Source organism: Mercenaria mercenaria, chromosome 5 (genome assembly GCF_021730395.1).
Source record: "Mercenaria mercenaria strain notata chromosome 5, MADL_Memer_1, whole genome shotgun sequence".
NCBI classification, from domain to species: Eukaryota; Metazoa; Mollusca; class Bivalvia; order Venerida; family Veneridae; genus Mercenaria; species Mercenaria mercenaria.
In genome coordinates, this window is record NC_069365.1 from 66,776,602 (window position 1) to 66,920,780 (window position 144,179).

The 144,179-nt window shown below is 34.8% G+C and overlaps 3 protein-coding genes across 3 annotated transcripts; 2 read left to right on the forward strand and 1 right to left on the reverse strand.

Moving 5' to 3' along the window:
* Window positions 1–8,948: 8,948 nt before the first annotated feature.
* On the reverse strand, window positions 8,949–51,088 carry LOC123557487 (neuronal membrane glycoprotein M6-a-like). Its single transcript, XM_045348967.2, has 7 exons — window positions 50,975–51,088; window positions 38,090–38,246; window positions 36,831–36,990; window positions 23,639–23,804; window positions 15,473–15,567; window positions 14,543–14,608; window positions 8,949–13,210 (listed from the first exon to the last, which is right to left on the reverse strand). The coding sequence occupies exons 1-7, from the start codon at window positions 50,976–50,978 to the stop codon at window positions 13,070–13,072; spliced, it is 789 nt and encodes a 262-aa protein (XP_045204902.2). The 5' UTR covers window positions 50,979–51,088; the 3' UTR covers window positions 8,949–13,069.
* A 2,863-nt stretch (window positions 51,089–53,951) lies between these two features.
* Window positions 53,952–61,399, forward strand: LOC123557488 (uncharacterized). The gene is made up of 5 exons (XM_045348968.2): window positions 53,952–55,022; window positions 55,537–55,688; window positions 56,009–56,122; window positions 58,066–58,159; window positions 58,587–61,399. The coding sequence occupies exons 1-5, from the start codon at window positions 54,827–54,829 to the stop codon at window positions 58,736–58,738; spliced, it is 708 nt and encodes a 235-aa protein (XP_045204903.1). The 5' UTR covers window positions 53,952–54,826; the 3' UTR covers window positions 58,739–61,399.
* A 300-nt stretch (window positions 61,400–61,699) lies between these two features.
* LOC123557489 (uncharacterized) lies at window positions 61,700–71,169 on the forward strand. Its single transcript, XM_045348969.2, has 5 exons — window positions 61,700–65,174; window positions 65,690–65,841; window positions 66,144–66,257; window positions 68,961–69,054; window positions 69,406–71,169. Exons 1-5 carry the CDS (start codon window positions 64,979–64,981, stop codon window positions 69,552–69,554), a joined length of 705 nt encoding a protein of 234 aa, XP_045204904.2. The 5' UTR covers window positions 61,700–64,978; the 3' UTR covers window positions 69,555–71,169.
* Window positions 71,170–144,179: the final 73,010 nt, after the last annotated feature.

Here is a 144,179-nt window from a genome sequence, read left to right on the forward strand (position 1 = left end):
CGGGAGCAAGTAACTGTTAAAACACTTTTTATGTAAAGGGCTACCTCTTAAAACAAAGCGTGTGTATTTTCATAGAATTATTCTGGGTTGTTTCTGAACAATCGGCCGAAAACCTAATACAACGCCGTTTCGAGTGGGTCGCTATGCAACGCAATCAAGTGGATACCGTTCTGTGTCTTACTTGCAAAGTCTTATTCGTCTTAAAAACAGTCATTATTTTCAAAGTCTAGCAATGAATAAATTAATTTGGAGAGTTTTATATCATCATCATTTGATTCCGCCATTTCTAATATATTGTACTTTTACATTTTTATGCTCACTTAACATTTCACATATTTTTGCGGACATTGTCAAAAAACATCAACACATTTATAAACATAAAGCAAGGATGAACATCGAACAATATCATTGAGTAAATAATAGTATTAGTTCGTTAAAACAAGAACCAGTTCACGGATATTTTTTCTCCTCCACGAATGGAACTGAACAGCATGCCGAAATCGGGTTGACTCTTTAGATCAGTATAGTTACAGTTGGTCACTTTTAATCCCTTAAAACCAATACATTGTGATTTCATTACTGATTTGTGGTGCATTTAAGCTGTTTATACAAAATAAATAAAGTTTGGTCCATGATAAAAGTATTGATCAGTTGTTTGTATATATTTTCATTCATATTCCTGGGGAAACGTTCATTCATTTTCAGAGAGATAAATCACAGAGACCGTTAAAATTGGCCAGGGAAAAGGCAAGATTTTATTTGTCCTCCAGAAAACAGAAACGATGTAATAAAACTCTATGGCCGCCGTTTAAAAATGAAAATACAAATGAAATACAGACACCAATGAAAAAATAGTACAACTGTAACACGTCTCTCTTAGTATTGCTAGTCCGTTTATTTTGTTTCATTGGTGTCTGTATTTCATTTGTACATTTATACATTGATACCACGCCCATTAAAATCCGTTCACTTTAGCTGTGTCTATCCCTCGCTACTAGTGTATACTAATACAAAATGGTGGAAGAAGGTCAGCGTACGCCGTTGAAATACGGTCCTATTTTTAAGAATCGTTGTACTTTTGGGCCCATAGGGTGTAAGACATTTTTGATGATATTTGTTCTGTTTATGGGCATAATGAAATATCTTTTTCGACAGTTATACGTTGGTTTAAGAAATTCAAATGGGGGTTTAGTTTCAACAGAAGATGAACCACATGGCCGTCGGCCGAAAACAGCAACGTTTCCCAAGATGGTTGCTAGAGTGAAAGAAATAGTTGCTAGATTGAAAGATACTCCGCTAGGCAATAGCTAGTATGATTGGCATCTCATAACGCAGCTCATACAATTCTGAAACGTAATTTGAAAAATGAGGAAGATTCCCTTTCTGTTGACAGATGAGCAGAAAAAGGCACGCGTGCACATGCGCAAATTGTTGCTTAAATAGTTTCCAAATTACAATGCACGACTTTCGCAAATGTCGTCACTGGTGAGAGACACGGTTCACTTTTTCGAGCCCAAACAAAAGATTCAGAACAAAAAATATGGGCAACAAAGTCTGGCAAAAGACCATGCATTGAAAAGCGGACCATGAGTGTTCAAGAAGGTAATGTATGCCATATTCTTCACAACACTGGGTCCTGCCTTCAGGTTGCTGTTCCTAAAGGTAAATCCGAAAATTCGAAGTTAAAAAAGGGATAAAGGTTTTCGAAAATGAAGAAATTTTTCAAAACTCGAAGACCCGCGACTGGTTTGGCCAATGTCAGATTGTTTACATGAAAATGCGTCTTTCACACAAGGCGTCTATTGTACAAGACTTTCTGAAGCAGGAAAAGGTTGTTGTGCTCCCTTCATCACCCTCCTTATTCGCCTGACCTTGCCCCGTGTGGTTTCCCTTTTGTTCCTTAGGCTCAAGAATACCTTTTGGTCGAAACTTTGTGCAGCGCAAATACCTCGGTTCTGCATTTTTTCCCAGTGTCTTCATAGTATACCTAGAAAATTATACGAGAAAGGCTTCAAGGATTGGATTAGAAGACTGAAATTTGCAAATCTGTTGGAGGTGAATACTTCGAGGGGACCAAAAAAAAATTTTCATTGAAATCTATCAAGGATACATTTTTATGTGCTCAGATGCATTCATATTGAACAATCCTCATAAAGAGTTAACCCGCTTTTGGCTGCTGTTCAGTATACCATTCGTGGAGGAGATAAATGTCCTTGAACTGGTTCTTGTTTTACAAACTATTACTATCATTTACTTAATGATATTGTTCGTGTTCATTCCTTGCTTTATGTTTTTGTGTTGATGTTTTTGACAATGCAAACTATGTTAAATGTTAAGCGAGCATAAAAATGTTTTTATATATATTTAGTACAAGATATTAGAAATGGCGGGATCATTATAATGATATAAAACTCACTAAATTCATTCATTTTTTGGGTTTTAATGACTGTTTTTAAGGGACGGATAAGACTTCGCAAGAAAGACACAGAACGGTATCCACTTGATTGCGTTGCATAGCGACCCACTCGAACGGCGTTGCATTAGGTTTTCGGCAATTGTTCAGAAACAACCCTGAATAATTCTATGAAAATACACACTTTTTGTTTTAGTAGGTAGCCTTTACATAAAAAGTGTTTTAAACCCGTTACTTGCTCCCGATAAACACTTTTATTTGAGGCGATATTGTCCAAAAAACTGTCAAAAATCGCCTTCCCCGCCGAACTGTACAGAAGTGCTTGAATAAACGGCACAAATCTCAGCTAATAGACAATGTGCTAAAATATGACCCCATTTGCGCTGCAGGTGCCCCATCGTTTTCATTTGATTCGTTATTTAACGGGTAAAAATTTCCTTTAAATCATACTTACAATTCGGATATTTGTAGTATCGGCCATATTTCTCATCTGATCGGCGTAAAATTCACCGCTCAAACAACGTTGGAACCACTTGATCTGATAAAGCTATGGCCAGTGTGGAAAAGAAAAATAGAAAACATACACTAGTAAGTGAAAGAATGAATTAATTTTATCGCACATAAAGGTTAAAAAAAAATGAATTGACAGAGTACAGAGTCCCCAACCGTTTTACGGGACAATACTCCCGCAACCACAACACCATTTTATTTGACAGGAAGTGAATATACATTTGTAATAAAACACGGCTGATTTACAAAATTGAGACGACCCTAAAATTGACCCTCAATGTCAAATCAGTTTATAGTGTAGTGTATTTAACTCTTGAGTTTTGGCCTTTACTATGATGTAATTACTCCCCAGATTGTATTTTAAGAAACTGAAAGTAGAAAATCCCGCGCTTTTCTAAATTGCAAGGGGTGGTTTCAAATTTTGGGCCCGGCACGTTTTCTAAATAAAATGAGTAATGTGTTTTATAGGATTTTATATTCAAATAGTTATTTTTAATGATAACTGAAGTAAAAATACAAACAATAGTTTGAATAAAGTTGTTTGTGTGCTAAAATCGAATTTTACCAGCTCCCGACTGAAATTTGAAAGGCGAGGAAGATTATGCAAACAGGAAAGGACAATTATCCATCAATGTATTCATTCATGTACATTGTACAGATTAACATCAGACTGTAAAATCAAACAAAAGTTTGGGGTTCCCCAAGCTCCCCCCCCAGACCTTGACTTTTGGATCGGACCGGGTGGCCGTTGTAGGGGGCTCGTCCCCCACCCCGGGACGGGTGGCCGCCATTCGGGGAAAACTCTTGTTTGGGAGGAACCCGGGGTGAGTGGGCGGTGTTTCCAAGGGGAATCTTTTTTTAGGACCCCGAGGCTGAATTCGGCTTGGTTTCTTGTCATTCAGCAGTGAATACACCAAAAAATTATACGAAACTGGTAAATTGCTCTCATTAGCTGTAACAGGAGCCTTGTTATTTGCTGTCATAAACATCTTACTGCTAGCAGTAATTTGGAGCCTTGTAAACATTTAATTTGCTGGTGTTACATGTAAAAAAACTGGTATACTGGTCTTATAAACCATTTGACTACTGCCAGTAACCATAGAGAATGCTTTCATTGGTCATTTGACTCATTTCACTGCTGGAAGTGACATTTTCTCCCTAGACAACTCTGCTGTCAGAAACTAAATGAGGCTTTTAAAACCATTTAATCTGGGGTATTGCTAGTTTAACAGGAGAATTTAAGGTGTAATGGGACAATTTTATATAGGGCAAAATTTTTTCCTAGGGCAGAATTTCTTTAAACTTTTTATTTCTGTCTGAGAATCAAATTTAGAAAGAAATATGTATTAAAATAATAGGTACCCAGGCTTGATCCTGAATTTTCTGCCCTTGAAAGCAATAAACTGCTGTAACTGCTGGCTGAGGAGCAGTTAACTACTGTAACTGCTGGCCGTAGGAGCAGTTAACTGCCGGTACTGCCAGCAGTTACAGCAGTTAACTGCTGCTACTGCTGCTACTGCTGTACTGCCAACTTCACGCCGATCATTATGACTGATATACATAGATCTACCTAACTTAATGGGTATATCTACTTTCACTGCACATTTATATCACCTATTTGTATATGGTTCCTGTTTTATACATTGTAGTGTGTCATAACTTTGTCCCGAAGCTGTATCTTCACCAGACCTTGTCCACTGTTACCCTAGTGTAAACATCTGTCACCAGACCATTTTTAAGCATTTAGTCCATGGTACCTTATGCTGAATCATGGAACACCAATGGTCTGGTGAACACTACTGCAAACATCTACATGTATGTGGTTGGCGAACACAACAGCAAATTTGAAAAAATCAAGATGAAAGATTTCACAAGCAGTATCCTAATAACAACACTTAAAAGGGGGGAAGAAATACAGTAGTATAACCATTACTTGCTTTAAACTGGCACGGCAAGCAGTCTGAACAAAAATATAGGTTTTGAGCGAAAATTACAGGCTATTTGGCCGTTTTAAAGGTTTTTTCAGAAGCTTTAAAGGTTTTAAAGGTTTGCTCTGAAATTAAAGGTTTTTAAAGGTTTTAAAGGTTTCACTAGGAGGCCTGCAGTATATTATTGCTCTGCATTTTTTTTGTCAGAAAGTGTTATTGGGTGCAAAAACCATGTTAAGAAATTCTTATAAATGGTCTTAAGACTAATGTTTGGACCATCTGTTATCAAAACCAGAAAATTCAGTTTGTATAACTGAAACATGAATGTCACCTATAGATGACATTTTCAAATTATGTTAAATATTTGTATGCATTCAATATTTTCCACTAACAAGTATTTCTGTACAAGTCAGTGCACATGCACTTAACTTAAACCACATTCTTTGAAGTATACGTGCAGACACAGAAGAGGCAACAAAATCTACTGGGGGACATCAACCTACGGAAAATTTCTGTAGGTGGTGTCTGATAATGTAATTGTCAGGGTGTTTGGGGGATGGTACAGTTTGCAATCAATAAATATGCAAATTTCTACTAGAGTTCCGTCTCAATTCCTCAGAAACTCCGACGGTGGCGTTTCACTTTTGCCTCAGGGTAGTTACAAGCCTGCATATATGCAAATAAAAACACTAACTAAATCGTTCCCGAGGACAGCAGAAAAATGATAATTTCGGAGAAAGGGTAAACCTTAGATTATTAAAATAACTGTTAACTTATCTAACACATAATGATAAGCTCCAGTCTTTCAAGACTGTGATGTTATGTTAGAGTCCTAAAAAGACAAGAAAATCTGTTCAAAGACAGTGATTCTTTTGTATTTGTTTAATCTAGACATGTATTTCAGTGCCTTAATTACAAAACTATTTCTAAATCTTACAGTAGGTCTTCTTTTTAACTTGATACAGACAGATACAAGAAGTTTATTTTTCTTTATTTTTTTGGATAAAAGTTAAGTTTGAGCCATCAAATTTGAGTTTTTGTAAGGCTTATGTGGACTAAAATGAAGGAAGTTCAATCTATACTGCGCATGTAATTAAGACTCTTTCAAAGGGTATTATGTATACATGAAAAGTGCTGTAAAAATATTGACAATATACAAATTGAATCCAGTCTAAATACCCCTATCTGTAATTCATCAATATTATTGGTTAGCTTTCGCCAATGACGTACTTTCGATTAACTGTTAATAAGATTAATAACAAATGAAAATTACTCTTGCATTTCATTAAAATACTTGGAAATCAATATTGTTGTAAAGACTTTTTCATGATTTTGAATCATTGAGATTAATCAATTTAAAAGAGCAAAATGATGTACACATTTCAAACTAAAAAGCCATTATTTAAACAAAAACATGACACTTACCTTTGAAAATCAATATTCAAGTTATTTGGTGGTTAAAACAAGAGGGTCATGGTGGTCCTAGATCTCTCACCTGAGCTTCCTGATCAAACACCTAACAATATTGGTAGAAATGCAACTGCCTAAAAACTTTGAAAGGAAGCCTATACATTCGTCGGAGAATTTCAAACTTGTCGAAAACTATCCCAGGCCCCAGGTGGCCATGTTTGTTGACTATTCAAGATTGTTAAAACTATTTTTGTATATCATAATATGAAATTTCTGTGAAATTATTAAAAGATAAGGCCTGAAGTTTCTGACATGTTTTTTTTTAAGTTTCAACTATATACATGTATGAAAAAGTAGCGGCCATTTTTTTTTAAGAATCCGAGTAATATGAACATTTCTTGATAGAAGGAACATTTGAGTGATACTAATTCAAGTAAGACCAGAAGTGTGTGGTTATTTTCAAAGTATACATGATACAATGCCCCCTAGCTGCTATGTTTTTTTTGTGAATCTGAATAATTCAAACCATTAGGTAGACAGCAAACAAGGAACTTTCATCAACTACCACCGAATGAACAAGGCAGTCTGAAAGACAGCTAAATCCCCCGCCACTGCTATGGATAGTGAAAGGGTAAACCTTTGATTTTAGCTGTGACCTTGACCTTGAACTGACATGGCTGACTCATGAATTCTGCACAACGTCTTGATGAGGTGATCATTTGACCAAAGTTTCATGAAAATCCTTCAAGGGGTTTAGGAGATACAGAGCTGAAACCTTTGACCTAGGGCTGTCATTGATTGGGTCTTAGGCATATCGGCGATACCGATATATCAGAAGACAAATATCGACGATACATCGATATATCGATTATTAAGTTAGATTAACAAACTATTTGTCCGTATGCATACTATATACCTTCCTGTAAATGCTATTTTTAGTTTTATTGCCTACTTTTCATATTACTGTTTGATTGTGTTGTATTTGTATTTATGAAATAAAAGAAATAAATAAAAATTTATAAAATCTTTCTTTTTTATTTTGCCTTCACTTCTCTTTTGGATTTACCCAAATTTACAACTTTGTGAACTTTATAGTTTTTGAGGGTCTGAGTGTTTATCTGGATAGTTTTTTCTCTCTGTAAAATATCGATTTTTGAAAATGGGAATCGATAATCGATCGACAAAAAAATATCGTTGATATATCGATATCGTTTCTATCGATGACAGCCCTACTTTGACCTTCAGTTGTGACCTTGACCTTGAGTTGACATGGCTGACTCATGAGTTCTTGATGAGGTGATCATTTGACCCAAGTTTGATGAAAATTCTTCAAGGGGTTAAGGAGATACAGAGTGGACACCAAATGGAAGGCTCAAACCTTCGACCCTTAGTTGTGACCTTGACCTTGAGCTGGCATGGTTGACTCATATTTTCTGCACATCGTTCTGATGAGGTAATCATTTGACCCAAGTTTTATAAAATTCCTTCAAGGGGTTTAGGAGATATAGAGCAGACACGAAATGGAAGGCTCAAACCTTTGACCTTCAGTTGTGACCTTGACCTTGAGCCGACATGGCTGACTCATAAGTTCTGCACATCGCTTTGATGAGGTGATCATTTGACCCAAGTTTGATGAAAATCCTGCAAGGGGTTTAGGAGATATAGAGCGGACACAAAATGGAAGGCTCAAACCTTTGACCCTAAGTCGTGACCTTGACCTTGAGCCGGCATGACTGACTCATGGGTTCTCATCGTCTTGATGAGGTGATCATTTGACCAAAGTTTTATAAAATTCATTCAAGGGGTTTAAGAGATATAGAGCGGACACAAAATGGAAGGCTCAAACCTTTGACCCCAAGTTGTGACTCATGGGTTCTGCACATCATCTTGATGAGGTGATCATTTGACCCAAGTTTTATAAAATTCCTTCAAGGGGTTTAGGAGATATAGAGCGGACACAAAATGGCAGGCTCAAACCTTTGACCTTGAGTTGTGACCTTGACCTTGAACCGACAAGGTTGACTCATGGGTTCTGCATATCGTCTTGATGAGGTGATCATTTGACCAAAGTTTCATGAAAATCCTTCAAGGAGTTTAGGAGATATGGACCGGACCGGACGGAAGGACGGACGCAGACCATTCCTATAATCCCTCCGCCACGGCGGGGGATTAAAAAGATAGGCGATGGAGGGCATGTTGTGAGATATCAAAATGCACTTTGTACCCAGGTGAGCTAAAAATCTCTGGTAAATTTCATTTCAAAACATTTCTCTTTATCATCCTAACCAATTTAGCAAACTCATGAAATTAATGGGTGCCATCCATGGATAGGAATACAAAATGTAATTCATTTCTTCAATTATCAACACAAGATAAAAATCAGTGGCTTTTCCCATAATCATAATATTACCCTTAAGCACAAGTAAGATTTATACATTTAACACAGAAATGTTTGTATATAAAATCTTGATTCATAGCATTCCTATCATATTTTCCGGACTGTTATTTCTAACGTGTTCCCAATCACTGAGATCTGAATGCTGCCATTACATAAACAGAAATTACAGAAACAGAGATTACATAAACAGACACATACAGTCTGGCACACGCTGCCTGATAAGCTATCAGGCCTTTAATTGTCAGTAAATGTTGCAGCAACATATAATCTCACTCGTAAACAACAAAGCTTTTGGCTTGCCAGAAATTTTTATTGTTAAGTTTGTCTGCCAAAGAATGTTAAAACATAATACAATATTTATCATATCAATAAGGCATTATACAAGTATGCTTAAAACATTTGTATAAAAGTATTCTATCAGAAATACAAATAATGATCTATAATAATTATGGAAAATTACAATCAAATGTCATTAAAGATACCTGCAGTTCAAAACGTCAATATGACTGGTGACTCATTTTACAGATGGATGGCTCAGGATAGATTGAAAGATAAAGATGGATGAAAAGATGGAATAGCTGAACAACATGATATATGGACAGAAAAACAGGATAGGCAGAAGAATGAATAAATACCACAAATGATAAATTCTGGAATAGATGATTGAGCACTATGGTATATGGATGGTTCTAGCATATCTACAATATTACAGTGAATATCTAAAACATTTACTGCTTCTCTTGTAGGCATAAAAACACTAAATATCTTGTTTCTTTATTCTGTGTAAAATGGTCAAAGTTCTATTGCATGTAATTCACACAGATGCTTTATCAAAATCTTTTAAACCAATTTCTGTTTTAAGAAACATGCCAAAATGAAAGAGAACAACAAAAGAATATTTGATGTAAAAATATTCGCACTATAATATTAGTTCAAGAATCAATCATAAAATTGCAGTTGTGGCATGTGACCTGATGCACTCTGTGCAATAAATTCATAAATTCATGATGGAAATGCTACTAAAATGTAAATTCCACAGCTGACACGTAAATTTGGCAATTTAGTGTTTGTACGCCTGTACACATAATCTACCAACAATATCACAACTTGGCAAAAATAGCCAGTATTAAAGAATGCATGATCACCTTAAAGGTATGAATGATTTAGTAATGAATCAACACAATAAAAAGCTAAAGATAAACAAATATTGGTTAATCATGGCATTTATATTCTATGAAAAAAAAATTTGCTGGCTGGATTGACCACAACTGATGGACAGATTAGAAATGCATCATGGGTGAAAAGTTATGGTTAAACAACTGTGAAAAGTTATGGTTAAACAACTAAAACAAATCAAATTTAATATGAAGAAAAGTTCCTTTTTACAACATATACAGTACAACCATAATTCACACAGTCTGATAAATTCTACTGCATATTACACACACAAAAAAAAAACCCATTTAAACATGCAGAGTTACTATTATAGAATATAGATCATAAAGTCAGCAAGGATTTTCGTATGATAAAATTTTAGGCCAACATTATAAATCTGAGTCTCTCATGGAATGTCTATTAGATAGGAAAGTTAAAGATCTTAACTTTATACCAATATCACAACCTGGTAAAGTCTGACCGGGGATCTTGGTGACTGTGTGGTTCAGACTGAATCTCTTCCCACTCACAGCTATGGGTTTGATCCCTGCCACAGCTATATAATTCCGCCATGTGTGGCAACTATCAAGCTGGCAGGAAGGTGTTTCTACCCAAGAGGTAGCCTGTGATCCAAATGCACATCCTGGATCTACCTGAACCATACCAAGTTGAAAAGTCACCATATGACCAAACTGTGTCTAAGAGACGCACATCTATCAAAAATATTTGTTCTGCTAGATATATAACTTATCTACATGTACACAATCACAGAAACTTCACAAAACTATTAAGTACAAGAAAACACATTTCTGACACAATATAAAATACAAGTATACATATAATAAATTCACAAATAATGTATAAAAGTTCTATAAAAATATAAACACATTGGAATGTAATAAAATGATATGTTTGATATGTTCTGCACGTGATATGTTTTGGAAACATTTAATATACTGGAAAATTTCACAACAGTTTTCCACAACACAAATGACGACCTATTTACGCTTAAAAACTTACATTAAGTGACATTTAAATATCCAAATGTAAAACTATTCAAACTATTAAAAGGCACACTTAATATTTACAAACTGAAGGCCTAAATTTTGTAACAACCGATTGTCAAAAACAAATAAAATTCTTTAGTAACATCTCCCAGACATTAAATCATGATTTTCGCTAACCAATACCACACCTTATTTTGCCAGTCTCCTTGTACACAGCCAACAAGTCCTAAAGTAATTTTCTTATTCATTTACAATTACAAATTACATAATGTTCAATTACACTTGGTTTTTTTTGTTTTTTTTTTTCACAGTGGCGGGCCTGTTAAAAGAAGGAAATCACACCATAAGAACTTAAATATGGGAAAAATCACATCTTTTTTTTTTCTCATCAGTATCCATATGCTACACTTGAAAAAGAAAATAAGAGAATGACCTCGAAGCACACTGTCCTGTGTTTTAAATAGTATGAATTGTGTTATTATGTAGATCTACTAAGTTTTGGTTGAAAATGTAAAAACAGAAAATAAAGGGTTTTTTTTCAGGGAATTGCCAAAAATAGGGAAAAACAACAGCAAAAAAGCACTGATTTAATAAGAAGATATATATATATATATATATATGTATACAGTCAAACCTAGTTCGCTCGGACTCAGATAACTCAAACACCACCCGTTACACACATTCATCGTTAGGTCCCGGCAAAATTCCTGTGTAATATAAATTGTTTGATAACTCGGACAAATTTTGTTGGTCCCGATATGTTCGAGTTAACAAACTTTGACAGTATAAGTGAATATGTTTTTTAATGGCAAGTTTTTAATAATAATTGAGCCACGCCATGAGAAAACCAACATAATGGCTTTGCGACCAGCAAGGATCCAGACCAGCCTGCGCATCCACGCAGTCTGGTCAGGATCCATGCTGTTTGCTAACGGTTTCTCTAATTGCAATAGGTTTTGAAAGCGAACAGCATGGATCCTGACCAAACTGCACGGATGCGCAGGTTGGTCTGGATCCTTGCTGGTCGCAAAGCCATTATGTTGGTTTTCTCATGGCATGGCTCAATATTAAAATGTGTTTTTTTTCCAACTACAATGCAACTGAGAATCTACATATTCAATAAATAGTATATAGGCATAGTTTGATCTTGCCCATAAAATGTCTTGTTACCGTTACATCATGGTAAAGCGTATGACATACTTTGTGTTTTCACATCTGTGAAGAAAATGAGGTTCATCTAAACATTTTCAAACAGGAAAATAATGCTTTGCATCAAATCAACATCTTTATCAGTCTTATCAGCTATGTGGAGAAGATCAAAAGATTTAAAGATACCCTTGAAAATAACAACAGATGACCGCTATATCCAAAACTGTAGCATCAAACTAAACAGTCACTGAAGAAATAGTGTCAAGGGTAGACAGCATGGTCAGGTAATGATTGTGTCATTTTTGAGATGTTTTCAGAGCAAAAATTTGACATAGAGACAACCGACAAAAGCAAAATATCAAAATATTCTTGCTTAAATAGTAACTTCCATTTGACCCATGCCTGTTGACATTATACTTTTTTTGACGGGGGTTGTAGTGGTGGTGGGTAGGGGGAGCAAAACCCTTATACCTCTAGCGTAACAGTCCCCTCTACCTGAGCTCTGGATTTACACCTCTCGGTAGGCAACAAAATTAACCTTTACTCTGCTAAAATTTCTAAAATGGACTGGTCTATCATTCAATTTGGGCAGTACCATTTATTATTCAAAGGGGTGTTCACTGAAAATTTACTGACTGAATAGCAAACAGTTCAGACCATGCAAGCTGATCTTGGTCTGCACTGATCGCAAAGGCAGAATCATTTGCAGCCAGTAGGCTAAAGGTTAAAACAGCTGATTCAAGAAAATGCACATTTTACAGCTATACTTTTCATTAATAAAAACGAAATACATCATACAGCTGCCACACACAGAATATATAGTACATTATATATAATGTCAGGGGTGATGAAGATGATGTATGTGATAATGAAAAACTGTCCATCAGATTGCATTTATTCACCATGTTTCAAACATGACCCTAAAATAATATACCATTGTCTATGTAAAAGGTTTTAGTATTTGTGTCGGCATATTTGAAACAGGTATTCCTGTGGTCTTTTAACGATACCCCTCATCAAACGCTTCATCAGAGTACTCACTATCCTCGTCACGATCGTGCGTGAGCCTCTCCGAGGGGTCCAGCCAGCGGGTTGTATGTCAGTACTGTTGTGAAGACGTCTTGTCCATGTTGGAATGAAGTTCTAGCTCCTCCATGTCGACAGCGTCACGATACTCTGTCAACTCTTTCGATATCCTGATACGTGTGTAATTTGCTGCTAATGTTATCATAAAGTGGATCTGTTGGACAGAAAAGAAAGACAACTGCTGTCTAGAACAAATAATATGAGCTGCGCTATGGGAAAACCAACATAGTGGCTTTGCGACCAGCATGGATCCAGACCAGCCTGCGCAGTCTGGTCAGGATCCATGCTGTTTGCTAACAGTTTCTCTAGTTCCAATAGGCTTTGAAAGCGAACAGCATAGATCCTGACCAGACTGTGTGGATGCGCAGGCTGGTCTGGATCCATGCTGGTTGCAAACCCACTATGTTGGTTCTCCCATGGCGCGGCTCAATTACAGTGATTACTTTCAAATGTAAACAATTATATTAAATTACATTTTGGATGTTTACGTTTATGATTACTTGTCATCAGATATTTATGAGAAAATATCAAGATTCAATTACAATAACATTGTGATTACTTTTAACTTAATGTCATTTAAAATCAGGGTATATCAGAGAACTATGTTAAGGTTGTGCATAATATTTCATGAAATTTTAGTCATAGATCATGCCACCTTAAAGTAATCAAATAAATACAGAATTAGAATAACTTTAATGTTATTTTGTGAGTACAAACGTTTATGCCATGTTCTTTCTTTAAAATCACAGACTGAATTTTAAAGCAATGCAGTGCAGTGACTGAATGGTAAATGTTGCTTTCCTGCAAAATTATGATATAAAACTAGACTGATTTCCAATTAATTTCAATTCTAAAGTAAAATCTGGAGAAATTGTGATAAGCTTACATACAGCAGCTTAAGCAAAATTAAATAAGTTGAAGAAGGGGAATAATTTTGCTAAAATGTAAGCTAGATTGATGAGGTCATTACATGATGCCAAAGACGTGTGGAGACTCTGAAAATATTTGGTTAAGTAATACCCGAGATACATGCTTACATGCAAAACTTCCACAAAATTTCTATGTTTAAAAGGGGCATAATTTTGATAAAATATAAGCTAGTGTTATGTAACTTGCCCTGAGAGTTCACCTCATGACATCAAAAAGAGTTTTGGAGAAACCTGCTGACACGCAAAACTTTAACCTGAGCTTTTGTTACCTGGATGCTGATGCCCACAAAAGGGTAATTACAAAGCTTTGCTATAGTCGAGGTAAAAATGAATGTTATTTGTACTAAAATACGCATTTTCATGATCTGTCCTCTTGACTTTAGTAAGTTGGGCATTAGGTCTACTTTTCAACCTCAAGATTGGGGTACTCAAATCTGATGACCTCCATTTTTAATAGGTCAGATGTTGTATTCATTCAAAACTGTCGGGTATTTTGAACCAGCTGACCAATGAAGGTAGTAAAACCAATACAGTGAGATATTTAACAGTACACTTACCATTCCTAAACATATAAGAGCTGCACCAACATATGCTATACAAAACAGTGGACCTGCTTCCTCTATCTGAAAAAACAAGTCAACTGCTGGTGTTGTTCCTTATTTAAGCAAACAGTGATACATTTAAGGATAATACACTGAACCATTCTGTCTTAGCAACACTATCGGCAAATTTCAAGACTCAATAACCCGCTGTCTCCATTAACTGTATCACAAGGTTTCATGCACCAAAATGATTTTTAAATTTCCATTACCACTTACTAAGCTCATTGAAAGTTCAGACAAACCGTAATATGCCAGGTATTTTGTTCTTCATACAAAATGCCATGTCAGCTTATTTCAGCATCTTACAATTTCTTTTTATTTACAAAGGATTATATATCTAGCCAAATAACATAACAATATAAATCAGAGTGCAAAAAGCAGATAAGTGCTTCCATATTGCAATGCACTTATACACTGTTTATACTGAGGCAACAATACTGTAAAAGCAGAATTTTTCGCTTTTTGCAAGGGTTTCATTTTCGCTACATTCGCGAAGCCCTACATCTTGCAAAAACTAACCCTCGCATAAATATTCACCACTACCTTTTATAAAATTCAAGTAGGATACCATTTTTACAATGTCGCAAATATTAAACCTCGCGGTCATAATCAAAATTTCAACTTCGCGAAATTCTGACCCAGCCAAAACATGCTTTTACAGTATATGCCAGCTAATTTACTTTAATAGAGAAGAAAAGGATGTTTAACCCTTGATGAGGTGTATTTTCTCTACAACTATTGACTGAAAAGTATACGTCTAAGGTCCTTAGTCCTCCATTTCTGCTTCAAGTGGGGAAGTTGTCAGTTACTTGCAGAGAAACAAGAACTGGCCACTACATACAACCTAAATACTTAAGAAGAGATAAAACAAACAAGGAAACTCACTCTGTCACAGAATCTCCTCAATTCTGTATGTCCACATAACTGTTCTCTGCCAGGAGGCTGTATATTGAGGGGATAACTCTGGTTTCTGTATATACCTATACAACAACAAAATAAAATATTGTGACAATACATTCTGAGGTTTCTTGATGTGGGTGATGAGGTGGAACATCTATTTTAAGTTTAAATCAAATCCATTTAGTAGTAACTGAGATACAGTGAATATACATCAAAATTAACCTTAAATTCTAAGTAAAAAGGGGCATAATTCATGAAAAATTGGTGTCAGAGTTATGCAATATGCACCTTGTGTCACATGATGTGGGTGATGAGGTGGAACATCTATTTTAAGTTTGAATCGAATCCATTTTGTAATAATTGAGATATAGTGAAGACATCAAAATCAACCTTAAATTTAAAGTAAAAAGGGGACATAATTCATAAAAAATTGATGTCAGAGTTAAGCACCTTATGTCACATGATGTGGGTGATGAGGTGGAACAACAATTTTAAGTTTGAATCAAATCCATTTAGTAATAACTGAGATATAGTGAAAATACAACAAAATTAACCTTAAATTCTAAGTAAAAGGGGACATAATTCATGACAACTTGGTGTCAAAGTTATGCACCTTGTGTCACATGATGTGGGTGAAAAGGTGGATTAAGTTTGAATCAAATCATTTAGTAATAACTGAAATAATAGATTTTGGGACGAGACGGGACGTGACGCGACAAAACTGACTCCTATATAACCCCCTCCAAACATGTTTGGTAGGGGTATAATAATTTGTAAGGCTAGCAACATCTTTACTGTAAATCTCTGTACTACATACTGGTATTTTACTTACCAAACTAGGTAAGACTGAAGCAAAAATTTGTAAGGCTAGCAGCATCCTTACTGTAAATCTCTGTGCTACATACTGATATTTTACCTACCAAACTAGGTAAGACTGAAGCAATAATTTGTAAGGCTAGAGGCATCTTAACTGTAAATCTCTGTGCTACATACTGGTATTTTACTTACCAAACTAGGTAAGACTGAAGCAATAATTTGTAAGGCTAGCAGCACCTTTACTGTAAATCTCTGTGCTACATACTGATATTTTACCTACTAAACTAGGTAAGACTGAAGCAATAATTTGTAAGGCTAGCAGCATCTTTACTGTAAATCTCTGTGCTACATACTGGTATTTTACTTACCAAACTAGGTAAGACTGAAGTAAATCTCTGTGCTACATACTGATATTTTACCTACCAAACTAGGTAAGACTGAAGCAATAATTTGTAAGGCTAGAGGCATCTTAACTGTAAATCTCTGTGCTACATACTGATATTTTACCTACCAAACTAGGTAAGACTGAAGCAATAATTTGTAAGGCTAACAGCATCTTTACTGTAAATCTCTGTGCTACATACTGGTATTTTACTTACCAAACTAGGTAAGACTGAAGCAATAATTTGTAAGGCTAGTGGCACCTTTACTGTAAATCTCTGTGCTACATACTGGTATTTTACCTACAAAACTAGGTAAGACTGAAGCAATAATTTGTAAGGCTAGAGGCATCTTAACTGTAAATCTCTGTGCTACATACTGGTATTTTACCTACCAAACTAGGTAAGACTGAAGCAATAATTTGCAAGGCTAGCAGCATCCTTACTGTAAATCTCTGTGCTACATACTGATGTTTTACTTACCAAACTAGGTAAGACAGAAGCAATAATTTGGAAGGCTAGCAGCACCTTTACTGTAAATCTCTGTGCTAAATACTGATGTTTTACCTACCAAACTAGGTAAGACTGAAGCAATAATTTGTAAGGTTAGCAGCACCTTTACTGTAAATCTCTGTGCTACATACTGATATTTTACCTAGAAAACTAGGTAAGACGGAAGCAATAATTTGTAAGGCTAGCAGCACCTTTACTGTAAATCTCTGTGCTACATACTGTTATTTTACCTACCAAACTAGGTAAGATGGAAGCAATAATTTGTAAGGCTAGCAGCACCTTTACTGTAAATCTCTGTGCTACATACTGGTATTTTACTTACCAAACTAGGTAAGACTGAAGCAATAATTTGTAAGGCTAGCAGCACCTTTACTGTAAATCTCTGTGCTACATAATGATATTTTACCTACCAAACTAGGTAAGACTGAAGCAATAATTTGTAAGGCTAGCAGCATCTTTACTGTAAATCTCTGTGCTACATACTGGTATTTTACTTACCAAACTAGGTAAGACTGAAGCAATAATTTGTAAGGCTAACAGCACCTTCACTGTAAATCTCTGTGCTACATACTGATATTTTACCTACCAAACTAGGTAAGACTGAAGCAATAATTTGTAAGGCTAGAGGCATCTTAACTGTAAATCTCTTTGCTACATACTGATATTTTACCTACCAAACTAGGCAAGACTGAAGCAATAATTTGTAAGGCTAACAGCATCTTTACTGTAAATCTCTATGCTACATACTGGTATTTTCTTTACCAAACTAGGTAAGACTGAAGCAATAATTTGTAAGGCTAGCAGCACTTTTACTGTAAATCTCTGTGCTACATACTGATATTTTACCTACCAAACTAGGTAAGACTGAAGCAATAATTTGTAAGGCTAGCAGCACCTTTACTGTAAATCTCTGTGCTACATACTGATATTTTACCTACCAAACTAGGTAAGACTGAAGCAATAATTTGTAAGGCTAGCAGCATCTTTACTGTAAATCTCTGTGCTACATACTGATATTTTACCTACCAAACTAGTTAAGACTGAAGCAATAATTTGTAAGGCTAGCAGCACCTTTACTGTAAATCTCTGTGCTACATACTGATATTTTACCTACCAAACTAGGTAAGACGGAAGCAATAATTTGTAAGGCTAGCAGCACCTTTACTGTAAATCTCTGTGCTACATACTGATATTTTACCTACCAAACTAGGTAAGACTGAAGCAATAATTTGTAAGGCTAGCAGCACTTTTACTGTAAATCTCTGTGCTACATACTGGTATTTTACTTACCAAACTAGGTAAGACTGAAGCAATAATTTGTAAGGCTAGCAGCACCTTTACTGTAAATCTCTGTGCTACATACTGATATTTTACCTACCAAACTAGGTAAGACTGAAGCAATAATTTGTAAGGCTAGCAGCATCTTTACTGTAAATCTCTGTGCTACATACTGGTATTTTACTTACCAAACTAGGTAAGACTGAAGCAATAATTTGTAAGGCTAACAGCACCTTCACTGTAAATCTCTGTGCTACATACTGATATTTTACCTACCAAACTAGGTAAGACTGAAGCAATAATTTGTAAGGCTAGAGGCATCTTAACTGTAAATCTCTGTGCTACATACTGGTATTTTACCTACCAAACTAGGCAAGACTGAAGCAATAATTTGTAAGGCTAACAGCATCTTTACTGTAAATCTCTATGCTACATACTGGTATTTTCTTTACCAAACTAGGTAAGACTGAAGCAATAATTTGTAAGGCTAGCAGCACTTTTACTGTAAATCTCTGTGCTACATACTGATATTTTACCTACCAAACTAGGTAAGACTGAAGCAATAATTTGTAAGGCTAGCAGCACCTTTACTGTAAATCTCTGTGCTACATACTGTTATTTTACCTACCAAACTAGGTAAGACGGAAGCAATAATTTGTAAGGCTAGCAGCACCTTTACTGTAAATCTCTGTGCTACATACTGATATTTTACCTACCAAACTAGTTAAGACTGAAGCAATAATTTGTAAGGCTAGCAGCACCTTTACTGTAAATCTCTGTGCTACATACTGATATTTTACCTACCAAACTAGGTAAGACGGAAGCAATAATTTGTAAGGCTAGCAGCACCTTTACTGTAAATCTCTGTGCTACATACTGATATTTTACCTACCAAACTAGGTAAGACTGAAGCAATAATTTGTAAGGCTAGCAGCACCTTTACTGTAAATCTCTGTGCTACATACTGGTATTTTACTTACCATAATTTGTAAGGCTAGCAGCACCTTTACTGTAAATCCCTGTGCTACATACTGGTATTTTACTTACCAAACTAGGTAAGACTGAAGCAATAATTTGCAAGGCTAGCAGCACCTTTACTGTAAATCTCTGTGCTACATACTGATATTTTACCTACCAAACTAGGTAAGACTGAAGCAATAATTTGTAAGGCTAGAGGCATCTTAACTGTAAATCTCTGTGCTACATACTGATATTTTACCTACCAAACTAGGTAAGACTGAAGCAATATTTTGTAAGGCTAGCAGCATCTTTACAGTAAATCTCTGTGCTACATACTGGTATTTTACCTACAAAACTAGGTAAGACTGAAGCAATAATTTGTAAGGCTAGCAGCACCTTTACTGTAAATCTCTGTGCTACATACTGGTATTTTACTTACCAAACTAGGTAAGACTGAAGTAAATCTCTGTGCTACATACTGATATTTTACCTACCAAACTAGGTAAGACTGAAGCAATAATTTGTAAGGCTAGCAGCACCTTTACTGTAAATCTCTGTGCTACATACTGGTATTTTACCTACAAAACTAGATAAGACAGAAGCAATAATTTGTAAGGCTAGCAGCACCTTTGCTGTAAATCTCTGTGCTACATACTGGTATTTTACTTACCAAACTAGGTAAGACTGAAGTAAATCTCTGTGCTACATACTGATATTTTACCTACCAAACTAGGTAAGACTGAAGCAATAATTTGTAAGGCTAGAGGCATCTTAACTGTAAATCTCTGTGCTACATACTGGTATTTTACATACCAAACTAGATAAGACTGAAGCAATAATTTGTAAGGCTAACAGCATCTTTACTGTAAATCTCTGTGCTACATACTGATATTTTACCTACCAAACTAGGTAAGACTGAAGCAATAATTTGTAAGGCTAGCAGCATCTTAACTGTAAATCTCTGTGCTACATACTGATATTTTACCTACCAAACTAGGTAAGACTGAAGCAATAATTTGTAAGGCTAGCAGCACCTTTACTGTAAATCTCTGTGCTACATACTGATATTTTACCTACCAAACTAGGTAAGACTGAAGCAATAATTTGTAAGGCTAGCAGCATCTTTACTGTAAATCTCTGTGCTACATACTGCTACATACTGATATTTTACTCTGATCATTCATGTGGGGAAGTTGGCAGTTACTTGCGGAGAACAGGTTTGTACTGGTTCAGAATCCAGGAACACTGGTTAGGTTAACTGCCCGCCGTTACATGACTGAAATACTGTTGAAAAATGGCGTTAAACCCAAAACAAACAAACAAACAAACAAGAGGACCATGATGGTCCTGAATCGCTCAACTATTCCCACATGACCCAGTGTTGAACTGAGTATGACGTCGTTATTTCTATTATTTGACATAGTGACCTAGTTTTTGAGCACATGTGACCTAGATATCATCAAGATAAAAAATTCTGACCAATTTTCATGAAGATCCATTGAAAAATATGGCCTTTTAGAGAGGTCACAAGCTTTTTCTATTATTTGACCTAATGACCTAGTTTTTGAAGGCACGTGACCCACTTTTAAACTTGATCTAGATATCATCAAGGTGAACATTCTCACCAATTTTCATGAAGGTCTCGTGAAAAATATGGCCTCTAGAGAGGTCACAAGGTTTTTCTATTTTTCAACCTACTGACCTAGTTTTTGACCGCACATGACCCAGTTACAAACCTGACCTAGATATCATCAAGCTGAACATTCTCACCAGTTTTCATGAAGATCCATTGAGAAATATGGCCTCTAGAGAGGTCACAAGGTTTTTCTATTTTTAGACCTACTGACCTAGTTTTTGACCCCACGTGACCCAGTTTCGAACCTGACCTAGATATCATCAAGGTGAACATTCTGACCAATATTAATGAAGATCTCATGAAAAATATGGCCTCTAGAGAGGTCACAAGGTTTTTCTATTTTTAGATCTACTGACCTAGTTTTTAACCCCACGTGACCCAGTTTCGAACTTGATCTAGATATCATCAAGGTAAACATTCTGACCAATTTTCCTGAAGATCCATTGAAAAATATGGCCTCTAGAGAGGTCACAATGATTTTCTATTTTTAGACCTACTGACCTAGTTTTTGACCGCACGTGACCCAGTTTCGAACTTGATCTAGATATCATCAAGGTGAACATTCTGACCAATTTTCATGAAGATCCATTGAGAAATATGGCCTCTAGAGAGGTCAAAAGGTTATTCTATTTTTAGACCTACTGACCCAGTTTTTGATCCAACATGACCCAGTATCGAACTTGACCTAGATATCATCAAGGTGAACATTCTGACCAATATTCATGAAGATCTCGTGAAAAATATGGCCTCTAGAGAGGTCACAAGGTTTTTCTATTTTTAGATTTACTGACCTAGTTTTTACCCCCACGTGACCCAGTTTCGAACTTGACCTAGATATCATCAAGATGAACATTCTGACCTATTTTCATGAAGATCCATTGAGAAATATGGCCTCAAGAGAGGTCAAAAGGTTTTTCTATTTTTAGACCTAATGACCTAGTTTTTGACTCCACATGACCCAGTTTCGAACTTGACCTAGATATCATCAAGGTGAACATTCTGACCAATATTCATGAAGATTTCATGAAAAATATGGCCTCTAGAGAGGTCACAAGGTTTTTCTATTTTTAGACCTACTGACCTAGTTTTTGACCCCACGTGACCCAGTTTCGAACTTGACCTAGATATCATCAAGGTGAACATTCTGACCAATTTTCATGAAGATCTTGTGAAACATATGACCTCTAGAGAGGTCACAAAGTTTTTCTATTTTTAGACCTACTGACCTAGTTTTTGATGGCACGTGACCCAGTTTCAAACTTGACCTAGATATGATCAAGGTGAACATTCTGACCAACTTTCATAAAGATCCCATGAAAAATGTGACCTCTAGAGTGGTCACAAGCAAAAGTTTACGGACGCACGCACGCACGGACGGACGACGGACGCCGCGCGATCACAAAAGCTCACCTTGTCACTTTGTGACAGGTGAGCTAAAAAACTGATTTTTTACCTACCAAACTAGGTAAGACTGAAGCAATAATTTGTAAGGCTAGCAGCACCTTTACTGTAAATCTCTGTGCTACATACTGATATTTTACCTACAAAACTAGATAAGACAGAAGCAATAATTTGTAAGGCTAGCTGCATCTTTACTGTAAATCTCTGTGCTACATACTGATATTTTACCTACCAAACTAGGTAAGACTGAAGCAATAATTTGTAAGGCTAGCTGCATCTTTACTGTAAATCTCTGTGCTACATACTGATATTTTACTTACCAAACTGGTTAAGACTGAAGCAATAATTTGTAAGGCTAGCGGCATCTTAACTGTAAATCTCTGTGCTACATACTGATATTTTACTTACCAAACTAGTTAAGACTGAAGCAATAATTTCTAAGGCTAGCAGCATCTTTACTGTAATTCTCTGTGCTACATACTGATATTTTACTTACCAAACTGGGTACGATTGAAACAATAATTTGTAAGGCTAGCAGCATCTTTACTGTAAATCTCTGTGCTACATATTGGTATTTTACTTACCAAACTGGGGAAGACTGAAGCAATAATTTGTAAGGCTAGCGGCATCTTAACTGTAAATCTCTGTGCTACATACTGATATTTTACCTACCAAACTGGGTATGACTGAAGCAATAATTTGTAAGGCTAGCGGCATCTTAACTGTAAATCTCTGTGCTACATACTGATATTTTACCTACCAAACTGGGTATGACTGAAGCAATAATTTGTAAGGCTAGCAGCACCTTTACTGTAAATCTCTGTGCTACATACTGGTATTTTACTTACCAAACTAGGTAAGACTGAAGTAAATCTCTGTGCTACATACTGATATTTTACCTACAAAACTAGGTAAGACTGAAGCAATAATTTGTAAGGCTAGCGGCATCTTTACTGTAAATCTCTGTGCTACATACTGATATTTTACTTACCAAACTGGGTATGATTGAAACAATAATTTGTAAGGCTAGCAGCATCTTTACTGTAAATCTCTGTGCTACATATTGGTATTTTACTTACCAAACTGGGCAAGACTGAAGCAATAATTTGTAAGGCTAGCGGCATCTTTACTGTAAATCTATGTGCTACATACTGATATTTTACTTACCAAACTGGGTAAGACTGAAGCAATAATTTGCAAGGCTAGTAGCATCTTTACTGTAAATCTCTGTGCTACATATTGACCTGAGCATGAGGTAAACTATCACAGGTATCACACCCACAGACATGATCACCATCCAGGCAAGGTTAAGGATGTATGAAATGACCATAAACTGAAACAGAGAAAGGAAAATCATTTCAGAAACCACTGTAGTTGTCCGTAAGACAGCGCGCTCGACTTTTCTCAGTGCTTGTCTCTGAATTAGAGCTTTGCCAGTAAAAAAATCCAAGTTAAAAAGGGACATAACTCTGTCAAAATTATAATCAGAGTTATGGGAATTGTGTCTCCTGGTGTAGACTTTGAAAGTAAATAACTATTTAGAGTTTCAAGTCAAAAGCTTTATTAGTAACAGAAATATTTGACTTTTAACAAAAAATTCTAAGTTAAAAAGGGGCAAAATTCTGTCAAAATTCAATCAGAGTTTTGAGGATTGTTTCTCCTGGTGTAGACTGTGATGGTGAATAAGTATTTTAAGTTTCAAGTCAAAAGGCTTTGATAGTAACAGAGATATTGGACTTTATAGAAATCTTTAACCAAAAATACTAAGTTGAAAAGGGGTATAATTCTGTCAAAATTCAAATCAGAGTTATGGGAATTGTGTCTCCTGGTGTAGACTTTGATTGTAAACAACTATTTTGAGTTTCAAGTAAAAAGCTTTAATAGTAACAGAGATATTTGACTTTATCAAATTTAAAAAAACAAGAGCTATCCGTAAGACAGCCAAGCTCGACTATTTGAAATATTGTCCCAGAAGCAGGAAAATATTACCCAAAAAGGTTAAATATCAAAAGAGTTTTAAGTTCAAAAGGGGGAATAATCTGACCAAAACGCATATCAGTTATGGGACTTGCTGCTATCAACTAGTTTTATAACCCCGAAGGCACATGTGAAGTTTCAATTCAATATCTGCATTAGTTTTGGAGATAGAAACTTGCATGTAAAACTTTAATCAGAATTTTCAAAGTCCAAAAGGGGGCATAATTTGCCCAAAATACATGCCAGAGTTATGGGACTTGACCCAGTGAGGGTGGTAATTGATCTAGAAAAAGAAAAAATAAGTTTCAAATCTATATGCCTTTTAGTAATAGCTGTATGTACTTGCTCGCAAAACTTTAACCAGAATTTGCTAAATCCAAAAGGGGACATAATTTGGCCAAAATGAAGGTCAGAGTTATGGGACTTGCTGCTATCAACTAGTTTTATAACCCCGAAGACACATGTGAAGTTTCAATTCAATATCTGCATTAGTTTTGGAGATAATAACTTGCATGTAAAATTTTAACCAAAATTTTCTAAGTCTAAAAGGGGGCATAATTTGCTCAAAAAAAATGTCAGAGTTATGGGACTTGACCCAGTGAGGTTGGTAATTGATCTAGAAAAAGAAAAAATAAGTTTCAAATCTATATGCCTTTTAGAAATAGCTGTATGTACCTGCACGCAAAACTTTAACCAGAATTTTCTAAGTCCAAAAGGGGGCATAATTTGGCCAAAATGAAGGTCAGAGTTATGGGACTTGTTCCTATCAACTAGCTTTATAACCCTGAAGACACATGTGAAGTTTCAAATCAATATCTGCATTAGTTTTGGAGATAATAACTTGCATGTAAACTTTAACCAAAATTTTCTAAGTCCAAAAGGGGGCATAATTTGCTCAAAATACATGTCAGAGTTATGGGACTTGACCCGGAGAGGTTGGTAATTGACCTAGAAAAAGAAAAAATAAGTTTCAAAGCTATATGCCTTTAATTGATGGCTGTATTCTTTGAATAGTCGAGCTAAAAAATTCTAAGTTAAAAAGGGGCATAATTCTGTCAAAATTCAAATCAGAGTTATGGGGATTGTTTCTCCAAATTCTCCTGGTGTAGACTTTGATGGTAAATAAGTATTTTAAGTTTCAAGTCAATAGCTTTGATAGTAACAGAGATATTTGACTTATCAAAAACTTTAACTAACGGCGATGCCGACGCCGACGCCGGGGCGAGTGCAATAGCTCTACTTTTTCTTCGAAAAGTCGAGCTAAAAACGATCTATGCAAACAAATCTCTACAAAAGCAGGTATTTTCTTTACAATTTAATGGAATTCTTAATAATTTTATCTCTTCACACCAAACACTAAGTCTTCAAAGTGGTGTTTTTTCTTGAAAAGTGTGCAACTGTATGCAAAAAAACAAAACAATAGCATTTCTTCAGCATGATGCTAAGTGACTAAAACTTAGGACTGTTTACTTAAGAAACAATTTATAGCAAAACAATGTTTTAACACTATTTATACACAATAGGCAGTTAAACATCTGGCGTAATAACTTTAACGAGGGCCCAAAAAATGGACATGTATGGGGTTCCCCCTTGCCTTCACCCATCCCGATAACCACTCAGTACGGCCAAGTCAAAGTACTGCTTTTAATTTTTCAAACAATTTTTCTAATCAATTTCAAAAATGGGATAAGTATCAATATAATTAGTTGTAGTATTAAAATAGAATTAAAAAATTTGAAATAATAATGGTTTTATATAGGACAGTAGGAAAGGGCTGAAATTACCAATTTTTGTCAAACTTAGCCAAGCGAGATTTCGCTCTACTTTTCTAATGTTATGAATACAGTACTATCTAACTATTTCACAAAATTTTCCCAGGCCTCTGATATTTCATCAATCGGTTTTGATATGAACAGTAAATACAGACGAAGTTATCTTATGCAAATATTTAAATGTACTTAAACCTTAGAATACTCACGTATAAAGATAAACTTGTTTATGATACCTGACCTATTTTCTTATTGACAAACAAAAATGACCTTATTTATTTACAGCGCAAATCAGTACACGCTCATCATCTTTAGAAGTACATCCATCAAATACAAAGATCCGATGGAATGTGAAGTTTGTTTTTCAAACAGAACATAAGAATTCTGCTGTGAACACATTGTATCATTGCACTGTTTCAGGACTATGACACTTGGCAACAGAAGTATACAAAAAGACAGAGAAGAGATATACCTTAGTGTATTTTTCTAAAGCTGAAAATAGTATTTACTACTATTCTCCAATGATGACATGATGTTTACAAAGGTATCTTTAGAATAAATATAGGAATCTCAACATTTTTGTTACTTGTCAACATTTCTACTTTTCTTACCAATAGCAAAATAGCTAGATTTAAGAGGTAAGCAAGGTAAGGCATACCAGCACATCCTCTACAGATGTTCAGAGTTCAAAGCTCACAGAGGAGTATTATTATTATTATTAGGCGTAAAAAAAAAAATTGTTTCCGGTATCCCGACCTACCCTAAATTTTTGGCCAGACCCTAAATGTTTTTATGGCCTTGGAGAACATTTTTTTCAATTTTTTGACAAAAAGTTGCAAAACTGCACTTTTTATGCTTTAAACATGGACAGTGATGTTATAAATCAACTTACTGATGCTCTAGAGGCATAACCCCCCTATTTGTATTCATTTTTTGACACAAAAATAATTTCCGAAAAGTCTCCCTTAATAAAAAAAAAAATCCAAAAAAAAAGTTTTTCCGACCTACCTACCCTAATTTTTTTGAGCATGTTACCGGAAACAAAGAATTTTTTTTTAGGCCTTAGTAAGAGTATTTCTTGAAAACAGTTTAATTATACAAGATTTTCATCTTCATGAATTTTTTATCTTGAACCTTTCAATGCAACAAGTCCATCTCTCTGGATCTGATACAGTAGATCTTTTATCAAAATATGTTAAAAATGCACACATGTAGATAAACATATAAAAAGGAAGTAAGTAATAAATTTTGGTGAAATACAAACAAGAGGGCCTTTGTAGTTCTAAGTAGGTCATCCTACCTTGACTGTTTTATCTTTAATACATGCAGACAAGCTGAATAATAATGAATGGTCCATCAACTAGTTCATTCTAAAGGTGTTTCTATTTTTAGCTGTAGCAACCCCCTAACGGGGCTCCACTTGAACAAACTTTGGACAGAATCTTATAGAGATGCTACAGACCATGTTTGATGGAGATCCACCAATCAGTTCATAAGAAGTTGTTTAAAGGTATTTTCTATTTCACATTATACCAACCCTAAAAGGGACCATGTGCCCCTTTTGAATAAATGTGGGGTGGACCTTATCAAAATGCTATTGACCAAGTTTGCTGAAGACCCTGAAGTGGTTCATAAGAAGAAGTTGTTTAAAGGTATTTTTATTATTATTCTAGCAAGGTGTTCGAACTACAGTAATTTTCAACAGCTGTTCTAATTTATATGGGTTTTGTAGAGGACAGATTGTTTTTATATTTTACAACAGTTTTTGTAGTCTAAATTTAGCATCAGCTGGACTTATTACAGGTCTAGAACACTACAATCTCACCAATGCATATGACATATCATAAGTGAATCATGAGAGATAAACATGCATTGAAAATGTCATCTGCAAAGTCGTTCTCTGAACAATGTCCATGTATTACATGTAAGAGCATTATCGAAAACAAGAGAGAGCCTAAGTCACTCACCTGACCTTTACTACTTTGACACTGAATAATTTATAGGTTAGGCTGGCATCACACACTGAATCATAAATGGTAACAATCATGCATAGTATAAGCTATTGGACAGTAAAGGGGGCCAAGTGCCACCATTTAAACAAAACTGGGAGAGGTTCTTATGATGATGCTACAGATAAAGTTTAAGGAAGATCCACAAAGCATGTTATAAGAAGATCTTTTTTTTTCTTATTTCTAGATCCAAACAAGAGCTGTCTCCGTAGGATGACACATGCCCCCGATGGCACTTTGAATGAATAGTTATGGCCGATGTTAGAGTTTAGGACCTTTGACCTACGGAGCTGGGTCTTGCACGCGACACATCGTCTTACTGTGTCACACATTCATGCCAAGTTATTTTAAAATCCATGCATGAATGACAAAGATATGGACCGGACATGCCCATCAATGCACTATCATGAAAAATGATCTTTAACGTCTAAGTGTGACCTTGACCTTTGAGCTATGGACCTGGGTCTTGCGTGTGACACGTCGTCTTATTGTGGTACACATTCATGCCAAGTTATTTGAAAATCCATCCATCGATGACAAAGATATGGACCGGACACGCCCATCAATGCACTATCCTTTAACATCTAAGTGTGACCTTGACCTTTGAGCTACCTGGGTCTTGCGCAGGACAAGTCGTCTTACTGTGGTTCACATTAATGCCAAGTTATTTGAAAATCCATCCATCGATGACAAAGATATGGACCAGACACGCCCATCAATGCACTATCCTTTAACGTCTAAGTGTGACCTTGACCTTTGAGCTACAGACCTGGGTCTTGCACACTGCACGTCATCTTACTGTGGTACACATTCATGCTAAGTTATTTGAAAATCCATCCATCGATGACAAAGATATGGACCGGACACGCCCATCAATGCACTATCCTTTAACGTCTAAGTGTGACCTTGACCTTTGAGCTACGGACCTGGGTCTTGCGCATTGCACATTGTCTTACTGTGGTACACATTCATGCCAAGTTATTTGAAAATCCATCCATCGATGACAAAGATATGGACCGGACACGCCCATCAATGCACTATCCTTTAACGTCTAAGTGTGACCTTGACCTTTGAGCTACGGACCTGGGTCTTGCGCACTGAACGTCGTCTTACTGCGGTACACATTCATGCCAAGTTATTTGAAAATCCATCCATCGATGACAAAGATATGGACGGGACACGAAAATTGCGGACAGACCGACAGACGGTTCAAAAACTATATGCCTCCCTTCGAGGGCATAAAAACGGGCCAGACCCCCATTTGAACAAAATATGTGAGAGGACCTTATAATGATGCTACATATCAAGTTTGATGAAAATCCCTCATGCAAATCATGACAATATTGTTTAAAGATTTTTACAATGTTATTTCTAGAGGCCCCTAAAATGGGTGAAGCCAAACCATTTGAAAATATGAGAGAGGACCTGGCCCCTGGATGTTGTTACAGACCAAGTTTGGTGTAATTCTGATCAGGAATTTCAAAGGAAAAGATGTTTAATATGTAAACAACAAAAGCCTGGCCATCCATCTTTATTAACAACTCAACCTTCTGTTCAGTTGAGCTAATAATTTTTAAAGATAGCCAATCCAATTCATTGCCATGTAATGACTGTTTCTAACATTTGCTCTTTAGCACTTATACAAAGTAACAAGGTACAATGTATACCAGTCAACTTTCAAGTAAATTTTTTTTTTGAAATTTATTTTTTCTCACCCAGACCTTTTTTACATATATTATGAATAATTTAGTGATATTACTGGTAGTGCACTTTTGTTATATTTAAAGATGAAATTGCATTGGGAATTTTAAACAAAGAGAACAATATCAATACCTTTCTTTAGTCTGGATTGGTTTTGCAATCAGGATGAGAAAAAGGAGAGAAAAAGCAGTTTTGACTAAGAATCTACTGAAATATCTTAACAGCTACCACAGGACAAGACTCGAGAAACTGAACTATGCAAATTTCAAAATATTCACATCTTAACCCTTACCCTGCTAAATTTCTATAATGAACTTGTCCATCTTTCAATTTGGACAGTACCAGTAACTGTTGAAAGGAGTGCTTACCAAAAAGATACTGACTGAATGGCGAACAGTGTAGATCATGGTCAGGCTGATCATGATCTACACTGGTCGCAAAGGCAGATTCAATCCTTTCCAGCATGATAAGGGTTTAAAGGGCAGCAATTACAAAATTTGCAAAAAGAAATCACAGGCATAAATCTGTATCTAACCAATCATTGTATAATGAGATATACCCCTACTGAACTGTATGAAAATTGACAAATATCATGAAATGCTGATTTCACTGCACTGCATCATGGACCACTTTTAACCTTTAGCCTGCTGGCGGCGGATATTTCAGCCTTTGCGACCAGTGCAGACCAAGATCAGCCTGCACATCCGTGCAGTCTGATCATGGTCTGCACTGTTCGCTATTCAGTTAGTAAATTTTCAGTGAACACCCCTTCGAATAATAAATGGTACTGCCCAAACTGAATGATGGAACAGTCCATTTTAGAAATTTAGCAGGCTAAGGGTTAATGTACCTTACATTTTTTTGTCAGATTTTTTATAGGCACTTAATTAACAACAATATACATGTAAAACAAAGAAGTAACAATTTATTGAAAATAGCTGCTATGTTGTATGACAAAAAATATCTATGGCAAACTGCATTAATTTGGTCATTTTATCATAAATGTCTACAGCAGAGACTGACACCTGCTGAATGATAGTACTATATTTTAACATAAAAATACTTTATCGCATGTCTGACGTCGCTGGAGTGAAATAAAGCCATTACATAAAATTGATAATACTCTATCCTAGTGTAATAAATAGTCCTTTGAAGTAAGACATTGGTCAAAATGACTTGTTTAATATAAAATAAATAGTAAAAGAAGGTAGATTTTTTTATGTTTCGGCAGGAAAAGCTAACATGTGATGAAAAAAATAAATTACGTTTTGTGACTTTCCCCGTTGAATTAATTAAAGTCATTGAATAAAACTGATAAAATGCTTGGCAGAGCCTTACATTTTATTATTTTATTCAACTGGTTTAACAAATTCATTATGAAAATACACTCATGTAATATCTTCTATGTAACAGTTTTGAAATTTGCTAAAAATACACTGAAAATCTGACCAGAACACTGAAAATATTTAACATGTATATTTCATTATAGTGTTTTGTTTTATTTAGTAAATTATAACTGAGTGCGTAAAAAAAGGTTTCCATTCTGAAAGCAAACACTGAAAAGTATTGTCATTAGGAAACCATTCTTTTATAAATTTTACATTAAATATTCTAAATATGAAACAAGTCAGAAATCAAAAGATGTCCCTCAGATTTCCACATCCGTCCATTATAGTTTGACATGCAACAGTTGTAGCCTGACATGCAACAGTTTAGATTTTTGCAGAAAAAAAATGCGTACTACATTTATGTAGGTGGGGTATGTAAAACTAAAATTTACAAGGTTGACAATTAAACCAACATTAGTCAATAGTAGATCATAGCAGCTGCAAATAAAACCAAAATGCAATACATGTATGCAATCCTATAATGAAGGTACATGTAGTGATGAGTAAATCAAAAGTGATAATTTGGATATTCCACCTCCTCACCATGCAATATCTGTTTAACCCTTAGCCTGCTGCAGGCGAATTTAACAGCCTTTGCAAACAGCTTGGAACCAGATCAGACGGCGATTAAATCGGCGTCTGATCAGGTTCCAAGCTGTTTGCTACTCTGACAATATTTCTTCCAATTGTGGAGCAAATTGAATGAACTTAACAATTTTAGCAGACGACATTTCCAGCAGACGACAATTTACCTAGCATGCTAAAGGTTAAATATTTCTAAAAGCCCTTTCTACAGTCTTTCCATTTCTACAGTCTTTTTTATTACTATCAAATATAAAACTGTCTTTTTTTTTTTTAATTCAATGAATCCCTTATTTATACCAATCTCAACTTTTATCAAGGGGTGCAACAATATACTGCTAACTGAAAAGGAGATTACAGTAGCTGCAGAGTTACCTCTCTTACTTTGATCGGGCATTTAGCTACTGATAATAAATATATATTTTGAATACTAACAGGTTATTTTTCATGGATGTGTCAATCCATATAAAGAAACAAGATTCAAATTTATCTTAAATGTACATTTTGAAATCTACCAGTTCATTTCCAAACAAAATATAAATTACTGTTGTTGCAACTCATGCAAAATTGAATAATCATCACTGTATTTAAGATGTATATTAATTAACACTTATCCTGAACACAATTGATTCCGCCTTTGTGACCAGTGTAGATCATGATCAGCCTGCACATCTGTGCAGTCTGATCATGATCTGCACAGTTCACCATTCAGTCAGCATATTTTTGGTAATCACACCTTTAAACAGTTAATGGCAATGTCCATATTGAAAGATGGACAAGTTCATTATGGAAATTTAGCACGGTAAGGGTTAAGAACAGCATATACATTCCTTTTTTCGATTATAATTTAGGAATTTCTAAATTCAAAGCATTTTTTTTTCATTATTTGACAACACAAGGATTTTGCAAGATACTGGGTCTTTCTATTTCATATCTTCAGGCATCATTTTCCGAAACCACGATGTCAATCCGTAAAGGATACCTCGTAACGCAATTTACCGTGCCCAGTACCTTGAAGTGTTGGCATCGGAGCCTCGCAACCAAAAACAAGTGAGTTCCCAGTAAACACACACACTGTTAATAAATATTTGTTTTAGTTTCACAATAAATGCTTGGGACTGTTACTTCATGGCACTTGCTATATTATATTTCCTATGAAAACATGTCAAAAATGAAATTTTAACTAGTCAATTTTATAAAATAATAAAAGCAATTGACAAGTGTAAGCTGGTATGTCTGTATAAACACATATTTTTCAATATTCTTTCGGTATGAGTTATGTTTTCATCAAGGACACTGGTGCCTACACTGTCTTCCTGGTATATATACTTAATTTGTAATACATAATTAAGACTGTGTTGTCATTTGAACAGCTACAGCAAGTAAACAAAATCGCTTATGCACCAGAGCCCTGTAAGCGTGGTCTTGATACTACATGTGTTTCTGAGTTTTTTCTTCCGTTGCGTACACACACCACTACAGCTATACTTCAGTTTTACTTTCTTTGGTTCATGGTGCCATGGATGAAAACTGTTACTGAAGCAGATTCTGTGAGTTAGAAAATCTAAAGAATTGTAAGACAAATCTCTGTAAATAGAATGCATTTAAAGTATGTAAGTACTGGCTATTTCTATCAAAATCTGTACTGCTTCAGGAACGCACATGTAAGCACTTTTTTCTATTACAACTTATCACATTTCATGTCAATATGATAAAAGTAAATAGCACACTTTCACTGTCAGTCAACTAGTAGCTTTGAAATAACCTTGACCTGATTCTATACACCGTGTGTCCAAGACTTTCAACACCATCTTAAGACAGACAAGACACAGCATTATCTTTGTTTTACAGCATAAAGGAGGCCAGTACCATACAGCATAAAGGTGTCCGTTGCCAGATATTCTGGACAATTTGCATTCACCAAAAGGACTCCCCTGCTACTGAAAATATAGGTGCCTTCAAATATTCGCTGTTATCTAATATCTTGTTTTGTGGAACAATTTTCAGAATGGACATATCTGACTCGGCGTGGAACTAATTTGTTTAATATTTAAGATTGTATAAAGAGCTACCTATACTGGAACTAGCATTTTTTCTCCAAATATTTGTCACCTTTTACAATACGTCCTGATCTAGGCAATTCATTTTCAATACCTAACGTTACCTTACAATCCATTGCAATAAAAGCGTATCAATGAACGAGAATTAGTAAATGCGACCTAAGTTCTGCGAAAGTCTTAATGAATTACACTTATGTCTTGATACCCTTGTTTATAGACACTTTTCAACTGGACTCCATCGTTCCAGTTTGTTTTGAGCTGCAAGGTTACCTTGCCTTGTGCTCCGAGGTACTGGGCATGGTAAAATGCAATACAAGGTATCCTTTACAGATTTTCATCGTGAATATAGGTGAGAAAATGTAGGATATAGAGAGGAAGATTACACAACATTATGAAAGAGACAATACTGAATGGCTTGTTGGCAATAATGTCTTTGCATTTTTCATTGAGTATCGGTAACTTACATGTACTTCAAATTATTGTAAATTAAACAAGTTGCCTCCCTTTCACCATGCAATTGTTAAAACTGCAAGCACTTTGCGTGAAATATAGTGCTGATCTGATTTTTGTATGATCTTATCAACTATAAAATAAACTTTAAAACACTGTCATTTCTCACTGCCCCTGAAATTTTCTTTTTCCTATGAAAATTTAATGTACAATACCTATTGCTATTCATCAATACAGTAAAAGTGTTTGATTTTAGTGATGTTTTTGATCAGTTCAGATTTTTTTGCTTTTATTGGGACCTGCCAACACAACTGCACGTCATACGCCATATTAAATGGTGACTTTCCAGCTTCTAATGGTGGAAAAAATACTAAAAGTTCTTCTCCGAGCATTGTTTCATGCATGGAAAGGCAAATGGGTAGTAGTAACGACCTTGCTAAGCCAGCTAGATGGCTTCATCACATGAATAATTCTACAATCTAAGAAATACTTCAAATCTATATCAGTGAGGCCCAAGTGATTCAAGTCAGTGAGCTTTCCCACTGGGCCATGAACTTGCTTCAACAATAAGAGCTGTCCGTAAGAAATGCTTGACTACCGGTATTCAAATTGTTGTCCCAGAAGCAGGAATATTACCCTAGATGTTGAAATATCTATAAAGTTTCAATGCAAAACTTTAACCAGAAGTTTGTAAGTTCAAAAGGGGACATTATTTTGAAAAATACATGTCTGTCAGAGTTATAGGACTTGATGCTATGACTTAGTTTTATAATTCTGAAGAAATGTGTGAAGTTTCAATTCAATATCTGCATTAGTTTCGGAGATGGTATCTTGGATGCAAAACTTTAACCAGGATTTTCTAAGGCTAAAAGGCGGCATAATTTGACCAAAATACATGTCAGAGTAATGGGACTTGACCCAGTGAGTTTGGTAATTGACCTAGAGAAAAACAAGAGCTGTCTGTTGACAGCACGCTCGACTATTCGAAGCATTGATAGAAGTATAGGGTTAAAGTATTACCTGAGATTTTCAGACAAAAGAAAAGGAACAGATAAGACAAACAATGTACCTGCATTTGTAGATTTGGATAAGTTTTGCACTATACTGCAATGTGTGACCATGTTGGTAAGCAAGTGTTCAAAGTGTCAAAGCCATATTATATCAAACAGTTGATAGAAAAAATATCGAATGGTATGCGAAACCTAACTAATTTCTTTGTCCAGAAAAAGGCCACAACTGAGCTCAAGTCCTTGTCCTAGGTAAGTAGACTATGAAGGTAAACAAGTGGTCAAAGTTTCCAAGCCATATGACAAACAGGTTAGGCATAATATAGACTGGTACGAAAAACTTCCCTGATTTCAAAGTCCAAAAAGGGCCATAATTTAGCCAAAATAGTTGACAGAGTTATGTACCCTTGCCTACAAATGGAAACCATGATGATAAACAAGTGTTCAAAGTTTCAAAGCCACATGTCAAATAGCTTTGACAAAACACTGACTTGTATGAAAACTAAACTAATTTTCAAGTCCAAAAAGGGCCATAATTCAGCCAAAATAGTTGACAGAGTTATGTACTCTTGCCTACAGATGGAAATCATGATGATAAACAAGTGTTCAAAGTTCCAAAGCCACATGTCAAATAGTTTTGACAATACATGGACTTGTACGAAAACTGAACCAATTTCAAAGACAAAAAAGGGCCATAATTCAGCCAAAACTGTTGACAGAGTTATGTACTCTTGCCTACAGATATAAATCATGATGATTAACAATTGTGCAAACTTTCAAAGCCACATGTGAAATAGTTTTGACAAAACATAGACTTGTACACAAATTGTACCAATTTCCAAGTTCAAAAAGGGCCATAATTCAGTCAAAATAGTTGACAGAGTTATGTACTCTTTCCTACAGATAGAGACTGTTATATTAAACAAGTGATAAAAGTTTCAAAGCCATATGTCAAACACTTTACACAAAATGTGAACTGGTACGAAAAACTTAACCATGATATCTAAGTTAAAAGGGGCCAAAATTCAGCCAAATCCTTGATAGAGTTATGTACTCTTGCCTACAATTGGACATGGTGATGGTAAACAAGTGCTGAAAGTTTCAAAGCTTTATCTCAAAAGACTTTGTCAAAAAGTGGACTGGTAGGAAAAACTTAACCAAGGTATGACGCCGACACCGACACCGTGGTGAGTAGGATAGCTCTACTTTAGTCGTGCTAAAAAAGAAGTTTCAAAGTCATATGCCTTTAAATGATAGCTTATGTACCTGCATGCAAAATTTTACCCAAGAAGTGACGCCGACACCACGGTGAGTAGAATAAAGCTGACTATTCTTTGAATAGTCAAGCTAAAAATGCAGTAAAATAGAGCGTGCTTTCTAATGTAATTTACTCATTACAATGCTGTCGATACTTACAAAAGCTGCTGAAATACGACCTCCCATGATGCATGAGGCACCAGAGTACACAGTTTTTCTAGTTGCTCCTGTGGCAAGAAATGCAAATATCAACAAAAGTATGGCAAACAAAGCCATCACCACAGCAATCACTATAAACACAATCTGTAGTACTTCCAACCTGAAAGGCAGAACATATTATCCATATAATATGTATAAAGTACAATATGTATCAGCTTTGTTTCTTAGTTTTTTGTTTTGTTTCATAAATCTGCACATCACCTTTCTTAAATATCATTACTATTATGTTTTTGCATCCTCCGAGGCAATAACTGTAAATTTTGTAACAGTGTTAACCACATAATTGTTTTTTTTTTTTTTTGTAGTTTTCCACAAGTATGTAACTGTTAACTTTCGCACTCAAATCTGAGGCAGAGAATGAATGAAATTTTCTATCTCAGGGTATATTTTTAGTTGCCACCGGCTCCTCTAATGGGCAACACATTTATGAAACAGTAAACTACATTAAATAAAACATGCATTAAAAAGCTGTGACATTAACATGTGAAAAGGTATTTGATATTAATTTAACTGAACTTTTATAGCAAATGCTTACATTATGTTAATATACATCATTACATGTATAGGAATCATTTTCAACACGACTGTATTGAAATATCAAATCTCTATCATTTTTATTTTATGCTAACTAATGAAATACTGTATTCTATCAGTTAAGTATTTTCATATCTCATCACTCACACTGTGAAAATATGAAATCTATATTTTCACACTGTGAGAGATATAGCTCCGCCCCCTCATACATTGTGTATGAATTTTAAATTATTTGCTTAAAACAGGATGAAAATTGTAGTCGCACTTTGTTCTTTATAGTATATTTCTCGATTCAAATTATTTTACTTAATGAGAATTTCAAAACGTTAGGCAGCAAAAAAAAAATAAAATGGAACTTTATGTTGTGTGCGTCTTTATAACGTCACAACACGTCTGACGTCATGTCTGTTTATGCGCGTCTGTTTCCCGCGCTGAGATTAAAATTTGTTGTAAAATGCACATCTCAACGTAATTGAGCATAAAAAAAAAGAAAATTTGTTTGTTTTTCATGAATATGGAATATATCTCACCTCGAAGTGAGAAAATGTTCACATTTTCACTCGCGCTACGCGCTCGTGAAAATATTTGAAATTTTCTCACTTCTCAGTGAGATATATTCCATATTCACTCAAAACAAACAAATATCCTCTATATATTTTACTTACCAGGTAACATTGAACTGGAAAATTTCTTCCATCACAGACTTGAGAATGATTGTCAGCGCACGATATAACGTGCCACAAAACACTCCAACGCCCACAAACACAATGATACATGCTATCAGTGAGGCAAACGGTATGTTGCCTATCTTCTCTGTAAAAGCTGAAATACAAAATTAACTTATTCTGAAAATTAGTCTTATCTGAAATGGATGGGAAGTTGAGGAGGAGGTGGGTACACAAGGGAGTGTTACCAGCAGTACAAGAGAAATGGCACTGGTTCAGGTGAGCTAAAAAAAAACTGCCAGCTTTTTAGCTTAGGAAAAAATTATACCCTAAAGCAAAAAAGATCAAGACTTTTTTACATGACTTTTATTGTAATAATTTCTATTTTAAATTGATTTTGTAGCCCTACAATGTATGATCCAATGATTTTGAAATGTAGGAGTTGGGGAGGGCGTGTTTTAGGAGAACTAGAACTGTCACTGGAGTGACTTTTAAACCCCTACAATATGATCTTGTCAAAGAAGAATGGCAACCATAAGAAATTTAAAAAGTACATGTACTTAGAATAATCTAAAACGTAAAAAAAACAAACTTAATACTGACCTGGGATGGGGCAACGGGTAATGGGTAATGGAGATATTTTCCCATTACATATAATGGTAATGCAATGCATTATTGTAAAAAAATGATGGTAATGGTCAATTAGTTTTCCATTACTTGCCATTACTTATCTGAATATTGGGGAAGTCCATGCTTGTATTGTCTTTAAAACAGATGTTTCAGTGAATAAATTTACCCTCTGATCACAATGTAGGTGTTGAACAGGGTCCTATCTACCATTTCAACTGGGTGGTGGGGGGGGGGGGGGGGGGGGGGGGGGGGCGGAAATGTCCAGCAGTCCACTTTTTTTATTTGGGGGCAAAATTAATGTCCTGGGGAGTGGGGGGGCAAACTCCAGATCCCATTGAACAGTCCATTGTTTGACCAATTATAAGGTGTGAAGAATAAACTATACAACTAGAAGATGCTTTTGTAAAAAAGCGCATGTCTCCCCCAACACAAAGTTGTATAGGCAAGAAGTCAATAGGGGTCAGGCGCGAAAGTCAAAGAGACACTGATGGTTGGCTGCAATAGGGATCGTGTACTTGGCATGTCCAGTCACCCTTAAGTTTCAACACTCTTGGCCTAGTGGTTCTCAAGTCACTGTTCAGGCTCCTGTGACCTTGACCTTTGATCAAGTGACCCCAAAATAAATAGGGGTCATCTACTCTGCATGTCCAATCATCCTATTAAGTTTCAACATTCTAGGTCAAGTGGTTTTTTTACTTTACCTTTTTTTCCGGAAATGATTTTGCATGACCAGGCCCCTGTGACCTTGACCTTTAATAGACTGACCCAAAAATTAATAGTGGGCATCTACTCTGCATGTTCAATCATCCTATGAAGTTTCAACATTCTGGGTCAAGTGGTTCTCAAGTTATTGATCGGAAATTGTTTTCCATGTTCAGGCTCCTATGACCTTGACCTTTAATGGAGTGACCCCAAAAACAATAGGGGTCATTTACTCTGCATGACCAATCATCCCATGAAGTTTCAACATTCTGGGCGAGTGGTCCTCAAGTTACTGACCGGAAACGGTTTTCCATGTTCAGGCCCCTGTGACATTGACATTTGATAGAGTGACCCCAAAATTAGTTGGGGTCATTTACTCTGCATGTCCAATTATCCTATAAAGTTTTAACATTCTGGGTCAAAAGGTTCTCAAGTTATTGATCGGAAATGGTTTTCAATGTTCAGGCCCCTGTGACCTTGACCTTTAACAGAGTGACCCTAAAAACAATAGGGATCATCTACTCTACATGACCAATCATCCTATGAAGTTTCAACATTCTGGGTCAAGTGGTTTTCTAGTTATTGTCGGAAATGGTTTTCAATGTTCAGGCCCCTGTGACCTTGATCTTTGATGGAGTGACCCCAAAAACAATAGGGGTCGTCTACTCCAGCAGCCCTACAACCCTATGGAGTTTGAAGGTTCTAGATCAAATGGTTCTCCAGTTATTGATCGGAAAGGAAGTGTGACGGATGGACGGACAGGGCAAAAACAATATGTCTCCCCCTATGGACCCTTATACTGTACTGTCTGGGGCAACTCAATCCAGTTTATTGTAAAAGTCATGATTTTTGCTAACAAAACTCCGGAATAGGCAGGTAATCATGCGCGTAGCGTGGCATGCTCAGTTACTCGGCTGAGTATCATTTAAAATCCAACAATAAACAAGAGGGCCAAGATGGCCTTAGGTCACTCACCTGAGAAACACACCATAACACAGTAAACATGTTTGACCTAGTGATTTCATGGAAAAAAATATTCTGACCAATTATCATTAAAATTGGAGCAAAAATCTCAAGTATAAGTATTTTCTGTGATTTGACCTAGTGACCTAGGTTTTGACCCCAGATGACCCATATTTGAACTTGATCTAGATTTCATCAAGGCTATCATTCTGACCAAATTTTATGAAGATCAATTGAAAAATATAGCCTCTATCACATACACAAGGTTTTTCTTTGATTTGACCTAGTGACCTACTTTTTGACCCAAGATGACCCATATTCAAATTTGACCTAGATTTCATCAAGGCAATCATTCTGACTTAATTTCAGGAAGATCAGTTGAAAAATAAAGCCTCTAATGCATACACAAAGTTTTTCTTTGATTTGACCTAGTGACCTAATTTTTTATCCCAGATGACCTATATTCGAACTTGACCTAGATTTAAACAATGCAATCATTCTGACCAAATTTTATGAAGATCAATTGAAAAATACAGCCTCTATCGCATACATAAGGTTTTTCTTTGAAATGACCTAGTGACCTGCTTTTTGACCAAGGATGACCCATTTTCAAATTCGGCCTAGATTTCATGAAGATTATCATTTTGATTTAATTTCAGGAAGATCAATTGAAAAATACAGCCTCTATCGCATATACAAGCTTTTTCTTTGACTTGACCTAGTGACCTACTTTTTGACCCCAGATGACCCATATTCGAACTTGAACTAGTTAGATTTCATCAAGGCAATCATTCTGACCAAAATTCATGAAGATTAATTGAAAAATACAGCCACTATCGCATACACAAGGTTTCTCTTTGATTTGACCTAGTGACCTACTTTTTGACCCCAGATGACCCATTTTCAAACTTGACTAGATTTCATCAAGGCAATCATTCTGACCCTAATTCATGAAGATTAATTGAAAAATACAGCCTTTATCGCATACACAAGGTTTTTCTTTGGTTTGACCTAGTGACCTAGTTTTTGACCCCAGATGACCTATATCCGAGATATAGATGACCTAGATTTCATCAAGGTAATCATTCTGACCAAAATTCATGAAGATTAATTGAAAAATACAGCCTCTATCGCATACACAAGGTTTTTCTTTGATTTGACCTAGTGACCTAGTTCTTGACCCCAGATGACCCATTGTGAAATCGGCCTAGATTTCATCAAGGTAATCATTCTGACCAAAATTCATGAAGATTAATTGAAAAATACAGCCTCTTTTGCATACACAAGGTTTTTCTTTGATTTGACCTAGTGACCTAGTTTTTGACCCAAGATGACCCATTTTTAAACTCGGCCTAGATTTCATCAAGGTAATCATTCTGACCAAAATTCATGAAGATCAACTGAAAAATAGAGCCTCTATCGCATACACAAGGTTTTTCTTTGATTTGACCTACTGACCTAGTTTTTAATCCCAGATGACCCATTTTCGAACTTGGCCTAGATTTCATCAAGGTTATCATTCTGACTAAATTTCATGAAAATCAGTTGAAAAATACAGCCTCTATCGCATACACAAGCTAAATGTTGACAGACAGACGACAGACGCCGGACATCGAGCGATCAGAAAAACTCACCTGAGCATTGTGAGCTAAAAATAAAAAGGCTAAAAACTCCATGGAAGCAATAAAAACTGATCAGGAGTGGGTAAGGAGGTATGGGCATATGAATATGCTGTTGTCTTGGTCCTTGACTTAAAATGTTCTATTTTTGTGACGGCAGACCGCTGTTTCACTTTTATCAAAATTTTATCAAAATTTCTAAATGTTGTTTTTTTCTTGCTCCACTTGCACTTGTTATTGTAAAACCTTATTTAAATCTAAATACATTTAAAATTCTAAATACATATAATGATTTTACATGCATATATACTGTAGCTGCTATTGACTATAAGAACAATTGCTTAATGGCAATTGTTCATCACTAGTAAAATTTAGAAGGATCAACAACTGTTTCTGTAACAACTATGAATTCCCATCAATTCCCTACATTCAAACAGAAATAGTATCTATCCCATATATTCTTTTGATTGATTAGCAAGAAGCCTTCCAGTGTGGTTCATACCCATATAAACGCACAAAAATAGCATTCAATTCTTACATTTACATTTTACGACAGCTTGCTACAGGAAAATCAGAAAATCTAAATAAATGTCAAGATACCGATCTTTATGAAAAATTTAAGCAGTCATACCATTCATTTGTGATCTTTGACGTCAGAAAAGTTAGTTAAAGCTGTTTGGCGACAAATTTTGAAAGAATTTTAAGAATTTTTGTAACGGAGCCATATTGTTCATGTTTTAGGCTCAGGACGACAGATTACGCGTGCAGTCTCGCGGAAAGGGCCGTCATTGATATCATTACAGCAATGTTGTTTATACGAAAATTAATGCTTCTGTCTTTCTATATAAAATGTATAGTGATTGTTGTATACAACAAATAAGTTTGGAATTTTTTTGTGAATAGTTTGTTCAAAACTGAGGAAGCATGATTTTGGTTAGAAAAGTCACCAGAAGCCCCCCTTTCTATGTGTTTGCTCTTATGTTTCAATGGGGGAGCACCCCGCAGGAGGATTCCTCTCACCCACACTCTCCCCTTGAGTAATATCTAAACTGCTCAGGCTATGCCCTTGTTCTATAACTCAAGAAAAGTCTGTTAGTATGTTATACCTTCAAGGCATTTTCCCCCTATAAATCTACCTCCAGTAAAAGGAGGCAGTCCCAAAAGCAAGGAAATATGTTTTTTCCCAATTTTGAACTTTAAATTCCCAAATGTGTGTTAACTTTCAATGTTCTGGCTGTTTACAATAGCTTTGCTATTTAATCTGTTTATTTTGCTTCTGAAAAGAACACTTAAAATATGCTGTTGAATAATTATTGAAATACAAATTAGTATACTCTATAAAGGTTCTTTAAAATGTTTAAATATAATGGTAATGGTAATGCATTACCATGGCAAGTTAATGGTAATCTTCAAAATTGATGTAATGGAAATGGTTATGGGGTAAATCTCAATGTAATGGTAATGCATTATGCTACCAAGTAACTGACCCGATCCCTGTAACAGACGCTGTTTTTATTTTCTGATGGTCGTGTCCATTAAGTTATGGCGAAACCCCATTTAGTTTACTAACCTGTATCAAACCGCAACATCTCGCACAGTCTCTCGTGAGAAATTGGTGACGTCATGCAACAGTTCAGAGCATGTGGTTATTTTTGAAAATCAAAATCAAAATTTCACCTATTTATGAATTTATTTTAATCATCAGGGTTCAAGCTAGCCCAGAAAAATTGGGAGAAGTGACTTCTCCCTTCAGTGAAAATAGGGAGAAGTTTTCTCAGAACAGGGAGAAGTGAGGCTGCGGGTCAAAACAGTCATTAATTAAACCGTATATTACAGTTTTGATGGTACAACACAAAGGAATAACATTTCAAAACAACACATATTTTACTTATAAGTACAAAATGCCAAGTATCAAATACAAACACACACAGTGAGCATGGATTTATGCAGTAGTTTGAAACATTCATAAATAATACTAAATCAGCATCAGTATTGTAACAGGCATGTGTAGTGTGATTTGTTGTTCGGCTCATGTGTCATGACCCCTTGCATATGCTTTATCAAATTTTGCCAGTCTACATATAACACAGTGCGATTTGCCAGGCTCATCTTCCTTCCACCAGTCAAAACTAACAATAGAAAATTAAATTTTCAATTCTTATCCATGCACACCCCTGTTTCAAACCCCAGCTGGTCAAAATCCGGATATCCAAAATTTTATGTCCGGATACTGATACACTCATAAGCATTGCCCAATTCTCCAGTCTAAAGAATATATTTCACAAATTGTGATGATGCAAAGACAATTTAACAGCACAGGACAGTATCTGATATTAAAGTCTACAATGACAATACCTTTTATTGGAGAAAATTAAGAAAAATGTTCATGAAATACCGGCAAGTTGTCACCGCGAGCAGACATTCTGACAGCCTACTTTCGTTTTCAAAAAACTTTTACAGAAAGATAAAAGCTAATGTGTTCTTATCTAAAATTGATTGTGATTGATTTTTATTGATTGAAATTAAATATCTGTTGTCTGAATTTCAATTTAATTTGTGTATAACACGGATATTTACGTCTGGCAGCCGCAATTAAAACCATACATTACGAACAACTCTGGTTATTATTCAGAGCTTTTCTTTAGGCCCTATCGGTCAATTTGCGAAGGGCTATCATCCTATAATCAGCTACTGACTCTTGCGCCGACATACTTGTGTTTTTGTTTTTATTGACAGTTTTTAGTTGTTTGTTTTCACACGTGATGCACACACTTTCTATCCGTGATGCACAAAATCAATTAAAGGCAATTTTGTTTCGCCTCGTTTGATTGGTGTTTCCAAAGTTTTCGACCAATTAAAATCATCCTAACGATATTCGGTGATAGGCGGAGAATACTTTGTTGACAGGTGAAGTTCACAACCCGTAACAGGATAAGTTTCGCTAATTGATTATGTAATGTTTTTACAAGCTGATTAGAAGCTGATATATGTGATATATACATGTATGACAACTGCCTCGGGCGCCAGATTTTAGGGCGACTTGTTTTTCGCTTTTCTGTACAAACAGAGCGAAGTCATCAGAAAAAAAGCGACCACTTCGCTCACGTCGCCTAGAAGCGTGGACCCTGATCATAAACATAATCACTTTTGATAAAATTCATAACAAGCGGACCATGATGGTCCTGAATCGCTCACCTATCCCCACATGACCCAGTGTTGAACTGAGTATGACGTCGTTATTTCTATTATTTGAGAAAGTGACCTAGTTTTTGAGCACATGTGACCTAGATATCATCAAGATAAAAAATTCTGAGCAATTTTCATGAAGATGCATTGAAAAATATGACCTCTAGAGAGGTCACAAGATTTTTATATTATTTGACGTAATGACCTAGTTTTTGAAGACACGTGACCCACTTTTAAACCTGACCTATATATCATCAAGGTGAACATTCTCACCAATTTTCATGAAGATCTCTTGAAAAATATGCCTCTAGAGAGGTCACAAGGTTTTTCTATTTTTCAACCTACTGACCTAGTTTTTGACCGCACATGATCCAGTTACGAATCTGACCTAGATATCATCAAGCCGACCATTCTCACCAATTTTCATGAAGATCCATTGAGAAATGTGGCCTCTAGAGACATCACAAGGTTTTTCTATTTTTAGACCTACTGACCTAGTTTTTGACCACACATGACCCAGTTTCGAACTTGATCTAGATATCATCAAGATGAACATTCTGACCAATTTTCATGAAGATCTCTTGAAAAATATGGCCTCTAGAGAGGTCACAAGGTTTTTCTATTTTTAGATCTACTGACCTAGTTATTGACAGCAAGTGACCAAGTTTCGAATCTGATCTAGACATCACCAAGGTTGTAATTTTTAGATCTACTGACCTAGTTTTTGACCCCACATTACCCAGTTTCGAACTTGACCTAGATATCATCAAGCCGAACATTCTCACCAATTTTCATGAAGATCCATTGAGAAATATGGCCTCTAGAGAGGTCACAAGGTTTTTCTATTTTTAGACCTACTGACCTAGTTTTTGACCGCACATGACCCAGTTTCGAACTTGATCTAGATATCATCAAGATGAACATTCTGACCAATTTTCATGAAGATCTCTTGAAAAATATGGCCTCTAGAGAGGTCACAAGGTTTTTCTATTTTTAGATCTACTGACCTAGTTATTGACAGCAAGTGACCAAGTTTCGAATCTGATCTAGACATCACCAAGGTTGTAATTTTTAGATCTACTGACCTAGTTTTTGACCCTACATGACCCAGTTTCGAACTTGACCTAGATATCATCAAGGTGAACATTCTGACCAATTTTCATGAAGATCCATTGAGAAATATGGCCTCTAGAGAGGTCACAAGGTTTTTCTATTTTTAGATCTACTGACCTAGTTTTTGACCCCACATGACCCAGTTTCGAACTTGACCTAGATATCATCAAGGTGAACATTCTGACTAATTTTCATGAAGATCTCATGTAAAATATGGCCTGTAGAGAGGTCACAAGGTTTTTCTATTTTTAGATCTACTGACCTAGTTTTTGACTGCATGTGACCCAGTTTCGAACTTGACCTAGATATCATCAAGATGAACATTCTGACCAACTTTCATAAAGATCCCATGAAAAATGTGACCTCTAGAGTGGTCACAAGCAAAAGTTTACGCATGCACGCACGGACGACAGACGCCACGGGATCACAAAAGCTCACCTTGTCACTTTGTGACAGGTGAGCTAAAAAACATACCTTAGAAAGTTTAAGTTCTCAAAAAAGGTCAATAAATAACGATTCTATACTGCCTATTGGTTTTCAAATGAAGAGTACCCTAATCAGGTGACATCAGCAATGGCGGACAATATATTGAAGACAGGGGTACCAATTTGAAACTTGTGTGTATAACTTGTGTTAAAGTTATGATGCATGGATTAGATTTATGCCAGATCAAAAGAAAATGGATTAGAAACATTTTAAAGTAAAAGGTGAGTTCATTGCATTTCATTTGATGAAACTATAGTGTGGCAGACTTCTGGCATGATTCCTGGTTAGGTTTCAGTACGCATGTGTACAAAGTTTTAACCGAATTGCGAGTATGCTCTTGTAGAGTGAGGCAATTACTTGAAATGATGATGATGACGGGATTCGCTTCAGCTCAGAGATCTGTAACAGCATATAAACATCTCTGAGCTGAATTTTTTTAGCTAGGACATGACTTAACAGGGCTTCCATTAGGAGTCAGTTTCATGGAGTCAGGACTGCCTAACATTCAGATTTTGGAGTCCCTCTTAAATTTTCTTGGAGTCCTACGTAGTATCACTTTGTATAATGACCTTCAATAACATCATCATCATTACTATCATCGTCATATCTAATTGGTTCAGAACAGTGTATAAAGTAATAGAATTTAGAGAAAAGGACCACTAGAATGATTAGAAAACATTTTATTTTACAGAAAAAAATATAATATGTACAGCAACAGTCAGCATTTTTATTAAAAACAACAGACTCACTGTTGTTCAGCTACATAACGAAAATCCACTTTAAACAAGAAGCTGCGTTCAATAAACACTTGATGCCCCCGGTGGCATCCTTGTTGATACAAAGCATCCTAAGTCTAAAACGAGGTCAAGGTCAAACTGAGGTCAGGTGATGTCTGAAGATGAGGAATGGTCACAGGTTACATCTGCATTAGTATCAAGTCATTCTAGTAAGGGGTATTGATGCTAGACGAAACGGTCCCATTTGGTTAATCAAGAGATGGCCCATATAAAGCAACCTAAGACCAAAATGAGGTCAAGGTCAAACTGAGGTCAGGTGATGTGTGAAGATGAGGAATGGTCACAGGTTAAATCTGCATTAGTACCAAGTCATTCTAGTAAGGGGTATTGAATCTAGACGAAACGTTCCCATTTGGTTAACCTCGTACGGACGGACGAACAAACGGGATAATCACTATATGCCTCCTGCATCAGTAGATGCCGGGGGCATAAAAATCTAAAGTACATTTTACTTGGAGCAGAATTATGTCACACTACGTCATTCACCAGGCAATACCCAATCAGTTAACTTTCATCCCACATCAAAGAAAATCAATAAAGGAAAATTTTGCCGACATTTACTGATTTAGCTGCCATGTGCTTGTGTTTATTTCAGGCTATATATCAAACTGTGTCAGAGATATCAGTTCTTAATAGGAGACAAACTGAATGTTTTTTTTTCTCAAAAAAATACTGTAAAAGTAAAAAATACTGTAAAAGTAGGATTTATCATTTACGAAAATCCAAAGTAAGTAGCAAATTTATTACATATATATCAAACTGTGTCAGAGATATCAGTTCTTAATAGGAGACAAACTGAATGTTTTTTTTTCTCAAAAAAATACTGTAAAAGTAAAAAATACTGTAAAAGTAGGATTTATCATTTACGAAAATCCAAAGTAAGTAGCAAATTTATTACCGATCGGAAAAAAATGTTTGAATTTAAACTGGGTGTGAAATGTCATTTGCTAGAAGAAAATAGTTACTTGCTGAGGTTTTTGTGCTGAAATTATCGATAAATTTTCCACAATTAGTTTCTTTGTCTTCCGACTTCGAAGCTTGTTTCACCAACTTAATCTGAGTCAAATGCTGTATTTTTATTGTCGGCAATTAGCGCCTTCTAAACATGTCAACTGATCTGGATAACGGTTTACATTTACAGACGGTCTCTATCAAACACGATGCTTTCATACTAGTCTCACATTTCAAACAATGCTGTTTAAACCGCTTTGGGGTAGAATGCACTTTAGCAGTCTCAGGAAGTTTACAATGCGCATGCGCAGCAAGTTGGGGGTGTGGGGTAAAGCGGGGGTGTGGGGGTGGCAGCCCACTAACATATTCATCTCTAAATAATGTTGCCCCTTTTAACTTTTAATATCTAAGACATTATTAAACTACTATTATTATAGGGACAGCTAAGTGCAAGACTTGCTCCCCACTTTGATTAGTTTCGGGGCGGAGCTAATCACGTCATTCGAGTGAAGTAACGTCACGGTGTATTGATTTTGTCATCATTTGAAAATATCGGAAGTCATTTGTACGCCTCTGACATTGTGTATTGGCGTACGGATTATAATTTTTGGCGTATTTTACGCCAGGACGCCGCTTAATGGAAGCCCTGGACTAAACACACTATAAAATTTTATCTGTAAAGTTTGAGTTCAATAACACAATCGATTTATCATTCCTACACATAATATAAGATTCCAAAACCTTAATAGCGAGCACGTAGCTCACCTTACGGCAATGTGTAGGCAAATGTAACAAAGGTTTGCCGAATGAGGCAAAGTGATGTAGCTGAAAAATTTTCGTCGCCATCTGGGCGCCGCCATTTTTTCTACTTCCGTCAAAGTCGAGAATTATTATTATTTTTTTTCCATTTCATACTCTTTATTCATTTAGGTGTCTTTATTTTTAAATAAAAAAGTTTTGTTATGGAATTAATTTCAATTTTGCTTTTATTTTACGAAAAGCGCGTCCATAGCAGACAGGTGCTCATAGGCAGTGAATACAGAACTTCATTTGATTGCATATTATTATCCATCACTCAAAAATAATACAAAAAAGATTTCCAGTTGGTAGAAAAGAAAATATTATTTTTTTTTAAAAGATCAGGTTATAATGCAGTAATTCGGTCCAAAATGTGCTTCCGTGGTGTAGTCGAAAGAAGTCCCTAATAAATAGATCCTAATTTTTCCATTTTTCGCGCATTTGCGCGTAAATCGGGGGGCAAATGGGCATTATTTCACTCGTGGAATGAATTTTACATAAAATAGGACACGTTTCATGCTAATACTCGCATGTTTTCGAGTTGTTTACTTGAAAACGAAAGTAGGGTGTTTACTCTGCGGACCGCTTTCTGAAATGCGGCAATATGAGGGTACCTGACTTCAGTTGACTTGCATTTCACTGCATACTATTCAACACCCCTTTTTCTTTTCGTTTTCTTGAAGCAAATGTATGGATATCTTGTGGAAAATAGGGAATGTGGGACTTTATGTACCAGTTCACTTATGTACCAGCCCTTTATGTACCACTTTATGAGACTTTATGTACCACATATAAAGTAAAATAATATTTAAAAAAAATCCAGCATTAATTGATCTCTATGAATTGTTCCTTATTCCAATTTTGTGAAATGCATTGTTAATGTTAAAACTGTTTAATCACTTTAAATATTTAATTTAAGTCAATTTAAAATGTTGGCCCATATTGTTGATTTAATCAACAATTTCACAGTAAATTACAACCAAATTATCACCTATGCACAATAGGTATATAGATAGAAAGTATAGCTACTATATAATATATGTGGTACATTAAGTCTCAAAGTGGTACATAAAGTACCTGGTACATAAATGAACTGGTACATAAAGGGTCGCACCCGAAAAGAGGTCTACGATGGAGTGAAAATCTAGAAACTGTAACAAAATTGGTCTGAAGTAGCTGAATTTTATATGAAACAAAGAACAATTTCTTTTATTGGTATATAGCCATCAAGCATTGGCCAGAAAATGGGATAAAATATAAAAGAACGCGGCAAACAGGTAATGACATCACTGTGTAACCGGCTTTCCATAAATTTTGCAACGTATGATATTCGCTGTTATAGGACACTAAATTTTTGTTTCTGTTGAAGTGAATAGGTTCTCGCGAATTATTTTAAGCAGTGAATAGTTTCTTTGTCGTTTAAGCTACGCTCGCTCAGAGGCTCTGCTTTTTTCATATTATTCATCTTGTAATCAAATTCTACAAAACCAATACAAGTTCCAATACAAATACTAACAAAAACAATGAAAAAAGTGATGGTTGTTGAAACAATCGGCAAAATCGCAATTAATATGCTATTTATTTCACATTCAGTAACACAAAGTCGAGATTTAACATAGAACATAATAAAATCTTCATACCCATTGTATATATTCGTACAATATAAGGAGATTAAGACTTTATCATTGTAAACAACGGTTGAAATACCGAAATTATTATTTTCGAAAATACCCGGAAGTGATTCATACCGGAAGTCAATGTTGCGACTATTTTCCGTACAGTACCGTAAAGGTAAATAAGGTAAATTTTATTCACAGGTTCACTAAAGCTTCTGAGCGATCCTATTTTAAGAATAATTTAAATAAGCGACAAAAGTGTCACTTGTTTTGCTCACTGTTTTACTTTTTATTTGTAGAATAAAAAAAATCGCTTGGAACGCCCATCAATAAATATTCTATTAAAAGGTCCATTTTACTCTAAAACAATCGCTTGCATGAAAAAAGTGTAACGCTCGTACCTCGCCCCCTTAATTTGTAACTGAATAATTATGAACATATTGATGATTAGGAAAAATGACTGAATAATAACTTATTTGTAATGTTCGTCTCCATAACTTCAGTCCCTCAATTTATGCTTTTCTAGATATTGCACAAAACACTGTGCTGTCCTGTTTGTATGTTGATATTTGGTACTATTATATCACAAGAGAGTGTAAAAAGTACGACATTGATAAAAAGAATATTAAAACAATATTTTTATAATATGAGCATTTGAAATTGAAAATGAGAATAATGATATATTTTGTGGCAAAAAGTCTTGACTCTTTTATGTTATTTGAGGAAACTTGAATGAAGTGAGCTATTATTTGATAGAACACGCATCAATAAAAAATTAAAGTATTTACTTAGTTAATGATCTATATTTGATTTACATAGAACATGGCCGGAATGTTTGTATCTATGATATCTAGTTTAAATAATTATAAAGAATATTCCTACGGTGACACGTCTTTACCAAGTTTGTTCATATCATTCCAGTTTGCAGAAAACATGACCACCAGAAAGGGTAGTCGCTTTATTTCATATATATTTTTTCGACATGCATGTAGTAGAAACTTCTTGTCAGAAAACGCTTGCCCAACTTCGAAATAATTTCATAGATTTTCCATGTGTGACCCTTTATTCAGAATTGTTCAAGCAATCTGTGAAACTCAGGTGAGCGACCAAATGCCATATAACCCTCTTGTTTTATTATAAGGGTCCAAAACTGATTAATTATATTCTAAGGCTCGTCGGACAGCAGAATTAAAAACCTGACTGCTTTTGCTGACTGAGAATTTCTATTTAAGAATCCAAGACTTTGGCTAGCTTTACCAATACTTTCATTAACATGTGGTGACATATTTGAGATTTGTTGATATTTCTTCCCCAAAGTAGGTAGCCTGAGTAACTACAAAACGTGGCTGGTAATGCAGAATAATCACAATATTCAATAGCTGTTAAGACCTTAAGATATGCTTAATATGGTATTTATCAGGGTTAAAAGACACTCTACATATTTCCCGTCTTCAAGGCTATTCAGATCCTCTTGCAGTTACACCGTGTTTGCACTTGATTTAAATGTTCAGTATACAACGCAAGACTTCGCAAGAGACTATAACTGGACGTAACATCGACTGGCGTATTTTGGAATGACTTTCCATTCTTGGACGACGACTGCTGTAAGGTCAAGAATGTTGTGAACAATATGACGTCTCTTGCTCTCCGTCCACGATGATCCCAATGTGCTCAGTTGAATTTATGTCCGCTGAACATGCACGTTGACGATATGACTTACCAGGTTGCATGTGTAAAAACAAAACTGCTTTATATATGCTTTGGGCTCAGATGCAATGTTTACAAATAAATTGTAAAGTACATATCAAGCCACAGAATGGAATTTCAAGGTTCTAATGACATCAAAGATGAAGGAGATGAAGTGTGTAGGCCTTGAAACATGTACTATTGATTTAGCTTCCCTTTTCGTAGATCATTAAGAAATAAAAGTGCATGCACTTTTAGCACCCAGATGAATTATCATGTCTGTTACAATGAGACTTGTCGGTCTGACTCTTTAACATGAATTTTGAACAGTTGATGTAAAGTTATTTAGTTTCAGTATTGGTATTTTAGCGTAACGTAATGTTCAACATTAGATTCTGAGGAAGGAGTAAGATTGCAACTGTTCTGATTAAAGCTTATATGTCAGACAACTAATTCGTAATAAAATTTGTACTATTTGGGGAACAAAAATATGTTCCTATAAACCAGTCAAAGTCAAAGTTTCTAAAGATAATGTAGTTAACATTAAATTTGCTATTACATGTACCACGGTACTCATGTGCACTCACACTGTGTCAGCGGTTACATAAATTGGAAAAATAGAGAATGCAAATCCAGAGAGCTTGTTGTTAATGCCGGCCGAGCCGGTCAAGTAGTGCATTTGTATTGTTGAGTAATGCAGACATATTTTGCGATTTTAAAAAAGAAATAATGCAAGCCTACTTGAATACGGTTCGGAGGTTAGATCTTTTAAAAGAAAGCAACGTGCAACAAAAGATAGGCAAACCCAGGTGGTCGTTTTTTGCGCCGTTTCCGTTACATTAATTAACAGATGCAGTGCACAAGAACTTGCTTTATGAATGGTTACTGCCTGTCGTGAAAATCGTCTGTAATGAAAGTGGTAGAATGTATTGACCAATTTGAGATGTAAACTTCGGACAAACTGCAGTGGTGTGTTTGTTTCCATCAAACAAGAACTTCAAGCATAAAGAAACTAATGAACGGGATACCAGAAGCTGATATAACATATACCAGACAGGTAAAGCCACATAAATGTTAAATCCAGTACCAGCATGAATTTCAAAACCAAAACATTTTTTGTCTAATTATTTTTATTCTTACACTGTTTGTTTTTTTTTGCAGCTTGGGACTTCCTAATTTTATAAAACATTTCCTCAGCACAAGATTGATTTTACAACAGTTTCGAGTAGCGTGAGTCTTACTTATACAACAGTTTCGAGCAGCGCGAACATTCTTAATTATACAGCCGTTTCGGGACGTTAATTTTACAATAGTTTCGCTCTGAGGGGAAGATACACATTTTAGACGATAAACTTAATGGATAAATATAGTCCTGAGTGTTATTTATCTTTAATGCATGTTAAAAGTTATCAGTTTACAAAACGTTTTGTTTACTTTTTAATGTTAATCCAACAGTGAAGTAGGAAGTTGTACTAGATAATGATAAAAGATACTGAATTATTCATATAATATATATGTGCCATATATTAAGGTCTTGGTAGAATAAAGAAACAAGTTTCATTTTCTAATAATTTTTTCGTCATCCAGAGAGGAAATTATTTCACATATTCACCATATTGTTTTAGTCATTAGCTTATAAATCATACAGTATTATGTCAACTTACGCGGAAGTTAAGGACAGAAAATTTATCTTTTAACGATCTTACTAACGATCTCCATACATTCAAAATGTGAGTTATGCACTATTTTGATATACACATGTAGTAAATGGACTAAGTATAAAATTGTGTTTTTATCAATCGTACAGGATATTGATCAGGATGGTTCTTTTTAGGTGAAAAACTGATACAAAGATCAATGTTTATATCAATGGTTTAAATATCAGTTTTCCATGATCATTTCTTTAAAAAAAAATAGTGTAACCATGAAAGTCGTTTAATGTATTCTGCAGGATTCATTTGTATCACTATTTAACCTATTTGGGATATAACGTTGTTTTCTTTTTTTTGCGAAAAGAAACCTTTATACTTTTTTAACTGGATGAAAATTAGAAAAAAACACAAGACTTAGTTCTTTCATTCGTCAATCGATGGTATAATGGAAAAACGACGACATGATAGATAACGATGACATGATCGGAAAAGATGACTTGATCGAAAACAATGACATGACGAATAAAGCTGGCATGGCATGATGGAATCAGAAAATAAAGACATTTTTATCGGTTCTCCGGGGTCGCGTGGTCAACCGGCATTTTTCTCCAGTTCAGAAAATATTTATAAACTGAAAGTAGTTCTTATCGGTGATGTTAACGTTGGGAAAACTTCTTTAGCAGTACGGTTTTCAAAGGACAAATTTGAGGAGAAATATCAGCAAACTATAGGTGGTAAGTCTTTTTTAACAGGTGAACTCCCCGCTATTTGTTTAAACTTTATATTACCAATGGACAAACTGATATCCCAGTTTTGTTTTCACTCCATAAATGTTTTTGATTTTATGTACCTAACCTAGATAAAGCAGTAACTGTTGTTTAAATAGAGAATGTGTAAAACAACATAAAAAGCGCTACTCCCAATATTACCTATGGCAGATATTTGACAAAACAGATTTAGTAAAGTAAAATATATATTCATATAAAATAATGACAGTCACATTGTACAGCAAGGCACTGTGACCGTTTAAACCTATAGAAGGTGTCAACAATACTGCTTTAATACCAAGTTTGTCCAGGGGCAAGGCTTTAAAAATGAATTTGTCGACCATTCTTAGAATACAACGTAGCCATTGGCCATTTTTATAGAAAACTGGTCTCGGACGCTTGAGTTTTGAGACTGGTCTCCTAACCTCGAACCAGATTACAGTAGGTCGAGACAAAATGGTTTTCTTTTTTTCTTCAATAGCTAGTTTCATTTCAAAGATTGCAATAGTTAAGAGTGACGTCATCCATTTCCAAATATGGGACACGGCAGGCCAGGAACGCTATAAAAGTTTGGTTCCGATGTATCTTCGTGGTGCCCATATAGCCTTTGTTGTTTTTGATATCACGGATCCTGTAAGTTCTATTCTTGTTCCTATTCTTTTTGTATCTGTCGAAAATAAAACATTATAAGAAAATCCATTGAAACAACACTTATAAAATTTGTTCATTGCTGTTTCATACATGTGTTTAATGCAAGTACTCGTAACACTGGTACAGTGTTTACATTTCGGACAATTGGAATATGATCGCTGAACACTAAGCTCCGGACAATAAGAAATACTATCATGGAAAACTGCATTCCAGACAAACAGAAACCTTGTTATAGAAGACGATATTCAGAACTATAAGAATATTATTATTATTAATAATAATAAACCTATATCTATGTGCAGGGTAGTTTTGCACATATTGGGTTTTGGTTGGATGCCTTGCGACATCACTGTGATATGGTGACAATAGTTCTTGTGGCCAATAAGTGTGATTTACAATCGGCTGTCGATGAAGAAGTAAGTAATTAACTCCAAATATACATATACACATGTTTTAGCCGCTCCAAAATATCACGTATGTGCGATTGTTTCACTAGTACGTTACAAAAATATACCATACCGAAATTCGCTTTCACGATATCTATGGTTAAATGTTTGTGTCATTGTGAAACTATATTTGAGGGGGTAAAATATACACGGATTTTCGTTAACCAGATATAAACTGTAACATTTATCTAGGTCGTATTCTTTATACTAATAAGAATAATCTGGGATATAGACATAAGTTAATCGTCAAAACATTTTGAAGAATTCCGAGGTTGCATATTATATACATTACTAATTTTCATATAATAACAATAATTATTTAGTTATAATAGCAAAATTTCTCATATGTTTCCTGTTAGAAACACGCCTTTCATTGGCAATGCATTTTTTCTTTTCATAAATATGAAATTCCATCATATAGGAAATTATAGTATTCTTTGTAAATGCAGCCGGAAATGAAATGCAACACTCGGTGCTCTCGGCGGTTACAAATAAATGCGGCTCTACAAAAAGTATAAACAAACTTCGAACAATAAACGATTGCACACAAATTAAAGGAAATCAAAATCTTCCCTATAATGAGTTAATAGCCACATTATATTTTTGTCTCACTGAAATTTTAAACAAATGTCATCTTTGACGGAAGATTTTGCTTGTCGTTGTTGTTTACAAACAGAGGGATTGGTCGACGGGCACGTAACTTACTAATACAATTTAAGCACGTGCATAAAGAAATGGGTCTATTTAAAACTCACGAACCATGTTAATCAGTATGAGAACAAATCTGTTGTTTCCGCAGAAGAAATATATATACCTAAGTCTTTCCGTATAATATATCGTGCAGAACATATACAAATGTATATCTAAGTATTTACATACAATATAGCATACAAAACATATATATCTAAGTCTTTCCATACAATATAGAGTGCAGAACAGCTATATCTAAGTAACCAAGAAACACCTAAAATTTAATCAAATCTCTGAAAGGACTGATAGCCAGTGCTTATTGTGTGATATTTCAACCGATACACCTGAAGAATCAACATAGCATTGTGGACAGACCGGTCATGGTTTGAACAATGTTGGTAGAGGTCCGCTAGACAATCCTACATGCCAAATATCTAAGATTTGTGCATTGTGATTCAAGACAAGAAGATTTTTAAAGGTTTTCCGCATACAACTCTATGTAAAACTAAGTTTGCCCCTGGGTGGGCCAATTTCAACCCTAACCCTAAACCCTAAATCCTAACTCTAACCCCAAGCCCTAACCCTAACCCCAACCCTAAAGCGAAGTGATTCAGAATATTTCGAATCATAATTATTCTAGAATCCGTTGCTGCTTGTTTTTGTTGTTTTAAACAGTAGTCCTCAGTTACTCACACTATACCAAGATTATAAAAAATAGATACACAGCTATTTTTTTACACGTCCAGAATATTTGTGTGATGCGATGACAAAGAAATAGAAGGAAATCTCAACGACGCGAGGCTGAAACTTGGTAGCCGATTTAAAGATATAGCCAGTTGCTAAAGCGCTGGCTAAAACAGAGGCTTATCTTGAACAGAAGTTATATTATTATAGCAGTAATTTCCATTGCATTTAATGAATTATACAGTTACATGTACAAAGATTCGTAACAAGATTTATAACATTTTATACTCATTGATGTATCTATATGGAATGTTGACTATATAAACGCCAAAAGAATATTTTATTGACAGCATTCATTTGCTCATATTTTAAATAGCAACATTGGTGCTTATGAAAGAGATAGTCGTCAAATAAAACTATCCAAAGATATCTGTACAACACATTTTAATTTTTTCTTTGTGATGTTCACTCTAGGGGTTGCACTGTATACAAAAGGCAAGGTATCTGTAACTTTCAAACTTCTTGTTGCATTTTCACAGATGGCATTGACATATGCAGAAGAACACGGGCTTCAGTTTGTGACAGCATCCGCAAAAACAGGATACAATGTAGAAAGGCTGTTTCATTCCATTGGTAACACTTATTATGCAGAATCGAGGAAATATAATTTATGCAATTAGAGATTTCTATGACTTAATGCTTCCAAAGGGGTATATCTTCAGTTGGATGTCACATTTTGAAATAGCAAGTGCTTACATGTCAAAATAAAAATATGCTAATGGAATTACTAACTAAATTTATATAAGAACATTGCCGTAAAACTAATGTTCATTAGAAAACATTTATGATTTTGATTTATCATTGACACGGCAGGTGTCGGGCCAGATTATCACCTATATCATTATTTTTGATACAGGGTGAAATTTGGTCCGGCACCTGTGATGGACGCCTGCATTCGTTGTTTTCATTTTTAAGATGATATCGTGATGAACATTATGTGTAGCAATTTGCTGGCAGCTCGATGAATGAAAGTGTCTTTTTATCCATTACTTTTTTTCAGGTTCTAAAGTGGTTGATAAACTGAAAAGTCAAACAGTGACATCTGTTGTACGAGACGGGAACAGTCGTTTATGTACCGGCAATCAGCCAATACATGTCGAAAAACAAGATACCGACACTAGAGTTAAAAAGAAAAAGTGCTGTAAAACGTAATTTTCATTAAAGACATTTTATATTTCAGTTTAATGTAATGACATATAACACAACATAACATGAATATAGTTGTAATTAAGGCATAGATGTAACATGATTGTAAAGAGTTGTAACATACCCCGTCAGAAATTAATTGTTTTTAAAATTACGATTTTTTTTACACCGACCGCGCAATACGAGTATACAGTAAAGGGTTCTTGGTGCAAAAATTTTTACTCGCATTGTATGGCTTACGTTATTAATAAGTAAAGGATCAATTAAATGGTTTTCATTCTTAAATCAATCATGTGAAACAAGGAAATTGATATGACACATTTTTTGGTTGTGAAACATTTGGTTTACTTTTAAATGCCTTGTAAAGTTCTTTTACTAAATCTAATGCATCCAGATATTATCTAAAATTAAATTTCCAAAGGTGTATTTTTTATTGTTGGTTGACATGACGGAATTTCATGCGGGTCCATAGCCGTACAGCTTGTTATTTTTTTGTGTGAATTGTTTTAGGTATCATTACATAGTTTTTGTTCGCGGCAACTGCACAGTGTGCCGTCCACGTATGATCGGCACTAAAAGGTGGACGGGTCATACACTGATTATTCGCCATGTGTTATTCAGATCTCCGCAGAATACCAACAAAATGAAGTCGCCGCCAATGATAGTTTTGAGATTGAAGCATTAAGTCAAATATTCATTTTAAAAACAGAAAAACATATTTTTTTGTAATCACTGGCTTTATAACTTGAATACTGTTTATGTACTTGTTAAACTGTCAGTGTGTGTGACCAGAAGCCATATGGCTATAAGGACTTCTAGTTTCGTTTCCATTTCCGATCTGAATATTAAGACACATGCAATTAAAAGACCACTGGTGTAGTAACTGTACACAGGTTTGACTATATATATATCGTAAAATTATAAAATGACTTCACACGCTCGCTTAGTTTTTCTGAAATTTTAATATAAAAGCCACAAACTAGTTTCGCCGTGAAAGCTCATCAGTCCCTTGTTTCCTTGACGTCAACGTCATTTCTATTGAATTAATTCCCTTTCTCTTATTGTTATATATTTAGACACACTGATGAGCCTTTCACGGCGAAACTAGTTTATGACTTTTATATTAAAATTTAAGAAAAACTAAGCGAGCGTGTGAAGTCATTTTATAATTTTACGATATTTTGTTCCCGTCCCGGGTTCTTTTTTATTTGTTATATATATACCATCTTGTGCCGAGTCTTTTCATTGTCAAGTTTATATATCGCCGTGACGTCACACATTAATATCTGTTTATCTGGTGGTGGGCAAAACAAATGTTTTTACATCGTTTGTGTATGGGATCGGAATTTTTAATTTTTATTCTAACACGATCCGCAGCAATTGCTATATAAACATATAGCGAAATCGCCTATACATGAATCTACGATAAAATATGGTTGGCTGTTACATTTCACCCCCCTATGATTATAACATAAGAGATTCTACTTCATTTCCATTAAATACGAAGTATTTCAGGGCCAAACGGTTGAAAACAGAATTACAAAAACATAAATATAATAAAAAGTCATACTGACTTATGTGTAGGTCCGTAAAACACGTTCTGATCTCTACGAGTGAATTCAATTAGCTTAATTATGATTCAGCGGTGACGTCATAAATGTATGACATAAAATATAACGTCATAATGATGTGACGTCATATAAAAGTTAAGCTCGTCACTCGTAACACAGGGTCAACGCCTAATTTGATGATTCTGATAATAATTAGTTTGCGAGCTGTTAGATTACTAATTTATGAATACTTCTCAAAATTCTGATAAAAAAGAAACAAATATCAATACGTTCCATTAGCTATGCAACACTTTCTAACCATAGGGGGTAATTTGTAACAGCATATGACCCGAATGACTTATTACGCTGAAAATGTAGTACTGTAAAATGCGAATTATTTGCGTTGTTAGAATCGAAATAATAAATATGTTCCAATAATTTTATCAATTAATAAAACATGGGCAGTCGTTTGAATGCGAATAATTAAATCATTCGTGCTACGCACTCGTGATTTAATTATTACGCATCCAAACTCCTGCCCATATTTTATTAACTGATAAAATATAGGAACAGATTTATTATTTCTTAAATAACTTTTTCGCTCATTTATGGATTTTCAAAATTCAAAAAGTTTTGAAATACTTACAATTTTCATATTTTCCTATTCAAATATTTTTTTTTAAAATGAATAACCGTTTTAAATGACATAATTTTAATAGCGGCGTAGTGATGTTCAAAACATTTAGAAGCACTGTAAGTTAAGCGTTCATAATTAATCCAGTTTATTTCAAAATAACTATTAATAGTAATTAATAAATTGCTTGTTTTAAAACCTTTCTATTGATCAAAACATTATTGATATAATTTGTTTTTTTTAGAAAGTTTGGGCCGTTAGAAAAAAACACTGTTTACAAAAAAATATGGACGTTCGGCTTCTGCCCACCCGGTCACTGTCTAAAGTTCTAAAAATAGAAAATACAACGGATTTGTATACTAGTACAATCACGATGATCTCTTAGCGTTGTGATTTGTTTGAACAAAAGATATTCTCGTCATACATTATGTTTAATGTTCATGCATATTGTTTCAGTCAAATAAATATTCATACACACGAAAAGACCTTTGGTTATTCAATTACTACGGTCGTTTACACCAGTTTCTGTTTATAGAAATAGCTGGAGCTAATATTGAAAATTTTGAAAGACAGAAACTTTGCGGTGTAATATAGGACACTCCCATATGGCCCCATTCTTGTCTGTTTTGTTAACGAGAGGTAGGTTAAATATCTCATTATGTATTGTTTATCGTCTCATTATTAAGGTTCAAGGTTCTGATTTGCAGTAACTCGGACACAAAAATGATTGGGTTAATGTTCAAGCATCTGAACATCTGAACATGGTTTATTTTCATTTTCAAAAGCCTCATTGAAACAAAATGATAAAAATCATACTGAGCTCCATTCATAGTAGTAAAATAGAGAAAAGTGGAAACTTCACAGGTCGCTCAACACGACATAAACGAAAATGTTGCAGGCTCGGTTTGATTGAGCCTGTTCATGGACGGTAGTGGAAATGCATGCTACCGTCCACGCCGCGGTCGTCATGCGGCTATTTGATGTAATAAACCTACAGTTTTCCCCTTAATCATTGTCTGGTAATCACTTTTACTTTCATTGCCATTATTTGTACAATTTCCTGAAAGGGAAAATAATTCTTTCAGTCTTATTCGTCTGGAAAATCAAAAATTAAAAGAAAATGTTGTCTGAAATGCAGGTTGATTCCACTTAACGCCTCTTCGCAGGAGGCTCTATTCAGTTAGTGCGCGACTTTAATTGTTTAATATTGTCGCCTTGCTCCTCTGTACTTGCCTTTGTATCTTTTTTGTTGTCGCCATTTCTTGCGGCTTGTATTTAAGAAAAACAAATCTAAATATAATACGTCAAAAGTTTTATAGAATGTAACTCTGTCCTTAACTTTCACATGAAGAGATAAATCGGTCAGTTTGCGACGTATTGTACAAAGAAACGGGGTTTAGCGACGTGTACAAGCAGTAAACGTATAAGTCTCTCAAATCTTGACAAGTAGTTAATCCTAAAGCATAAGAAGGTGTACGAAAAGCTTCAATTGTCATACATCACGGTCTTGGTTTCTGGCACAACAAATGTATGTTACACTGCATTGTGATCTTAAATTGCTCATCATATCCCTGATATAGGCTCTGGAAAGATCATGTAGAGCTTTTTAGGTGAGTGTAAGAAGCCTGTACTGTACAAAGTAGTTCAAGGATAACCGATGGAGTTCTATCATTGCGGATGTAATATGACTGCGACAGGACGTCCCTGCCTTGCTCTGGACTTGTTGCAGTTTGTTTTTAATGCGGTGTCTGGAGTACAACTTAGCAAGGCATTACATCAGTATAATCGTGAGGTTACCATGCAACTGAAAGGACCATCGTGACATGACTCGTTAGATACCGTCTGGTGTGACATGTTCTGCGTATTTATGCATATCCAGCCTGGCATAGAGTTGATTTGTTGTCCCATATCATTATTGGAGTGTAAGATTTCCTATCACAGTTTGTTGGTTTTATTACAAAGTCATCGACCTTCATCGAAACGACAGGAATATTCTTCGAGTTATGTTTTGATGTAAACAAAACTACATGTTTTATCCCTATTAAGCTTCAGCATGTTGCAGAGCTTACGTGGGACGATATCAACGGGACAACTCTTTATGTGGTGCAAAGCACAGGTTTTACAATCTTAAAAGACAGTTGTCAGTATCGAGGAGATGAAATATTTCATGACGTCTGCATATGACAACATGGGCCTAGCATACATTACATAACTCTTGGGTACTGATCTATAGGATACTATATTTCGTCAATACAAGCGTTTAAACCTACAATTGTTCAATAGCGATTGCTTTTAGGTATAACATGTATTTAGTCGGTGACTCCAAAATGTAGTTAAAGGCGACGTAACAGTATTTGGTGGTCAATGGTATCCGAAGTAGTAGACAGATCAAATATCACGTGTATTGTGACAGATGCTTGGTCAAGAGACTGGAGGATGTCGTTCTGTATCTTTATCAACACCGACTTAATTGAATGAAATGTGTACGTACAGCAGTACCTCAAGGAAGTTGCTTTCATTTGGATATCAATCTAGACGCGTACCCACTAGCTTCTCCAAGTTTTGCAAAAGATGTATGTATTTATTCTAAAATACTGCTTGGATACGGCTACAGGATATCACTCTGGATGTTGGATCTTTTAAAAAGAAAGGAATAATACAACGTGCAACAAAAGACAGGGAAATCCAGGAGGTCATTTTTGCGCCTTTTCCGTTACACTAATCAGCAGGTGCAGTCGCACAAGTACTTGTTTTTTATGAAAGGTTACTGTGTGTCGAAAAAAGTCGTATGTAACAGCATGAAACTGGTATAATGTGTTGACCAATCTGACATGTAAGCTTCGGACATACTGCAGCGATGTGTTTGTTTCCATCAAACAAGACCTTCAAGCATAAAGAAGTGAATGAACTGGATACCAGAAGCTAATATAACACACCGAGGGCTCAACGCGAAACTAGTCTATCTGCTTCTATTTCTATATACACTTAGACTAGTTTCGTATTGAGCCCTCGACATACTAAACAGGTAAAGCCACATGAAACTCTAAACCAACACATTGTTTTTGTCTGGATAAACATTTTATTTATACAATGGTTTCTCGCAGCGTGAGGCTTCCAAATTTATAAAGTTTTTGCTCAGCGCAAGATTGATTTTACAGCAGTTTCGAGTAGCGCGATGCTTCTAAATTATACAACCGGTTCGAACAGAGCGGGACCTTAATTTTACAATAGTTTCGCTCTGAAGGGACAATACACCTTTTTAGAGAATAAACTTAATTGATAAAAAAAAAGTCCAGTGTCATTTATCTTTAATGCATGCTTAAAGTTATTAGTTTACAAAACATTTTGTTTATATGTTAAAGTTAAACAAATAGTGAAGTAGGAAGTTGTAACTAGATAATGAAAAAAGATACTGAATTGTTCATATGATATATATGCCATTTATTACGGTTTAGAAGGAATAAAAATAGTCGTTGAAACAAGTTTTATTTTCTAACAAGTATTTTGTAATCATTTCAGTTTGCGATAGAGAGGAAATTATTTCACATATTCGCCATATTGTTTAGTCATTAGCTTATAAATTGTATTAGGTTTACTTAAGTGGAAGTGAAGAATAGAAGAAATACTTTTTAACGAGCTTACTAATGAACTTCATACGTTCAGAATGTGAGATATCCACTATTTTGATATACACATATAGTAAATGGACTACGTGAATTTTGTCGTGGATGTTTTTTCCTAGGTAATAGGATGTAGTCAAATCAGGTTTCAATACTAGTTTTTCATGATTTAACTTTCAGTTGAAAAATAGTGTGATCATGAAAGTCGTTTTAAGTATTCTGCAGGATTCATTTGTATCATTATTTAACATATTTAGGTTTTAACCTTTTTGCGATAAGATAATTCCTACTTTCTGTAATTGGATGGAAGTTAGAAAAAGCGCAAGTACTTTCGTATGTCAAGCGATGACATGATGGAAAAAAACCGATGCCATGATAGAGAACGACTTGATCGGAAAAGAAGACATGATCGAAAACGATGATATGATGGAAAAAAAATGGCATGATGGAATCAGAAAATAAAGACATTTTTATCGGCTCTCCTAGGTCGCGTGGTCAATCGACATTTTTCTCCAGTTCAGAAAATATTTACAAACTGAAAGTAGTTCTTATCGGTGATATTAACGTTGGGAAAACGTCTTTAGCAGTACGGTTTTCACAGGATAAATTTGACGAGAAATATAAGCAAACTATAGGTGGTAAATCTTTTTTATCAGGTGAACTCTCCGCTATTTGTTTAAGCTTTATATTACCAAAGGACAAACTGATATCCAAGATTTGTTTTCACTCCATAAATGTTTTTGATTTCATGGTAGATAAGACAGTTGTTTAAATACAGAATATGTAAAACAACATAAAAAGTGCTACTCCCAATATTACCTATGGCAAATATTTGACAAAACAGTTATTGAAAATAGGATTTAGTAAAGTAAAATATATATTCATACCAAAAAAGTGGTAGGCTCATTACAAAGCAAGGCACTGTGACCCTTTAAACCTATAGAAGGTGTCAACAATGCTGTTCTAATATCAAGTTTGTCCAGGGGCAAGGTTTTAAAAATGAGTTTGTCGACCATTCTTAGAATACAACGTAGCCATTTGTCATTTCTATAGAAAACTTGTCTCGGACGCTTGAGTTTTGAGACTGGTCTCCTAACCTCGAACCAGATTTTAGTATGTAGAGATAAAATGGTTTTCTTTTTTTCTTCAATAGCTAGTTTCATTTCAAAGATTGCAATAGTTAAAAGTGACGTCATCCATTTCCAAATATGGGACACGGCAGGCCAGGAACGCTACAAAAGTTTGGTTCCGATGTATCTTCGTGGGACCCATATAGCTTTTGTTGTTTATGACATCACAAATCCTGTAAGTACTATTCTTATTTCCATTCTTTTAGTATTTGTCGAAGAAAAAAAAAGCATTATAAGAAGATCCATTGAAACAACACTTTCATACATGTGTTTAATGCAAGTACTCGTAACACTGGTACAGTGTTTACATTCCGGACAATTGGAATATGATCGCTGAACACTAAGCTCCGGACAATAAGAAATCATATAATAGCAAACTGTATTCCAGACAAACAGAAATCTTGTTATAGAAGACGATATACAGAACAATCAGAATATCATTATTATTTACATTAATACACATATATCTATTTGTAGGGCAGTTTTGAACATACTGGTTTTTGGTTGGATGCCTTGCGACATCACTGTGATATGGTGACGATAGTTCTTGTGGCCAACAAGTGTGATCTACAATCGGTTGTCGACGAAAGTGTAAGTAATTAACATACATATACACATATTTTATCCACTCTAGAATATCACGTATATACATATACACATATTTTAATCGCTCTAAAATATCAGGTATATACATATGTTCATATTTTAGTCGCTCTAAAATATAACGTATATACATATACACATATTTAAGTCGCTCCAAAATAACACGTATATACATATACACATAATATAGTCGCTCCAAAATATTACGTATGTGCGATTGTTCCACTAGTGCGTAACAAAAATATACCATATAGAAATTCGCTTTCACGATATCTAAGGTTACAATATGTATGTATGTGTCATTGTGAAAATATGTTTAAGGGGGTGAAATATACACGGATTTTCGTTAACCAGATATAAACTGAATCATTTATACTAGGTCGTGTTTTTATGCGAATAATCTAGGATATAGACATAAGTAATCGTCAAAACATTTTGAAGAATTCTGAGGCTGCATATTATATACATTACTGCTATATTGAATATGTCATTGTATAGAAATAGGTGTTCATTTTCGGTTTCAGTAGTGATTTTCACAGATAACAATAATTATTTTAGTTATGATAGCAAAATTACTCATATGTTTCCTGTTAGAATCACGTCTTTCATTGGCAATACATTTTTTCTTTTAATGAATATGAAATTCCATCTTACCGGAAATTATAGTATTCTTTGTCATATCTCTATGTTAAATGTTGCCGGAAATGAAATGCAGAAATCGGAGCTCTCGGCGATTATAAACAAATGTAGCCCTCCAAAAAGTAACAAAAAAATCTTCGAACAATAAACGATTGCACACAAATAAAAGGAAATCAAAATCATCTTTATTATGAATAGCCACATTATATTTTTGTCTCATTGAAATTTTAAACAAATGCTTGTCAATTTGACGGAAGGTTGTTTCCAAATAGAGGGAGCTTGTCCTAGTGATACAATTTAAACATGTTCGTAAAAAATGGATCTATCTAAGACTCACGAAACACGTTAAACAGTATGAGAACAAATCTGCTGTTTCCGTATGATATCGCGCGCAGAACATATATCTAAATATTTTCATACAAAATAGCGTGCAGAACATACAGTCTAAATATTTCCATATTATATAGCGTGCAGAACATGAATATCTAAGCGTTTCCATACAATATGGCGTGCAGAACATACATATGTAAGTCTTTCCCTATAATAAAGCGTGCAGAATATGTGTATCTAAGCGTTTCCATACAATATAGCGTGCAGAACATACATATCTAAGTCTTTCCATATAATAAAGCGTGCAGAACATGTATATCTTAGTAACCAAGAAACACTCAAACTTTAAACACAGAGGCTTATCTTGTACAGCAAGTTTAAGCAGTAATTTCCATTACATTTAATGAACTATAGACACGGGTGGTAAACGCGCAATCCAATTCCCCCCGTCGGGAATACGCTTAAAATGGGTTTCGCAACATCCGGTGCTAGTGTTGCGCGTAAAAGAAGACGAAACTGAGGTATGTGAAGTTATAATTTTGCTTAGTATGAGACAAGAATAAATTTTCTCGAAAAAAGCAAAATGCTATTCAACACAGCTATGATAATACATCATATGTGTAAAATATCTGGTTTGTAATTTATGATTCGGCTCTATTATCACAAAAACTCTGGCGGCACGAAACGTGAAAAAAGTATTATGAAATCAACAAAAATGGAAGTTTCTGACCTAATATGCCTAATCTGAGGACATCTGATGCTTTTTATGATAACTCAACTGTTATAAAGTAACGAATATCAAAATTATTTATTTCAAATCCTGCTTACGGGGACATAATTGACAAAAATAATCATCGTGAATGGGGTTGCGCACCGGGAATGGAGTTGCTCGTATACATCATAATGTATATAATGTATACGCGCAACCCCATTCCCGATTATTTTTTTGCTAATCTTTCCCCCAAAAGCAACATTTCATTCAAGTGTATGTAATATTCATGACTGTTTTACACGTGTTTTATCATTCAAGGCATCACATTTCCAGAATGAAGGCACAAGAGTTAGAAAATTTGCATTTTTCATGATTCCATGCTTTTTTGACAGGTCGAGCAAGCAGAGGTTTCGTGATAACAGAGCTGATTCTTAAATTAATAAGTTGGTATTTCACACATATGATCCTTATTCATTTTTGTGGCGAATAGCATTTTGCATTTTTTCGAAAGCACTCGTAAATGTGTAATTATTTACAAAAACAAAAACCCACCTACCTCGATTTTGTATATATTGATGCGCAACACCAGCACCGGAAGTCGCGCAACCCATTTTTAGCGCATTCCCAGTGGGAATTGGATTGCGCGTTTACCACCCGTGTATAGAGTAAATAGAACTTTGACTATGTAAATGCTCAACAACATTCGTTTGCTCATGTTTGAGATAGCAATATAGGTGCTTATGAAAGAAATACAAATTGTAGTAAGGAAATTTTCGTCCGCCATTTGTAGCAAATAAATTTAGTCGAGGATGTTTGCAAACTTTACTGCACCTCTATAGAGCAAATATCCATTTTCACCAAAATTTAATAAAACTATTTAAAAATTACTGTACCACAAACACATTTTAATTTTCTTTGTGATGTTCGCTCTTGAGTTTGCATTGTATACACAAGACGAGGTATCCATAATTGTGTCAAGCCATTTTAATCTTCTTGTCACATTTTCACAGATGGCATTGACATATGCAGAAGAACACGGACTTCAGTTTGTGACAGTATCCGCAAAAACGGGATACAATGTAGAAAGGCTGTTTCATTCCATTGGTAACAATTATTATACAGAATAGAGGAAACGTAAATTATGCAATTAGAGCATTCTATGACTTAATGCTTTCAAAGGGGCATGTCTTCTGTTGGACGTCACATTTCGAAATAGGAAGTGCTTACATTTCAAAATAAAAATATGCGGAATGAATTGCTAACTTATATTTTATAAAAATATTTCTGTAAAACTGATATTTTTTAAAAGACATTGATGATGTTGATTTAACATTGACAAGTGCTGAGAATTAGTTGTTTTCATTTTTAAAATGATATCATAATGAATATTAGGTGTAGCACTTTGTTGACAGCTCGGTAAATAAAAGTGTCTTTTTATCTATTACTAAATTTCAGGTTCTAAAGTGGTTGATAAACTGAAAAGTCAAACAGTGACATCTGTACGAGACCGGAGTAGTCGTTTTTGTACCAATAATCAGCCAGTACAAGCCGAAAAGAAAGATATTGAGACTGGACCTAAAAAGAAAAAGTGCTGTAAAACATAGTTTTCATAAACACATTTAATGTAAAGGCATATAACATGACATAACAGGTGTATAATTGTTACTAAGGCATAGATGAAACATGATTGTAAAAAGAAGTAACATATGTCAGAAATTAACGAGCCTTGTGGGACCGTGGCATACTGTTTAATTAAGAAATAATATATCTCATCGGTGATTTGTCGCTGAATAAATCACTGTTTGGAGTTCAGATGCGAAGGAATTATATCACGAGGGCGTAGCCCGAGTGATATAATGCTACGCATCTGAACGACAAACATTGATTTATTCAAGAGCAAATCACTAAATGAGATATATTATTTCGATTCTAACACGTTATCAAGGACTTTAAAGTACACCTTGTCGGCATGTATTAGATATTTGCCCGTTTTCAATCGGGTTCTTTTCCAGCGCGCCGTTACGCCGCTTGACGCTATGACGTAATAGTTGTGACGTCAGAACAGTGAATTGTTGTTTAATAAATCACTGTCTCCAGCCTTCTTTGTTTAATAGGAAAATGAATCGGATCGTGATAGAATTACGATTTTTACACCGACCGCGCAATATTTACGTAAAGGCAAATGTGTATCAAGATTTACCAACATACAGTTAAGGGTTCTTGGTGCAAATAAATTTACTCACATTGTTTGGCTTACGATATTAATAAGTGAAGGATCAATTAAATGTTTTTCATTCTTATATCAATCATGTGAAACTAGACTTCAAAATTATAATAGATTTTTCATTAAAGGAAACTAGAACAGTAATATGATACATTTTTGGTTGTGAAATTTTTGGTTTTCTTTTTAATGCTTTGTAAAGTTCTTTTACTAAATCTAATGCATCAAAATGTTATGAAAATGTTATCATTTTTTTTTCCAAAGGTGTATTTTTTATTGTTTTTTGAAATGACGAAAGGGTCCATAGCCATACAGCTTGTTATATTTTGTGAATTGTTTTAGGTATCATTACATAGTTTTTATTCGTGGCAATTGCACAATGTGCCGTCCACGTATGACCGGCACTAAAAATCGGACGGGTTATACACTGACTCTTTGCCATGTGTTATTCAGATCTCCACAGAATACCAACAAAATTAAGTGGCCTCCAAGTTGAAGCATTTAGTCAAATATTCATTTTAATAACAGATAAGCATTTTTGTTTATTTAATCACTGATTTTATAACATGATTACTGTTTATGTACCAGTTAAATTGTCAGTGTGTGTAGGCAGAAACCACATGGCTATATAAAGACCTAGTTTCATTTCCATTTCCGACACATGCAATTAAAAAAACACTAGTGTAGTAAATATATACAGGTTTGACTGTGTATATATATATATAGTGCGTTCTCTCAGTGTTGTGATTTGTTTTAACCAATGACATTCTCATCATTTATTATATTTAATGTGCATGCATAACGAATGTAACATGCAACATGTAGCATAAACCATTTTCTGTTTATAAAAATAGCTGACGCTAATATTGAAAATACATAGAGTTTTGCAAGATATATTCGTGAAATACAGATGCCTTGCGGTGTAAAATGGGACAGATGGCCAAGTTCTTGTCTACGGAGGTTAAGCGTTGTGTACTAATAAATTATCAATACCTCAACATTGTTTATCGTTTCATTTATAAGGTTTAGGGTTCTGATTCGAAGGAACTGAAGTACGGAGACACAAGTATGAGTGGATTAATGTTCAAGCATCTGAACAATAAACCGTGGTAAGCCAGAAGAATGCATAGATTATTGTCAATTGAAGCAAAATGATAAAAACCATACTAAGCTTCATTCATCGTGGTAGTAGTTAAGCGGCCGTCATGCGGCTATTGATATACTAAACCTACTCATTGTCTGGAAATCACTTTTACTTTCATTGCCATTATTTTGTATAATTTCCTTAAGGCAGCGCCACAGTCACAACTCGGTATCAGTTCATATTTTCAGGCCGAGTATTTTTCTCTTGAAAATTGCACTAAAACCTTAACAGCTGGTCAAATTATCATCAACATAAGAAGCATATGATGATTTATAGTACATATGCCGCTTGTAAAAATATTGAGTCTCGTTTAGACCGAAAGTTTACCCCAAAATATTGAAATTTTATGTGCAGTCAAACTCCAATATAAAAAATATTACAAAGACAAAATTTAGTTAATTTCATAGTACAATATGTATACTGCAAACTCTTATGGATTTTTGTCGAATTTGTTCCTGGTTATTGCATTAGACACAAAAAGACAACCCCATGTAAATTTAATTTAAAATGTTGTTTGTACATGCATTACTGACCACAGGTAGCCAGGTAAACCTATACATAATCCTATAATATCACCTGTTTATATACATGTAAATTATGTGTGAACAGATAACACAAATTGGATAAATTGATGGTGTTGGGATTTTTGTGTATAATTCAGTAATCAGGTAAAATTTCAAAATAATTTTTGAAGACTTTATTCTTCACGGTCTGCTTTACAATTGGCTTTAATTATCTTTGAAATGTATTGAATATATATTGAGTTTGACTGCACGTAAAATTGCAAAATTTTGTCATAGAAAAATATCGAATAAAGGCATAATACAGGTAGTGAAATGCACATCCTTTTACTTGCACATGTTCACATAAATATTTAAAACATAATTATGACAAATTTATTGACTTTATTGTTACCATTTAGTCATCTTTTATTTTTATGAAAATTTGCATGTAAAATTTTGAGTCAAATGGCCGCCACTGTAGGCGATGCCTTAAGAGGAAAATAATTCTTTCAGTGTTATTCGTCTGAAAAATCAAAAATTAAAAGAAAATGTTGTCTGAAATGCAGGTGATTGTGTTGATTCTACTTAACGCCTCTTCCCAGGAGGCTGTATTCAGTTAGTGCGCGACTTTAATTGTTTGATATTGTCACTTTGCTTCTCTGTACTTGCCTCTGTATCTTTTTTGTTGTCGTCATTTCTTGCGGCTTTGTGTTCAATAAAATCTGTAAAAAGATCCGTTGGAAGCAAAGAATGCAACCAAGAAGAATAATAGCAGACTCGGTTTGATTGAGTCTGTTCATGAAAGGTAATGAAATGTGCAACACCTCTCACGCCCACCAGGCACCGGCTTAAGCGGAACTCTCTATTACACATATTTCATAGACTCCATGATCCCAAATGAACAGAAAATATAACAACACTGAATCTAAGTACGGGTATACTTTTCAAAGCCGCCACACGGCACTGAAAGATTGCTGTTGTGATAGTTAATAAAGTCTGTAAAAAGATCCTTTGGAAGCAAAGAAAGCAACCAGCAGATATAAATATAATACATCAAACGATTTATAGGATAAAATGCTGTTCTACGCTTCCATATGAAGAGATAAATTGGTAAGTTTGTGACGTATTGTACACAGAAATGCGTTTTATCGACGTTTAAAAGCAGCAAGCATAGCAGTCTCTCACATCTTGACGATGTTGCCTATTAAAAACCCTATTTTTATGTATTTGAATGATGAATCTTTTCGTTTCGTTTTATTATTGAATTCCCCAGTAAATATTACAAACATTGCAACATCTATTTGATTCTTTAAATTATTTTCAAGTATATCAATTCGTATTTGATGTGTTTAACAATTTTATTGAAGATCAAATTTCGTCCAGACGTACCAATATTAATTATTTTGATATACAGACCACCACATACAAAACAAAAAAGGCATTAAGATAAACATATTTTAAAGAAGCAATGCCTCACTATTCTAGCCGGATATGTTACAGTTGATAAGGATATTTACGGTGCTCCTAAAGTGACATGTTACGCACTTTTTTTCACTTACGTAATGTGAGACTATTTTTATTTCGTTTAAACGAAATGATTTCGTTTTAACGAAATAACTATTTCGTTTAAACGATATAACTAATTCGTTTAAACGAAATAACTAATTCGTTTAAACGAAATGATTTCGTTTTTACGAAATGTTATTTCGTTTAAACGAATTAGTTATTTCGTTTAAACTATTTCGTTTAAACGAAATATCTAATTCGTTTAAACGAAATATCTAATTCGTTTAAACGAAATATCTAATTCGTTTAAACGAAATGATTTCGTTTAAACGAAATAGTTATTTCGTTTAAAAGAAATCATTTCGTTTAAACGAATTAATTATTTCGTTTAAAGGCTGAACACCACTAAATCCAGCTGTTCTTTATTTCATATAAAATCCACTCACTTCATAACGGTGTTTCGACATTTTCTAGCATATCAGATTTTCAGACACTTATATTCCCATAAAGAACTAGATCGCTACTTTAGAAAAACAAAAAGAAAAGGGGGTGTTAACTTTTATATAAGAAAACTACAGTTCGTTAAATACAACCCGCTGAATTTACTACTTTTCGCTTCTTTCAATTTCTCTTTTCGTGACATTAAATTCTTACGCCGCCATTTTTATCTAGCATGCGATAGGAACATGCCGATTTCATTAGAATGCAAAGTGATACATACTGAAACGCGGTAGGGTAAAAGTAAGCACGTTGCTGCCGAGAAAATGCACTAGGAAAGGAAAAAAGATTAGTACTATTTATATTTGGACTACTTGTGACTAGACCAGCGGAGGCTTACATTCTATTTGGTAGTGATCAGCCTAAACGAATTAGTTATCTCGTTTAAACGAATTAGTTATTTCGTTTAAACGAAATAAAAAAAGTCTCACATTACCTAAGTGGAAAAAAAAGTGCGTAACATGTCACTTTAGGGGCACCGTAGATATTACCATCGTAGGTATGCATCAACATCTACATGGACCTACCTATGTCGGTGGTAATAAATTACAAATAGGGATGAATGCAGCATTTCTCAAGCGTAGATGATATTGACCCAGGCCTTGATGATACTGTCGACAGCCTGTCATATGTGCCGCAAAACCATCTGCGGAAGACAGTGTCTTAAAAACACTTCGAAACATCTTTCAAACAGTACAGCTTAGCGCTGGGTGCACGAAATATTTATCGTTGACCATTTAATAAGTGAATATACAAATGGACTTTGCTCACTGACAAACCTCTCCTTAGCACTAACACAATCGTTCATCGATGCCCTGGTCTACATATGAACGTGACCAAACTTTCCGATATTTTGCTATCAATTCAGCCATTTTCCCCTTTTTACGCAAATATTCTGTATGTTTTAAGCATAACGAACGGAATGGAATCACGGAAAAAAAAGACCTACTTAGAATTGCCCTCTTTTCATTTGTCATTTAAACTGAAACACATAGTTTTAAGGTATTAACCGTACAGTAAGTAACAGTAACTGTTTACTGGGTCACCAACAATATTTATATCAATATCCAGTATATTTTCAGACAAAAGATTCACCTTTTAATATCAAATTTGAACCTCGCATGGATTGGTATCACGATTTTTTTTCATTTTGCCATACATTTTACAGATGTTCCTCTTGTTATACAATGGAAAAGATATATTTTTTCGAAAAAACAAATTTAACTTTAAGCAGCAAAAATGATGAAGTTTAACATTTCATAAAAACCTTATCAATATATAATACTCTATTGACATAATAAATAGCTTTTACTGTTTGTAAGGTCATTTTTGTTTCAAGCTGATTATTGAAAGTACTTGGTGACGATATGTACATATTAACATGTGTCCTTATGCACTACATGTGATGAGGAACATATTCATATTTGGTCTATGGTATTAAAATTGAGTTTTGGGTCCAGCAATAGTACTGGCATAGTATTCAGAAACATGCAGCCAGGTTGAGGATATTCGACCTCGGCACTGAACGGCTCTTATCACGTAATATTAATCTATTTTCGCTACAGGGAAACCATCATTGCTTTCTTCCATAATCTAGAACTAGACAATTACAGATACTTATTGTATAAGTAATCAGTTTTATAGATCTAAAAGCATTAATGTATAAAATAGTTTAAATGTCATCCAGTGATAATGACAACCTGTCATGATATTCATGTAATTACTAGTATAAACTTAAACATTAGCTGGGAACCAGTAGCTGGACAAAGTTTCATTTTTCGGCTCCATTATTTTCTCAAAAAATATTTGACATAAATGAAACCCACGCTGCACAAACATTAGCTCTTCGGCATTCGATATTGTAAAAAGCATCATATTGTGATGTAAAATATGGGTTCCATGTGGCCTCAAATGGAATCATAAAAAGAAGTTATTTTGATAGCAAAATAAGTAATTAAACTATTTGCACACATTTCTTTATCATTAATCTCTCCAATAATACACATGGAAGATAACCTCTTGTTAACTATTAATAAAAGGTCCATAAAGGAAGTTGTTTGAACCATAAACTATCTAATTCTAACACCCGACGCAGCTGCATTTGTGCTTCTGCAACGAGAACTCAATTCCGAATTCATGAATAATGTTCATTCGGGGACATTTTTTTCCTGGAAAACCTGTGTCGCTCCCAGAATCGCAGAGTTACAAAACGGAAATTTACGACATTTCAGAACAGATGATTTTCTTCGTATGACTGCAATAGCAGACTAATGTATTATCATGAATTATAACTGCGCAGTACAATTAAAACTTTGTTATTACAAGCAAGAAAGTGTATTCATACTTTATGTAGGGTGGCAAAATTATTCCTGCTTGTTACTCAATGGCTAAATAATTCAATATAGGTTAAGATATCAGTTTGTTAAGGGTCTTAAATTTGACTTGTTCAAGCTATATCATAAAATAAATTGTCAGTATTAAGATCCCAGATCAAATAGTCAAAAACGTTCTACATGAACAAAGTCCTCTTAACAGGGCTGCATCATAAGAACATATTTATGTGAAGTATAGGTAGTGTAATTTCACTAATAGTTATTCGAGCATTGTTTACAAAATTGTTTCGAATTCGCAATTGTTCTTCAAAATCTTTTGTAGTGACCAAGATCAGTTAACGTTAAAGAAATCATCTCATGGATGAATTCAAACATGTTAAAATTGAATGCAGACAAAACTGAAGTAATTCTTTTTTCGAGTCAAAAACACTCCAAACATGTTGAAAATCTAGAACTGAAAGTTGGCGATTCGAGCATAAGACCATCAAAAACTGTTCGAAACCTTGGTGCTACGCTTGATTCGAACATGCACATGGACAATCATTTTATTCTGTGACTCGAACATGCTTTGGCCAAATACGACAAATTGGTCACATTCGACCATATTTGACAACTGACGCCACCAAAAGCCTTATTAACTCGCTTTGACCTCATGATTGGATTACTGCAATGCTCTTCTGTATGGCGTGCCAAAATCAACATTGAGCAAACTGCAAAATGTTAAAAACACAGCTGCACGTCTTATTACGAAAACAACCCGTTTTGAACACATAACACCAATCCTTAAAGATCTTTATTGGATTCAAATACAAGATAGAATCAAATACATAATTCTTATTCAAACATTCAAGGCCTTGCATGGACAGTCGCCGGTGTATATGAGAGACTTACTGGAGGTTTACGTGCCAACTAGAAATCTGAGATCAGCAAGTGCAGCAACAACCCTTGTGCCACAAAAAAGTCAATTGGTTTCCTTCGCGATAGAAGTTTTAGAGCTGCCGCTGCAAAACTATGGAATTCTCTTCCTGACAATCTCAGAAAAGATTCATCACTAAATTCATTCAAAAGAGCTCTCAAAACACACTCTTTCAAAATTTTCTATAACACATACATACCAACTGTGACTGTTTCTACCCATAATAAATATCATATTGTAATTTTTGATACAGAACTACGGCAAGTCATTCGTCGCTGACGAAGATCTCTTTACTGTACATTTTTATAAAATGTTTTACATTTCAACATTTATATTTCCAAGCTTTGTTTAATAAACGCACTTGTTGGTAAGGCTCTTTGGGTAGGGTGGTGTGTGGTATTTCTTAATACAGTATATGATGGCACCATTAACGGGGGGGTTTGAACCTCTAAATGCAGCTCGTCTGGGCGTACCAGATGTTTTAAGCACTGGTATTGGCAATAGGGGTAAAATGACCTCAAAGAGATGGGGTGCAGTCATGACTGTTTGTTACAATAAGGCTGTAATTATTATCATTGTCATTATTAATATTGTTATAATAACTATTATTATTATTATGTACAACGCCATTGAATATGTCATTTATAAAAGTAGGCGTTTGATCAAATTATTCAGTTTCTGTTTCAGTTTTATGATTGCATATGTCTTGTTTTGTGATTTTCCTACATATCTGCGATATGTCGCATGTTTAATTGTAAAGCGCCCTTGAACGTATATTTCATATGAAAAGGGCGCTCAATAAATCTGGTATAATAATAATAATAATAATAATAATAATAATAACGTGGTTTTGTATGGAACAATACCTAACACGTTGAATGAAAAAATGAAACATACGATAAGCCGTTGCTAGTTGGCGCGAGAGGTAGTGCCGCCAAAAGATCTTTTCACTATCACTCCAGCAGTTTTTATTTGCTATTTGCCGTGTGGCGGATGTGAAAAGTCTCTCCGTACTTGGACTTATATTTTGTAGTCCTTTTGGGACCATGGAATACATTCTTTGTTACTATAATGGAATTCCGCCTAAAACTGGTCCTAGTGGGCGTAATTGGCAGTTGCACATTTGAACCGCGCAATGAGAAAACCAACATAGTGGCTTTGCGACCAGCATGGATCCAGACCAGCCTCGCATCCGCGTAGTCTGGTCAGGATCCTTGCTGTTCGCTTTCAAAGCCTATTGCAATTAGAGAAACTGTTAGCGAACAGCATTGATCATGACCAGACTGTGCGGATGCGCAGGCTGGTCTGGATCCATGCTGGTCGCAAAGCCACTACGTTAGTTTTCTCATGGCGCGGCTCATTTCATTACCTCCCATAAAACCGTGTATGCTATTATGTTACTTGGTTGCAGTCTGTGCTTCACAGATTTTATTGCATGTCGTATTGTGCGTTTAGTATTTTATCTACATAGAATTTCTATTCTGCAGCTAATTTACCGTAGACAAGAGATTTTATTACTAGATTAGTTTATGTCAGCAGTATTACATAGCCAACTAATTTATTAAGTTCAATATACACATGTGATATTTTAAACGAACCGCCTTTTAAGTATGTTTATATCCCTATTCTATTGATGCCTCTGGTAAAGCAATACAGTAAGGATAGCTTTCTGCAAACTGAGAGTTTCTAAGATATAATTTTACAATAATATGCATAAGAGACATACCTTTTAAGGCAATGCAAAGTTATTATGTCGTTTAATATAATTTCTGTTTAAAACAGCAAGCATCCTGTGGGAATAATGCATTGGAACTATAACTGGAAATATTGTATATCACCCTCTGATGCTGTCATGTCTCTTCAAATTTGTTCTATCATACAGCAAATGATTACCTTATAAGGTAGTTCTACTATAACTGAATCAAATAATGGTGTAGAATATTTTCTGTAGAAAATAAGACAACTAATGACTCTCAGAAGTATATTTAGCCAACACTATGTTATCAAATTTATTTTATCTTTAATGTAAGTAAAATATAATGAAATGTAACCTTTCTGATAAAATAAAACGCCCATAGTGTTAAGGTACCCAGTTCTTTGAACAGAAACAAAAACAAAACGACATGAATAAGAATTATTAAATATCTGCGCTTTTTGTTTTCTTCATTTCATAAATTCAAGCTTCCGTGGCCAAGACAAAAAGATGGACAGTCGCTTCATTAACTATAATTGTGTCGCTTAAAGCAAACAACACTTGTAAACATCTCTTTAATTAACGAAGGAAGTCCTAACTAATCACAAAATAATTCTAACCAGCCCACAGCTTCACTTTACGCTGAAGACGGTAAGCAGCCTCACTTAATGGACCGTTAGGATTCGAGCACTTAAGTGTAAACGCTTTCTAATTTTACTTTTAAGGATGTGAGAGTAATCCTTTTGGAAATAAAGAACACATAATATTTTATCTATCGGCACAGGAAAAATAAGAACACTTAGAGAAGTAACGTTTTAAGGATAATTCTAACACGATCCGATTCACTTTCCTATTAAACGAAGAAAGCAGAAAACAGTTTATTTGTTTGTTTTTTTGGGTCTAACGCCGTTTTTCAACAGTATTCCAGTCATGTAACGGCGGGCAGTTAACCTAACCGGTATTCCTGGATTCTGTACCAGAACAAACCTGTTCTCCGCAAGTAACTGCCAACTTCTCCACATGAATCAGTGGTGGAAGACTAATGATTTCAGACACAATGTCGTTTATCAAATAGTCACAGAGAACATACGCCCCGCCCGAGGATCGAACTCGCGTCCCCGAGATCCGTAGACCAACGCTCTTACCTACTGTGCTAAGCGGGTGGGCTCGGTAGAAAACATAAAATTATTATACAACAATTCACTGTTCTGACGTCACTATTATTACGTCATGGCGTCACAACGGCATAGCGGCGCGCTGGAAAAGAAACCGATTGAAAACGGGCAAATATCTAATGAATGTCGTCAAGGATGTACTTTAAATTCCTTGGTAACGTCTTAGAATCGTAATGATAATATCTCATTTAGTGATTTGCTCTTGAATAAATCATTGTTTGTCGTTCAGATGCGTATTATTATATCACTCGGGCTTCGCCCCCTCGTGATATAATTCCTTCGCATCTGAACTCCAAACAATGATTTATTCAATGACAAATCACTTGATGAGATAAATGTTTATTATTTAAGAAATTGTGACGTCAGAACAGTTAATTGTTGTGTAATTATTCACTGTTTTCACTTTGTTTAGTAGGAAAATGAATCGGATCGTGTTAGAATTCTTAATTAATTTCTTTCAGCCTACAGATTATACGTCGATTTATTTTAAAATAAAAACAAGAATGAATATTGTCTTGCCAAAAGTACCTCTCCCTTTAAGTCTTGCAAATGATGATGACTTGATTCACTCATTTTGCATAAAAACGTGGCTTTTGATTATAAAGCAAAATGTGCAAAAAATCAATTATTTGCCTTACAAGAAATAAACTTAACCATTGTTGTCTGGTGTTCGTACGTTGAAAGGAAATACTAAATATCAGCTTATCTCCCGGATGTGTTCATCTCCAAAAGAACGGCTACAATATAGCCCTTTGATATATTGATGCTTTCCAGGAAAGTAATTCTGTTGTAAATGGACCTGAAGGACGAGTATGCAAGCTATCCAGAAAATAAACCCTTCCAACTAAGTATGAATCCTATCAATAAAATAAATCAAACAATAAACTCTTGTTTCAGTTTGATAGCCAGAAAAATGAAAGGAAGACTGTTTTGAAAAGACAAACAAAACACCAAGAATTACAAGCCGAATGTAAGCGCTTTTTATCTTCTTTTCAAATATTAACAAAAAAAAATCCTGTTGAGAATATAACTTATGCGTGAAGAAATTGCAATTTTATAGAAAAAATGATTTAATTTAGTGTTATCATAAGACATCAGCTCAAATTACAATAAGTTGTATTTAACTGCAGAATCCTGAATGAACTCGTTGAGTAAAAATAATAACTATATAAGGTTTTTATAGGAAAGAAATATTGGAAATATTTGGCCGACACTTCGATTAAATTTGCATAATTAGTTTAAGAACAAGCTATAAAGCCTGAACCAAGAACAAGCTCAATCAAACAAACAACACATAAAGTTTTAATTCAGAAACAATGCATTAGTTCATGAATGCTGAAGTAACAAGAGTACCCAGACGCAAGTATAGTTGTTTGTGTGTTGTCTGATAGGTAGTCTACGAGGACTAAAATGAATCCAATGGAATCATTTCATTGCTTACAGAGAAAGATTACAAAGAAAAATACTTAAAGATAATAGTCTACACAACAGTAACAGCGCATTCGTGTGCTTTTCAAATATCATTTTACATTATCTCTCAAGACATTCATTTATCTTTTAAAATTGATGGGCTTAGGACACAGATATAGGTCATTTGGCGATTTTTCTAGCTTTTAACAGGACAGGAGGACCCTAAGTTGTTCAAGACAGGGCATCTGGGCCCACTATCGTTCAACAAGCCAGAACACATAATGAATTCTACATATTAGGCGAGTTTCCGACCCCTCCCTCCCACATCGGAGAGTGGCAAGGTATTCAAAGTAGGAGGCATTAACCACTCGGCCACAATGAACACAATTAATGATCTGAGAAAGACCAGAAACGTTGACTTTATTGTCATTTTGTCATTTTTGGTTTTTCAGTTCAAGGACCTGAGTACCTTAATACTATAGACGTTATGTTTTGTTTAGGCCTTTATGTTTTGATTCTTCGTTTTACAAACCCGCCGCTCAAAAAAAAAGGCGTTTTTAGAAAAAAATTAAAATTGAAAAAACAAGATTTTTTTTATTTCCTCCGCTGGTACTTCGTAAAGATGGAAGCAAAAAATGCGTCGCGGCCGCCGAGAAATAAAAAGTTATCCGTGTACCGCATTCCGTTTACAGTCCAATAGTCAATGCCTAATATTACTTTAACCAATCAAATTGTACTTAACATAATTAGCGGTATACACAAAAATGGACGACGCTTGACAGCTGACGTTGAAATTGATAGTGAAAAAGGAAATCTTTCGTAAAAATTACGAATGAATGCAAGACTGGCGATGTTGTAACCGAACATGTGCCTCACGAGATGAGAATGCGGAATGCGGATTATAGTAACATAACGAGAAAGATGTCGTCTTGGAAAATTTATGTTAGTAAAAGTGAAAATGTTTCCTGAAATATCCCTTTTTGCCGTATCGGTAAATCATTTTATCACATGTGTGGCTTGAAGATACATCAAATACAAGTTAAAGCATAGCAAAAGTTCCTTCTAGGGCACATCTATATAAATATATAATGATCATCTTGTAAATTTTGGTTGCAATTTCTTCTTTGAATATTGGTCAGCAGTGTGTGGAACACTAGGATTGGACGCAATGACAAGACCATTCTACCTTATTGGCATTCCATAACCCCCGTTTTAGCGCCCCGGGGACGTTACATTTGCACCAAGGGGGCGTTTATATCTGCACCAAAATACAAAAAAAAAACACTAAAATTTTGAAAAAAAGAACTATGTTGTTTTCTACTGCCTGAAAAAAAATGTCAAGTTCGCTATTTCCACAGTAATTACGCTAAAATAAGTTGTTAAATCCAACAACAAAGTAAATCCGTTACCACTTTTAGTTGAGTAAATAAGGCAATTAAGAAACACTGGCTGTACACGTTGACCCGATTTAAACTCGTAATGTCCACGTGTTATTGGAAAATCGTACACGCGTGTAAATTTTTTGAGAAGTTTATAGAGATGATATAGCGGACAATTAAAAGTAAATAGTGGATAGTTTACGGAAATTGGTGTTTTTTTTTCTAACATGTAAAATGGATATTATACGCAAGTGTTTGGTTTTAATCAGTTACTTTTTGAAAAATGTTCATCCCTTCAATAGCTGGTGATGGGATCCTAATTTACTAGTGATTTGGGCAGCCATGATTTGATGCGCTAACAGTCTTCGACCTCGCACACAACAAATTTAGCGGTCATTAATCAAATAATTCATGGCTGTAATTTAGTAGTATCTGTCCTAAACATCCGGGCATTCGATTCATGAATTTGTTATGCACAATGAGAGGGTCGCAATGGGGATTGTTTTCACATTATTAAACATGCATTCGAAGGTAACGACGTATGTTAACCTTTGTGACAAATGAGATGTTTGGCCTGTTTCAACAACTCCACTTTTCCATCCCCGGCTTTAGTAATGTGTAATCTGCAGAGCGCGTTCAGCCAGAGAGTCGCTTCAATTAGGAAAGAATAATTTAAACGTCAGAGGTTTTTTCTAAGGTCACGGAGTATGATTGGCCAGCTTGTAATGACAACAGCTTTCGAGGTCAATACTCAGTCAAGTGTGACTTACACATTCTAAGTGTTCCATCTCAAGAGATGGAACAATAAATGATGATGAATCTATGAATTTTAGTGATAAAAATTCTTTCGCTGAAGGACTATAGCCTAAAAATGAGAGTTTGCAATCTGTTATGGAAAGCAGTACTGGTCTTTCCCAGGAACAATGTTTTGTATTGAATGGAGCTATAGAGCTGTACAATACTGTACCTGCGTTGCAACTAACAACAAATGTTCTTTCTCAAGTAGCCATGGTGAGCCCCAAGGTCCCTTCACACTAGGGTGTCCTTGCTAACCAACCATCTTCAAAATTAATATATATATGTATATTTATATATATGGTTGGGGAGAAGTTTCAGAAATGATACCTGGTACAAAATTATAGATTTGTAAAATTAGTATATAAAGCAAAAGTTAATAATAGACCTTTGTAACGTAAACGTAATTACGAAACGGAATACTGAATTCGTAAAATTTTAGGCTAATTTGTGGTCTAGGGGAAACAATTTCATCCAATAGTAATGCAATAGTATCTCCCTTAGACCATTATTTGCAAATAACATTTACGAATTCAGTATTCCGTTTCCGATTTACGTTTACGTTAGAAAGGTATATTAACCATTTGATGTAATTCTTAAATTAAAGATTTTCAAAAGAAAAAAAATATTCTAAGAAACTGAAATAACCCAATGCGATTAAGTATGAGCCTAGGTTTACTTGCATTAAACGACACTACAACATACAAAATACAAGCAAACACAACCACCGCCTACCATAACGCTGTTACTAGCATCATGACATGCGTATAGGTAGCTAATGGGTTAAGGGCAACATACTACTTCTTAAAGAGTACATAAAACATTCTACATACATGCAGTTTATTAATATACAAAGTTAGTGCTGACAGTACATATAAGCATTTCTGTACATTGAAGCATACATTTGTGCATTTTGCAACATGAAGCATGTTTAAAAACCAAGTTCTATACATAACATTGAGACAGACATGCATGCACAAGATGGATAAAAATACACCCTGCTTGAAAATCAAGTTTCTTTCTCCGACGAAAAAAAAAATTCTTGAATTATTTTTAAATATTTTTTCCTCCTCCTACAGCCTGGTTGGACCCTGGTGGTTTGTAAAACAAAGATTAAAAAAAGGCATTACCATGTTCAATAAGTTAAGGTGTGGATGCTTATTGTTGCAGAAAAAAAGAGGCAGAGAAAGATTCCATTTATAGCAACGATTCATGACATTGAACACGTAAAAACTCGTGACTTTATTAGCAACCTTTCAATACGATGCAAATGCATGTGATATTTGTCGATAAATCTTAACCACTTATGTTTCCTTAGGTTATTCGTAGACTCTAGTAACAATATTGATTTGATTTAAATAGATACCAGAGAGCAGATTACGTATAAGATATCATTACTTAAAGGTCATACAACAAGATTATATTCTTTAAAAAGTCACACCTTTAGATATTAAAGCTTACAATAAGAATCTAAAATCGAGAACAACCTTAAAAGTTGAATCACTCAGTGTATATCTATGATGTTGAATATATGGAATTTTATTTTTTTCTATATTACATTCCTTTTTATTTCAATTGACAGTTTTGATATAAGTTTCTGTCTAAAATTATTGACGTTCATTTGAAGAAATGCCTCTTCAAGTGTTAGAAGTATGTAACGAAGTGCAGGTATGTACACATCATATTGCCCACTCCTCGAAATGATTACGTCCCTTATATAGCGGTACACAAAATTATAAAATATAACCCGACCTTTCCAATAAAACATCCCTTTTCCACTTTGCATTTATTATACGGTATCTTCGAATAGCATTTCTGTTTTGGAAAATACTCAAAATATTATCAATTACTAAAATTTAAACACGACCTGTTAACAACGGTGATTTCACACATTAAAAGGTAACACTGTCACCTCATTACATTGTGTCCCAGACATTCCAGCTGAACACTCTATCATGAAACTGATTGCAGTAAAGCTCCTCGTGCATTCTTATACCATAACAAATTGTCTGCAAACGCCTGTTTTTTTAAATTTAATTGGAACCTCGAAGTGAATTAAAAAGCACAAATGTTCTGAATACTTTTGAAACATTTCCAGAAAACATGAAACTCTTATCATGGTGAACACGATTGATTCTACCTTTGCGACTAGTGTAGATCATGATCAGCCTGCACATCTATGCAGTCTAATCATGATCTTCACTGTTCGCTATTCGGTCAGTATAATTTTGGTAAGCACCCCTTTTAACAGTTTATGGTACTGTCCAAATTTGAAAATGGACAAGTTCATTATAGAAATTTAGCAGGGTAAGAGTTAATTAAAAAAAGTTGTAGTGGTCTCAAGCACATCCAGAGCAATGCGTTTACATGGAGCAATCCTCTCACTCATAACAAACTGATATCAGACATTTTGTTACACGACATTAACTACTTTATTGCCATAAATCACAGAAGAAGCTAGGACGTAATACAATACGGCATACCTATAGCATAGTACCGAACGTAAAATTTAGAACAATTTTTGTCAAACCTAGCATTAAAATTTTGGCTCATTTACATTTAAGGGTTCCAGTTCCAGTTGCGCCATATTATTCATTACGTATGAATATATAAATATAGCCCACTTTTCATGCACAAAAAATCAAAAATGTTTTATTGAATATAAAATCGTATTACAAGTCCAGCTATGGCATGTCAAACGTTGCTAAATTATATATGTATGATATTATTATTATTGTATGTTTATTATTGTTATTCAGTGTCGTGTCATTCATATTCTAAATTGAAAGAAAAGACTTAGAATAATATAAATGACACGATATTGAATAACAATATCAAAGACACAATAACAATAACGAAGTATAGAATAACAATAATGGCGTTTTGTGACAGGAAAGGCCGTACCGGCGACAGTAACCATCAGAACAAATCAACACCCTTTACAATATTTACAAATTTATTTACAAAAGATGATTATTAACAATGAATAGATGATATGAAAAGAAAAAAAAAAAAAAAAAAAAAAAAAAACTGATTATAAGAAAGAAAAAAAAAGAAAGTTCAGTATCTCTAGATACAAAAGTTCTTATAGTTCGATTCTAATCTGACGTGACACAGTTCTTTAATTCAATTGTGAACTTTAAGTAGCACAAACAAAATATGACAACATATCTTCTAGTCCAGTCCCTTTAAACCGTGAATACGTTGATTCCGTATTGGCTCCCTATGGTGGTAGGTGATTGCATCCCTGAGCTGACTTCAGAGGATAACAAAAATCATCGTCTTTGCGGTTTACGGCACAACCATGGGACGAAAGCTCTGCGCTGGGAATATCACATCCAGGCGAGTGAAGACAAGTGAACCTCGGGCATTGTACTTCCGGGTTATGACATCACCAGGTAAAATCGTCTGGCGGAAGAAGCTAAAATATATAACATATGGTAAGCACCATAGCAAAACAAATAAGTCAGGGCATAAAACTGCTCCTTTGGGTACACCATACCTCCGTAGGCTCCCATAAATAATACGTGCTACTTATACAAAACATATGTGCTACTAAGTTCATACGTCACGTGATTCAAATACGTCACTAATTACTTCCATTATTACAAAAATTACTTACTTAAAAGACTAAAGTTAAAGTATGAAAAAGATATGAAAAGTATATGATGAAACATTATAGATACGGACATGATAAACTGCAGCTATTATTTACAACTACAAATTAACAAAATTCAATATAAATCAAACGTTATATCATAGTTGGTATCGATATAATATCTAATGCCATACACTACAACGGATTAGATGTGCTATAGACTGGCACACAATTTCATATTACAATAATATATTACATACATGGTACTAGACTTGCCATATAGAGTTATACATAACAATACAGTGCAGTGATGGCGTTCCATAACAACAAAATGTTTGACATAAGTTTTTGAAACAAAGTACTTTATAAATATCATGTTACAAATTTCAGTATAAATTTTACATCTTATATAAATGAAACATTTTAGATTCCTCTTTCCAAATAATTTACAAAAGTCTGAAAAATTTAATAAATTATCCTGACATACCGAAACTAGCAAAAATCATATGCCGAAAAGTAAATGTTACAGAATTCTGTAGAATGAACAAAAATTTACCAAATAAAAATCGTAATGCAAAAATCATACAAAAATCTAACAAATAAATTCCTTACCTCGATCGAGCATAAATTTCTAGCAAGAAAATAATTCAGACATAGATTCGTCTATAATGGCGGAAGGTGGTTTGCGCAAGGCATATCTAGTCCAGTCTATTTAAAGGATAATGTCACGCCAAATACTAAATTTCATGGGATTCACGGCTAAGCCGTGGACTCCGACTATTTGTGGTTCCACGGGATTCACGATATAGCCGGGAAATCTAACTACTTTGGCGCGGATTGAAATTGACAATTTGAGGCCCATTATAGTGGTTTTGGGGATAAAAACATAAATTACTGAAGTTTATAGAATATCAACTTTCTTATTACTGAACCGAATTTAATGAAATTTACATAGAAATTTAAGTTATGAAATACAGAAAAACATGAGAGGTATTTTTATGCGTAAAATCTGACATTTACCTCAATAACTCAAAAATTTACAAAAATATGATGCAATACCTGCATTTACACTACAGATAAAATAAGGCCCGTATGTCAATTTGTGACACACGTTCCCCCTTAAAAAGAAAATTTATAATTTTTTTAGATGAAAACAAAATGACATACTGAAAATAGCAAACACAATAAAAAGAACACACACTGTCACTATCTGTACACCATATAATATAGCCACCTGTCTACACTCTACTCAAATAATCTGCACCTACATTTTCTCTACCAGGAATTGCTCTGATACTGATCGTATATGGCTGCAATGCCTATGCCCATCTCATCAACCTGGAATTGCTAAGTTTCGCTTTATTCAAATAAGTGAGCGGCTGATGATCTGTCTCTAATACAAAGTCCTTACCGAACAAATACCGGTGAAACTTAGTTACTGCCCATACTATCGCTAAACACTCCTTCTCTATCACTGAGTACTTTTGCTCCCTAGGTAGCAATTTCCTACTAGCATACGCTACAGGTAATTTCTCTCCATCACTTTCCTGAAGCAATACTGAGCCTAAACCTAAATCTGAAGCATCTACTCTCAATATAAAAGTCTGATTTAAATCTGGCAACTTCAAAATAGGCGGACCTATTAAGCTAGCCTTCAAAGTCTGGAAAGCCTTTTCTTGACTTTCACCCCACTCTACAAGATTTGGCTGACCCTTTTGCGTCAAATCTGTGAGCGGAACTGCAATGGCGGCAAAATTTGGGATAAACTTTCTGTAAAATCCAACTACACCTAAGAATGAACGTATTGCCTTCTTGGTTTTCGGTCTCTCGGCATTCTGTATGGCCTGTTCCTTATTTGGAACTGGTTCAAGGGTCTGGACATCTCCTATCATGTGCCCTAAACATTCTAACTTCTGAAAACCTATAAAATACTTAGTCGGTTTTGCGGTTAACTTAGCCTCTCTTAGTCTGGTTAACAACTCAGAAAGTGCTACTACATGTTCTGGCCATGTGATTGTTTACACCAGGATATCATCTATGAAGCTATCTGAGTGCCCTAGGCCCTTCAAAACTTTCTGCATCAGTCTACAAAACGTTGCAGGTGCGTTAACTAATCCAAAGGGCATCTTACGGAATTGAAACAAACCTTTCGGGGTTTCAAAAGCAGTCATGGGTTTAGCCTTTTCAGACAAAGGAACCTGCCAGTAACCTTTGCTCAAGTCTAGTTTAGAAAAATACCTATACTTAGATAATTTTGAAAACATCTCCTCCATGTTTGGCATAGGTTCAGCATCGAAAACCGTCAGTTTGTTGACCTGGCGAAAATCTATACAGAACTTTATACTGTTATCTTTTTTCCTTATGAGGACGATAGGGGAGGAAAATGGAGCATTTGATGGTTCGATTACTCCCAACTCCAACATTTTATCTACTTCCTCTTTCACTACTGGCTGTGAATGAAAAGGAATAGGATAACCCTTTACTCTTATCGGATCTGTAGTTGACAACTGTATATCATGTTCAACTAAGTTAGTATTTCAAGGAATATCTGTCAGTACATCTGAGAAATTTTCTAACAAATCTACTACTTCCTGTTTACATGCTACTGGTAACTCTGGATTTACCTCTACATCTTTGTACGTTTCTGTACCCTGCTTTATAGGACACAAAACTATATCCTTTTCTACTCTACTCGAAAACTCATCACTACTTTCATTCGGATCTAATCTATCATAATCTCTCTGATCCTCCTCTACAATAGCTGCTCCAACCTTACTTAATATACCCTTATCTGGTATAGACTTACCATCATCCTTCCTTTCACAGTACTGTTTCAACATGTTTGCGTGAAAAGTTTTCAACTTTCCGTCTACATCTATCCTGTAATCTAATCTATTTACTACCTCTACTACTACATAAGGACCCTTTCAATGTAACAACAACTTATTATGTTTCGTAGGTAACAATACAAGTACCTTACTACCTGCCTTAAACATCCTATCTCTAGCCTTCCTTTTGTAATACTTCTTGTACCTAGCACTACTTTTTGCTAACTGTTGCTGAGCTATCTTACACGTATCCTCCAACTTTTCTTGCAAATCCATAACATACTGGTAAGTGGTTTTAACCTCATCATTCTCCGTCTTACCAGCCCATAACTCTCTTAGCACAGTTATCGGTCCACGGATTGTTCTACCGTAAAGTAACTCAAAGGGAGAAAATCCCAAACTTTCTTGCGGAACTTCACGGTAGGCAAACAACATAGCATTCAAATACCTATCCCAATCTCTAGGTCTCTCACTACACATACGCTTCAACATCTGCTTTAAACTACCGTTAAACTTCTCTACTAAACCGTTACACATAGGGTGATACGGTGTTGTAGTTAACTGCCTTAATGACAATAACCTACTAACTTCTGCCATAAGGTCTGACGTAAACTGCGATCCACATTCAGTAAGCATTTCCTCTGGCACTCCTAATCTACTATACATATCTACTAATGCCTCTGCTACTCTCTCAATTTCAATACTAGGTAGTGCTATGGCTTCCGGATATCTAGTAGCATAATCTACCATAGTCAAAATGTACCTTTTTTTCCTATCAGTCATAGGTTCGATCGGACCAACGATGTCGACAGCAACTCTCTTAAACGGAGTATCAATCAAAGGCATTTTTCCTAACGGAACTTTACTTACTCTACCCTTAGCTATAGTACGTTGACAAATACTACACGACTGACAGTACCTTCTAACCTCTGCCATTACTCCTGGCCAGTAAAATTCGCCTAATACCCTATCACTCGTTTTCCTTATACCTAAATGGCCTGACAGTAACGAATCATGTGCAACTTTCATCACAGTTTCTCTAAGACATTTAGGTACAATCAACTGTCTACTTTTGTCTAAATTCTGGGCGGTATACTCTCAATATAACAATCTATTCCTAATCTCAAACCTAACTGAACCTTTACCTCTACACTGCTTAATCGTACCTTCCTCAGCCTTCTTTCTACACAAATCTAAAGTGCTATCTTTCTGTTGCTTTTCTAAGAATTCCTCTCTAGATACATCTAAAATCTGAGACGGAACTTTAAGCTTTACTTGCTTCTTAACTTTGGCTTGCGCCCTAGTTTCTACTGCTGACGCTAAGCTACTAAACTGAGGTTCTACAGCTCCCTCTACATTACCAATTATAACATCATTAGTAGGATTATCTACAACCAACGCCTCTACTGTACCCTTGAAATACGGACAATCAATATCTATTCTAGCTACATCTAGCCTATGCTCACTCCCATCTATGTACTTACATCTACGTGTTTTCTCTAAAAACTGACTTGCTTCTACTAAGTCCCGTTTCACTATCACACATGTACAACCTGTATCTCGCATAGCGATTACACCCCTACCATTACAAGTACCTGGTTTTGTAGGACATGTACTTACACTAAGCATACCTAACTCCTCTACATCACTTAGTTCTATAATACTATTTCCACTCTCTGACCTACTTGACTTACTCCTATCTCTATCTCTATTTCTTCCTCTACCTCTACTCCTAGATCGGTCACGGCCTCTACCTCTATTTCTATTTTCCTTACTATTTCTACTCTCCCCTTGACTACTTTCCTGTTCTACCTCTACCTCTGCTGCTGCATAAGCACTATTACCGTACTTTCCACTCCTACAGTAATATGAAGTATGCCCTATTCGACCACACTTATTACACTTCAGTACACCAAAGGGTTGATAACCTCTACCTCTATTAGCAACATTGCTACTACCTCTATTACTAGTGCCTACATTACGACTACTAGGATACTGTCTCTGAGGTATTTCATATGGTTTATGGTTCCGGTCCTTATTGGTTCGATTCACGACATACTTGGGACCTCCACGAGTCTTTGCAAACAAATCTTCATCTTCTGCTACATCCCTAGCTTTAACTAACCTCTTACTACTCAAATTCTGGTATAGTTCTCTATTACATACATCTAAAAATTGGTCCCTAAGAATAAAATCTAACAATCCTTCGTACGTTTTCTCTACCTTACTCAGTCTAAGCCAACCATCTAAATATCTACTTATTCTGGCTAGAAACATCACAAAGGTCTCATTATCACGAGGCCTCTCAGTTCTAAATTTTTCTTATAGCCATCGTCAGTGAGTTCGAACTGACGTAGCAAAGCGGCTTTCAGTTTATCATTATCCTTCCTATCTTCCAACGGAAGCCTATCAAAAACCTCTCTTGCCGTACCCTTTAGAAGGAACGGTAAGTTAAGTGACCATATCTCTTTATCCCAATCCTGCGCAACAGCGTACGTTTCGTACACATTCATGGAATCAATTTTCTCATCAAAGGGAGACATCTTAACCTTTACCTTTTCTTACTCATCTTTTCTAAGTCTGTCTTAAACTTATGCTCTGTTTCTAATTTCCTACTTTCTGCTTCCTCCTTCTCTGTTTCTAAATAAATTACTGAAGTTTATAAAATATTAACTTTCTTATTACTGAACCGAATTTAATGAAATTTACATGGAAATTTAAGTTATGAAATACAGAAAAAATGAGAGGTATTTTATGCGTGAAATCTGACATTTACCTCAATAACTCAAAAATTTACAAAAATATGATGCAATACCTGCATTTACACTACAGATAAAATAAGGCCCGTATGTCAATTTGTGACACGTTTACCATAAGAATATCGAACACACAATAAGAATAACGACACATACAATAACAATGGTAAGACGTAGAATATAAATGACACGACACTGAATGACAATAACAGACATACAATTATAATAATGAATTAGATTATATAAGTTAGCAACATTTGACATGCTATAATATCCAGCCATCTGATACTTTAAACATTAAAATGTCAGAAGAACATTTTATCGTGAAACAAATTGCTACGAGCAAGGTTTGTGTGTACTTTCAATGTAATGAACTGTCTGAAAACACTAAATCTGGAATTTCATTAGAAGCTCGTTACTAATTCATGAACAATACAAGAGGGAACTGTAGTCAAAACGCTTAAAATAATTCTGCAAGTCAGGAAGTCCAATAAATTCCAAATTTGTCGTTACTATAGCAACCACACTATCTAAACATTTTTGCACAGACTGCAATTCTCATATTCATAATCTTGATGTCTATGGGACAAAAGTAAGGTAGTCCACAGTATATATTCGCAAGCTAATGTCTAAATATTTAATGTGGGGGCATCTCAACGTCATTGCAATTTAATCAATGCACTATTCTTTCAAAAACAACAAAAAATAATATTTATCGAAACTGGAAACCCCGGATAATTGTAATGAAACTGATGTTAAATTCTCTCGCTCTAGGGGTCATTTTCGTTTTATGTAACTGCGAAGTACATTACATTACACCACACTACAGTGACTGACTAAACACCGTATTTCGATTTTTAGCAACAATGATATTGACCTTGACCCAGGCATCCCAAATTGAAACGATACCTTTGCCTCCACTGAAAACGTTTTTCTTCTATTTTTAGTAACAGCGACATTGACCCCAGTGACCTGAAGGAATACCCCAGTCTACAAGAACGCTACATATATATTGATACTAACCTCAGTATCTCGTAGCAAAAATCGATATACACTGTTGTACAGAAATGCTCTTAATAGAAAATACAATATAAATCTATGATTAGGTGCTTATACTATAATAGATTTTGGTATCATTTAAAAGTGATTATTTAGTAGAACAATACACATGAATTATAACAAATCCTTAACTTAATGTATGGCAGACTTCAGACTTATTGCAAAGTTATTATGAAAAATAATTCTTATAAACATTATGTTAAAATACTCTCTTGGTAAGGAAGCCAAGATCTGCGCATAATTCATCAACGAAAGCAATAGCATTGCCGGTTTTTCTGTTCAGTCTTGTTGGCGAGATAGTGTAAAAGAGTGATCCGATCTTTCTTTGTTCCCGTGTCTATCCGTTTTATAATCGGAAAACCTACCAGAGTATGTGTCCTGTAACATTTAAATACAACATCTTTCTACAACTAAAATGTCAATATTGTATCCATCGCTTAATTTTGTACCGCGTTGCATATTCAATTACCATAAATGTATGTTAGGCTTGGTTCTGTCGCTTCTGGGAAGTAAACAGTGGGAGATTTAATTTTGGAGAGACCAGAATAAATTTTACAATGAATGCATGAAATGAAAAACGTTCGTCCTTTTTATTTTCTATCTCACTAATTTTCACAAAAACAAATACTACAAAACATAAAACGTTTTAAGTTTAAATGAATGCAAAAAATCTAAACGGATGCTGTAAATGACTGACTTTCTGCATTAAATCTAATAAGCGAAGGATGGAAACGGAAGTTAAATGAAGACTGATGACTCGGTTTCTCATTAAATATGATCGCAATCCCATATTTTTATATGTAGAATGATGTTTATTTTAATTAAAACACGGTAACATTGACGTCACCACGGTATATTAATTGGCGCCATACCGACCCATAGAAATAGTGCTTCCACAATTGGTCTAGTATTTTACAAGAACTGTCACAGAAGAGAGCATGCTCGACTATGTCGGTGCTTAATAGTGAAATAGAACACATCTAAGGAAGCTGGAGCTACCGCCGGAGTATTTAATGACTCCAATGTTGATGACAATATTAGGTTATAGTTTAAAGTCTGTGTTAAATATGGTTATAAATAACAGAGGTAGAGTGAAAGTGTATGAAATTATTCACGTTTTCCATCGTCTGCTAACTATTTTTGTCTCCAGTTCCCTGCTAGTTATTTTACCGCGTTTTCGTCTTGCAATTCTCGATTTTCTCATGTTTTCAGCGCACTATTTAAGTGATTGTTAACTGATTATTCTTCACTCGAGGTTGGATATTTGACAGCATGACAAGTATTTTGATTATTTGTTTAGCCCCTCCCACTTACTGGCATGTCGAGTTTCTTGATAGTTGCTGATGGCTTGTAGCAGTATTTGGATATTAAAGATAGATTTGACTTGACTGTGATTTAAACGAGAGTATACATCTAGTTCTTGAGAGATTCTTTTGGCCAGATATTACATCTCCTTTAAGTTCTTATAGAATCACAATAAGTTCACAATTACGTATCTTAAATGTATATCCATATATTGTATGGGTTTGTATGCATGTTCTTACAGGTTCTTGGTAATTATTGCTCGAGCATTATTAGAACATTAAAGGCAGATACATATTTAACATTCGGCTTTTCTGAATTTGATATAGGAATATTTGGATTCTTCATGCCATACTCTATCTACATTTAGAAAAGTAAGTTCACAAGTACGCATTTAATTTTGTATCCCTATATTTTATGCTGTGTTTTCCCATACAATGTTATTCTTTCGGTATCAAATGGAAATTGTTGTTATCTTTTCTTGATCTAGTTTTCATTATGTTTTGAATTTTATGTTGTGTTGTTACTGATGAACGCGTTGAGGCGAAACATGTTTAACAAATAGATATAAATAGGAATATTAGTGTTAGTTTTGTTTTGGATATTTAATTTTTTATAATTTGATTCTAACTCGAAAGAATGTTCTGTTTCACACGCCAAATTAATTTTGTTTTTTGATTTTGTGGTTGTTCAAAGAAGCTGAGAGAGACCTGAGTGGCCATCCTATATGCTGTTTAACTATTTTAGATTAGATGAACTCAAGTTATTACACTTTCCTGTTTCATTCGGAACATAATAGAAAACATACTTTTACTGTTTAGATTTTCATGAACATCTGATTGTATTTTGCCCTAAATTTTAATAGTATGTTTTCAGGCTGAGTGTTGTACAAAGATAAAGCATTTACCCCACTTCTACAGGTCGATCATTACCACATCGCACAACATCGAACCAACTGGCATCTACAAGACAAATATATTTGTATTTTGTACATTGGAATGCTGCAAATACTAAGACCTGTATCCTATATTTCTTGTCAGTTGTTTTTGTAGTTAAGAACATGCAATTAGTGAATAATTGATTTACTCACGACAAAGAGTGAGTAAATCAAAACATTACTAAGTATAAAAGGGACATAAAAGGGACATAATTTATGGAATGTGTCTGCAAAGGTAATGCGCCATGTGTCATATCATGTGGCTAGTTTAATAGTAATAATTAATTCAATATGAATCAAAGCCTTGTAAGACTTATTGAACTTGTACCATATGATGTAGGTGATGCTGAGGCACAGTCTAAGTCTAAGTAACACATAGTGAAACTGCATCAAAATAACCTAAAATTTCCAGTAGAAAGCAGATTTAATTAATTCAATATCTGTGCAAATATGGTCCGTGTGTCATATGATGTGGAAGATAGTGTGGAGTTTGAATCAAATTCAGTGAGTAATAACTGAGATAGAGAAACATGAATCATAACTTTAAGCCTATATTCTACAAAAGGGCACTATTAATAAAATATTGGTGCAAGAATAATGGAACTTATATCATATGATGCGGGTGATGATGAGAGGCAAATATTCTAAGTTTGAATCAAATTAGTTAAGTAATACCAAAGACATAGTGAAAGTACATCAAAATTACCTAAAAGTTTAGTAATATTTGTGCAAGAGTTTTGGCCTTTATGTTATATGACGTAAATGATAATGTGGAACAACATCAAATCCATTTAGAAATAACAGAGACAGAATGAAAGCACAAAGACCCCTTAAAATCGGTAATTTGAGTGAAAAGAGGGATAATTAATGAAATATTGGTTTGAGAGTTACTGCCCTTGTATCATGTAAAGCTGATGGTGATGTGGAACAGTTGTTCTTTGTTTGAAACAAAACCTTTCTTAAGAACAGAGACAAAAATGAAATGGATCAAAATAAAACATAACATTCTAAGGAAAATGCGGCATAATTCATATAAAAATTTAGAGGTTTGTTCGATAAGCCTTCAGTGAGCGGGACAATTAATTATCTATTTATACATTTTCTGTTGTTTATTGCTATAAAACGATGAGTAGAATAGATACTGTTACTGAGTAAGACTCCATTAGACGTAGATTGGTCTCTTATCAATGCATGGCACACATTATCAAAATGTTAATAGAACTTTATTTTACTTCCTTTCTATTTGCAGATATAAAAGGAGAATATTTGTTCTACATATGACGCTGATGTTTACGTCAAACATGAAAAAAACCCTGTTAAAACCATTAAAGCGTTTTCGAGTTTGTATTGAAACACCAAGTTATTTTCTTTATGATTAACCTGAAAATCTATTTATTGTAGGCATTGATTTTTAGTAAGAAGTCCTTTATCAAATGTGTTGCCGCTGTTGAAATCTTTGGAGTAGGTGCATGTAGAAAGGGCCTGACAAGGGAGAAGTCGAGGGAAGGGGGAGGTGCAGCAACGGCCAGTGGAGGAGCGGGTGGAGGTGTTTCTAAAACAGTTGGAAGCGGCGAAAAGGGGTGTTGGCAAAGCGGGGAGAAGGTGTTAAGAAGGAGGAAATGAGCAGTTAAATAAGAATAATTTTTCAAACACCTGCATTTCCTGTTGATTTTATTTGTGATGTATAAAAAGATGCTGTCTGCACGACATATGAACAACTTTGACGACTTAATACTAAAAACTAGCAAACATAAAAAATAAGGTAAAATGTGTACTTTCCTACTTTCCCTTTAGCTCTCGCTACCAAGCACGTGACCGCAATAACATTACTATCAATAATCTAAATATAATTTCTTTTATACTGATATCTTATGTCAGCAATATTTCAAAAAAATCACTCAAAGAGGAAACTGTTAAACAATTCAATATATTCAAGCGGAATTAAGAACGAACTGCCTTTTAAGGAGATTGCATTGATGAGTTTATATCATCAGGAATTTTTACCTAGCAATTCTATTGGCAATTTTTGAAACTGAAATACAGGAAGAATATTTGCTAATGTAATGTTCACATTTTTAGACATAACACTTAAACATGTAAATGTTCCTTTTACAAGAGGCAATTTGCTTTTTATAATTACTGTTCACAACAACGAGAGGTACTTAGATATGAATTGCTGCGTCTGACGTCTGTAGAATGTATATAAAAATCAAGTGTCACTCTGTTATGCTGTCATAGGAAAGAAATTATCTCCTGAGTATCTTCAGATTTCTTTAGTCTATATTACATGCTTGGTAAGACTCTCTCATAAGTAAATAACGACTTCCTTGAAAGGTAATTCTACTATAAATTGACGAAATGATGGTGTAGGGTTATGATCTGGAAGCTAAGAAGAATACTGAGTTACCGGTGTATCTTTACTCTATATTATCTAAATTATTTTTCCTTAAATTTGTCTTAAATATAACCCTTTGGTAGACAAAAAGAGTAATATACAGTGTAAATAGATTCAGTTCTTGAAGAAACAAACAAAACACCGACAATAAAATGCACTGCACCACTGGCGTTTGTTATTTCTCATTTCACGAATCTATAGAGAAAATCCTATTGACAGTCTCGGTTAGCCATTTGTCCTTAATTTTTTTTAATCGATAAACAGGATGTATAACTAACAGTGAAGAGACTTTAATCGATTAACAAACTCGATTGATTACAATTTAGTACACTGCCTAATTTCGAATACTAATGTCATCCAGGCTTGAGTGACCTTGAATGCTTTAAGTGACCATTGGATTCATTTTCCTTTGAATGCTCTGTTAAATAAAAATCTGATCCCTTGAATGATTTAACAGAACGTAAGGTTCGCGTAATTTGAAAGATTCTAATAGCTAGGTTAACTGACTAACTTAATCTGTTACATTCTAAAAAACATTAGGCTCACGTAACATAAATTTCTAGGACAACTCAATATGAGCCGTGCCATGGGAAAACCAACATAAACTCCTGCTGCTGTGTCTTATACCATATCATCTCATTAAATCTGTAAGAAGATCCCCTCATATCCTCTAGCAGCGGCTAAAACGGAATTCTTATAGCGTAAAATTGAGTGGATTCCACGATACCAAAGGACCAGAAAATCTAGAAACAACGATTCCTGGCACGGGGTGGGGGGGGGGGGGGGGGGGATTTTTCACAGCCGCCACTGTGTATTTAAAATCTGCTGTTGGAATTGTTTAAGAATATCCATTGGAAACATAAAACGCAACTAAGCAACCTAAAAGCAGACTCGGTTAGACTGGGTCTGTTCATGAGAGACAATGAAATGTGCAACACTCCTCACGCCCCATTGCACCGGCTTAAGAGTTCAATTTCACACTTATCCAAAGAAAGGCAGCCTAATGGAAATACTTAGATTCTAAACAGATATATAAACAGACAAGAGTAACAATGATAAATATACTTACTTTCATCAATTATTGTAGTATGTCACATTATTAAACCCACTTATCCATGCCAAACATTGCAGTAACGTAGGCAGTTCTAATCGCTTATTCGCGATGACTTGCATATAGCTTATAAAGATAACATACGTAATTGATACAGTCTACTAAATAAGCTTCTTGAGCGGAAACATTCTTATCAATGGTCCTCTTATCAAATTATAAATTATACAACTGATTGCTGATCAAAACTTAGAAGGACTTGATTATGTAATTGTATTTCACAAAATTTCATAAAGTTACAGTAAGATTGAGGTGAGCGTGAATGACGTGTTAATAAGGATTTATATCATTTTCCTGATAAGAAATGAGATAATATTCTCTCGCCTACAATCGGTTTCTAGTCTAGGTCCGTTCTTAGATGCAGTACTACTTGTTCCTTATATCATACACTTTTATTTGTATAAGAATACGGTTTTCATAAAATCGTATTGTTTATGCTTAATCATTATATTTTCTCAGACTTGAACGTTATGAACATTTGTTACACAGTGAAGCCGAAATGTTGAAGTAAAGTACGGTCTTACACAACTGAACTTATTTAGCAAAGAATTCATAAAGCTCTTACTTTTAAGGTAGTTCTACACGTTTGATAAACCGGAAACGATGGCGTTAAGTCAATTATACGCACAACTGAGAATATAGTCTTAACCCTTATTATGCTGGACACGAATGATTCTGCTTTTGCGACCAGTGAAGATCATGATCAGCCTGCACATCCATGCTGTCTGATCATTATCTGCACTGTTCGCCATTCAATCAGTATCGTTTTGGTAAGAATCCCTTTTAACAGTTAATGGTACTGTTCAAATTGAAAGATGGACAAGTTCATCATAGAAATTTAGCAGGCATCACTATATTGAAGGAACCAGCACTGGAACAATCTCATCCAATCGTATTTAGAGGATATGACACATTCTTTTATTCTAAGTTATATGTTACAAATACAACTATATGTTTGAAGAGACTTTCCCGACATGAGGTCCTGAAAGTCGATATGACCTCGGTCCACTGAAAGCCGATCTGACCTCGGTCCACTGAAAGTCGATATAACCTCGGTCCACTGTAAGTCGATATGATCTCGTTCCTCTGGGATTCAGATACAGGATGTATTTCCATGAGCATGGTGCCAGTGTCGAGTCAATGTTCCACACGTTAAGAAGGCATGCTGTATTTTGCATTACGAGTTATATGTTACAAGCACTACTACATGTATTAGAGATTTTACTAATCCGTGGTTATGAAAAATATCCAGACCTCGGTCCACTGTGAGTCACTTATAGAAGTTAGCTTCATGACAATTGTGCCATTGTCATACCAAAGCTCCACACTTTAAGCAGACATGCTATTTTTGCGTGTAAGTTACATGTTACAGACGTAGCTACGTATATTAGATTTTACCTACTCGAGGTCTTGAAAGTTTTTTCGACCTCGGTCTCCTGTGACTCACACACAGGAGTAATCGTCGTGAGCATGGTGCCATTGTAAAGCCAATTTTACAATGTGAAGCTGACATGCTACATTTTGCATTCTGAGTTATATTTTATAAAAACTACTATATCTATGAAAAAAATGTTAACGATCCTGGATCCTGAAAGTCGATTCGATCACTGCTCGATATGACACACTCTGCATTGTGGGTAATATGTTGCAAATAACACAACCCGTATGAAGAGATTTTGTCGATCCGAGGTCCTGAAATTCAATTTAATCCAGGTCAACTATGACTCACAAACATGACTTAGACTTACCTCCATGAGCATGCTGTCATTCTCAAGTCAAGACTCATGCTTTAAGCCGATATTCTAGATTTCACAGAGTAACATATTCTTGCAAATATATAATCATATTACTACATGTATGCAGACATGATAAACAAGATAAATGCTACCTACTTTTCATTTTATATTACATGCCGTGGTGCAAATTGTCAAGCAACTTTTGTACAAATATAATGCCTTGTATTGTGCTGTCATGCGCTGTTTCATTTTATCTTTTTACCGCGCGTCCTTGTCGCCTCGAAATATTGCGATTCGTGGCACAAAATATCATGCATCTTGTTGTCCTGTCGCGTTTTTTGCACAAATTGACGATAAGAATTTAAGCATATTGTATACAAAACTTTTAGCGCTTTTCTGACTATTTTGTTATTACCGGGCATTTTTCATCCCCCCCCATTGCTTGTTGTCAGATCGTCTTTGGAGATCAGACATATACACCAACTTTTCATCTCCTGTTAGTAAGTTGGATAGTTTTCTACCGTAGCAATTTCTCATTGTTTAAGCAGGTTTATGGAACATAATGTAATAAAGCATCCTTCTGATCAGGGGTCAAATTTGAGGGATCCACCTGGAACATACCTTTTTAAGACCTAAATTCGTTGTCAGAATAATGTCAACTGTTCCTTCTGGCACCCCCACCCTGCTAGCTATCCTTTCACAGAATAACTCAAATCTTCTGCTACAACATATTTGACAGCATCAATATTCTTAGAGGTCAACGATGTCACCGATCGACCTTTACGACAAGCATCTTTAAGGTCATAAAAACCAGACTCAGATTTCTTACCCACTTGCAAAATGTCATATTTAATGACATATAATATGACCATGTATATCATTAAATTCATTAAAGATTTGTTTTGCATGAAATTTAAGCGTAGGCTTTAATATGGGCACGTATTTCACTTTTCATTACTTTAGCCATGTTAAAGACGCACCACAAACTGTATTCTTTTGTATTTCCGTGATGTTAATTATACATGATTTGCATAAAAGAAAGAAAAATACAAGTATCTAGTTACAAATTGACAGTGACATTTAGAAGGCCAAGACAATGTGTTTAATGTCTTAATAAATTTTTGAATTAATTCAGCAGTATGCACAGTCCTTGCGGTATAAAGGTAACTTTTGACCGCACTTTGTTTCTTTAGTGTAAGATAGTTAGCATAGTATGTTTTTAAAACTATACTGAAAAGGGAATGACTGAATAAGGTTGCAGGGAAGTTGTAAAACACATTAATCCAGGAAGGGCCTAAATTGCTCTCCTGTCATCTTGTAGAACAGCTGTATTATACCAGTATTATCAGAATGACTAACACGAAGTTCATGTGGGAGGTCAATAGGTCGTGGTGGGTCTTTAAGACACAGAAAATAGTCAGTGTATATGACTGTCACTATTTAAAATGCGTATAACTTTTTCATTTCTACCACGATTTCCACGAGCTTTTCCAGTTTGTGTAGGTATTAATACCTCTTTACATGCATGTAGATATTAAACATGAAACTTATGCATTTATGTATGGAAGCGTCTCAGTAACAAAACTTTTAGAAGAAGCCTCGTTTGCGTTCGACTGCTCGTAGCTCCTGAACCAAGCATCGAATTATCTGGTAATTATTCAAAACTTTTCTAAGCAAGTTCTTTGCTGGATTGTATAACACTATGAAAGCATAATACTGATATATGATAATAATGAAATAGCTATAATGCCACATATATCAACTTTATTTTACGTTTTCCAAGAAGATTTAGTTATAGAAAGTAGTCAGAATTGTATATAAATTATTCCTAGACAGTCATGAATAGTAACAAATTGACATGTTCTTTCTTAGCTGCGTTACATTTTTTTAGAGTCAAGTTTTTATAAAATCACATTTTCTTTATTTATAGTGTATTTTATTTGATCTGGCGGGGTGGGGTTTCGCGACGGTCCACTACATTATTGTGCAGGGATTGTAGTATATGTAACCACTGTACATAGCGTTTAATTTTAGTCGTTGGTTACCGAACATTTCGGAATTAAACAATTATATTGCTCTACCTATTTTGCTCGTTTTTTTTAGATTACCATTATTTGCATAAGTCAGAGATTAGTTCCGCCTTGCCAGGTCGAATGAAACGCACAATACGCGCATTAAGCGCTAATTGTTTTATTAGACAGTTCCATAGTCCGCTTTGCAATATTATAATTTTGTTCCTTTACTACATTTCTTATGAAACAACTTAATAAAGTATATATAATACAAAATATAATGCAGAATGTGAAGTCGCCATAAAAAGCTTTTGCCTTTACGTTTTATAGTTGCTCTACATAACTTCATGATATCAATATAAAGATCTAGACTCTAATTTCAATCTAAATTCGAAAGTAATATAAAGATTCTTCTCGTAATAGTTACATTTGACATCAGTAAATCAGGAAATGAAAACGGTAATAAAGGTTATGTACAGGGAATTGCGGAAAAAGTATAAAAACTGCGCTCTCTATATAGCATCAATTATAATAACTGAGGAAAACTGATGACGGTAACGCTATTTACAATTAAAAAAATTAGCTACGCGCTCCCTCTCGTTGACATATAACTTTTTTGTAAGTATGATAGATAGACAAGAATAGTAAAATGGGTAAATAAGAAGGGACATGACCAAAAATTAGAAATGCTAGAGTTACGAATATTATTCATTGAGTTACTTTTTATTACTATCTACATATTTTCCACGTTTGAATCATTTAAGTTATGTTCCAGAAGAGCAAATACAGACAGACAGACGAAGGAGATGGACAGACAGACTTACATACAAAGTGGAGACGGACGGACGGACAGACACACAGACAGACAGAAACAAACTACTATATGCCGCTTTCAAATTAAGTTTCAATGTATGAGAAATATAAGGTCATAACTGTAACTTACGGCCTTTATTTTGGTATTATTTTTTTTGCATTTCTTTAATTCTGTTGAGCATCTATACAACGTAAAGGCAGAAGCTGTTTATGGCGACTTCATGTTCTGCATTATTTTTTTTTTTCGATTATATATACTTTATTAAGTTGTTTTGTAAAAAATGTAGTTTTCAAAATTGTTTAAAGGAACAAAATTATAATATTGGGAAGCGGCCTATAGAACTAGCGCTTAAAGGCGCAAGCGTAAATCATGGAGAAAATGTGATTTTTATATAAAGCTGACTCTAACAATGAACAAAAATTGCAACGCAGTTCAGAAAATACATGTCAATTTGTTACTATTATAAAGAGCTGTATCAAATATCCACATGTTATTCTACAATCAATATCATGTTTTCATAGTGTCATATGATCCAGCAAAGCACTTGCACAGAAAGGTTTTGAATAATTACCAGATGCTCAGTTTAGGAGCTCTGAGCAGTCGAACGGTGCGTCTTTAAAGAGGCACCACAAAATAACTGTATTCTTTTGTATTTCCATGATGGTAATTATACATGGTTTGCGTGAAAAATATGAGATATACAAGAATGTAGTTTCAAATTGACAGTGACATATATTAGGCCAAGACAGTGTGTTTAATGTCTTATCATTTTATTGAATTAATGAAGTAATATGTACATAAATCAGTGCATTTAGTTAAATTTCAATCACATTTTATCTCTACAGTGTAAGACATTTATTCATCTATATTCTTAAAACTATGACTGAATAAGTTTGCAGAGAAAGTTGTGAAAACACATGTATTCAGGAAAGCCTAAATAGTCCGCCTGAAAACTTGTAGTATAGCTGTATATTACCTGTATTATAAGACTGATTTTCATGAAGTTTTTGTGGGCGAAAACAGTAGGTCAATAGGTCGTGGTGGGTCTTTAACATGGCTAAGGCAGTGACGTGTTGCGTTTAAAATTCCAGCAAAACGAATCTTTGATGAACTGAACGATATACATGGTCACTCTAACGTGTCATTTATGACAGTTTGCAGCTGGGTAAAGAAATCTGAGTCTGGTTTTCATGACTTTGAAGTAATCGACCGAAGACGTCGTTGACCTGCAAGAATAATGATGCTATTAAATATCTTGTCACAGAAGGTTAGAGTTCTTCTGCAAAAGAGACAGCTAGTAGAGTGGGCGTTTCAGAGGGAACAGTTGTGTGGCATTGGTCTACTGATGCGTCAAGTGTGGTGTGCTGTGTGTTGTGTGCTTGTCACCTTCCGCTTTCAGCCTCCACCGCTGGCTTCAGAACCAAGCATTGCGGATCATGACAGGTGCTACAAAATCTACACCAATCTCCTTCATGGAGAAGCTAACAGGCACACAGCCGTTACAAGACAGAAGACATGTAAAGGTTCTGCTTCAAGCAGAGAAGTTCAGGTCTTTTCAAGACCATCCTATTAAAGCCAAGCTAGATGGCTACACAAAAATTCGGCTCAAACGTAGCAGCTTCGTACATGAGGCAAAGAAACTCAACCGAGAGTTCAAAACTGAGCTGAGCATACCAACGACTCCCCTAGGCAGTGAAAACATCATAAACCCACTAGCGAATGATCTGTCCTCAGTGACTGTGGGACTTGCTGTTCCTCGTCTTGACCGCGAGAAGCAAGAGGATGAAGGCATTCGGAAGAGCCTCACACTTGCTATGATCAATGAAGACTATCCTCCGGAATCATGGACTCATGTCTATACAGACGGATCGGCCACATGCGCCGTCAAAGATAGAGGAGCAGGAGTTTTCATTAAATAACCATCTGGCAAGAGAGAAACACTACATGCAGCCACAGAAAAACACTGCAGCAATTACAAGGCAGAGACTGAAGCACTTATGAAGGCCGTCTCAATGGTTGAAGACTCGGCAGAAGAAAGCTCCTCAGTCGTCTTTCTCACAGATGTACTGTCTGTCATGGAAGCTCTGATCAACAATAAAGCTCCGCAGCTAGCCAGGAGAATGCAGAGCCTGAGTATAACCTGCAAAGTAGCACTTTAGTGGATTCCATCCCATTGTGGATTTGCAGGCAATGAAGAGGCAGACAAACTGGCTAAGCTAGGAGCTCAGTCAGAACAACCAACAGAAGCTGTGAGTTACAAGGAGAAAGTCACCATCATCAAAGGCACTAACGAGACCAAGGATTGAGGAAGATGCTTTTCATCTCCTTGATCGGTCTGAACAAGTGATGATGGTCAGACTCCGATCAGGGCACAACAAGCTCAATGCTCACATGTACAAGGAATACTGACTGGCATCATCGCCAACTTGTCAATGTGGTGAAGAAGATCAGACTGCGGAGCATATACTTCAGAGATGTAAAAGGCATGACCAGGAGCGAGCTGCGACTTGGCCGATAGATACCTCAATCCACCAGAAACTGTATGGAGACATTGCGGATCTGCGGCAAACCACACGTTTCATCGAGGCTACTGGTCTGACAGTGTGGTCGCGAACGACAAGAAGACACAACGACACAATTCTGATAAAAGACTTTAGGTCTTAGACAGGTATATGCCAGGTGGATCCCTCATTTATTGACCCCTGATCAGAAGAAGGCTACATAACAATGTTCCAGAAACCTGCGTAAACAATTGAATTGTGCAGTGATAGAACCCTACCTACTTAATAATAGGAGCTGAAATTTTGGTGTATATGTTTGAACTCCACAGACGATCTGACAGACAGCAAGCAATAGATGAGAAAAAAAAAAACAAAGAAAAATATCCGGTTATAACAAAGCGTCAGAAAATCGCTAAAATGTTTTGTATACAATATCTGCGTTAATTCTTGTGGCCAAGTTGTGCAACCACCGCCGACCACCCCCCTCCCCCACAACCAAACAAAAAAAACAAAAAAAACAAAACGCGCTACGAAACGATATGATGCAAGATTTTTTTCTGCCACGACATGCAGCAGTTCGATGCGACATGGACGCGCGGCAAAAAGATAAAATGGAACAGCGCATGGCAGTGCGATACACAGCGTGGTATATGTACCAACGTTGTTTGACAATTTGTACCATGGCATGTAATATGAAATGAAAAGTAGCTATCATTTATCTTGTTTATTATTTCTTCATACATTTAGTAATACATATTTGCAAGAATCTCTTACATCCATCGTGAAATCTAGAATATCGGCTTAAACCATGGCTTGGCGATGACAACACGCTCATGGAGGTAAGTCACATTTGTGAGTCACAGTGGACCGTTATCAAATTGAATTTCAGGACCTCTGGTCGTCAGAATTTCTTCATGCATGCAGGTAGTACTTAAAAGATATAACTCAGAATGCAAAATGTAGCATCCTGGCTTGACGCATTTGATATTGAACTCACCAATGTCAACATGCACATGGAAGTAAGTTATGTACTTAGTATGTGAGTCACAGTGGACCGGTCAAGACCTTCGGTCAGCAAAATCTCTTCAAACATAATTAGTATTTGTAACATACTACATATAATGTGAAATGACACATACCAGCTTAAAGTGTGTAAATCTGGCTTGACTATGGTACCATGCACACGAAGATATATCCTGTATGCGAGTCTCAGTTGGCTAACGACTTTCAGGACTTTGCGTCCACAATATCTTTCCATGCATATAGTAGTACACGGAGCATATACTTTAGGATCCATAATATAGCATATCGGCTTCAAGCTGGTAACATTAACTTGACAATGACAACATTCTTATGAAGGTAAGCGATGTACTAGTCTGTGAGTAACAGTGGACAGGGGTCGATTTGAATTTCAAAACCTTGAGTCAGCAAAAACTCATACATGTAGTAATATTTGCAAAATATAACTCACAATGTAGCATAATGGCAAAAAAAGGAGGGGCTCTGGCTTGACTCCTGTATGTGAGTCACAGTAGACCAAGGGTAAATCGACTTTCAGGACCTCGGGTAGGCAAAATCACTTCATACGTGTAGTCATACTTGTAACATTTTAATCATAATGCAAAGTGTGTGGAGCAATGACTGAATCGACATTTTCAGGATCTCGGATCGTATTTGTAAAATATAACTCACATTGCACATTGTAACATGTCAGCTTCAAATGTGGAAAATTGGCTTGATAATGGTACCATGCTCATGACGATTACACCTGTATGTGAGTCACAGTAGACCGAGGTCGGAGAAACGTTCAAGACATCGAGTAGGCAAAATCTCTAACATACGTAGCTATGTCTGTAACATGTAACTCACAACATGTAATTCACATGCAAAATATAGCATGCCAGCTTAAAGTGTGGAGCTTTGGTATGACAATGGCACAATTTTCATGAAGCTAACTTCTATAAGTGACTCACAGTGGACCGAGATATGAATACTTTTCATAACCACGGGGTAGTAAAATCTCTAATACATGTAATAGCGCTTGTAACATATAACTTGTAATGCAAAATACAGGTTTGGGACATTGACTTGACACTGGCACCATGCTCATGGAGATGCCTCCTGTATATGAATCCCAGCGGACCCGAGATAATATCGACTTTCAGGACCTCATGCCGTCAAAATCTCTTAGAACATGCAGTTATATTTGTAAAATATAACTAAAAATAAAAAAAAATATGTCATATCCTCTAAACACGATTGGATGAGATGGCTCCTGTGCTGGTTCCTTCTGTATAGCCATACAAAAAATGTATATTCCGAGGTTGTCGCTAATTCGTAACACGATTTTCAGATACGTATTCTGAATTTAGGCCATATATTGTCAGTTATCCGGATAAATGACTTAACGCCTTTACTTCCGGTTTATCAAACGTGCAGAACTATCTTAAAAAATGACAAAAACCAAAGAACTTGTCAATAAAGAACTAATACATAATAGCTTTATGAATTCTTTGCTAAATAAGTTCAGTTGTGTAAGACCGTACCTTACTTCAACATTTCGGCTACACTGTATAACAAATGTTCATAACGTTCAAGTCTGAGAAATTATAATAATTAAGCATAAACAACACGATTTTAGGAAAACCGTATTCTTATACAAGTAAAAGTGTATGATATAAGGAACAAGTAATACTGCATCTATGAACGGACATAGACTTGATTGCAGGCGGGAGATTATTATCTCATTTCTTATCAGGAAATTGATATAAATTCTTATTCACACGTCATTTACGCTCACCTCAATCTTACGCTCTACAATTTACATAATCAAGTCCTTCTAAGTTCTCATCAGCAATCAGTTGTATAATTTATAATTTGTAAGAGGACCATTGATAAGAATTTTTCCGGTCAAGAAGCTTATTTAGTAGACTGTATCAATTAGGTATGTTATCTTTATTAGCTATATGCAAGTTTAATCATCGCGAAAAAGCGATTAGAACTGCCTACGTAACTGCAGTTTTTGGTATTTAATAATAGGACATACTATAATAAATGATGAAAGGAAGGACATATTTCATTGTTACTCTTGTCACTTTATATATCTTTCTAGAATCTAAGTCTTTCCATTTAGCTGCTTTTCTTTAGATAAATGTGAAATTGACCTCTTAAGCCGGTGCAATGGGGCGTGAAGGGTGTTGCACATTTCATTTTCTCTCATGAGCAGATCCGGTCTAACTGAGTCTGCTTTAAGGTTGCTTGGTTGCGTTTTATGTTTCCAATGGATATAGATTTCATTAACTATCACAACAACAAAATTTAAGAAGGCGGCTGTAATAAATGAGCCGCACCATGAGAAAACCAACATAGTGCATTTACACGGGGAGATTTGAGCCGCGCCATAAGAAAATCAACATAGTGCATTTGCGACTAGCATGGATCCGCGCAGTCTAGTCTGGTCAGGATCCATGCTGTTAGCTAACGGTTTCTCTAATTACAACAGGGTTTGAAAGCGAACAGCATGGATCCTGACCAGACTGCGCGGATACGCTGGCTGGTCTGAATCCATACTGGTCGCAAATGCACTATGTTGGTATTTTTATGGCGCGGCTCAAATCTCCCCGTGATTGGACTCGTTGTTGTTATATTTTCTGGTCCTTTGGAATCGTGGAGTCCACGCAATTTACTCAAATAGAATTCCGGTTTTAGCCGTTGCTAGACGATATGAGGGGATCTTCTTACGGATTTAACGAGATGATGTGGTATAAGACACAGCAGTTTAATTGTATAACTAACATTGTGAACAAAATTCCTACTCAGATTTAGGTTCATTTACAGAAGGAAATCGTTTCTTGTTCACCTGTTTTGTATAGATTTGAGAAATTTGAAGAAACCCAGGAGAAAATAATTATGGTAATAGATGAAATTTGATAAGTTAAGATGCAACTGATCATAATTTTGATTCTTATGTTTGTCATTAAGGCACGGTAATCGTCTCATGGACTTGCTGTTTCAACAGGTCTTAAAAAGAATTTATATTTAGATTATTGATAGTAATGTAAGGGCGATCACGTGTTAGGTAGCGAGAGCTAAAGGTTCGTTAATGTAGGAAAGTAGGAAAGTACACATTTAACCTTATTTTTATGTTTGCTTTTTTTAGTATTAAGTCGTCTAAGTTGTCCATATGTCGTGAATTTAAGACAGCATCTGTTTATATATCACAAATAAAATCAACCGGAAATTCAGGGGTTTCAAAATTTATTCTTATTTAACGGCTCATTGCCACCTGCTCGACACCTCCTCTCCGCATTGCCAACACCTCTTTTCGCCTCTTCCAACTGTTTGAGAAACACCTCCACCCGCTCCTCTACTGGTCGTTGCTGCACCTCCCACTTCCCTCGACTTCTCCCTTGTCAGGCCCTTTCTACATGCACCTACTCCAGTGATTTCAACAGCGGCAACATATTTGATAGACGACTTCCCACTAAATCTCAATGCCTAAAATCAATACACCTACATGTGTAAGTGTTCCAAAATTCCTCCAGATTCTGTTAGATTTTCCGTTGATCATAAAGAAAATAATCTGGTGTTTCAATAAAAACTCGAAAATGCTTTAATCGTGTCACCATTAAGCACCGACATAGTCGAGCACGCTGTCTCCCGTGACAGCTCTTGTTAAATAGTAGATCAATTGTGGAAGCACTATCTCTATGCGTCGGTATGGCGTAGTGGTGACGTCAATGTTACCGTGCTTTAATTATAATAAACATCATTCTTTGTATTAGAATATGAAAGTGCGATCATATTTTATGGGAAACCCAGTCATTAGTCTTCATTTAACTTCCGTTTCCATCCTTTGCTTATTAGATTTAATGCAGAAATTCATTTACAGCATCAGTTGAGGTTTTGCATTGATTTTAACTTTTTTGTTTTGTAGCGTTTTGAGTGAAAATTAGTGAGATAGAAAATTATTTCATGCATTCAGGGTAAAAATTTGTTCTGTTCTTTCCAAAATTTAGTCTCCCACAGTTTACTTCTCAGAACCAATCGTTCAAAAGCGGCTGATCTAAGCCAAAATAAGTATTTTATAATAATTGAATATGCAACATCGGTACAAAATTAAGCGATGGATACAAAATATCATAAATTTGACAAAGTGTTGAATTTGAATGTTTGGACACATACTCTGGCAAGTTTATATAGTATTTCCGATTACAAAACGGATAGACACGGGAGCAAAGAAACCTCGAATCACTCTTTTACACTATCTGCCCAACAAGGCTGAAAAGCAAAAAAAGCAATGCTATTGCTTTCGTTGACGAATTATTATAGGTTATTAGCTTTGTATCGGGAAATATGCACGAGTTCTTCAGCGGAAATATTGCGCGACTTTAGGAGCGCAATATTCTTCCGCTGAAGAACGAATGCATATTTCCCGCTGCAAGGATAATAACCTTTTTATTACATACGTATCTACACATATAAATATTATATAAATATCATAAATATGATCAATATCCTGAAAAGGATTGACAATACTGAACTAAATAGAAAAAAATAGTGCAACAACACACACTGAATTACGTCAGGCACCCGATATGAAATTCAGGCGTCAGTGTATGGAAAAATATTGACGTTTCCGGTACCAGTGTAACTTAACGGGGAGTAGAAACGAGTATGTAATAATGCGCAGATATTGGCTTCCTGACCAAGACAGTGTTTCAACATATTGTTTATAAGAATTATTTTTCATAATAACTTTCCAATAGGTCTGAAGTCTGCCATACAACAAGGGAAGGATCTGTTAAAATACATTTGTATTGACAATTCTGCTAAATAATCACTTTTAAATGATACCAAAATCTATTAATATAAGCAACTAAACGTAAATTGCATCTTTCGGTGGTTTAAGTGAGAAAATTGTGTCTATCGGGTAAATGTGGCGGATTTTGTTGACAAATCATCATTCTACAGTAAGTCTTCAGTAAGATATTCTGTGCATTTTCAATGTTTGCGACAATTATATTATACTGAACAACACCTTTGTAAGAAAATATATATCATAAGAGTTCGCCATTAATAACAGAAAGTTACGTTACCATCATGTATTGTTAGATACAAAAGCAAAGACTTAATATGTTAAAGAGCTATGTATTCCTGAAAAATAACGGTTCGCTCGAGTTCAAGTATATTTACTACGTTTGTCATCTGTGTTAGTCAGAAAGTAAAATAATGCCATGTCTCATTATTATGGAAATAAGATTAAAGAACCGTCCATTTATCATCGATATTACTGATATTTTCTGGGTATTCGCCCATGCAGTTCTTCTTATCGAACAAGGGTATCATTTGATGAAAACCAGCGGATTATGCGTAAGATATCAACAATATACAGTTCCACAACATGTACAGAAAAAGTAAAACAGAAATAATATGACACTACACACACTATCTATCAGAAATAATATGACACTTTATTACATACTCGTTTCTATTCTTCGTTAAGTTACACTGGTACCGGAAACGTCAATATTTTTCCATATACTGACGCCTGACTTTCATATCGGGTGCGTGACGTAATTTAGTGTGTGTTGTTGCACCATTTTTATTTATTTATTTCAGTATTGTCAATCCTATTCAGGCTAGTGAACTAATTCATGATAGGAACATTATATTTATACTTGTATATGCGTATGCTATAAAAAGGTTATTATCTTTGCATTGGAAAATATGCACTCGTTCTTAAGCGGAAGAATATTGCGCTCCTAAAGTCGCGCAATATTTCCGCTAAAGAACTCGTGCATATTTCCCGATACAAAGCTAATAACCTATAAACACACACTATCTATAAAATGAGCATTCTATTATTACAAGAACTAAAATATTTGGTACATTTAGATGGCAGTGCGACACCTTTTCTCACTCTTACACACTTCTATTTCTGACAATGTTTTTTTCGAATTCTTTATTTTCCCTACTTAGTATTTAAAAATAAATACATTTTTCGTGTAGGTATACCTGTAGAAGCACGAAAACATTTCTCCATTTACGATAATTTTCCTAATGTCAGCAAATCTAAATAGTTTTTATAAGTCAAGAAAATGTTCTCGCATGTTGATCATTTCTGACCAGTTTCTTGTGAAAAAACACAGAATCAAGGAAAACTGGAAAGGTCAGTCTGGCTACCGACAAGATGATCTTTCATTTTCAATCGTTGTTCATATTCTTCACAGTCTTTCTTGGCTCAGATTATCTCATATATATTTTTGTTAACTTTGTATGAAACAGATAAAATAATACTAGTATATAATTATGAGCCAGATTTTACTTATTACGATTTGTTTTCACCAAAATGTTCAATGTAGTCGACATAACGAAACTACGATGTTGAAAAGTCGAAATCACGATGATTAAAACACTAAAATACAGTGGTGGAAAATCGAAATCACGTTGATTAAAACACTAAACTACGGTGGTGGAAAGTCGAAATCACGAAACTACACGTTTCGTCAATTCGACTTTTCAACATCGTAGTAACGTTGTTTCGAGCTCACATTATGCGGCTGTAGCTCTTACGGGACACCGTAAAAAGCAAACGAAAAACAATTCTTTCTTCTTACGTTTTACGGAACATTTAACATTTTATGCATCTAGCATATGCTGTACTCATATTTGTAATGTTTGACAGGTTTTTGATGTTAGCAAAAACACTCTCTATGGAATAAATTTTTATTTTGTGTCTTTGCATGCAAGTGTAACATCTCTTGAGAGCTAGAACTTTTTTTATAAAGGATGCTGTAGACTAGCCACTAGACTGATAATAATATATTTCTACATTTTTCCTTTTTTTGAAGAATTTAATTTTACAGAGACAAAAGCCAGTCTATTTTAGAGATATTCACAGAGGAATGATGTTGAAATTATCATATGATATTGGACATAGAATATAGACTGGCTCAGTCCACTACATTTAATCATAAAAATGTAAAAAAAGATATATCATAGTCTAGGAGCTAGTCTAAGGATGCTGTTTTAAACTAGAAAAAAAATGTTAAATGAATTAACCTGTTCAAAGCAACAACATCTGTACAGCAAATAAATGCAGTTTTCCCGTGGTGCTTTTCAGATTTTGAACTATATTCGAAATCATGTAATAAAGTTAGATAAATTAGATATTTTTTATACATGGTCATAAGGTTACACAAGGAATTATTCTTCGGCGATTACAATTCCGCGTCATTTGCTAATACTAAAATAAATATTCTTCATTTTAACTATGTTTTACCTTCATCAATTCCGAGGACGGTATACCTCGTTAAGATTTTCTAAAGCCTGATCGGTTAGAACTCGAATATTACCTAAAAAACAGTACATGGTATATATGTCGGCCTAAACTGTGCTTACCTAAATGCTATCAAATGCATAAAATATTGAGTTTTTTCTTAACGCATAGTAAATAGCGAGTTTGGATGGAATTTTATACAGGTACATGCAATTTGTAAATGTTTACTATGTCATGAACATCGATAGTGATTCTTCATGTATCATGATTAACTTGCGAGATAAATAATTTCAGTCTTGATCAAAGTGATTTTAACGTTGAATAATATCATTACACAGTAACACAGGACTATTCGATTAAATTTTACGTAAAACGGAATAAAATGAGCTTGTCATATGAGCCGCGCCATGAGAAAACCAACATAGTGCGTTTGTGAACAACATGGATCCAGACAAGTCTGCGCATCTGCACAGTCTGACCAGGTTCCATGCTGTTCGCTAACGGTTTCTCTAATTGCAACAGGCTTTGAAAGCGAACAGCATGGTTCCTGACCAGACTGCGCGGATGCGCAGGCTTGTCTGGATCCATGCTGGTCGCAAAGCCATAATGTTGGTTTCCTCATGGCGAGGCTCATATTAATTACAAAAAAGGAGATACAGAAAAAAATACTGAATTATTCTGTCGTTTAATTTCGGGGTAAGGGTAGCGTAATGTAATTTTACAAGAAAATAAATTCGATGACACAATAATTTTATTCGTTTAATTAACAGAAAAAAAAATCATCAAATTAGTTTTCTGTCAATATCTAGTCTGTGTTCAGACCGTATGTTTTGTTCAAAGGAGATAACTCCTGAGGCTATTCAAATTTTGTATAATTATGTCCCTTGTCTTCTCAAAACATACGTAATCAGAGCCAAGACTAATGAAGTCAGAATTTTTACAGATTTTTTTTCTAAAAAAAAAAAAGATTGTCTAGTCGGTAGCCAGACTAGTCAATATCTTACGTCTGGGTTTTTCATGAAACAAGACAAAGAAGGAAACTTTGTATTCAAAACTCAATATCATATTTGTCGCTCCAGCGTCACATTAAAGCTACCCGCCAGGGCATCTTTGGTGAAATTTGTCAAGATATACATTTCCACAACTTTTTGGCACAAACTGTAATATATGACACATGAAAATGATATGGCGAGATAAAAGTTAGATATAGGTAAAAATGCAAGAAGAATGTATATTTTCTGTATTTTAAAAATGTTGCAACAGTTTACTACCTTCTGCACAATATTTTGGGTTATTTATGGGCATTTCCTGCAAAACTTTTATGTCAAAAAATTTGTACCAATAATTTTAAACGTTTCAGTGCTCTAAATCTTTTATATATATTCTTCGCCTAAAATTTGTACTTAAGTCCCTTCAGCGTTAATTAAATATTGGCTTTTAATTAAAATGATCTCCATAAGTTTGATACAACTTCCAAAAGATTGTTATGTGAAAATATGATATCGATACTTGTTAACTGAAAAAAAAAACAATTTATAAAAACAGTATGACGGATGTGTAATCACGATTCATGAAATCAGTTATAGAAATATCATCGGTATTAATACGCAATAAATAAGGAAAATGCTGAACATTATACTAAAATAAAATGTCGAAACGGAACACAATAACTTCAACTTGTGCGCATTCCGTCTTAATTAAGGCGCATTGTATCCGTTCCCAGTTGTTAATGTCTGCGCTAACATGCTGGTTTGATGTTTAATATAATAATAATAATATATCTTTTACAAACTAAAACAGATGATGTCCACATTAAAGAAGCCTTCAGGTTGTCAAGATAAGAATGAAAATTCAATGTTTCTCTGAGAGACAGATTCTTATGTTACTTCTGCAACTTATTTCATTTTTAATTTAAATGATAACAAACAAATTAGTGTAACATACATTGGCTTCTATTTGTAAAATATGCACGCAAAAGTGTTACTTTCCACTTAGTTTCATCTCTTGTTAACTTTTATCAATGATAGCTCAAATGTACATAATACTAGTAATATGGTTTTTCATTCTGGTCATATTTTCTGAAATACTATTTTTGATTTATCACAAAATATTTGTAGCAAAACTAAAACACGTATAAAAAATCTAAAGGCAGTTAATTGCATGTTTTTTTTTTTTTTTGTTTTTTGTTTTTTTTTCTTTGTGAAATCCTAGTTATTTATATACACATTGGTTTATTTACATAAAGTATGCTTCTAAGTCCTTATCTATAACACTAAGCATGTAAATCGACCAATATTTTGAGGGCACACATTAAACAATACGCATCTCTCCCAATGTTCTGACTGAAATAGAAAGAGGCCGGAAAGAATGGGAGATAATAAATTACTCTTTATTTATATTTAAAATAGTAGCGGCACATTTACTTCCCTTTATTATAGAAAATGTGTTGCTATAATACATGTACCGAATTATCGTAATCGTTTTATCAACAAAAAATTGATAGAAAAGAATTATTGTAAAAAAAAAAAAAAGCATGACGCGGATTAAAGGACTTTTTTCTTACTATTTCATAAAAAAATATGTATTTTTTTGTAGAATATACGAACTACTACTCTCCCAGGCGTACACGTCTGCCTCCTTACTTTGAATAATGTTTTAGTGCATTTTTACTTAATATCCGGTTTTACTCGAATGATTTGTCAGTCATCATCAACAACATCTTATGACACATGGAGCATACGTCTCGCACAGATATTTCATGGATTGTCTACCCTTTTACTTAGAGTTTCAGAATAACGTTTTGATGTATTGTCTCTGCAAGACGGGTTTTATATGAACTTAAAATACGTGTCATACATCATCATTCACATGGCTTAAGATACATAAAACTAAAAGGTGATGAATTTTGTTCCATTTTTACTTTGAATTTCGGGATAAAGGTTTGATGCACGTCAAAAGTAAAAGGATTTACCTAAACCTAAGCTGTTTTGCAAGTTTGTTGTATTGATCACATTTCAATTATTGCTCTAGTTTCCTCAAATATGTCTCATTTTACAAATATAAACAGATATAGTGGGGCGAACCGTCTTCTTTGACATCTCTTGTTGGTATTTAGAATATTCAAAAGTTTCAATTTACTGTTAATTGAATAAAGTAAAATATAGCTATTACGGCAATTGCATGATTAATTGATTTTCATTATTAATTCACAATTTATATCGGACTCTATAAATACCTGCATTTACTTTTTTAAGACCGATATCAGTTTTTGACTTTACAACAACACTAAAAAATCGATATTTCAGATTTTATTCGTATTTAGAATAGTATAACGTCACATTTACTTCTTTTATTATAGATGTGTCGGAATTTCATATTTCCGATATCCCGGTCTCAGCATAAAAATCCCAGCCTGGTATTTATTTTCTGATTATCCCGGAACTGTACCGAGAATTCCGCTATGCCAAACGGGAATCCCACTAATATCCCGGTTCTTTGCAAAATAATCCCAGTGAATGAATGAATTCCCGGCGGGATTTCGACATCCCGGTGGAATCCCATGGAATTCCACTGGGATCCCGCATGAATTTTCTATAGGGTTAGTATTCATAGAATAATTTGCCAAAGTTGTTTATTTGAATATACTATTTACAAGTTAACAAATACAGCGTTTTCATAGTTACAGACTTTTTACCACCTTTTTAGAATAACTCAATCATAATTTACATAACACTACATTACCATTAAAAACGTGAACAGCATTTGCATTAAAACATGTACAGCAAAACAGATTGACCATTGAGTAGTCAAAGGCATGTATTTGAACTAGAAGTTGTGAATTGTAATCAACATAGTTTCAATTGCACATATATATAATTCACATAAATCCAGTTAAACAGTAACATTTATAAGGTTTTAAGTACATTTGATTATCACATATTATACGAAAAATGTATAATAAAATATACAAAATGTTTGTCTTTCCTATGTTTATGACTGCAATGGTGTGACCAAATTTTCTTTGCCATAAGCATGGGTCACATTATCAATAACATGAAATTCCATTATAGCAAAATGCTATCATTCGGAATATCAGCAAAGTACTGACAAGGTAGTGATCACAAAAACTGTACTGAGACTAGATTGGGAATGCTGAAAGCTTTGCTTTGCTACACTACAACAACCTACATTTTTTGAGAGTTGTTACAAACTACACTTCCCATGCATGCACAATATATTGTATATGAAAGGCGCGCCGCACTGTTACATCTACATCTTGCAGATGAGCAGGTCTGCTGACATCCGCAATCACATGTTATCATTTGAAGTATTTCGGTTGGCATGAGCGCTACACTGTCTTCTCTCATAACGGGACAAAGCGATTTTGTCGCTTCAACTCTTTCCGATCCGAATAGTATTGGGTCGAGATTAGGAGGGTTTGGTTCTAGAGCGCTTTTCCATATGCGTGTTTGCAGATAAGCACGTTTTACATTCTGTTCAAACGACTCGGTTGTGAGAGGCAATGAAGAGATTTTCGGTGCCGCAAAAGGTGATTTTCCTACTTCTGAAGCCCACACACGTTGACGTACAGCTGACATACTTTCAGGGTCCGTATGATAACCATTGCGCTTTACAATATCTTCACAGCAGTTCCATTTCCAGCTCCGAAATTACTTGCAGTGCTATCACAACCGGACAAAGTATGTGCTGCCAGAAGGTCAGGTATTATAGCTATATTCTCGGACGCTGTTTCCTTAATGTGCAGAACCTGACTGCAATATATCTTCACAACAGTTCCTTTTCCAATTCCAAAATGACATGCAGTGCTATCACAACTGGACAAAGCATTTGTTGTCAGAAGGTCAGGTATTATAGCTGAATGCTCAGACGAGGTTGCCTTAATGTCCACTGACACACGATCTCCTACATGTGACCCCATTATGAGGTTCTGCCTGAGCCCTTGTTGTACATAGTGGTATAGGAGTAGTACAAATACATCACTATCATCGGATATTACGGACGCACCTTGCACGCTCTCTTTGAATACAGAAACCATTTGTTGTACCAAAATATTATCAGCCTCTTTCTGTGTTGTATTTAAATCTTCGCATCGGATTTGAAAGTTCAAATTGATTTCTGTTAATGTTTTATCTTGTCCAGTGATAACTAGCTTTCGCCTAATAGTTGTGCGAGCAAGTGTGTACGAATCCGAGTCATCTACGATCAGCTGTCTTATTTGCTTCTTGTTGCTATCAACTGATGTTCGTTGGTGGTGGGAACTGCATTGTAAGCGATCAAAAGGTAGAAAAACCTCTTGTGTTTCTAATTGTTGTTCAGTGTCCTTTTCAAATAAACACATATTGTCTCAAAAGCAGGCCAACGTATTATGTACAATATGGCAGATCCATCAATGATGACTGTTGAAACCTGTTAGGCAATGTGTGTTCATAATAATTGATGATAGTGATGTATTTGCACTAATTCTGGACTACTATGTACAACAAGGGCTCACACAGAACATCTTAATGGAATCACCTGTAGGAGATCGTGTGTCAGTGGACACAGAAAACATGTATTGCATTTGTTGTCCACATCATTCTGGAGATATCTTTTTATAAATGGAACTATCTGATGGCAATATTGTTTGATTAAGTATATGTTTTCTGAATGTGACATAAACTTATCATTTAATCAGACGCCATTTTAATCCTCCATAAAAAAAATACCCAATGATGCCAGAGTGTCATCAAACGGATTCAACTTTTTCACCATCAGGGCAACTGAAAATAATAAAAACATTTTCTATCTACACTAAAACAAGGTCCCACTTGGTCTCATCAGGACTATAATGAATAATATGGCGTAACTGGAACTGGAACCATTAAATGTAAATGAGCACACATTTTGATGCTAGGTTTGACAAAAATTGTTCTAAATTTTACGTTCGGTACTATGCTACCGGTATGCCGTATTGTATCACGTCCTAGCTTCTTTTATGGTTTATGGTAATAAAGTAGTTAATGTCATGGTATCAGTTTGTTATGAGTTAAAGGATTGCTCCATGTAAAGGCGATGCTCTGGGTGCTTTAAAACTAGTATGCTTGAGACCATAACAACGTTTTTGAATTTGATAGGATTTCATGCTTACTGGAAACCCGAACACACATATTCCCTTCAGACACCCTTTGGTCCCTTTATCTATAAATTACACCCCTCCGCGTTAGGGGGTGGGGCGAGAGGCGGTGGAGATTTTTTTGGAAAAGCCTATTTTACTGACAGGTACCCGGCGGCAGCACATTGACTACCTGCAATGATTTAGATGCGGCTCATGTACTACATATTATCACCAAATAACCAACAATTTTCGATTTACTATATATGTAAAGGATAACAAATAGGACAAATATCATCAAGTCACAGGTGATAGTCAACACAGCGCCTGTATGTCCAACCACAGAGCACATGTGATTTCACCATATTATAAATAATACGTTTACTTACCACATTGAGAAGTTTCGTTCAAATATACATTTTAGAAAAATTTATATCCACGGAATCGTTATCAAAAATGTGATTTTCCCATCAACACCCATTATGGAAACTTGTGTTAGGTCCGAAGTCTTTAAAACAGTCTATCAAAATATCGAGTGCACAACAATCCTAGCTTTTTAGGTGTCTATTTTTCTAAGTTTAGTTTGAAGTTTTGAAAAATCTGGGTTTAATAAAATTCTACATGTAGAAACAATGGACCTAAATGTGTGGAACTGTCTTAACTTACGATGTATTCTTACTGACGAATGCTTCTGTGAAGATGTGATCTTACTCTGCCATGTAAATTGTTAGACATGTTGTTGTATGAAAAATCGAACAACCTAAACAATGTCTTGCACAACGGACTGACATATCCGGTGAATTTGCCTATTCCGGCAAAACCCATCTGGTATTGAGTCACGTGCTGTTAATGACAACTAGCGATTCATGCATTGATAATATATTGTTTATGTAAAATACGATAAAATCAGGTACCTTGATAGTTTCTCTCCGTTCCTTAAGGAGGTAGGTTACCTTCATATTTGTATATGCGCATGTCCAACCGGAAGCTAACGTGACGATTTACGACGACGTTTACGACAAACTAAATGTGTTTGTATATTCATTTTTCTGAAAACAAATCATGAACCTGTCTTCGATCTGATGCTTTATGGCTTAATAATGCAGAAATAATGAATAAATTGCTGCAGAAACGCTTCAAAACAATGTTGTCTTAAAATGACGTCATTGACGTCATGACGTTACGTGTCAGTTACCGCGCAAAATTAATAGTTTTTATCTTGAAAGTACGTAATTCTATGCATTTTCTTTATTTTAACTATTTTCTACGGATATCATTGAAACTAAAATACACTGAAAAGTGTTAAATATCCGTATTTTCCTTCTTCTTTCAATATGAAATACCTTTTGAGGGTCATGTTCTTCAAACCTTGATAAAAACTGAACTTGAAGGGACAGAGACAAAAGAAATTGAGATTGTAGTAGTTAAAACTTCATATTAGATGAAATTAAAAAAAATGCTGCGGTTCAACTAATTTGAATTTACCCTTGTAACAAGGTAACCTACCTCCTTAAAGTATATTTCTCGATTCAAAATACGTTAAGAAAGAGTGCTACAAAGAAAGTATTTCTACTTGCTATTTGTAAAATACGGTATCAAAGAAAAATAATCTGTGAGAACAAAAAGATTGTATGTGTACAATATACAAGAAAAAATATCAGTCCTGTGTTCACGAATCGGATAGAAATATTAGATATGACAGATATTATTAAGAAAGTTTGCATTTTAATACTAGTATGTGTATGCATACATGTAAGATTTATATAGAAAATAATATATCAGACTAAGTTCCAGCTGCTGATTTCCGTGAAATTTTGAAAGGAAAAATTAAAACAAGTGCATTTTCGAAACTATTTCATTATTCAAATAACAGACACGTGGAACACTCTGTACGATCACATGAGCGTATGAATCTTAATTTGCATGACTGAAAGTTGTCGTCTGCACTTCGTCTCATTGTTGCAAATTGTAATGCCATCTGGTTTGATAATTAATTCAGACGTTATAAAGACGCCAAGTAAACATAACATTCTATCACTATGACCTGTCTCGTTGCATCACACTGAACTTCAAATTGCCGGTTGAATACTCGTTTAATAAATTAAAACCCGCTGGGTCGTTGCGCTACAGACCATTCCAAGGTGAAAATTTTCTTGCTAACATCTTTCGTTTCGTCCATTTAAAAATTGTAGCGTTAACAGGTCAACAAACCTTCTGTCGTGAATTAGATTGATGTAAACAAGTTCCTCGTGCACAAATCTGTCTGGCAATTTCACTAGAACCTCCTCTTTAATTCATGGAAATAGAAGGGCAAAAAGTGGCAGTTATGCCAACTCACTAAACATTATCCTAAAAATCAGGAAGTCAAGTAAATGCCTAATGTGTCGTTACCCTAGCAACCAAATTATCTCAAGGAAAAACGTTTTTTTTCTAGCTATTTTTATAACTTCCTTTACATGGCATTAACCTCTCCTCGTTGCCTTGATTATAAGTTATTAACTTCGACAATGTCACAAGACCTTATGCGATGAGGTAAATGTAAAACAGAAGTTAAGAATATTACCAAAAGACAGCAAAAAATACGATATAACTACAAGAGAATATATGTTATATTTTTTAATGAGTTCGAGTTTATCTATTAGAAGCTAGTTTGAGATGGGCAACTACAGACGATCCTCAAATTTGTAAATGGAGTAATGAGCACCGAAGTTTGAACAAATATTTTGCTTACCGCAAGTATCAAGATTCAATTGAATACTTCATTTGAGGTTTCAAGATCAAGCTGTGACATGCTATTCAACGGTGCCTTTCGTTTTATTTCGTTTTTACGTAATAGGATTTCGTAAAAACAAAATCTTATTATAAATTCTATTACGTAAAATCGAAATGTATTTCGTAAAAACGAAATCTAACTTCGAAATACATTTCGATTATTACGAAATAAGATTTCGTTTTTACGAAATGAAATGAAAAATGTTTCACTCACTTTACGGGCACCGTACTATTCATCACATGGGAAAACATTATTCCCCCCCCCCCCCCCCAAAAAAAAAATATCAATATAATTTTGTCATAAAAAGTTAACCATTTTACTACTATGAAATCTAGTCTCCTTCTAATGCTCTCATCCAGTGAACTAAACTGCTGTGAACAAAATCCTCGTGCGAACTTACAGCATAAAAAATGTCTAAGAAACCGGTTTTCAATTTTCATTAGAAGGGACAGACGATAGTAATGTCAACACGTTTAGCATAATCCTAGAAAACATGATGTCCAGTCAATGTGGTAAACACTGCAACAAATGTGTCTCAGGCAAAGCAGTTTCTACGCATTGAGAAATTTTCCGTAAAAGGAAACAATGCCCGTTCTTATAAACTTGATATCTGTCGGTTTTCATTTTTGTTAAAAGCTTCAATAACTTCTTAAAGAAACAAGCACGTAAGTGATAATCAACATTTAAGAAAATTTCGATCCAGACAGAAAATAAAATTAATGATAAATATGCCATGGAAACGTCGTCATAAAAATATGTCGTAGGTGAAAAACAGCACTTTGAGAAAATTGAAAAAAAAAAAAAAAAAAAAAAAAAAAAAAAAACAAACTATCAAACAGCGTATTTGTATCCATACTGCAACTTACTGAAATCTTTTAAATACAGCTAGTACCATACTCATATTTTTACAAAGATAACGTTATTTAAGAAGCTGTACATACGCCTTTTTATGGCGTGGTCACACTACACGTAGTTAATCGTAGTAAGGAATGATCGTAGTTGATCGTACTAAGCGTAGTTACACGTAGATAATCGTAGTCAAACGTAGTAATGATCGTAGTTCGAAACTTATGATTTGTCCGTAGTAAGCAAATAATTTTTCGACATGTTCAAAATCTGACTACGATTAACTACGATGTTTTGACCCTACTGTGACCGTAGTTTGAACGCAGTTGATCTTAGTTAAACGTACTTGATCGTACTTAACAGTAGTGTGTATCGTTTTTGATCGTAGTACAAGAAAAACACATCGACAGTACGGTTCAACTACGATCAACTAGGGCTCCACTACGGCTAAACTAAAATAGGGCTCCACTACGGCTAAACGCTTTTCCGTAGCTCAACGTAGTTGATCGTAATTTGTCGTAGTTGTTCGTACTTCGATCGTAGTATATTCGTAGTGTAACGTAGTAACTCGTGGTAAGACGTAGTGATACCCTAGTTAACCCTACCCGATTTACTCGTAGTTGAACGTAGTTGTTCGTACTTACACGTACTTCAACGTACGACAAACTACGTTTAAAATGAACTACGACCAACTACGTGCGTGGACGTAAATGTGACCATTGCTTTACCATCGTCAATGTTAAATGTTATGACATAACTTATATCTAAACTCCCTAAACATTCATGCAATTCTAAAAAGTAGCAGCTACGACCTTTTTCTGAAGTAGACAATTCTAGAGCTGACCAAAACATTGGTCTTAACTAACAGATATGACCTTACATTATCAACAAATTGTCATTATCTTTCATTTATGATACAATATCATTGTATGTCTCTTTCAAGACAGTTCTCAAATTGTGTAGGTTATGAAAGGTTGCAATTAACAGTTACATTCTATATTTTTGCGACGTTGAAATTCAGGTTAAGGGCGGCATATAGTAATCGAACCGTCTGCCTACCTGACCCTCTGTCTCTCTGTTCTCCCGACCGTCTGTCTCTGTTTGTCCATTCGTTCCCACTTTGGTTGTCCGGAGCATAATTTTAAAAGAACTACATGTAATAGATGGCAATAACAAGGAGTGCAGTGCCCATAACTCTATGAAAATCAATATTTAATTTCGTCTCTTTTTATTTTTCCTTTTACTTTACAGTTTCCAATTTCCTTTTCCTACAAATTATCTCATTTATTATAAAAGATAAACCAAAGTATTTTGATAACATTTTGGAGAATAACTAGAAGTGCCGTTTATAAGCACAATTTTTCTAACAGATATATCCTTAATTTAAATCTTAGTTGACTTAATTTTACATTTACTTTTTAACATACACATAACGACCTTATTTATATCTGGCACTTATTTCATTCAAAATGTTTTGATATAAGTTTATTATTACTGTTTCCAATATGGTGGTTTCCTTTGTGATAAGAAAATAAAACAGCACATACTAACACATGTGTATAGTGTTAAAAATGCAAAGTTCTATAACAGCTTACGTAGCAAAATATGTGTATATAATAGTTTTGTGTGCTTTGCTGGCAAATAAAACACGGTTTTGAGTTCAGATGCATAGTAATCTAATCACGAAGGCCGAAGGTCTGAGTGATTAATTACGACGCATCTGAACAAAAAACGTGTTTAATTTGCCAACAAAGCACGCACAACTAAATTCTATTTCCATTCTATCCGGCGTTCGAATTACATCCGGAAGGGATACTAATCTGGAATCCTTTTTAGGCGTCAATAGACGTAGTAAACCGGAATAGCCAAAAGTAGGTCATTTTGCGAATCGTGTTTCAATCGACACGATATTACACGGTAAAATCCTTCTTTGTTTATATAAAAGAAAATCTTAAAATTATTAGAATTGTAGATAACGCTACCGTGATCAATTTTCCTCAATAATGACTGATACTAAATATAGAGCGCGGTTTCCTTATTTTTCCGCAATTCTCAGTTTCATTTCGTGACTTACTGATGTCAAATATAACTATTGCGATCTACAAATGTGTCACACTAGATATTTTATTGATACTATAAAATTATGTTGTGCAACTACAAAACATAAATGTAGAAGCTGTTTATGGCGTTGCGTGTTCTGCATTATTTTTGAAATATATAATATACTGTATTAAAGAAGACAACAATCTGTTTTGTAGAAAAGTGTAGTTTCAAAAACTTAATAAAGGAGGAAAATAACAACATAAAAGAATAGTTCGACTGTCTAATAAAAATAAGAGTGACTTTCTTTATACTTACTAGTTTAACGATGGACAAAAAATGCTATGCAGTTCAGAAAGTACGTGCTAATATATTATTAAAGTGATAAATCGCAATTATCTATATGAGCCGCGCCATGAGAAAACCAACATAGTGGCTTTGCGACCAGCATGGATCCAGACCAGCCTGCGCATCCGCGCAGTCTGGTCAGGATCCATGCTGTTCGCTGACAATTTCTCTAATGGCAATAGGCTTTGAAAGCGAACAGTATGGATCCTGACCAGACTGCGCGAATGCGCAGACTAGTCTGGATCCATGCACGTCGCAAAGCCACTATATTGGTTTTCTCATGGCACGGATCATATACAGTTTTGCCTGCCATCTAGAGCTAAACGTTATTATTCATAACTGTCACTTGGAATGACCTATATACAAATCTGACTACCTTATAGAATAAAATGACATAAAGGAACTACAACCTTCTTTGGAAACGTAAAATAAATTTGATATGCGGCAGCGTGCATATTTCACTGTTATAAACTGTACTGTATCATAAATCCAAAATATCTATTTTAATTGTTATTCTAAGATCTGTATCTTTCTTTTATAAAGCACTTACTCAGAAAAGTAGAGTGTTCAGTCGTATGCATATTACTTGGCATAATATGTTTCTGCATAGTCACAACATGTATAACACCAATAGTAAACGCTATATATAAAAACATGTGCTAAATCCTCAGAGTCAAATATATAATTACGAAGGAGTATGATGTTATTAAAATTGTACGAACTGAAAATATGTGAGAAGCCCTCCGCCCCTCCACCCCCCCCCCCCCCCCCCACACACCCGATCCAGATAATAGAAAGAATCAAACTCTTATTTGTTAATATGTCAGACCGATCTAGGTTTTAAATGAGCAGGAAATACCTTGAAAACTGAGCTTGGAGAGCAGAGTCGGAATGCGGCATTGACATTGGTTAATTTCAAATCTGTGATCAGAAAGTACTACTCAATGAATGTTTGTGACTGGTTTCCGAACTCGTGTTTAATATAATATAATATCACGGTAGTGTTGCTTTTTGCCCTGTGGCAGCCGTAAAAAAGTCATGGGATGACTAAATATTCGCGACTATACTGTACAGTAATAAATGTAATGAAAATCAGTCTGAATTTGCGAACGAACAAGAATCGCAAAAATTAGCGACAATTAAACTCTCAAGAATGTTTCCTAATGTAATGGAAGGTGAAATCTCTGAAAGTCTGGCGTCAACCTGGAGGCTATTTCTTTCATTTTCTAGAATAATGCCTTGGCATTATGCTACATAATATTTGTCAAGGAACTTGCATCTGTGTTTCTGCGAAGAGTACTAAAATCCTGATTAATAAATAATGTTCCTTCTCGGAATTACTTCTCCAGGAAATATTATGTCACATCCCTAGACACAGAGTTACAAAACGGAAATTAAAAATTTTTTAGATGATTTCCTATGCATAATTGTATTCCTTAGCAGATCTATTGTATTATAAATTACTACTGTGATTTTATTACGTTTTTTTCAGTGAATCAGCAACATATAAGAGTGGACTATATCCGGTATTTTCAAATGAAAAATATCAAATATATTTGTCACTGGTGAGAAACTATAAAATAAATATATAAATATAAATTAATTCAGTAAATGAGCACAAAGTGCATATTTAACATGTATTCAATATATCTTTCATTCATGAATACCATATCTTACAATTTCACTTGTGGCGATGCCACTCATGAAAATATTGCATCTGGTGTTTACTTACACTGAAACAAACAAAATGTAATATTCTTTATATGATAAAGCGCACTATCATTAAAAGTGTGATATTACTTAATATATATACACGTCTGTTTTGGTGAAGGTATGACGTAATTTGTTAGTAACTGAAATATGCTTTCACACAGAAATTCTATTGAGCGTTCCGCCTGGGCGGAATTCTGTGAATTGAGCATATTATTGCAAAATTAAATAGTTTAATTGCATAATAAAATTATGCGACCTTAAACAACCAAACAAAAATTATTGTAGAGCTCTTTCAAGTATATTTAACGCTTAGCCTTACCTTTTGAGAAAAAAAATCAAACAACACCAAATCATAGAAAGAAAGAGTTGTTTCACATGAAAATTGAACAGCATGTAAAATATGTATATTACTAGTATACTGTTATAAACATTGAATTAAAATCTCGCCATTTTCAAAGAACTGTTACATATGTTCATTTTGATGCAATTGCAATAGCGTACGAGTGTTGAAACATAACTAGGTGGAACACAGTTTTCAGCAATTGTTTATTTTTATTTCTTTACAAATGACATTCATTTTCAAAGGAGGACATTTTTTTCCAGAATATTTTTACTATCCGTCTTACGGGACAGTACGGCAGTACGGCAGAACATGTTATGGTCAGGTAAAATATTGGTAAAGATGTTCGTGTATGAAATATTTCTGTGTTTTGACGATATACTCCTAAACCTTAACATAATATTTGAAGCCTAACAATGACTAATCAATTCCACACAAATAAAGAAATTATGTAAAACATTCAAGACGTTGTCTGTTCCCTATCATGAATGAAATATTAATATTTACTTCAGACATATCTAATATCACTATTCAGTGGAAAAGCAGTGTGATATTTATTTTATAATAATAATATATTATAAACTACAGCGTGCATTTTCGTAACCGCACAAGAAAAGTAAAAGTAAATATAAATTTCACCATTAACAAGCTATATTCAAGAATCGACTACCTTCTAAGGATATTGCATTGATGAGTTTACATCAGTGGTAATCTGACCCTCAAGTAACCTAGCGATTCTACTGACAAATAAAAAACCCAAACATTAAAAGACGATGTCTTCGGTATTGAGATGCAGTAAAGACACTTACTGATAAAATTTGAGCCTATTCCTAGAAAAAATATTTCACAAGAGACAAACCTTTTAAGGCAAAGTACCGTTTTTTTATTTACATAATGATTGTTTACAACAACAAGCATCACGTGGAAATAATATAAGGACGTCTGAAGTTAGAACTATGTATAGAAATATCATATATCATACTCTGATGCTGTCATGGGTCGCTGTAACTTTGAACAAGAATGATAAAGCTCTTTCATACACTAAATGATTTCCTTAAAAGGTAGCTATAATAGATTAAAAGGTAGGTAGATGAACAGGATCAAGTGATGGTGTGGGTTGATCATCTAGAAAATGGGATGCATTATGAATCCCTCATGCCCTTGTGTATATTTACATGGTATAATCTAAGTTATTTCTATGCTCAATGTATCTAAAAAGTATTCTTTGATGGAGAAAATAGTAAGTCTATAATTTTATAGAACACAGTTCTTGGATCAACAAGCAAGATGAGAAGGCCATTTATAGTTCGGCTTTTTCATTTAATTGGAGAAAAGAGTAAAAATACATTATATGCTAATAATAAGTTAGCTTGTTGTAAGTAATCAGATAGAATTATTTATGTGTTGCATTGTTCAATTTTGATTACGAAGTTTAACCAAAGTATAATAAAGTCAACGCTCACGTTGCAATATATATTCTCTTCTTTTCAATATTCTTCAGTTTCCTTAATATGAAGTCTCATTTTGAAAAAAAAATGTAATTTCATCATCAGATCATGTTCGCTTTAATTCCAGTCAGACATCCTCATCAGCATCTTCAAAACCGAATGTATTGCTTATCTGAAATCATTATTCTAACCGACAATACTGATTTCAGACAATTAAAACAAGTTTAAAAATAATGTTGGCGGTCAAAATGTCAATCTTAGGGTCTTGCGGCTCACGCTGTAATATTCTAATCTTATTTTCTATACCTTATTATTTCACATATTTCTATTGGTATATTTTCATTTGTGTACCATTTTAATTGGATCTGTGAAACGTTCCTGACTCTACTTCAACAATAAATAAATTGCCCAGTCAAACTTTCTAAGTAAGTAGTTCAACAAGCCAACAACACCAAACTCAAACCACCACATTGTTCTCTTAAATTATACATATTTTCTGAATAAATTCTTAAGTCAGTTAAAAGGTATTTAATGCAACATGTTTATTGAAGACTAATAAGGCTGCTAAGAACATTTTAACTTAAAATTCTGAATGTTTGCTGCACATCAGAATTTTAATTTGGATAAAAATGTTAAAGATTAGCAATTTTCTTATCATACTGAATTGTGACAAGGCGAATAGCAAATGTGCAATGCAATATTTCTTTTTTTTCTTAATAGTATCATTTATTTTCTGACTCACATAATTGGCTAACATATTTCATATATATGATATTTGTTTGTTTCAGTGTTAAGATCGAAATACAATGTATCTGTCACTGTGTCAATAAATGTAAGATGATCAACAGCAGATGCAATCTTTTGAAAAAGTCACACAAACGGATGATAGTATTAGTTACATTGCTTGTTGGTGACAGGATATTGGATATACACTGTCGAGGAAATCCATATCAGGCGAGAGCCTGTCTGCACGTGACGTCTGTTGACCAATAGAAATGCAAGAAACTTGTAGAAGGCGAGATAATTGAACATATGTGTAAAAGAAAAAGCAATCACTTATTACCCATGAAAAGTATCTATAATATTTTCAATGTAAAAATACCTCATTAATTTTATTTCACTCTAATATTCCGATTATTTTGAACAGAAAAACATACAATCAAACATAAATGTAGGCATAAGCATAAGAATAAGCAATAAACCAAACAGTATCTGAACGTTCCATAGTCTGCTAACAAAGAGAGCATTAGTCTGCAAGCGTGTTATTGCCTGTAATTTATGAATCTTTTATTATGCACATTAGTTACACTGCGGTTTTTAGCAAGACAGTATACATTGTGAAAAGGGTATACTTCTGTCGTACATCAGTTTCCCTAACCATAACTAGCCAAAAGTACCTTATATTTGATTTGCAAACGATGATTGCTGGATTGTGATGAGAGCTTAATGCGTATTTGAACCAATCTCGAATTCGCTTCCTGGAAAAATCAGTGTTTGTGTATTAGGAGTGTGGTCGTGGCCCCACTGGAGCTTGAACCCGCGACCCACGGGTTGAGCGACCGGCATCTTAACTACTGTACCACCGCTCCCTTATATTGATTTGTTTAATTTTGCACATACAATGCTGCTCTAACCCTGAAGAAAAAGGTGCTGAAAGACAGTAAGTTCTCCTTATGAAAAACTAGTCAGAAAGAAAAGCATTATGATCAGATGTTTCTGACATTTGATCTCTCTGAGGAAATATCAAATATCAGCCAATGTTGCTACCAATATCGCCATGGTGTTTTCATATTTCGCAAGAACAGCTACAATAAAGAATTCCGATAAGTTAAATGTTTCCTTATCAAGTAATTCTGCTATAAATGGACCTTACGAACCTACTACAAAAAATGACAAGAATAACAATCTAAGCGGTTTTGGTCTGTTTCATTTCATTATTTGAATTAGAAATCCCTTGTTTACAGAATCACTTATCCGTGAACAAAGGCATATGTAATACTGGTGATAAACACAACTCGATGGGTCAGTGCAACATGGTCGTAACTTGACTTTTTTACCAAATACACATTTTTACATAATTTGCCTTATTTAACATAAATACATCACTTGTTAAAATATCTAAATCACATTCTTAAAACTAAAGTGAAAAAAAAATTGTCAAAAGGTTGTATCTCAGGAAGACACTTTCAGTAAGTGCAACATGGTCGTAACTCAATATATGTCTTTGTTGCACAATGTTTGTATGCCATTTCACTTTGAAATTTCTGTGTAACTCAATAAAGTGTAAAATAACAATAGTTAAATGATAATTAAGGATGATTTTTGTTTATAAACAACTTTAAAGTTAGAAAATGGTATAATACTATAAAATTAATATTGTTACCATATTTTATCAATGCAAAGTTGTGTTAAGAATTCATTGACCTGTATTTAGGATTTTTCCAAAACACTTATTCTGTTAGAAAATGACGCTGTTAACTATTTCTCAGCAAAACTTCTTCCAAATTCAATATTTTTTTTTAGCATCAGAAGCCCTATTCATAATGACTTGACTTAATTTTAAGGGGAAAAATGCACATATTAAGGTTGAAATTTTTCTGTACTATAAGTGCATGTCTTCTGCTTGTTAAGCTCGTATTCGGATAAATTTTAATTGGATATACAGAAGATTTCGTTTGGTATATTGAATATTTGTATTAATTGTTAAACCACTAAATTATCAATAAACTGACCAGCAGTTCAATTAATGAATGATTTACTTGATTTTTATTGTTGAAAAACACCAACATCCAGGCCCGGTTGATCAAGGGCCATGGCCAAGAGAGCTCGTGATCCCCCTCCACCACCCAGTAACTTTATATATACTAATCGAAGTTGCACACAATTTTTTTTTGCAAAGAAATAATATTTTTTCAAAATAGAGACCCAAAACTGCACCAGAGACCACCATTTTATGCCTGTATTCCAAAATTTCCAGGAGGGGAGATGCCACTGAGCCCATAACAGGAGTGGAGTATCATTTCCTATACCTCAACATATAGACCAAACAAATGCTCTAGGGGCCATCATTATGTCTCCCACACCACTGTATGGTGGGAGACCTATTAATTTACTCCTGTCTGTCCGTCCGTCCATCTGTCACAAATCTTGTCTGCACTCTAAGTTGAACATTTCTCATCCGATCTTCACCAAACTTGAAAAAAATGTGTTTGCAAATAAGTCCTCGGCAAGGATCGATAACTAGCTAAATCGGTCCAGGCACTTTGGAATTATGGCCCTTGAAACACGTTTTTGATAATCAAAGCACTGAAAAGTTTTACTGGGTTGTATCGAAGTATTGAAAGTCTGATTTGTTTGTATCAAAGCACTAAAAGTCTGATTGGGTTGTTTACTGAAAATCTGATTGGGAATTAAGAATATATATAGATTAGGGTTTACGCTCGAACATTTCTCTATACTACTATTCAGATGATTAGGCAGTTGTGGGAGACATGTGCTTTTCTTAAAAGCAGCTCTAGTTTCATACCTAAATTAAAAAAAATTCCAGGAGAGACCCCGCCCCCTGACCCCGCTCCCCAAACAGGAAGGAGGTATCGTCTCCTTACTTCAAAATTTAGACCCAAAAATGCACAAGAGGCAACCATTTCATGCCTAAATTTCAGAAATTTCCTGGGGAGAGCACCCCCCCTCCTTAACCTCACTTGAGTCTCACTAACAGGAGGGAGGTCTACCCTCTTGTACCTTAAAATTTTGACCCAAAAATGCACCATAAGCCACTAGTTCATACCTATATTTAAAAGATTTCTGGGGGAAGACCCTCTGAATACATTTAAATCCCAACTGCACCAGAGACCACTGTTTCATACCTGTATTTAAAAAAATCAGCTGGAGACCCCCCTGACCCCCTTAATGGAAAGGAGGCATCCTATCATGTACCTCAAAGTTACGACCCAAAATGGCACAACAGGCTTCCATTTTCATACCTATATTTCAAAAAAGTCCAGAGGGAGACTCCCCTGACCCACCTAACAGGTACATAATATATTTTAAAATTTTCCAGGAACTGCCCATCCTGACATTCAAATTTCACATCAAGTGTGTGGCATCATTTTTGATGTTAGTTCCATGTGACTGTGTTGTTGTGTTAATCATGTTCTTTAATTATGACATTTTCAGTTTCACTCAAGCTAAAGAGCAAATTTATACCATTGATAATTGTTAAGGTGTAGATTTTTATGTAAAAAAAAAGACTTTTAGACTTGTATTGAGAAGCATGTGCATGTTCTTTTGCAGAATAGTATTGTGCTCCTGGGGCGCGATTATTTATACTGCAGAACTGGAGCATATTTCTTGATGAAAATCTAATAACATAGAAATATTCAAATACCTTAGACCTTAAAGGCTCATAATGCCTATATTCTATAAAATATGCAAATATCTTGTACTTTAAAGGCACTCAGTGTCTACATACTGTAAAATATTCAAGTATCTTGGACCAGTCAAGCTCTTTTTGTCTATTTAATACTGTAAAATACTGAAATAACTATATTCAGTAAAATATTCAAGTCAAGCTCTTATTGTCAGTTTACTGTAAAATACTGAAATAACTTTGACCTTACAGGCTCTCAGTGCCTATTCAGTAAAATTTGCAAATATCTTGGACCAAGTCATTGAAGCTCTTATTGTCTTTTTACTGTAAAATACTATAAATAATTTAAAATGTGTTTTTGTAGAAGTACATTTTTATTTCTACATTATATGATTTTGACATTTTGCGAGTAAAATCAAGTCAATGAAAGTACAAAAAAAGATAAATGATGTGCTTAAAATATGAATAATGTCTTTTGATACACATCCTGTTATGAATTATCTCAAATAAAATAAAGAATGTTTAGTACGACCTGTCCGCATAATTTTTTTAACAAAATTCCACAGTTTAACGAAACATGTCGTAACGAAAACTCTTCAATATCTCAGTGAACAAAAATTTGAATTTGTCCAAGTATTGTAGTAATTACTGTTTTGATTAAAACAATATAATTGTATGTTTTTCATTACTCATTTGAATACAAAATGGTATACGCTTCTCTGTAAAGTTTCACATACTAGTTACGTCGTGTTGCACTGACCATCGAGTTACTGCTGGAGATATAAGTTGAGTCACAGTAATTCGCTTTCAAAACAATTTAATGGGTATCAAAATGAAATTTTATTAAAAATACACACGTAAGCGAGGTTTACCATTTAAACCATCGTAACATCATACGCTGTTAGAATTTTTAATTGAACTAATAAAAGAAATGGTTACTATGAAATTGTTATTGTAATTAAATTCTGATCTCACGGTTTGATACAGGAGTTTTTGATTCCAACATTAATTTTCTATGAAAATTGTTTGATTTATGAAAATTATATATGTAGAATGAAGTGCTGACAACAAATAGCTACATTCGATCAGCTAATTAAAAATTATTATGAAAATTACTGTGTTCAAATTTATACAATTCTTAATTACAATATTCTTGACATTTGTTTTTTCTTCATCGTAGCTGGTTACATCAATTAAGGAGGGTAAATGTTGCAAAATCATGTCAGTGTTGTAGAGCACAATTCTTCGATAGAAAGGTGGAACAATAGTCATTGTGTGTTAAAAAGCTTGAAGTTTATTTTTGTCTTCAATTGTATATTCTGTAAAAAAATTGTCAAGTTGTTACTCGCTCTTGCCAGTCTTGCGTTAAAATGATAGAGACGGTGTTTTTAAGACTAATTTTACTATTTTCGATGTATTCTGGTGAATTATGAAAAAAAAAGAACAAATGGAGCAGAATGGTCGGTTTTTTCACAACTGTTAGTATCTAATATTAAATTTGATAAAATTACGAGGATGGAAGTTTCGTTATTATTATATATGAAAATGACTATTCAAAATGTACATATTACAAGTAATATTCGAGCTTGTTGACCTTATTAATTGTTTCTTGACAAAGTTTATTGTCGGTAAATATAAGTCATTTTAAACAGATCACAGAAAATTTAATTCTTAAATATACTTGGAATTTAATTGTCTTTGAATAAAGATTCTGTTATTTCATTTATTAATCTTCAACATAAATTATAATGTAAATGTTTTTTCGGTTACGACCTGTAAATTTTGACGTTTCTTAAAATTTCTAACTTGCCAGGAAAATGTGTAACTGGTAAAATTTCAAATAACTCATGAACATATTTTAACATTTGTCCCATAGTATTGTAGTTATTACTGTTATTTGATAAAAACAATATAGATTGTATTGTTTTTCATTACATCATTTGAATACAAAAATGTGTTTCGCTTCTCCTGTAAAGTTTTCAAAAACTGAGTTACGTCGGTGTTGCACTGATCCATCGAGTTACTGCTGGAGATATAAAGTTGAAGTCACAGTAAATTCGCTTCAAAAACATTTAATTGTAGTATCATAAATGAAATAGTGATGTAATTAAACAATACTACACACGTTAAAGGCGAAGGTGGTTTACCATTTGAAACCATCGTTAAACCATTCATAACGCTGTTAGAAATTTTTAATTGAACTACTATTAAAAAGAAAATGGCTTACTAATGAAATTGTGATGTAATTAAACTACTGTATACTACACGCGTTTTTACCGAGGATGTTTTTTGTGATTCAAACATTAAAATTTATTCAATAGTGAAAATTGTTTGGCATTTGAATAAATTTGCATATACATGTAGCTAATGAAGTGCCTGAAACAAATCATAGCTCATTCGATCAGCCTACAATTAAAAAAAATTACTTAAGAAATTACTGTGGTTCAAATTTAGTACAATTTTCTTAAATTACAATGAATTCCTTGACAATTGTGTTTTTTTCTTCACGTGTTGCTGGTTACATCAATTAGGAGGGTAATATGTCTGCACAAATCATTTCAGTGCTTGTAGAGAACAATTCTACGTAGATAATGGTGGAACAATTACGGCTCATTCGTGTGGTATAAAATGCTTTGAAGTTTATTTTTGTCCTTTCAATTGTATATTCTGTAAAACAAATCTGTCAAGTTGTTAACCTCGCGCTCCTTGCCAGTCTTGCGGTTTAAAATGATAGAGCATGGTGTAGTTTTCTACAGACTAAATTTGTACTATTTTACGACTGTATTCTGGTGTGAAATTATGAAAAAAAGAAAAGAAACAGAAATGCAGAGCAAGATAATGGATGGTTGTTTTGCACAAAACGTGTTTAGTAATCTTAAATAACGAACATATGGAGAAATTTTGAAATAAAAGAAATCTGCACGACGGACTCTGGAAGTTTCGTCTCATTATCGTGAATAGTATGCCAGGCAATATGATATTCAAAATTACATATTACAACCGTAATATTCGACCGCATTGTATGACCTTGACCTTAATTGTTACTCTTACAAAGTGTATTGTCGGGAATAAATTTATAAGTGTTGCATCTCTTAAACAGATCTACAGCAACACATTTAAATTCACTGTACAACTATGAGCTTAGGTACATCAAAATTTGTCTCATAAGTCAAAGATTTCTGACTTCAGATTTCTAATTTTATTTAAAAAATCTTCACAAACATACCAATATATACCGGTCCGGCGTCAAAAATTGTTTGTTTCCGGTATCGCGACCTACCCTAAATTTTGACCCGACCCTAAATGTTTTTATGGCCTTGGATAATTATGTTTTCAACTTTTTAACAAAAAGTTCTAAAACTGCACATTTTATGCTTTAAACATGGCCAGAGATGTTAGAAATCAACTTACTGATGCTCTAAATGCATAACCCTCTTATTTGTATTCCTCTTTTGACACAAAAATAATTTCCGACAAGTCCCACTTAATACCCCCCCCCCCCCCCCCCACACACACACCTCGAAAACAACAACAACAAAAAACCGGCCTACCTACCCTAATATGTTTGAGCATGTTACCGGAAACAAACAATCTTTTACGCCTCATGAAATTCTGCAACATACCATCACTCAACAATATTAACCTTGCACTGAGACGACCGAAATTGACGCTATTCATATGACGCCATTGCAGAAATATCAGAGAGATTATAAAGATACAGAGCAGAAACATAAGGCTTGCTTGACATTTGTTCTGATGTTCGACCTTGAGCCAGAATACTAGTTCTGCATAAGTCTAATGTTAATATGTCTGTAAATGGAAATAACGTCCACCACATAATATACAGATAGTTCAAGAGGTTGAAAAGACAGAATGTTTGACCTTTGAACTTGTGACCTTCACCTGGGATGAAGGTTACATTCTTCCGTTCGTCTCAACGCGATAAACATAAATTTTATGTCAAGTTTCTTGTAAACATTTTACCTGATAGATTTTGGATGGGATGGTGTATGATGAAATAAACGATATCATTTTCTCGTGCGGTCTTGACTCAATAATATAAATACCCTATTTTGCTAAAGGGCAATTTTGTTTGTCTGTATATTCATATTCAAACTGAATGTGATTTCAGCGAAACAACTTGAGTAAAGCGTGAATGCCTTAAGACAGATTCCATTTATAAAACCGCAAGTACCCTGAATATATTATCGACCTTTCAACACGATGCAAATGCGTGTGATAATTGTTGATTAATCTTAGCCAGTAATGTATCCTTGGGTTATTCTTGATGAAGAAACTCAAGTATTGATTAAAATGAAATACCAAAGAACAGTTTTCATATAATAATTGCTACAAATTCATATCATATGTCTTTACGAAAAGGTCATACTACAGGATTAATTCCCCTATACCTCTAGATTTGCAATGTTTTGAAAGCACTTTTTTCATTAGAAATTGAAACGTAGAATGAAATAAAGTAATTCGGTAAGATCTTGGCAGAGTCTACATGAAATACACTGTAAAACCGTTGGTAAAACATGTAGAACAGGCTAAAATGCATTATTCACTCATCGACAATAGAAATGTGATTTCTAACAGAATTTATATGTTCTGTATATTATACTGATAAAACACATTTTGTTTCGTTTACGACTTTTGATATTTAACATGAAATGTTGTTGCAATTTTGACGTTATTTTGAAGGTATATATGCCAAGAAAGTCTTTGACTTTTGTAACGAAGGACATGTAATTATAACTTACCATGATCCTGTTCACCACAAAGTCTGTTGCGATTACGTAACCTAGCAGTACATTTTCTTTTTTTTCGTTTTGGGTTTAACGCCGTTTTTAACAGTATTTCAGACATGTAAAGGCGGACAGTTAACCTAAACCAGTGTTCCTGGATTCTGTACCAGTACAAACCTGTTCTCCGCAAGTAACTGCCAACTTCCACACATGAATCAGAGGTGGAGGACTAATGATTTTCAATGTCGTTTATCAAATAGTCACTGAGAACATACGCCCCGCCCGAGGATCGAACTCACCCCACCCCCCCGCGATCCGTAGACCAACGCTCTTACCTACTGAGCTTATTGGGCGGGCAGCGGTAAATTTTAGGGTAAATCGTCTTATCACCATTGCAATAGAATATAATTTTTCTATTTTACACCATACGAAATAGAACAGTTTTTATCGGAATTTTTTCTCCGAAAAACATTTCAGCCGGTGAGCGAAAACGGTAAATATTTGTTTATGTTTTGACGAAAGTAGGAACGGCTGTAGAGCGAGGAAATGTAATTTCTCGATTAACTAAATAAAACCTTAAGGATTAGGAGTATATCATCAAAACACATAAATATTTGATAAACCAACATCATCTTTACCAACGATCTACATGACCATTATATGTGCTGCCGTACTGTCCCGTAAGATAGATATTTAAGATATTCTGAAAAAGTTGTCCCCCCTGTAAAACTAAATGTCATTTGTAAAGAAATAAAAATAAACAATTGCTGAAAGCCACGTTTCACCTAGTAATGTGAAATTTGACCACTCAAACTCATCAAAACGAAGGTATATAATAGTTCTTTGAAAATGGTGAGTTTTTAAAGGCGTTGAACTGTCTGAAACTGTGGCCCCTTTGTGCAGCCCCTTTGCGGAATTCAATGTATATATCAGTATACGTCTATGTCTACGTCCCCGCGAGGACTTTGACATTATCGGAAGATAGATACTGATAATTGTTTTGCAGAGTAATATACACTTTTATGTACTGTTCATTTTTCATTTTAAACAACTTTTCTTTCTAAGATTTTTGTTGTTAGATTTTTATTCTGCATGTAAGGCTAAGCGTTGACACAGTATGTACAATGCTTTTACGTTCATAATTATTCGCTTGGAATTGTAAAAACGCGAGCCACGTTTTGGTTTGATTACGTTTGGACCCGAAGGTGCATAACCGTGATAGCCACAAAAAAAAAAAAAAAAAAAAAAAAACCCACTTAATAATGTTGGCTTACCGTGTTACTGTAACTGTTTTTGAAAATGTTATTATAGAAAATGCTACAATGCTTAATTAAACTAAATCTTTCATATTTGTTGCAAGAGAATCTGTTCAGAAATATTGGATTCATCACATTTGAATAAGTGCTTGGTCCTTATACCCGTAGACCCTTGAATCCATTGATTAGAGCAATTCTTATCTGAAGTAACACTTCTTTGCATTTAATGCATGTGTCGGCGTAGCCCTTAGCCGGCATTAATATATGGGTTCGTCTGTGTGGACGTAAAGACAAAGTCTGCAAATGTAAATATCAAAGATATTTAATAATAAGTAAATGCATGTAATGCATAAACAGAACGTTGCATACAATGATCTAATGACAAGTGCAACAAATCATTGCATTTCTTATTAAAACAATACAATGACTGACTAAAACAAGTAAACAACTCCAGACTAAGGTGACCCAAATCCGTGTATTGAACTAACGTAGAAAAATACCTAAATGTATAGCTGCCTATATACATATGTATTTAATAATTAATAAGTGCTGCTATTTGATATTCTTATAACAAATACTCAAAAGGTTGAGATAATGTACTAACCTGCAAATGTAAATATCAAAGATATTTAATAATAAGTAAATGCATGTAATGCATAAACAGAACGTTGCATACAATGATCTAATGACAAGTGCAACAAAGCATTGCATTTGTCACCTGAGCACAATAGGCAACGTCATGGGTGAATAGTTAATATAGGTTAGTAACTAACAGTATAGGACGGAATGGGATAACGGTACAGTGGATAGGATTATAGTGGATAAGATTATAGGAATATGACTGAATAAGGTGCTATGTAGCATAAAAGAAAATGAAAAACACGGGAATGGTGGAAATAGTATATTTATATTTTACGGCCCGCTTGTAATTAAACACATTAAGCTTCAGCCCTATGACATACTCCTCCTGCTTAGGGAAAAAGGCTCCTGACTTTTCTGTACCTCTGTCTGGAATCTAAAATAAAATGTACTGTGAATAGATAAAATACACATATAAGTCACTGCATTACAATGGAAATAGAATGTACATAGAATTGGGCTACAAAGGTAGATAATCAACATCTACTGCTGTACACAACCTGAGGTAAGTTTAATGATGAACTGTATGCCCTGCATCATCATAAATGTTGCTGCTGCGGTAAAACAGTTGCTGGACGAGTGTAATTTCAATGTAATTGAAGTCGAGTTCCAGCAGGTAAGTATGAACCTGTAAGGTAAGTATACTTCTCATTAATAGAGAGTTTGAGATTTCAACCTTCGCCTTCCCCTTCAACGTCTCTTGCGAAGTAAACGTATGAAGTTGAAGTTCGATTAAAATTTCTTGAGATTTCAAACATTAGAATGAACCTTACTTCTTTTAATCCGCCCATTCAATTTATCCGTAATTATGATCGTTTTTTTCGTGCATTTTGATACCAATTGTCCGAACGGGCAGGAATTTTACAGGAGGTTTTAAAAATGAAAAAATGATAATTGAATAAAAAAACATTTCAATTAATATAATCATCGGATGGATATTAGAGCGATTAAAAAAAAATAAATAAATAAATAAAACGATAAAACAATGTGAACAATGTAAAAACTCATTAGTGTTGCTCCAAACATTTAGGTTTTATATAAAATTATGTCAGTTTAGTCAGTATACAATGCATGATTGTAAATCATACATGAGAGGAAATAAAAATGATTATTACATACCTAAAATTATATTCCTTTGGGTTTCAATGGACCGCGATCGTGCAATATTTTTCCATATCATGACGTTGAACGCTTTCATATCGGACTAGTTCAAGTCCGTGACTCTAGTTACCTCCCCTGACGGTCCGTCCATTGCGGATCTCGTTTCTTTAGATTTTTGTTGCTATTGTCTGTATGTTTAATTTGTAATTTATGCAACATTTTGTTTACTTTTACACTTTGATTAATCTGACCTATTAGATACTGGCACATAGTAATTTAACAGACTGAAATGAAAAAGTTATAATTACGTCATGAGTTGGACTAATATAGGACGTGGAATGTTTTCTTAACGTTGTAATGGAAAGAATCGCGTGACATCCATGGCGTCCGCGCACGACAACAAGTTGACGTCATTTTCGCGGAAAATATTAATGCGCATCAGTTTGATTTGTTTATTGCGTTTTCAGGATTTTTTTTTCGTATTTTTCCTGTCTTTCGTGACAGAACGAAAATATAGATATAGATTAATCATTTGATAGTGGATATGGTATAAAAAGGTTATCAACTTTGTATGTGGATATATGCACTCGTTCTTTCGTGGACAATACTGCGCTCCTAAAGTCGCGCAATATTACCGCTGCAGAACTCGTGCATATATCCACATACAAAGTTAATAACCTATAATGATCAAATCAACGTGATAATGACACTCTGTATGACTCTGTATAATGCCAAACTCTCAGACAGCACAATATGATTTTAATATACTTTTTTATAAGTAAAGCATCGCGGATTCAGGAATTTGGTTAGAGGGACACCAACATTAAAGAGGGGTCACCCATTTTGGGGGGGGGGGGGGGGGGGGGGGGTAGGGTAGGGTCACACCGAGTATCAAGACCGACTTTCTTTGTAAAATGTAAGAATCAAAGGGGGAATTAACCCACAACGTCCCTCTGCCAGGCTCTGGTTCCGTGCATTTAAAAAAATGGAGTTATCCCATACGGCTAACAGGAAACGTCTCTCATCATGATATCATAGATCTGAAATTGTCTGATACTTCAGAAGAATTTTCCGTCTTACTAGTACCATTTTATGTTTATAATTAAAACGCAATTGTCGTATTAAATGTCCGACAGAAACAGATTGATTTTATTTGGAAGTGAAAATAAAATGTTCCACCAAATGATAATCGCGCGTAATTATTTATTTTTCAAGTAAAATGACTGTCATGCCATGTGCCTACATCCAGATTTCAGTCTTTGATGCCGAGTATGTGGACACAGTAGATGTAAAAAGAATGAAGTTTCGACATTCGTGATATCACATCTTCGGACGTTCAAAACTTCACTTCATACGACAAAAAGGCCCATCTGGTATAATCGATACCGCCTGGGGACACAAATATGCCGTAGAAGTTAAAGTTTGGACAAAATCTTAAAGTTTCTCAAAATCAGTTGATAACTTCATACTTCCAAGTTCAATTCAATGTATTTAGTTAAAATCATTAGCCATACAACACTTCATTATTCTTATACCTATTGATAGTGTTTCGCATCAGATTTAGTCTAATTATATATATGGATAATTAAATAACTT

Bases quoted from the DNA above. Each gene is read 5' to 3' on its own strand.
- LOC123557487 (XM_045348967.2), bottom strand. The intron at 36,991-38,089 runs GTAAGTAAAATA...TCTGCCTTTCAG, and splicing joins TTCCAGTTCAATGTTACCTG to GTTGGAAGTACTACAGATTG. The intron at 23,805-36,830 runs GTAAGTATCGAC...TCTCTGTTTCAG, and splicing joins GTCGTATTTCAGCAGCTTTT to TTTATGGTCATTTCATACAT.
- LOC123557488 (XM_045348968.2), top strand. From the start codon at position 54,827: ATGATGGAATCAGAAAATAAAGACATTTTTATCGGTTCTCCGGGGTCG. The intron at 55,689-56,008 runs GTAAGTTCTATT...ATCTATGTGCAG, and splicing joins TTTTTGATATCACGGATCCT to GGTAGTTTTGCACATATTGG. The intron at 56,123-58,065 runs GTAAGTAATTAA...GCATTTTCACAG, and splicing joins AATCGGCTGTCGATGAAGAA to ATGGCATTGACATATGCAGA.
- LOC123557489 (XM_045348969.2), top strand. From the start codon at position 64,979: ATGATGGAATCAGAAAATAAAGACATTTTTATCGGCTCTCCTAGGTCG. The intron at 65,842-66,143 runs GTAAGTACTATT...ATCTATTTGTAG, and splicing joins TTTATGACATCACAAATCCT to GGCAGTTTTGAACATACTGG. The intron at 66,258-68,960 runs GTAAGTAATTAA...ACATTTTCACAG, and splicing joins AATCGGTTGTCGACGAAAGT to ATGGCATTGACATATGCAGA.